Source organism: Empidonax traillii, unplaced genomic scaffold (assembly GCF_003031625.1).
Source record: "Empidonax traillii isolate 1590-97213 ecotype Southwest subspecies unplaced genomic scaffold, ASM303162v1 scaffold755:size778197, whole genome shotgun sequence".
Taxonomy (NCBI): domain Eukaryota; kingdom Metazoa; phylum Chordata; class Aves; order Passeriformes; family Tyrannidae; genus Empidonax; species Empidonax traillii.
The window spans coordinates 407,903-540,195 of record NW_020955948.1 but is presented as its reverse complement, the minus strand read 5'-3'; the positions used below and the strand labels follow the sequence as shown (position 1 = coordinate 540,195).

At 42.4% G+C, this 132,293-nt stretch overlaps 1 protein-coding gene across 3 annotated transcripts; it reads left to right on the top strand.

Moving 5' to 3' along the window:
* The first annotated feature begins 10,662 nt into the window (after positions 1-10,662).
* On the top strand, positions 10,663-90,853 carry PID1 (phosphotyrosine interaction domain containing 1). Of its 3 annotated transcripts, none has more exons than XM_027900911.1 (3): positions 10,663-10,737; positions 41,845-41,991; positions 88,869-90,853. In XM_027900911.1, exons 1-3 carry the CDS (start codon positions 10,708-10,710, stop codon positions 89,343-89,345), a joined length of 654 nt encoding a protein of 217 aa, XP_027756712.1. In that variant the 5' UTR covers positions 10,663-10,707; the 3' UTR covers positions 89,346-90,853. The 3 variants fall into 3 exon arrangements, with proteins under 3 accessions (XP_027756712.1, XP_027756714.1, XP_027756713.1); XM_027900913.1 differs by lacking the exon at positions 10,663-10,737 and adding an exon at positions 11,868-11,886; XM_027900912.1 differs by lacking the exon at positions 10,663-10,737 and adding an exon at positions 37,120-37,275.
* The last annotated feature ends 41,440 nt before the right edge of the window (positions 90,854-132,293 follow it).

Here is a 132,293-nt window from a genome sequence, read left to right as displayed (position 1 = left end):
GCATCTAAAAATACAGAAGATCTGACCATAGCTGAACAGTGCTACCATAAACATTGCTGGCTTTAGTGCAGCCTTGTGTGGTGAAACTTCAGTCACAGAATTAATGTGCTTTCATCTTGTCTCAGCCCAATTTCTGGAAATGGCATGGCTTTTTACTCTGCTCCTATTCCTGACCTTAGAGGGGATGCAGAAGTAAGAACTTCTGCTTCCTCCTTATCACGGAGGGTAGATGAAAGCCATGTTAATTAAGCAAAGGGTTTAGTCTCCCATGCTATTTCCTGCTATGAATAATTAAAATAATTAGTGTATTATCACGAGCTAATGAGTTCATGTTCCAAACATAGGAAATGGGAGCATCAGGACAGTCCAGTGTGTGTCCAGACCTTCTCTTCAGACAACTGAGGGAGATGTGTACTGGGTTATGACTGCTAGACACCTTTTATTTTGTAAGAAAATATAAAGAAAATTATTGTTTAAAGTATGTTTTATCTCTAGATGAGAGACATGGGGCTGATCTCCTGTATCTCCTCCCAGCATGTTTGTCTTCCGTTCCCCAAGACTTTGGCTGAGCCTCTGCCAAAATATCTGTAGTTGTGCGGGGTCAGGAGGGCTGGCACAAGGCAAATTTGACTCTGAGACGCTTCCTTGTGCATTTTAACCATCTCATCGGGGAGATGGGACCATCCAGAATCTAACACCTAAGCAACCAGAAAACTGCTGCTCCCCAAAAATGTTAGAGATTGTTTGCAAAGATGGGCAGGCTGTGATGTGCTCTCAGCTCCCACCAGCTCTTCCTCAGGCTGATGTCACTGCAGAGGCATCACTCAGAGGTCGTCTTTGCACTTCTTGACTCTTCCTGCTGTTTGCATTAGAGGTGATCCCTCTTGTGTAACTTCTGTGTTGCAGACTCCCCTCAGTGGGACCCAGCATCTGAATCTTTTGTATCCTTTCCCCCCCCCCCCCCTCATATTTTGGAAGAGCTCCAAATAGGTGAAGGTGATCCCTTCTCACAGGACATGGGTCACCCGGTAAAAACAAACAAAACTTCAAAGGGGTTATGCCACAGCTTCATCTGGGCTCAGCTGGCTTCATTTCTTCAACAGTGCAAAATGTATAACAAATATGACCTCCTTGCAAAAGTCAGATTTCTCTGTTATTATGAATTCCAGTTTCAAATCCTCCTTTTAAGAAGTTTATGATAAGATGATTATTGTAAATAAGCTTCCCCTTTAGCGAAGAATAAATCATCAAATAGGCTTTGTTTGGTGAGATCTTTGGCAAAGGAATGTAAATAAATAAGCTAACTGAATAAACTTCTTTATCTGATGTGCAGAGCAGAAAAGGCAGCAAAGTTAATCATTTAGGAAAATAAGCTGGTCTGCTGTGCTTTCTTCAATAACAGACCAGGAATAATCTAAGGGAAAAAAAAATCTGCTCTATCTCATTGACCCTGGGCATTTTGCTGGCATCCCACAGGCCAGAAGAGATCATGTTTATCACTCTGGAAGCAATGCTATCTTCTCAAGGAGATGTCCTTCAGTGTAAAGCTTTGATTTGTTTCTTTTCCTGTCTACTTCCTGTCAGAGGTAACTCCTTGCAGCAGAACAGAGATCTCTTATGAGGCCAGCTGGGACTTCTCTTCCATCTCCTGGGAGCAGTCCACACATGGACAACAATCTGAATCTGCAGTGTCTTAAACTTTGAATTCCATTCATGTTTCCATATGAGCAAGTTTGCATGTGCCTGTGCATTGATGTCAGTCCAGCACCGCTCAAAGAAGGCAGAGTGTGACTGTTCTGATCTTCACAGCAGTTCTTTATTGACTTGTGTGGGTTTGAAGTAATCTGAAGTAAATGTGCCTGGAGTCTGAGCCTATAAACCAGGGACAAGCTGCACAAGGTAACAAAAATATGTGTAGCTTCTGTGGAAGGAGAAAACAGCCTAATGCAATTCATATTATTTTGGCATGTAGGAGCTGCAATAGCAGTTAGTTTGTCAGCAGAATACTTGGTTCTCATCCTCAATCAGAACGGTTGGATATGTGATCGTTGCTGGAATGTATCTCATCATCCTTTGCTTTAGCCCTTTGCTCGTGCAGTATCTTCTGCCTCGCCATCTGCCTTGCCACTCTAGGGCATTAGCATCTCGAGGAGAAACTTAACCCTTGGCACCACAGCTGAAGACAAGCAGGAAAACCAGCTGCAAATTGGCCAGTGAAGATTTCCTGTGTGTGAAACTCTTTGGCCAGACAGAACAGGATGAACTTATGACACTCTCCTGACTCATTTGTCTAAGACTTTGACAATTCAATCTCTTCTTCCCTTCTCACAAGTGCTTTGGTTGATGAAAGACTGCATCTGATGTTGCACCAGGACAGCAATGTCACAGCATGGCATTGCTCAACCAAGACTGCAGTAAGATTGCCAAGTCCACCTTTGACCGACCACCACCATGTCAGCCACATAGAATTGTATATTTTTCGTGTGTGTCTTAAGCAGTCAAGCCTATAAAACCAAGAAAGAGAACCTTAGTTCTTACTCCCTTTCACCTGCACACTTGACCACTGTAAGCTTCAAGAAAACGCTTTGTTAATGAGTATATTGTAATAATTTGTAATGAGGACCACGAGGGCAATTTTGTGCATGACAAAGCTTCATCTACCCCAGCCACCTGCTGGAAGGTTGACTCTGACTTCTGGTTTGGAAAAAATAATGGCTCAAGTGTACAGTTTCTGTGGTGTCCCAGAAGCCAGCTTATTTTCTATAATGTGTTGAGACAGAGAGAACACAACAGGTTCCAGTTATTATTCCTTCTCCCTGAGAACAGTGCAACACGTGGATAGGTTACAGAGAGCAGAAATCAGTATTAGCTGAATACTGTGTTTGTAGATCCCGGGGTATGGCACTGATATTTATTCTACAGAGCAACCTGTGGTTGTTTGACTTGTTATATTGCATCTGTCATGTGAAGGAGGCAACCCAGGCAATAAGTGTCATGACGAGAAATAATTTACTTCAAGGATTTCGTACTTAAAATGTGCTGTCCGTATTGTCTTCTTTGTGGTCTGTACATGACACCAGTTCCTCCTATTAATTTAATTTGAACATTTGTTTTAGTTGTTTTCCCTTTGCATGGCATTCGCTGGAAAAGTCTGTCAAAATAAAACTGGCAAAATGTCGTGTAGGTAAGGACGGATCTGCTTCCGCCTGTACCTGCAATGCCATTCCACTCCCATCTTGCTGTGAATTTGAGCTTGAGATTGTTCTACATGTGATGACCCGTTATTTTTATCTCCAGTCCTCAGCACACTGCTTCCTCTCTTTCCCTGTACCCTGGGTTGTCCGTGTGTGATAAGGACAAAGACGGGATGAGATTTTCAGAGCACTGAATTACCTGCAAAGTTTATCAGTTTTTCTCTGCCTTTCACTCATTTCATTTCCATGGGGAGAATATTTTACAGTTCCATGGAGATGCCTTAATTCCTGGTAGCTTTGAAGGGTTATTATATTTTAATGCAAGTGAGATTTAAAATAAGGTAGTAAGCTAGCAGTATTGGCAGATGTGTCAGGTTTAAATCAAAAGTGTCTCACAGCTATGATTTACTTAGTGATATATGTTGCTGAATTTTGAAAGGTTTCATTTGGAATAGATTACTGAATGCAGTAGATTACTGAATGGCAAATGTGGTGATGCTTTGATGACATTTTAAGGTTTCACAAAATAAACCACAAAATTGCTGTAAAAAATAGTTAATACCATCCAATTTTCCCACACTGTAGTGGACTACTGTCTGTAGAGAGAACCAAAATTCCCAACAAAGCCACTACCCTACCCTGGCATTAGGGCTGGCACTACCCATGTTTTTTTCAATTGTTTTTCAAGAAGCCCTAATTTTGCATAAGCAATATAGTCATCTTCTCTTTTCCATCTGGCAGTACCTTCCAAGAAGGGCAGAAACCGTGGGCAGAGAAATAATATCAGACTTCAAATCAATAGTTAAATATGCTCTTTATCCAAAAGCAAGTCAGCTTTGAGATTTCTGAGAATTCATTGTCTCTCTCTTTTTTGCTTAGGTGTTGTCTCCAGTTTACATCCCTCTTCTTCAAACTTCAGTGTCAAGGGTGATTTATGAGCGCAATTTTCTGTGTGATATTCTGCAGCAATAGCTGGCAAATCCCTTCCCTCAGTGTGGGGATGCATTCTTTGTTACACACCAAAGAGGAGGCACACAACCCTTTAATTTCTTTAAAAGGAAAATGCTTTTTGAAATAACAAATGGGAATCCCATCTCGTAATAATTAATCTCGTAATTACACGTAGATATGTTACTTGCACAAGAACTGCTCTGTGTGGCACTGGCATTTTATGTGACAGACCCATTGAGGGTCCCTCTGGCTGCCACAGGTCCAGCTGTTTACCCATCTCTTCTTGCTTGTAGCTTGAAATAAGTTCCTGCAGGGCACTGAGCAAAGCTTGAGACTCCAGCTGCATTGCTGTGCTGGGGGCTGCTCCAGGTTGAATTTAAGCATGAGCTCAGTGAAGAACTTCTGAGCTTTACTAACTTTCTGTTGTGTGTTTTTGCCTCTTCTAGGGTTGAAGACATTTTACACGTTTATAGAGTTGCAAGACTTCTTAAAATCTTCGGTGAAATGTAGTAGTTTTGGTTTTCTGCACCTTTATGTGCCTGGATGTGCTCAGCCATTAGGATTTCATTGGTAGCAGTTGTTGGTTGTGGGGGACAGTGACTACATTAAACAAATGACGCTGGTGCTGTCACACACTCTGCCAGGAACATCTCAGCAGTGTAATTTGAAAATTATCTGGTTTTTTAGCCCTCAAATGATGTCTGAATGCACAGTTGCTTCCAGGAGAATTTGGGTTGCTGTAGCAGCGGCTCCTGTGAGCAAGTGGAGGAAGGAGAAATATCTCCCAGATTGCCACATAGCTGACCAGTCTCCTCAAGCCTATGAATAACCCCTGGGTGCGTGTCACTGAAATAGGAAGCGTGGCTTCTAGCAAACTTCCTATTTTAATGGATAAACTTGAGTAGCTGAAGATTGTGAAATCTAGATGACAGATTGCCAAACCTCCTCCTTGCTGTGGTGATGCTCTGCAAACAAAAATTTTGATTGGAGACTGTCCAAAGTCTCTTTTCTTGGAAAATTTTCTTAATCTGAGGGAATACCCAGTGCATATAAAATTGCCCAAAGTGTTATTTGTCACTCAGCATTTTTCATTCCTTTTTATGATTTCATTCTCTACAATGCTCACTCTAAACCCAGCTTCTTTATATAGACATAATTCTCCTCTCACTTATGTTGTTAAAAATCAGATGTAATCTAAATTAAATTCATTGAATCCCATCTGTGCAACTCAGGGAAGTGTCATGGGCAGGAGCTGTGGAGATGCCATGGATTTAGCTTAGTGTCAAGCTGATGGAAGGGTCACTGCGATTTGTGAAGGTACATATTTCTGTTTAGCACAGACAAATAGGTATTTAATAATCATCGGGGTAGTTGACAAATAAAGACAATACAGTCAAAGGTGTACAGGGCTAACAGGGGTCTTAACAGGTCTTGCTTCAAGTACTTCTGGACCCAGGAGAGAAAGGTGTAAGCATCTGGCACTTGTCATACTGAGAATTTGATGCCAGGCGTTTTCTGCTGCTTACAAGATTAATTGGTGCATTAAGAGCTGGACTTGAGCTTCTTTGGTTATGCTAATGCAAGACTCGCTGTTGGAGGCTCCCTGGGAAATATCACTGTTCCTGCAAGGAGCGTCTGGCCAGCAGCTGTGTCGCTGGTGACACGGGGGGAGCAGTCGCTCCCTAAACCTCGGCTTTTCTCCCCTTTCTCATCCGTGCTGCCTCTTTCCTCAGAGCCCCGTTTTCCTCCCTGTGCCCTGGATTGCTCACCCTCACCTGGCACCACAGCGGGAGGTTGGGCGACACCCAAAATCTCTCCCCGTGCCCTCCCCACGCCCCTGTGCCCCTGTGTCCCCCGGGGCTGCTGAGCGGCCGCATCCCTCCCTCCTCCCGCTCCCTCCGGGCTCTTTTCTCCTGCCTCTGTGGCCCAGATTCAGATGGCCTGAATTCCCCGCAGCCCGGTTCTTCCTGCCGGCTGGCGAGAGGCCTCCGGGGCTCGGAGCCAGGGAAGGGGCCGCCTTCGCCCGGGGAGCCGCTGCCGCCGCAGCCCCCGCGGCGCGGCCGCTGCCAAAATCCACACGCCCGTCCCTTCTTTCCCGGTGCTGGTTAGGGAAATAAAAGGGTATGGTCCGTACTGGACTGAGGGGGCAGGCAGCTCCAAAAGAGCGACTCTGTGTTTGCTGGGAGGATGACGTGCCCGCTCCCCTCGCTCACCCGGAGCTCCTGCCGGAGCGATGGAGGGGCTGCCTGGCAGAGGTGACGGGAATACCAAGAGTAAAGCTTGCTTGCCCTTGTAGTGTCGTATATTTTGTCCTTCACAGAGGCGGTGCACCCTTTAAATCCGTGCAAGACCTCTGCAGTAACCTCCCTTCTGTTCTCGCTGACCTAATGTGGCTTTAGTGGTTTATTTTTACCGCTGCTGAGAGCGGGATCGGTACAGCGCCATCCTAAAGGAAGGAGAAGTGAGACCAAACATTTGCTTTTCTAAAGATGAGGACAACAGGTGAGAAGAAAAAAGGGATGTCGTATTAATATGGCAAAATAGGTCACTGCCTATGTATTGCATGCTTTTATTTAGTCCAGCCACCTTTAAAATCCAAGTTACTTTTGGGAGAGGAAGGGAAGTAGCTGTCCTGGTACTCAGGGAAGGCGGTAGGGTAGTTATAGCTGAGGAGGGAATCAGAAACACAACCTCTTCTGGCATTAAGGGTCATGAAAGAGACCTGGTCACTATGGGAACCTCAGCAAGAGCTTCTCAAGCAAATTGGGAATCAGGAATTCATTATCCCTGGCAAGCCCAGCCTGGATGGGTGGGAAAATATGGTATATCTGAACCTGAATTTTATCTCCCTTGCCTGGGATACTTACTGCTGCCTCAATTTCACAAATCATTACCACCACATTGCTTCAGGTTAGAGCATCTCCTGATGCCATTTTAAAATACCTGTGAAGGGGATGATGAGCCAGATGCACTGAGAGCAGGAGTGGCCTCAGCTGAACCACCTTTGGTGGAGCTGCACTCCTGTGTCTGCACAACCATCTCAGTGCACCTACACAATCAGAATGAAAATGATTACTTAAATAACATTAGGGATTATACGCTAAGCAAGTATGTAAATAAATTTCTCTTTCAAATTACCAAAACATAACCCTGAAAAGAAATCAAGGGCCTTTGGAGAAAATGTGATCTAATTTTGCCAGTGTTTTAATGAAATCCCTACTGCTGAATTGCTGCCACTTTGACAGAGACTACCTTCAATGTTAAAAATTGTGATAGTTGTCAAAGAAAACAATTTGAATTACGTGGATAATATCTTTTGGGTTGCTTAGGCACTAAACACTTTTCCAGAAAGATGCTGGAAAACTCACACCTTGTGTCTGGTGTCCTTCATCTGTGCAAGGAAGCTGCATTTGCTTTGAGTGATTTGACAAAGTGCTTAAGAATAACAAGCATATTTAGATTTTGGAAGTATGCTATTAATTACAGCACTTTACAGAACTTTAAATTTGTTAATTAGGTAAACTCTTACTCTACAAAAGCAAATCCAAGGTAAACTGAATTAGTAATGATAATAATAATAATAATAAAAAAAAGATGTGGTTAATGACATCTGTATGCTTTTTAAACTTGCGTAACCCAAAAGAGGATCTTGGAAACAGGACTTGTGAAGTCTGCAAAAATATTTGGGGAAGCAGCATTTAAATAACTGACTGACTCTTCTAGTCATGTTTCGGTGAGAAATAATAGTGCTCCTAAAGTTAAATGTAGCTTCCGAAGTGAAGTAATTCTTTGGGATCAGCAGCTGGATAAGTTTAGTTAATTAAAAAGGTAATGTTAGAGTTTAAAAAAAAAAAAAAAAGTTCATTTTTGTTTTCAAATGCAGGGCAGCTATGTTGCTATAAAGACCTTACATTAGGGGATGAGATGCAAAAGGAAGACAAATTCAATAGCTAAAAGCCATTAAAAGAGACAAAATATCCCAGAGTCACTGGAAATGCTTCAAATATACTATGTGAATAGAAGTGAAATTGGTCCTATTGCATCAAATGTTCCCTTTTGAAATGCAAGATCTCCCCTGGCTCCACTATTTCTGTCCTATGAGCACTGGAGTGAAGGAGACTGAGAGAAGTGGGACCAACCTGTGTAATGTATTGCAGTCTTTGGAAAGAATTGTCTTATTATTAACTCATTTCGAGGAGAGAAACTCCACGATTTGGCCCAATAAAAGGAAAATTAGTAGAAAAAAAAACCCTCCGTATCTTCTTACAAGCACATTCTGGAACACAGTACATCCTGGAAATAGGAATTCACACTATTTATTTAAGCTAAAGCTAAAGATCTCTGACTGGCTTGCAGCAGGACTTACCTAATGCAGAACAGCTTAAATACCAAATAAAAAATGATGCTTGGATTAAAATATTAGAAAGTCTAGGTAAAAATGACCTCATCTCAGTGAGACTGTGACATGAAGTCACCCAAGTTTAATGGATCATTTCCTGAGCAGGGCTCTGGCTGGTGCCAGGCCACCCCAGCAGCACCCGGCCCGGCTGGAAACAGAGTTTCCCTCTGAGGGCTCGTGGGGCACGTCCAAACTGGCCAAAGCAGATGGATTTACTGAGGCAGCCCAAGTGATGCTCAGGTACACCTGGAGAATAAACAAACATGAGCAGAATGGCTCTGTAGCTCTCTCGTCCCCACAGTGCCACTCGCTGCCTCGGGGAGGGGTGAGGCTTGGGGAAGGTGCTGGTGGGGCTCAGGGGCTCGCAGATTGCTTTTTAATCAGCCAGCCTGATTTCAGAAATTTGCAATTGAGCTGCTCCTCCTCATGTGTGAGCATATTCCTGCGTATTCCTCTCCTACAACTGCAGCCTACAGCGTTCATATTCTCTTGTTTTCCTATCCTTTTGGAAATTAAGTGACTGGTTCTGCTCGTTTGTTCTCATAACATGCCACCCAATTTGCAGCAAATGCAGATTTCCGTCCTCAATTGTTTTAGTTTGTATAAAAGTCATGTAAGCTAAGAGAGAGGCAGCCTCCAGCCACAGGGTTGGTCTCGTCCTGCAGATCCTGAACTTTCTTTGTGTGCCCTGCTGCTGACAGCCTGGGCTATGCCAGCTCCCAGCTGGCTGAGGCAACGATGGTGGATGGATTTACCCGTAAAGGAAGGATCAATGAAACTGCTCCAGAGCTCCCCTGAGGAAGAGCGAGGCTTTTAACAAATGCCCTCGTGCAGGAGTGCAAGCACCAGTTAGAAGAAAGCAGAGGGTGACAGGGACACAGTGTTTGGAAGAGCTCTGGTAGGCATCTCGGCCAAGAGCTGATACGGGGTTAGTGCTTTCCTTCCTGGAGAGAAGAGGGTGATGCACCAGTAAATGGAGCTGCAAGACCTGAATTGCTTTATTTAGGCCATCGCTGCCAAGGGGTGCACTGATGGATTCTTTTCAGAAACAGTTTAAAAGTTCGTGTTCATTGAGGCCTCAGTGATCACACGCAGCCTCACCCGGATCCTGCAAAGTCTCTCAAGGGGCTGGTCCTTGAGAGAGACCCTGTGGCAGACATGCCTTGCCAAAGGTCCTGGTTTCTCTGCAGGTGAGCCTGATGCCTGATTTTTGGAGAAGATTCCCTTTAGTATTGCTTTGCTTTGCTGTTTAAAACACTGACACTCCAAGGATACCACATGCACCCCTGGGGCTTGTGCACCCGCAGCGGGTTGAAGCCTGGATTGCAGGCTGTGGTGTGTGGTGGGCATTGCTTGGGACAAGCACGACACAGGCTCCTCTGGGTTTTTAACTAATCCTCCCTCATCCAAGCATGAGGTGCTGCCCAGGCAGCCCCAGGTCATCAGGGAGGGCCAGGGACAGCTTTTGTCCTGGAAAAAGTGTTCTTTATTGTGGCTCAGGAACCTGCAGAGATTCAAACTTTTCTGGCATTTTTGGTCCCCACAGGGAAGAGCAATGCCCGCAAAACCTCTGCACAGCGTTTGTGTGTCCTTGTAAGTGCTGGGGCACAGATGCTTGTCCTGCTGGGGCTGTCGGTGCCCGACAGTGTGAAACAGCTGAGTGTGGCCTTGATGCTGGTGCGGTGCAGGCCCCTCGGAGGACCACCCTGGCACTGACCGGGCAGGGGGGATGCTCACCGGGCCGGTGGCTCCCTGCGTTTCACACCCCTCCACTGCTACCAGCACCCCCGGCACGGGCACGGGCAGGACCTCGCAGAGCCGGGCAGTGCCCTGTGTGCAGAGCGGGAGGAGAAAGTTTCAGCTGCGACGAGGAAAGCCCCCCAGGGGAAGGCTCCCATAGGAGGGGGGGGGGTCCCCCCATCCTCCCGGGCGGCTCACAGCGGGTACCCGCGGGGTCGCGGGCGAGGCTGTGCGGGGCAGTCGGGGGTGGACGCTGTGCCCGTCCCGGCGGGTCCACCGGGATGCGGCGTCTCCCCCTCCCTGGGCCGGCGTTCCCGGGGCCGGCGGGGCGGGGCCGCGGGCGGGGCGGGGCGGGCGCGGGGGCCGCGCTCCCGCAGAGCCGCTTGCGGTGCCCGCTCGGCAGCGCCTCCCGCCGCCCGCACCATGTGGCAGCCGGCCACGGAGCGGCTGCAGGTACGCTGGGGGCCCGCGGGATGGGGATGGGGATGGGGCGGGAGCGGGGCCGGCGGGGCATCACCCCCGTACCGGGAGTTTGTTGCAACTTCTCCCCCCCCTGCCTGCGCCGAGGGTGGGTGTGCGGGAGACGCGGGACACACGCACACACACACACATACACGGTGCGGGGCGGGGGGGACGCTGTCCCCACGGCATCCCGGGCGGCTCCGGCGCTCCCGGCGAGGCTCCGGTGGCGGCTGCGGGCAGCGCGGCTCGGGCTGCGGGGCTCGGCGGGGCTCGGCGGGGGACGCGCCGTTCGTTCGGGGGCTTCTCTCCTCGCCCCGCTCAGGTGAGCGGCTCCCCCGGCTCGGCTGTGCGGGAGGGTCCCTCGGAGTGGGGCGCGGGGCACCCGAAATCCCGCGGGAGTCCTTTCCACCCGCGCATCCACAGGTCGGGGTGTCTCGGGGTCACGGGCGTTCTCCCCCGCCGCACCCTCCGGCAGCGGGTCGGGCTCTGCGGTGCCGGTGTTGGTGTGCGTGTTGCATAGTCCGGGGGCAATCCGAGACAGTCAGGGAGCGAGGTGAAATAAAACTCACTTTGTAGTTCCACTGCGTGGGTTTCGTGTAGTTTTCCAGAGCAAGTGTTCAGTGAGAGGGAACTGGACATTTTAAATAAGAATCAATGAGCTTAACAGATGACAAGAAAAGGTTATTACTACTTTTACAATTCAAACTGAGAATTTTCTTTGACGTCATCAAGCTGAAAATTCAGCAGTTTGATTGGAGTTGACAGTAAAGCCAAGCTGAGAGAGAGATCTTTGAGCTTTAGTCTGCACCACAGTAATGGGAATAATTGAGAAGCTTTTTTAATTAAGAAGCTGTACTTTTCTCTACAGTAAGAAACTTGATTTTTAGTGGATAGAAATGATGTACCACGTATGTAGTTGATGGATTCGAGGGTAAAACCATGTGAGAGTGTTATTATTTACTTGTTTCCCTGTGTTAGTCAGAAACCTCTCTGTGCTATACACAAGTGGGAGATCACCTGTCTGAGGGTGTTAATGGTCTTAGGCAGGGTGTGGAGGTGGGAGTGTTCCCTGGGGAGGTGGTGCTGCAGGGGTCAGAGCTCAGGTGAGGCTGCACCCAGCAGCTGGAGGTAAAGGAGGAGGTGAGGGAAGGGAAGGAGAAAGGAAAAGCCGAGGTTGGTAGTGTTGTGTTGGTCTGGACTGTATGGAATGGCTACGTGTGCCCTTTGTGGAACTGAGAGGTGTTAAAATAACAAGATACCATTATCAAAAATATCTGATACTGCCTACAGGAGCATGCAAGGCTAAAGACAGCTAACTGCCTGTGTTTTGCAGAGTGAGGTTCTGAGTGTGACCTTGTTTAGCCTTTTTGGCTGTATCCCATGCAACATTAGGGGTCTTACCTTAGGGAGTGGGTAAGAATGACTGTGTGCTGTGGGGATCCAGGCTGCCTGGAGAGGGGGTGCTCTCTGGGCCTGTCAGCTGTTGCAGAACAACACAGGCCTGTAGAAAGGGCAGCCCGTGCTTCTCCCTGTTGCTGAAGGAGAGCCACAAGCACCAAAGCTTTCAGCAGTGGCCACAAACTTTGTCCAACCTACTGTTGGTTTTCTCTAGCTGGAGGCTCCAGGCATCCTGAGCCTCCCGAAACGCTGAGTGCCTCTAAATGCAGTTCTTGCCAACAGGAGTTCCTTGGGAAGTGCATGAATTGCTGTAAATGCTCTGAAAAAAACAAACTGGGGGAGTCCAAAATTGCAGAATTAAAGGATTCTTTGTACTTGTACCAGGCTTGGAGAAGCTGCAACAATCCCATAATAATTCCTCATTCGCACAAGGGGTTAAATAACAACCTAGTGAACAGTACACAAAATGAGTGCAGTGAGGGGAAGGATTCCCTGGCTGGGGATAGCCAGGATGAGATCCTAAATTTGAAAGCTGGATCCTGATCTACACACACACGAGCCAGAGTTACACGGGCAATATCCCCGACCCCTCTGAATGTTTTTTTTTCTCAAAAAAAATGTTGAAGCCTGTTCCTTTCAAGCAGCCTCATCTCCCCTTTTCATGTTGTGAGTCACCAGCCTGGCCAGAGCCGCTTGCAGCACTCCCTGACCCCCTGAGGAGATCTAGAGCCAGGAATAAAAGCACTTTTTTCCCCCTTCTTTCTCCCCCTCAACATCTTAATTCAGTTTTAGGTGTCCCACGTTGCTCTCTTGTCCCAGGCTCCCTCTGTCCTGGCCCCTAGCTGCTATGAAACAAATGTTGGTGCCATGGGGGTGTTGAAGGGAGCCCTCTGCTTGTCCCTGGCATTACAAGTGCTCACCCTGCCCGACCAGCAAGTGTTGGGAGGGTGCTGGGCGTGGGATTTTGGTTGCAGCAGGGTGGTGTTTGGTCACTGGGTAGAGTAGATGACATCTTATGGTCTCTATTAATATATTCTGGGGTTACGGGTTATGCCGAGTCACTGCTGTAGGGCATTTGAGGGATGTGTGATGGCAGAGGCAGCCCTGTCTTTTGTGCCAGGCTGATGTATGGGCGCAGAAAGTGTGGAGCTGGCGCTGCTTTCTTACTGTTCCAATGTGTGTGTGGTATGTGGCTTAATTTTGCCCCAGATGTATCTTGTGTTGATATCCAGCTGCGGTGAAGCGCAGCTCTGCTGTTAGTCTGTGGTGCAGCTCTGTGCTAAGCAAATGGCAAAGAAAATATTTTCATCTTTCGGAATATTTCTTTTGGCCTGGTTCAGCGAGGGAAAGTATGAACTGACTCTGCAAGTGGATGCCTGTTGGTCGGGGTCAGTCCTGCGCTCGTTGCTGAGACGAGCTGCGTATGTTTAGCTGGAATGGCAGCGAGCGTCGCGGTGTGAAGGCTCCTGGCACGTTCTGACAAAAGAGTGCCAGGGTCATCTATTCTCACGGGTCTCCTTTCCCAGTCCCACACAGTGTATGGCAAGACTGCACGTTCCTGGTCTGTGGCCATTCCTTAAAATCTGCTTTTGTTCCAAACGTGCTCCGTCCTGTCAAGTTTCATAGTTTGTGCGCTGCAATTTTTGGCGTTGAGTGGATGGGTACAATTCCAGTAGTGAGGTCAGCAGCGAAGCTCACGTGTAAGCAGCAGGAATGAAGTGTCATCAGCAGCTGGGTTGCAAAATGCAGTGAGCTGGGGCCACGAGCTGGACTTGCCCCCACTGCTCTCATGGCCATTTGCTGCTGAAAGCTTCATATGCTACTGAAATGTGCCCCCCTTCCCAGGGCCTTGCTTTCTGGCTTTGGTGGAGTAAGCTGTGATCACTTGTTTTTTAGGTTTGGGATTTTTGTTTGTTTGTTTGGTTTTGTTTGGTTGGTTTTTTGTTTGTTTTGTGGGGTTTTTTTGTTTGTTTTTTCTCAGCCTGTTCTGTACTTCCGTCTGATCCCTCTGATGGAAGCTTTTCCTGTTATCCTGCTGCTTAATGAAGAAGCCCCTTTGTTTCTGGAGGTTACGTTGAATTGAATTAAATGGATTAGACGAGTAAGCTAGAAAAATGTAAATATCCAAGTGTCTGGAATCTTCTTGAAAATACAGTACAGTGAAGGCTGCTTTTCGCCTCTAGCAACGCTGAAGTTCCATCCATTTCTCCAGAGTTAGTGGGACAGTCAGTTATGTGGGAAGCCACCCAGCTGGGATGTTGCAGGAATAGACCACAGGGATCAGCGAGTCACTGGTGTGGTAAGAAGACTGTGATTTTGCAGGTAATACAGGATTGGTGTTATTCACACTTAATGTATGAGCTGATTCGTGACCGTGTTTGCGATTTCTCCGGCGGCGTTCCTGGTTCGCGCTCGGTAAAACGTGGGTGGATGTACCAAACGCGCTCGTGCCTTCCGGTCTTTGGTTCAGGTATTTAAGGGTTGTTCTCCCTGCAGGAAATGCTGGGACTCCAGCCCGGGGCTCACAGAACCCTCCTGGTATGGTTTTCATTGCCGTGGTTGCAGCAGACCTTATCAATGACTGTAAGCAGCGGGCGCTGATTTGTGGCTCGGTGCTTGCGGCAGCGGCACTTGTTGAAACGATGCTGAAAATATTCCGAAATCTTTCTTTGAAATTATTTCCAAATGTACCCTCTGTGCCTGGTTCGGCAGCCCTCGGCAGCGCAGCTGGGAATTTGGAGCTGTTGGCCCCACTGGTGCTCCCCTGAGGACTCTGGAGTGATTTTTGCAACCAAACAAGGTCTTCACACGGTTCCGTGTGCCTGCCTGAGAGATGGCTGCTGTTGGCTTTGAAGCCTGCATTTTCCTGGAAGCTTGGTGCCAGGCATTGTTTCTAGATAATAAATCCCAGTGGGTGCATAGTTTCCGAGGTCATGCTGTTTATAAGCCCTGTTTATAAGTTTCCCTGCTTCTCTTAACACGTGTGGGTAAAGAGGGATCGTCGTGTTCAAATGCATTTTCCCCTGGAGCAGAGGTGCTGCCCAGCCTCGTGCTGCATTGCCAGGTGTCCCTGAGCTGAGGCCAGGCCCACGAGCCCTCTTTTTAGAGAAACTCCCACTTTTTTCTGCAGGTGGTGGTACAGGTGGTGGGCTCACATGAGCAGAGAGGAGCTAAAGGGGCACAGACAGGCGTGCTGTGTCACAGGGCTTTGGGGCTGGATATCTTTTGGTGCAGTGGCTCCATGGGACGTGAAAATGGCCAAGTATTTACAGTAGGACTTGAGTGATTCTCTGTCTGCTTGTCTGGAAATTGAATATTCTTGTTGAAACCCACAGTTTTGGGTGAGGATTTAAAAATAGATGGCTGTAGTGTATTCTCATATTGCTAGAATTCATTTCTTTTGTAGAGTTCCATATCTCTTCCAGTGTGCTGTGAGATACTGTGCAGGAGAGCTGCGAGTGGGCAAGAGGAGATGATCTGAAGTGGGTGATGGAGGGCAGGAAGCTTCAGGTCCTCTACTGGGGCAAGTTTGATTTCTTGAACCCCGAGGCTTAATTCTACCATCGTGTAACTTGTGCAGCTCCCCTGAAGTCCATGAGAAATAAATTTGTGTAAGGTTCCTTTATCACAGTCTGTGAGTTACTGGTGTGATATACCTCCACGTAATTCAAATAGAGCAGTAAACACACAGTGTTGGGATCATTGACCCAGCTGCTAAATTCATGTGTATTACATTCATCTGCTACCCCTAGTATACACATCAAATATCAGGAGTATTAGAGAGTTCTTTCACAAAAGAAAAGTCACCTCTGGGCAGACCTACACGTATGTGATGGCTTCGAGGTGATCACAGCCACAGTGGTTTCATGACAAATGTTTGCATGCCTTCAGATGGAATGTGGTTTTAGGTGCTATTGGTGCTTTCAAAATCAGCTCCTCGTCCTTTCCGTTGTTCAGATGCATACGTGTGTTAAAAAAATGCAGCACACAGTCAGCTGAAACCATAGTTTTTCCAATTTTTAAAAGCATATGGAAAACCTTTCTAAACCAAACACGAGCAAGTTGTAAGCACACAAACAGCTGTCCAGGCAGAAACCACTGCAAGACATGTATAGCAGCACTGATACTGCTACTGAACTCTGGTTTCATTAAATATTATGTCAGAAGGAAAAAGTGAAAAGCATTTGAAATTTAAGCCCGAGTCATGTGGATGCAAACGTCTGAAGTCTCACAGCCCAGTGTTTTGGCACTGTATAGCTTCAGGAGATCTTTCAAGGCATCAGAGTTTTTGCACTAGTTTGCTGCTGTGACTTTACAGCAGTCAGGAATCTTTCAAACAAAGCCCCATGACTCCAGCAGGCTCATCTGGCACCGCTTAGCTCCTTTTTTTCTACGTTATTTATTCTCTGTAGAAAATGAATGGCTCTGGAAAAATGTTAATTTTGGGAAGCATTTCTGTGACCGAAAGAAAATCAAAATCAGCTTGTGCCTTGTGGAAAACCCCCCCTGGGAAATGATCTTCAGGGTTTGTTCATAGTGTATTACTAGTTTGTGTTTATGGAACTGACAGCCTGTTTGATGACCAGGACAAAAAAATAAAGCGGTGATTTCCTTGAAGGAGGGCAGACTAAAGCATTCAGTCCAAGTAGTTTGGCATTTTCACTGCCTGTTTCGTGTTTTCTGCATCCCTGGTGTCAGCCAGCAGGGCAGTCAGCAGTGGTGTGCCCTGAGCCTGCAGGTGATAGTGTCAGTCTTCTGAGATGCTTCTCAATAAGTGCATCAGAACTCTTAGAAGATTTTAAATGTGGGTGACTGTGAAAGTGTCCTGGCAAGACCTAATATAACTTTTCATGATTTGTTTTTCCTGCTGAAATACTGAAAATACGGAGTGGTAAATATAAATATGACGCATAGAATCTTAAGGAAAAAATAAAAATATTTGTATTGATGGTATTTAATATTATTTTAATGATAGTGCTTCAACAAAATTATACACAGCCTCAGCATGATCAAGTTGATCTCATTGCACTGACACCTTAGCAGTTTGGCGATGACTTCTGGAGTGCTGATCATTCTGAAGAACCTCCAGACATGTTTTCATTGGGAACATTTAAATAAATGTCCCTCTCACAGCTTAATGGCTGGTTTTGCTTCCAGGCAACGTGAACAGCTACATTTCTAACCGGAGTTGCTGCTGCTGAGTTTTACTGACTGAGCCATGCTGGGAGCACGGTGCTGGTGGGTTTGGGATCTCTGTGCTGTAGCACCAGTGCAGTCAGTGTTCTTGCACCATACCCCTCTGTGGTACTGGGCCTGTGTTACAACAAACAGTTTTCAGATGTCTCCTCATGTGGAAGCATTTTCTCCAGATATATTTGATGGGAACTGCCAAGAACACTGAGAGCAGATAGAAAGTTAATTAAGTGTCCCAAGGCTCAGATTTGTGGCCACCTCTTTCTTCCCATGCCAGGCCCTGCTCTGTATTTGAGAGGTGGTTATTCCCTACGCCTCATGGGAAGCTTTCAGAATGATCCTGGAGTAAGTTTACAGGTATTCAGAGCCTCCATTTAGGGCCATGCTGTTCCAGAGAGTGTTTTACCTGGTGGACTGTGCTCTTCTGAAAACTCACCCACTCACTGAGTGCCTAAAGGAGCACTGCTGTCCAGTGAGACAGGAGGGATGGTTGGGTGCAGTGTTTCCTCTCTGATTGGCTTCAGGGGGGAGGCTCTCCAGACTGGGGACCAGCTTTCCTGCTGTCAGGATTAATCTGTGCTTTCTGAGCTGATAACAGTGATACTGACCTGAAAATGGTATAGTTTGTTGGAGAGAGAGAAACCACTCTGCCCTCCAGTCATTCTGGTTAAAAAACAGGCAAACAGAATTTCTGTTATTATTCATCAGAACTGTCCCATCCGAATTAACATGCTGCACTTGGTTTCTAGTGTCATGTTAAAGAATTTTGTCCTTTGTTTTCTAGTATTTCCTTCTGCTGGGGAGAGGAACATGATGAGAAGAGTTGTGTTAAGGTGTACTGGTTCTTCTGCTTTCAGCTTTGAGCCGGAGAGCATGAAGACAAGCAGTAAAAGTGTTAGAAAAAAATACGTCAGACTTCAAAACCAGGGTTTTGATCCTTTCCCCTCCTTATTTGAGGCTATTTATTTAACAGAACCTTTTCCTCAATTTTTGCTTTTCCATATGGAATTTATTATATTTTTTTTCATTTTTTTTTGACCAGAAAAGTACCTTTTGGAACTTAAGCTGCAGCTCCCTGAGCTGCCTGGGTGTTGGGGCATAGCATGGACCTGTGCCCCGGCTCACTGCACAGTGTGTGTCACCAGAAGACAGCAGCGAATTTCTTCCATCTTCCAGAAAACTTTCAGCTTAAGCCTTTTTCTCTTTTCCCTAGTCCATGGGAATTTTCTGTGCCCGCCTATAAATTTGAATCAGAAAATGTAGAAGCTTGAATCCCGTCCCGGTGCTTTTAAGAGGGAGCCTGTGCAGCGCGGATCTGCACAGGCTTCGGTTTTCACAGCTGTGCTCTGTTGTTGGGATTAGAACTCGAAGGAAGGAGATTTTGAAAATTTTACACCGCTCCTCTTGATAGTGGGGCTGAAAGGGCCTATTGAGCCTGGTACTGCGTGTTTGGGGAAACGCTGATAGCAAAGACAGCTCTGGTGCCTCCTGCTGAAATGAACTGCTGGAGAGATGTGCAGTGCTGGTAAAGAGTGCTGGGTGCTTGTTTTTCTGGTGGACAACGAAGAGCAAATCCATCAGTGATTTCTGAGACACTTAATGCTCAGAAATAAGGACAAGGATATCCTCTGGATAAGGACAAATCTGTTGGAATATGTAGTTGGGTTGATGGGGGAAGCGGAGCCCTCTCTGCCACATTCACGTTGATGGAGCATCAGTGGGGAAGTCTGCAGAAGGGATGTTACTTTCTGTGAGATTGGATAGTTCTCTTTGATAAATGTGTGTTAAATCACTCAGGTTTAGGCGTGCAGCCTCATCTCCATGCACAGGGGATATGCCTTTGAATTCATTAACTTTTATCTTGCCATTTGAGATGGCAGCGTAACTTTTCGGTGGTTCATAAGGAATGTTAGGAAGCATTTGTTTGTGAGTGACTTTTGTTTTGATCTGGTGTTCAGAGGCTCTTTTTTTCATTGAAGAGCCTGAAGCTTGGTATTGGGACACGTAACATTTTCAAAGGGCAATGTTTTAATCTTGCAGCTCTAAAACGCAGAGTTGGTATGGAAGGACAAGTTGCACAGTTTGAAAGGTTACAGGAGCACGAGTAGGTTCTCATGTGGCCCCTTCCCACAGGTCAGTGTTGCAATAATCAGTTCTTTCTCTTTCTTGTAGCTTTGAGGTCACATGTGACTCCTTGCTGAGGCAAAGGGCAGCCTTTCTGGGCTTCATGGCCAGTCTGGGACCCGTCTCTAAATGAATGAGAGCACTGCCTTTCATAATAAAGGGTGATGATAAGCCCTGGCACTTCAGAACAGTGAAAAATATTCACTAAAATTCTACTTACTGAGTGCTTAAGTGTTGCTTTTGTGAAGCCTCTCTCCCCCATCCTGCTCACATGTAAAATGCTGACAAGCTTCAGGCTGCAGAACAGGTGGAGCTCATCTCCCCTGATGTTTGAGGAGATGTTGAACTGCAGGTGTGAGCTGAAATGAGATCTTTACCTGGAAAGAGGCAGCTGCAGCTTTGGGATTTCATCCTTGTGGCCAGACAAGCTCCCGCTGGTTTTCTGAGCCTGGGACTGGTCTCCAGCAGGTCAGAGCAGGGTCCATCCAGCTCTGTGAGGCAGTGAGGTCTGTATAGATAAAGGTATCTGCAGGTGTTTACCACACAGACAGAATCTAAGGAGGCTTTGGACTAAGTTGAGTGCTTCGGAGTGGTGTAGAGGTTTTGTGGGTAGAAGAAGTAGGTCATCAGCTGGGCACCTGAGAGGTCCATGAGCAATCAGGTATGACCTGGGAGCCATATCTGCAGAATCCTTGCAGTGAAATAGCTCGCTTCTGGTTGGTTTAAATTACTTTCAGAGGGCATTTATATTAGTTTTTTTATTTTATTTTTTTTTATTTTTTTATTTTTTTTATTTCTTTATCAGAGGTTATTCATGCTGCTTATTCATGATATTAGAAAAATTAGCCAGCTGCAGTGGGCAGCATTACCAGGGAAATGCCCACAGCTTGTTTGTTTTAAGTTTACTGCCCTGATTCTGGAAGTAACAGCCTGACCTTTCATTCCTTTTATAGTCTGAGGATGTTGTTACGTGATGTGGAGCATTCCAAGATAAACAGAGTGAATGTGGTTTGGCATTTCAGTCACCAATGTTGTATCAAGCTAGAGAGTTTCAGGAGCATTAATGTCTGCAAGAGATGTCATTTTTTTCACCTGGGGATAAACTTTGCCCTCGTGTATGTCTGGGTGTTGTTTTTGATCCAAATTCAGATCTTGAGAACGTTGTTCCAAATCTAAGTGCCAGGACTAATGTCAGTGGAGTTACCTTTTTGCTCAGTCAGAGTTTCTTTTCCTCTGACTGAGAAGAAACTTCATGAGTTTTTAACAGACTAAATTTTACCTGATTTTTTTTTTTTTTTTTTTGATGAGTAGATTCACGAGACAAGATTTAATGTCTAGGAAAGCTGAACTAAACTTTTCTGTATGACTCTTTTTGGAAAGCCTGTGTGTTACTGAAGTCATTCTGGACTGGGCCCTAATGCTGTTTGGATAAGGGGCTGCTCTGTATCCGACAGAGGAACATCTGTGTCACGCAGCGAGTGCTCCGCCTGCTTGCTTTGGGGTGGGGGGAAAAACAGCTTTATAAAGTCTAGTTCGGAGACCTTTTCTTATTTCCGTATTTTCTTGTGAAAACTTCGTATTTTTGTTTCTTCAAAGGGTTTAAAATGCCCACTCTGCTTTTTATTTATTTATTTATTTTCTTTTTCAACATTTCTCAGGAATAAACAAGTGTTTCTTAGCCAGCAGTCATCATTACAGAGTTGAAGTTAGAAAGCAGTCTGTCTCATCCTGGGGAAAAAAACCCAACACTTTGTTATTTTCAAATCCATACGTGTATGACAGGAGAGTGCAGTCATATTCTTCCTCATTTTCCCAAAATCTGTCTGGTGATTTTTAATTTTTTTTTTTTTTTTTAATTTTTTTTTTTTATAAAATACTTTCTGGAAGGTTTTTTAAAATCTTGTCTCCTCTGAGCTCTATGACTCAGTATAAATCTGCATAAAATCAGACTGGAAAATTTGCTTTAATATGACCTAGTCCTTACACTGCTATACCATATGTGACTTCCCATACTGATAGTAAGGAAATGATGTATATTTGAGGAGTTCTAATTAACAAAGTTAGTCACTGTCAATAATTGCAATTGTGGTGCAGGGCCGCCAGGGCAGGGCTGTTTTGGCTGTGCTACACAGTTTCCACCAAGTTAGTCTTTGTAGCATCCCACTTGGTAGGTCTAGTCAGGCAGCAGTAGTTTTACTTAAGACAGAGTTTTATTAAAGCCCTGTTGTTGGGGCTTTCTGCCTAAAGGAGCCTTTGCAATGCTTGGCTGGCCAGGGAGGGATCAAGGCTGCTGGGAGCACTCCGAGGGAATTGATGACTATTTTGCAACAAACTGATGCAGCACAATATGTGCACCTGTTGGAGGTGTGGAGGAGTGACTTTCAAGCATATGATCACATCCTGAATGGGGTTGGTTTTTCCACTCAGAAGGAGGTGGTTGCAGTAGCAGCAATGCCAAGGTGACTGGATGCTGTATGGTGATGTTACCCTGGAGAACAGAGAGGGTGTGAGGGTGTGATGCTGCCTGCACCAGGGCAACACCACTGGCTTTGTCTGGGCGATTCACAATACTTGTTGTTGTTGTCGAACTCTTTGGCCCTTCTAATCCTTCCTGAGTATGGGTACAAACAGGGTGCAGAGATGCTAAAGTCCAGATCTCCAGTGGAGCAGCGAGTTGAGCTGCTAGCACACACCGTTGGGGAGAAACGGGATGTAATTCTGTGCTTTTAAAATTCTCACGCCGTGTGGCAGTTTGTACAGGTCCAGCCTTCCAACAAGGCTTTGGAAAAGAGTTTGGGAAGCCTGCCTGAGACTGCCATGCCACTCAGTGCCTGCCTTGATAGACCTGACTGGGAGCTGGCTGCCCCCACGGTGAGAGTCTGTGCCATAAACACTGGCAATTGCTGCTGGGGCTGCTCGTCCCACGTGCTGCTTTTCTGCACTGCGAGTACAGATCCAGAGCTTGCTTTGGGAAACACTTAATGCTGTTCTGCTTTGTACACCTGGAGGTCAAAAGGGAACGTGGTTTTTCTAGCTAATCGTTGTCTCTTGCCAGCTGATTGTAAGTATATATAAAATATATATAAAATAAAGCGAAGAGAGAGCACGTGGAGTCTGGCCAGCGCTTAGTAACGTCTGAACCAACCAGTCTGATGCGGTGTTATTTTTCTGACTTGATTTCACCCATCTTCCGTGGGAATTCAAAGTTTTATCCTGGAAATCTTAATTTTTTACTGCGTAGTTGTTGTTCTCGGTGGTTTCTTTTGATTGGTTTTTTAGCTTGTTTGTTTTTTTTTCTTTTTCCAAAAACTAGTGGGTCAATATAAGGAACTACTTTGAACGGTGGGTGTGAGATGACTAATGGAAAAAAAGAAAAGGTTGTTGCTACCAGCTCTTACATTATAGATACCCTATGGAAGTTAACAGTTTGCTGAGATACTGTATGGACAAAGGCTGGGTCCTCACCTGAGGAGCTGGAGAGTTCCAGCAGGGAGCAAGAGGATTTGGGTGATTCAATTAATATCTTGTTAATCCTGTGTTAACGCTTAACAGCATGTGGTTACTAGTATAAATAATTGTTCTTGGTATGTAGCTCCAGATATGTGGTAGGATTAATGCTAAATTGTTAACAGTTAGTACCCAGTTTAAGTAAAATCAGTTTTTCAGGCTGCTTTCCTTTGTGCCTTTTTTTTTTATTATTTTTTAAATTTGGCAAGACTACTCACAAACAGGGTTCAGATGGCCAGAGCCTCCAGAATCTCATTATCTTAATTGAAAAATGTCACCCCTTGACATTAATAAATGATTTAGCTCGTACATGATTTAGTCACTGGGGAGAAATGGAATTGACTGTTACAACCATCCTTCACTTTTAGATGCTAATGACAAGCTACAGCCCACAGTTCTAAGAATTAATAGCTCTGGGTTCAGAACAATATTTTTGTATATTAGAACATCTCAATTCCATTGTATTTGATGACATTTTGTTCTGGAATACCTTCACTTACAAAAAACTGGAAGGTGCTCAAAGGACATCCTCTAATGTTTCTCTTCAGCTCTTTTATGTCCTGCAGATGTGTTACCAGTGCTCTGCCTCTTCTTTTTTTTTTTTAAAGAATCACATTGTTTTGCTTCGTTTGACCATTCCTTACTGGAGGAAATAAGTTGTTTAGACAATGTGTGGGGATTTAGCTGTGTAATGAACTACCACAGTAAACAAGTAATTAATTCTCATTGAAATGTAGACCGTGCCCTGTGCATGGATTTTATGGTGTCTTCTGGAAAGGAAAATATTTTTCTGTCTAAAAAGCATTTCCTACCCAGTGACCGGCTGTGAAAGAAACAGCTTGAAAATGTTTCCTGGCCGAAGGAAAGGACTGGTTCATCCTTTCAGTTTGCCCCTGTGGTTAACATCACTGTGTGTTTTTTCTAGCACTTTTCCTCAGTTTTATGTACCTAGTGTTAACAAATATAGGTACAGAAATAACAGTCTGTCTGAGCCAACTGATTTGATCTTTTCATTTGCTGATGCTGAGGCTGGGGTTTTGCAAAGGATAATCTCAGGATTCAGGCTTGGCTTTGCTCCTGTTTGAAATCACTGTTAAAATACTGACAACTCTGCTGCTGGATCAGGGGCCTGAGGATTCTACCTTGTTTTTTTTTTCCTTTTTCTTTTTAAAGAACTAGATCAGTGGGCAAAATACAGCATTAGTGTGCTGATGGAGGCAAGTGGTAGGTCAGTGTGGCTGCCCTGTGTGTGGGGTGTGCTCTGCACATGGTTGTACAAATGCAGGCTGGAATTTACCATGAGATGTGTTTCGGAGCACGGCCAGTGACAGATGGGTTTTGATGACCAGCTTTTGCCTTTAGAAACAAAAGTGTAGTGTTTATTTCGGCTTTTAAACCAGTTTAGTGAAGAGCTGTTAGTGGCACCAGGTGCTGTGCAGCTGTTGGTTTGCAGAGTGTGATGTTTTTGGTGCTGTTACTGGTCAGCAAAGGAAAGCTGGGGTTGGAGATGCTGGCATTTCCAGAAAACAGGCAATCAAAGGTGGCAAACATGTATGTCATCAGGATTTCTGCCCCGCCTCTCTGTTAATTTTTTGATGCTGGCTTCTGGCTTTGCCTGTTGCAGCTCTCCATGGGTCAGCAGAATGGATTTGACACTGTGTGGGCAGAATTTCACTGGCATCAGTCCCTCTTAGCAATCTACCCTGCAAGCTCTCTGAGCTACCCATAACTCAGGAGGATGAAATCATTCCAGATCGTGAGGACCCTGTTCCCTCTGAGTTTTTCAGTATTACTTAGCTGTTTCCACTCCTGCCATTTCCTGGCACTGCTCAGCAGAGCTGTGTGTGGTGCATGTTTCCTAACCAAGGGGTGGTGGCTCTGCTGCATGGGCATTTCCTAAGGTGGTGTGACACTAAGGTTTCAGTGTCATTTGTTTGGCTGTCGTATCATACTGCAAATGACTGCTTAACTTGTCTGGTTTCCTGGCTGATTCCCGGCAGAACTGTTTGCCTTCCTTCAAATCATGCATCACTTCAGCCTGACCCCCCTAGTCTGGGATTTCTGCAGTGCCTCATTTTCTATAGACATGTGATTTTCTGTCTTCAGTGGTTGTTACTTTTTTAAAGTTGGCTTTTATCTGTTCCTGTTGCAGACGACGTCTAAAACTGTGATTGAGGTGCTCGGAAAACCCGGAGGCAAATGAGAAGATTCCTAAATTTATTTATCCCTTGAGCTCTTTCACCCATGATGGTTCCCATGCTAATGGAGATGTTACAACGTTGGGAGATCAGGGGTGAAAGCAAGAGCTGGTAGGGCTGGTGAGCTCTCTGATAGCAAAAGCCCAGTGAGTTTTTGGTAGCTGTGTTCTCTGGCAAAAATAGGTTTGAAATGTTTTCAAAGGCTGGGGACAGAGAGTAAAACCCATAAATAGATCCTGTAAACTTGCTCTCCTGAGCTGCAGAACAGCTCTCAGCAGTCGAACCGAGAGACCACAAGCGATTCATGCTTGTATATATTCATATGTGAGTGTACTGCCATGAAATTGTCACAAAACTGGAACTAAACCAAGGCTGAAATGGAAAAGCCATGGCAATAGAAATTATAAAAAGAGGAGGCATGCTCTTCCAGAGTGCTGCGGTGTAATTGCTGTGCAAGTCTGCATTTATTTACAATAACAAAGGTCTGATTTCTGCAAAACTTCAGCCATATGCATATTTTTACGTCCTGTGGGCGGCCCCCGGTGCCCACAGGCCGGTGTCCTGTAAGTAAGGGACTGAGACCTTGCTGAGTATTCAGCATTTCAATGCTCATGTATCTTTTCCGGAATTGAAAACATCTTTTATTCCCCGGGCTGAGCTGGCAGCCTGCACAGAAGGCAGTCTGCTTTATGTTTATCAACCCAGGGAGAAGTCCAGCTCTTGTGAGCGTATTTCTCATCTGCCAAGAGCACCAACAGAAACTTAACTATCTTCCACTCGCTCTTTTTTTTTTAGTTACTTAAATATGGCCATTCAGGGAGGCGTTTAATTCTTTAAATATGGCAATCAACACATTAGTGAATTCAGGGTAGAGGCTTTAACCTCGTAAGATTTCCACAGCTCTGCTGATGGCTGGGTGCTGTGTGATCATCTGTCCTGGGAGGTGCTGTGGGTGCATCCTCCCTCCTGTGGACCAGCCCTGAGCAGAGAATCCCATCTTGCCATGCCCTCCATGCCCCTCAGTAGAGGGGGATGCCGCCTTCATGACAGACCCCTTTGAGGATTTACCAGTGGACCGTGTTTTTTTGGGGACAGCCTGATTTTAAACTCTTGCCCTGTGCTGAATATCTGGGTTATATTCAAAGAGAGCAAGAAGCCTGGTCCTGATGCATTCATTAAGCTATTCCATTCATTTTGATTAGTCTAATTTAAGTTGTGATGTAGGTATTTTGGGGCTTGGCTGAAACCCTCTGATCCAAGGCTGTAAGCAAACCCCTGGCAGTGAGAGAAAGCTGAAGGACTGCAGAAGGGTCTTTTCAGTGATTCTAGTGCCCAAGTGTGGAGGAACAGGGATGTGTAAAAGGTTTCCCAAGTAGGTGAGGAAATCATAAAAGCCTGTAATGGTGTGTTTTATCCTCAGAGTTTCTTAGTTATTAGAGTTCTAACAAGAAAATTTCTTGCATTTATGCAAGCCCATTTCACTAAAGGAACACCAGGTTTATTACTGTATGAACTTGATAATTAGTTTGTAATCCGTGCATAGGCATTTCATCCTGGTGGTTTTCTTGCAGTGAATAATTTGCCTTTTATTTCTTCAGAGTGGTTTTTTTTTAGTGAAAACAGAACTCCCATTCATGATGGGCACAGCAAATGTAGTAAAACACTATCATAGCTGGGATTTGTTGTACGCTATGGATTTATGTCAAGAATGTTAATGATTTGTTTATGAATAAGTGAGCCTGTAATATTGTGAAACAGTATCTGGCAGGGTTGCTGAATGGACATTTTGAGAGCAGAGGATTCTTGAATTGAGTAAGCTGTAAATGTTTGTGTGTCTCAAACTAGTCATAAGTAAGCTTATGTATCTTAAACAGAAGTGTTTATTTAATGCATTATCATCATCTACAGTGCTCATCTGGCATGTATGTATGGGACACTCGATAACAAGCAAAGAGGTTGTTAAGTATTTTTTAAGGGCAGTTAATCTCCTTCCAGTGGGCTTTAGTTTAAAAATAAGATTTTCTTCCAGAAAGCAACACAAATCCTTAAGCAGAGCAGTGAGATGCTTGCAGTCGGGGTGGATCAGGAAGGGACTGGTTTTGCAGTGTCTCACTTGGGTGCAGAACCTAGTTTAGCAAAGCCACTTGATTTTCCTGGTAAAGTTATCACATGGCTGCCAATGTGTTGCATAGTCCCAAATATACACCTTCCTGATGAGGGCTTGGGAAGGGTTTATGGCTTTCTTCTGATCACTATTTTCTTGAAAGGATACCTTCCAATGTGTATGGAGGTGGTTCATTCCCATCCTACTTGAGGCCCAAAACTGATAGACATCTCCTGTGTGTTGGGGAGTACTTGAGAGAATTGAAACACAGTCCCTCAAAAAAATAATCTGGGGCCTAAACTGAACCTCATCCCAGGTGATTCCTTGCATTGCCTGTTAAAATTGGCTTGGTGAAGTTGCCAGATCTAATCACTAGTATGTCAACTCAATCAACCAACAATCCATGTCCAACAGCACAAAGTGAGAGCTCTGTCACTGTCCTTAGTCAAACTTCTGGTGCTAAAGTTTTAAAAACTTGATTGCAATATTTATCTTCTCTCCAACCATTCTCACTGCAATGAGTTTTGTAGCTGGTTATCTGGGTGCAAACGCTTAACCTGAAGAATGAATTATCACTCGAGTGGCATTTGTGCATTTTTAAATGTTGCTAAGCCTCTTGAAAAACTGCAGGTAGAAGATGACGCTGCAGCAAGAAGCTTTGCTGTGTGACTTCGTGCACCGTGGGCAGCTGAGCACAAAGTGGAGGGACTTCAGAGGTGGATTCAGAAGTGTCAGAGGCAGTCGGTGTTGTGCACCCAGGGTGCTGTGTGGAGCGTGAATAAACTCAGCCTGATAAATTATGGCATTTCTTGAAATAGTACCTTGTACTTTTTAATGAGCTGGGCTATCAGCTCTGCATCAGTGGATGGTTAAAATGAAGCAAGAATTGCTTTAGCATTCAAACTGTGCCTGGAGGACTTTCCTGCGAAATTGCTTATGATTATTAAGTGAATATAACACAGTAAGACAACCTTGCTTCTTTGCTGTGCTTTTTTTTTTTCATACTGAGTGCAGTTTTTTAAGTTGAAACATGTACAGATGGAAAGCAATGTTTAAATGGGAATGGCTTTGGAAGGTGTGCCATGCTCTCTCCCTGTCCTTTTGAATGTGGATAGGGAAGAGAGGTAAGTCACAATTTATTGAGACACAACTTTTATAGAAGAATTGAATTTCCTCTAAATATGGTTTGCTTGTGTGCCAAACAGAAAAGAGGCTGAAGCCAGAGAACTTCATATGCTGAACTGGAGAAGAATGTCTTCCAAACTGAACGGGCTAGGCCAAAATGAGCCGTACGTTGCTCGTTCCTTCTGCCGTGCACGCACACTTACGGCTAAATAAACAGAAAGATACCCACGCCCTGTGACAACTGATGATGAAACAGCTGTGGGAGATGGCTGGGCCGGCTACTGCCCAACCTGCTGCAGGGCAGCAGCACCCTGGGAGTGCTTCATGCAGCCTAGGGCAGGTGGCATGGGTTACCCTAGGTAGCTCTGCCAAGGTATCACTTGTTATCACAAGTTATCACTGGGAGTTACTCCCATGTGCTGCACACCTTGTTTCTTCAACGGTGCACATGTTTCTGCCACTGTTTTCACAACTCCCTCCCTTTTCTTTCCCAGAATTGTCTCTGAGATGGTGTTTCAGCATAGCCCACAAGCTGCATGTTACTCCAACGCAGCAGCAGACACTCAGGGAGGAAGGCAAAGAGGGAAACTCAGTGGAAGCTGATGAACTAATCTGCTCTCTAGATAGGTGCTTGCACCCTTTTTCCACTCAGATGCATACTGCACCATTAAACACTATTAAATATTGGCAGCTTCACACTAAACTGCATTTGTGATTTGCCTACTGTGTAATCAGAAGAGGCAATCCCAAATCTGCCTCAGGAATGGCTTTACTCTGCCAGGTTAGGAACATCAGTGATAACCACCAGAGCCTTTTAATTTCTGACTCTAATGGTGATAAAACATGAAAGTGGAAGTGCTTATGTCATAGAGCATGAGTTGGAACTAATCACCTTCCTACAGATGCTACAGGGAAAATGGATCATAGCACATAGCCCTGTTTCCTGTGCTGATTGAATCTGTTTCCCTTTTAATCTTGATACCTTTGTGTATCTTTATATTAGAGTAATGGAGTACTGTGTGGAATATCACGTTTTTCAGATTATTTTAACCTGTATTTCCACAAATGAATTCTTTTAAAAATTCTGTCTTTAAGCAGATGCCCTTGTCATCCCTTTTTTCACTGTACCACAGCCAAAACCCACGGCCATCCTGTGTGGATAACTCCTGCATCCACTCCCCTGGCTGGAATGAGAGAAAGTGTTGGTAGTTTGTGTTCCTGTTTCTGCAGGGAGTCACTGTAGCTCCTCAACCTCTGATTTTCTCTGCTGTGCTGTGGCTGACACTGAGATGTACGTGATACCCAAGCAGTGCTTGAGGACAAGAACTGGGAACACTTCAGTTATGGCACTTGTTCCCAGGAGGGAACTGGCTTTGTTGCATGATCAAAGGCCCCCTTCGCTCATCAGCTGCTGGGAATGGAGCAGACAGACGTTTATTTAGCTGATTGTCTTGTAAAACTGTAGAATTGGCTTGTGCAAATAGCTGTCCATGCAAAACTTGACTGTTGTTGTTTCAGAGGCTTTTCTAGTGTCATCTGAAACTCTGTTCCAGTCAGAGAACCTGGAATCCAAAAGTGAAAAAACCCACAAACAACCATCAAACAAGGATACCTTCTGCTACTAAAGCCATCTAACACTAAAAATAGTATAGCTGGATTAAAGGTTGGTCTGTTGGAGGGGAACTAGTGGGTGATTATTGATGTGGAGCTAGTTTCTTCTGAAAATCTGACTCCAGTTAACAACTTGCCCAAGACTTTCCACTTTTGAGGTTATCTGTTTCAAGCTTTGCATCTGGACTGAAATGACATTTTTTTTTTTTTTTAAATGAAAATATTTTCTTTGCAGTGGTCTCCCGAGTAACTTACCAACAGTACAAACATTTTTACAGGCTTTCCTTTAAATGATGGCAATGCTTGGAAAGCAGGAAAACAGCCCTCTCTGTCATCCAGCTCAGAATTACCACTCGGCAAGAGAAACGTTCATTCTGAGCGTTCCGCTCTGACCGCCCTCCGACTCCCCAAGTGGAGACCTGGAGGCAAAACATTGTTCTGTGCCCACATGGAACATTTTGTGCTAAATGTTCAGGATTAGTTTTGCGAGGGGCAGGCTTCAGGATGTGAGGAGCTGAAAGGGAAGCTCTGCTGGGAGTGAGTGGTGGTGGAGACAGAAGGCTGGGGAAGCTGTCACCGTGTTGTGCCCTGTTTGCTGGGGACAACATCTTCACTGGTGGGTGCACTCCACTGTGGTTCCCCTCTGATGATGGTGCTCTGTCAGGGTGGTAGGTCTTCCTTTTAATTGCTTTCTAAATGATCCTTGCTTTCCAAAGGTAAAAAAAAAAAAAAAAAAATGCCATAAATACCTGGAGCTAGAGAGTTACTTCTCCTAAAAGAATTTGTGGAAGAGACCAGAAAACTTGACAGATTCCCTTGAAAAGTCTTCTGTTGATTCGTCTTGCATTGCAGAACTGGGGGTGACCCTTGCAGGAGTGACACTGGAGACTCATATTGAATCCCTGTGTGCATACCTCCATCTGCCTCACATTTACAGTTTATCTGGTTACTGCTTTATCAGAAAATGTTCAGAATTGGGCTTTTCTTTTCTTTTTCTTTTGACCAGATTACCATCCTTGACATCACTTAGTATGACTTGGAGATATTTTGGAAGAACTGTATGGCCATTATATGTGCAAATACCTTAGATAAGCAGAGGTGAGAAGCCATTGGCAGGGCTGCAGCATGAAGAATTTAGAGTATAAAAAAAATGAATTATACGATTGATGACCTTTGTGCTTAGTGATCAGAATGCAAATAACAAGAGCTGCAAATCTGGGCAGAAAGGCACGCTATAAAAAGCATTATTGCAAGATTAAGCTGTGGAAGACACATTTTTGCATGGTAATCTACTGAATTTATTTTGACAATTATTTATTGGTAGTGGTGGTTATGAAAGTGGAATTTTTAGCAGTCTTGGTACAATTATAGAGGGCTGAATTTGTAAAGCTGCTCAAACATTTTCCATCAGGGTTGAGTATTTTTTTTTTCAGCCAAATACATGTCTTTTTTTTTTTTTTATTAAATGAAATATTTGTCTTGATACTTTTTTCCCCCCAGTGGAATGACTAATAGGTATTCACGGGATTCAATGCTTTAATATTTTATCAGAGGCCCCTGAATTCTTTCACTCCCTTCTCTTTCAGGGTAAATAATTTAGATTTCAGATGCATTAAGTTTGATAAAAGCCACCTTGTTAATGTCTCCTGTAGAATTACAGCTCCATGTGCTTAGAGGGTTGCTGGGATAACTGCATCAGTAATGCTTCTAAGTTGAATTGAACGGGGCAAATGAAGAAGGCAGTGGGGAAATGCTGGGCAGGCAGTTAATTTATTTTAATTTTGTTGGTTCTTTCACATCTGTTTAACTAGCTGCCTGACACAGGTACACAGGAGACCGTAAATGTAATGGGTATTCAGAACACTTCCCTCGTGCTGTATTACAGGAATATATATTAGATCTGCATCTAGAGAAGCTCAGGGCTTTAACAGCCCATGTCCTTTCCCCCTGGATCTTGATGTTCTGAATTATTTCATTTCCCCTAAGCCTGAAATATATTGCTTGCAATAATTGACAGGGTTTGCACGAACAAACATTTATTAATAATAACCCCCCCCAAACAACCCTCTCATCTACATTCCTTTTTCTTTCGCAACTTCATTTCTCAAAGTTGAGCCCAAACTTGAAGATACAAAACTGGTTAGTTTTTTTTTCAGTGCAAAATTATTTAAGTTGTAAAGTGGCTGAGAATGCATGGTGTTTGGGGTGGTCAGCAATTAATGGAGAACGGAAGAAAGTTGAGACTGTACTGAGAATAAGGACGATCCTGTTTGTTGCTGTGTGGAGTTCTTCATTCTCTAGCTTTTTTATGTGTGGAAACTTGCAAGTGATTGCTGTGTTGATCAACATTTGGAGCAGATTGGACAAAAGCAAGAGTATAAGTACTGGAAACAGAGAAAGTAGCTTTCCCAGTGTAAAGAGGTTGAACAGTGTTCCTTGCACAGGTGAAGTCTTCCTGTTCTGCTGGTCTTGCTGGAAGGGAACATTTGGAGAGTTTTGATCTCCTTCGTTTCCTTTAGTTAAACAATTTAATATTTCCATCATTCAGTGCACTCGATTCCGTTGTCAATGTTAAATTATAAAACTGAGATGGTATTGTAAGAAGTAGTGGCAATTCTTCCTGTAGGTGCACGTAGTAGCACATGCAAAGCAGCAGTAAAGATGAGGATAGTTCTTCAGTTCCTGTTCAGATCGTATTGCCAGAGATTTCCCTGCAAGCCTGGTTGTTTTGCTCATGGCACGTGAGATTCCTAAAGGCTGGGATTTGGTTATGAATGAGCATGTGTTTCCAGAATGGAATGGCTTGGAATGAGTTTGTTTAATCGATTGTGGATTCCTCCAGAGTGACGCTGCAGCGCCTGTGTGAGGAGTTAGCTCTTTTTAATTGGTCCCATATGTACTGGCAGATAGTATATTAACCATGCCTTGGGGGGATGAGGGCATCTGGTTGAATATCATAGTGCATATTTTATTTCTTTTCTGGAGGGATTTGCTTTTTTTCCTAGGGTTTTTTTCCCCCCTCTTTGTTCTAAGAGCTGTGGATATGCATGTATATGTATAATCACCAGCTTTTTGGAACTTAATACTCAGCTGAGGGATTAGTTAAGCTTCTGCAAAATTATCTGAACTTTGCTGACAAGTAAAGAGGAAGAAACTGAGGTTTTTAGGAGGAGATGGAGTTTCTGAGTATCTCTGGGTTTGGGCCCTTAAACTGCAAGAACTCAGAAGCTGAATCTCCCCCTTGACAACGGCTAAGGGCTTGTCCTCTGACAACCAGAAAAACGGAAGCATCACAAAAGGTTAATTACTTTTGGCAAAACCTTGAAAACACCATGCAGGTTTGACCTTTGTATCTGGAGGATGAGGCTATTGGAGGGCCATCCTACCTGTGAGCGTTGGCCCCAGCAAAGGGGAGCCCCATCCTCAGCCGTTTTGCTTGACTCCCTCTGAGCTGGAAAAAACGGAGTGATTTTACATCTGGCTGTTTTGGCTCAGTTAAGGGAGCTGCAGCAGAAACAGGAATGTAAACGAGTCGGTTTGATTTTCTTTTGTAAAGGTTTCCTGGTGCAAATCCTGTCAATTATCCAAATCTAAAGCTCTGCTGAATTAATGAGACACTTTGTAGGAAGGTATTTTTGATCGCTTTCTGTCGACTGCCTTATTTCTGATGGAGGCTCTCTAAGTCTGCGACTTTTATTCATGGCTTGAAGAAGTGGGAGGACCTACTGTGTGAAGTTGCCCTGGGGATGGTGGTTATGCATTTGCACTACAGTGGGACCCAATTTTGGTCTATATTCTGCTGAAAGGTTTGTATAGCTATAAATCCTGGCAGAGTTTCCCCATGATAAATAATTTGCTGGTGGAGGCAGAAAGAAAAACTCTTTCTTCCCACCCTGCAAGGTTTGGGAGGATATACCTTCATGAAGGCTTTCTAAAAAGGCTGACTTGCTGAAGACTCAGGTCTATTCATTTGGAAAGGGCTTTTGTCCATGGGAGATAGGAGGACCCCCTCTCAGAGACCCTTAGGAATGCCAGAGTTAAATTTTGGGGGTGGTTCTGACCTGGAAAAGACAGTGATGTAAATTAGCATCAGAGGACTCAGTGATAAAATGGACAGCTTTAGAGGAAGGAGTGGATTCTCATTATCTTGTAGCTGTAAATACAAATGTTTATTTGATTTATGTTTAAGCAACACATTTCACTCTTTTGTTAAGAATTTGTACCCTCGTTTCTCCATAGTATTAGACACACTAGCAAATATTCAGGGCAGATTCCCTGTTTGCAGCAGGTACCTTTGTCATCAAGTTCCTTTCCCTGCCTCAGAAAATAAGTCTTAGCAAGGCAAGAAAGAGGTCACTGAACTACATAACTGCTTACCAAGTTATTGATTGATTGCAAAAAATTAAGGAGAAGAGTGACAGAGTGAAGTGCTGGTTTTGAAAAGGCTGGACTGGGGGAATGCAGTGGCTGTCTGGCAGGTACTGTCTGAGATGGGCTTGCTCTGCCAGGCACAGAGTGAGGAGAAAGAACTTTTTAAAGCATCCTCTGACACAGAAATTATTGGAAAACCTCCAAGAGCAAATTGAAAAAGCAACAGCCGCCTTCATGCTGCAGGATTCCATTGTTTTAATATTGGGCCAACTATACCAAATAATACATCCACTGGAAACTCATGTTAGGAGAAAAATATGTTGGAAAGCAGCTAAGGGGTCAGCTCAAAATCAAAGTGAATGAACTTGACATATCTATGCTGCTGCGTGTTCTATTTTGTTCTTTCTCTTCTTGTCATCTCCTATTTCTTAATTTATTTCCACTCTTCCTCTTTTCTTGAAACCATTTGTCTTGTCTTGGACTCGTATGTTCACTGCCATTTGTCTTGAAAAAATGCTGGAGCTGATAAATACTTCTGCTTGTACTGAGAAATTCTGGTATACCAGTGTGTTTGAAATTGAAATCTAGTTTAAAATCCCTATCTTGCACACAGACATGGTGCTTTTGGGGGGGTACTTCTGCTCTGGTCAGTCTACTCTGGTGATGAGACGATAAAGAGCAGATAATGGGAATGATTTTACTTTCCCTCAGTGCCATGTAACAGAGCTGCACTTCCCAGACTGCTTTTGTTTGCTGGATTTCTGCAAGCATTTTGAAGACCAAAGTAATCAGGAATGGGGTAGAAGGAAAATGCAGACTCGTTACTGCAAGCGTAAATGTTATTTACAATAATTGCATTTAATCAAATACATAGTAAAGTTATGTTAATTGGGTTTGTTTGTCAGGAGAAATAGTTCAGTTGTGACAAAGTTATTAAAACTTAAGAATTAACAATGATTTCTATGGCCAAAATTGCGGTAGCTGATCTCTTAGGAATGTCTTATTTTATTTTCATGATTATGAGTGTCCTTGGCTCCTTCCTACTCTGATGTGAATCTCCATAGTGGGACTTCAGCTTTTGAGCAATTCTGGCTAAACTGGAAACTTAGTCTCTGAATATCCTCTATATTTAGATTTGTTTAGGTCAGGATTTAGTTTGACTGAGTATAGAGAGATGTTAGAGGATCAGTCATGAAATTCTCATCTGGCTCTGAAGTTCCCTGCAGTTTGGAGGGTGTTTGTATCTGGGATTGTGTTTTGTTTGGGCAGCGATCCTGCTGATTGGAATCGCATAAGCTTGGCAATAGAGCGAAGGCACCCAGCCAGAGCAAACCCAAAGTACACAGGGTCTGAGAACAAAACGTTTCACATGAATTAAATTGTGAGGAAACAGACATTCTTGAAACTTGTAAGAAAACAAGGCGGTGTGAGCACTGTCACACAGGCAGCTGTGTGATCAAGGCTATCGACAGAGAGTGCAGGTTTTATTTATGAAATCGTGATAGTTGTGTATTTATGAGATCTGTCTTGGCACTGTAGGAAGAAGAATATTCCCTAAGGAACTGGTATTAGAGTAAGATGGAATAACTCTCGGTGCTTGCATGCAAAGATTCAGTGGCATCTTTGCTGGAAGGCTTTTTGACGCTCAACTGGTCTTGTATTTGTCTGTACCTTGTCATGCTTTTCCATCTGCAGTTTTGTGTCCCCCTTCCCTTCCATCTATCCATTGTTTCTGTATATTAGAGGTTTTTTCATCAGAGCTTTGTGCTTGGCTGCCTTGTCACGTTCAGTAGCAGCAGCAGAAGCAGGAGGGTCTCTGCCTGGCAGCAACCAGCATTGCCTACAAGCCTCTCCTGCTGCTTTTCCTTCTGCTTGCTGTCCTGTCATACAAATTGCCCTGGCAAGACAGAAGTTTGTTTGTTGCTGGGGATTTTGTTTGGTGTGGCATTATAGTGGTGATTTTTTGTCTTGTTTTGTTTTGATTTTGGGGTTTTTTTTTGTGTGTGTGTGTAGCAACATTTCCCAGGTGCTTTGTCCCAAGACTCTTGGGTGTGCCATGCCCTCAGCCCACTGAGTTGCACCAAGTTGTGCCATGGCCTTGTCCAAGCTCCTCTTCTTCCAGAATGTGTCACAAGGTCCCTGTGGGCAACTCTGTCTTACCACTTGTGCATTTTGCCATTTCTTTGCGACTGGGAGATGTAAATTCAGACACAATTATCTGCTTTTTCCCATAAGCACCATCTATTACCTGAAAGGGATTGAAAGGATTTGCTTTGATAGAGTGGCAAAACATAGGTCTCGAGATGCCAGATGAGAGATACTTTTAAAAACCAGATTTCTGGAGATGGATTTCTTTCAAGCAGATTACTTGGGCTGGATCTGCTTGAGTTTAAAAAGTCATGACATGGTCTTGGGTTTGCGCATGCCAGTCGGTTTTGTGTTACAAACCAGGTTACTGGTGGGATGATTTCTGACTTTATCATGATAAAGTGCTTCCATCCCCTCTGTAGTGGGTTTTATTGTAGTGTTCAGTACAAAGTTTACATGAACTGCTAGTAAAGAATAAATAAATAAAGCACTGTAATGTGGGGGAGGGAAAGCATTTAAACTGTATTAGCAGTATTTGTTTAACAAGAAATGGATCAGATGTGACTTTGATCTGTACTGGACAGCATTTGCTTTAAACAAAACAAAGCCTTGAAATGGATCCGTTTTCTTATATATCAGAATTCTGCTTTTCTTGCTGAAAAGCTGGAGGCTTGGGGTTGGGTGATCCTCAGGTCACAGCTGCGCTCATGGCACTGAGGAGGTGACCACACTGCTAAAGGTCTCTATTGTCTTGTCATCTCCTCTGACCCTGAGTGAGACTGAAGCCTTGTATCTACAGACTGGAAATAAGTGAAAAGGAACATTTGCATTTTCTAAAATTCTCTTGCACTTGGTTGTGTCTTTCCCCTCCTAGGCTGCTCTGTCTTGCCGTAGGACGCTGTTGAAAAATTTTGGTTTCATTCCAGAACTAAATGTGTTTCAAAGGTAGAGAAGTACTTGCACTGAGGCAGTAAATTATAGAGGTTATTTTTGAATTTCCCTGGGACTGATCTTTTGCTGATGCACTAATGTGTATTTCATCTGGGAATCCCTCTGTAGGTGCTGTAGCAGGTTGCACTGCCCAGAGGATTGCTTCTCGTTCTGGCAAATCCGTCGCTCAGAGTCTTTGAACTTTTAGAATAACTCTTTTTGAAGTTAACATCCTGTCATTTTCAGGTTTGAACTCAATGTGCATCTTTGGCAAAACTGGCCAAATACAGGTCATCTGGAAATGTGATGCCAGGTTATGCAGTCGTGTGTTTATTGTACTGCTGTTGTTAAGAGGGAATGGGGGACGAGAGCTGAGGTGCTGAAGATATTCTTACATTCACCATGTTGCAACCCAGTTCGCCTGTAAAATGTGTTTATTTTGCTCATCTCCTGTGGCTGGATTACAGATTACAATGAGTTACAGTCCCCACCTTCTTGGCATCTATTTTTATGTTAACATCCAATATATAACCCTTTTTTAGATTTTTGAATTTGGGTCCTTGTTTTATTCCCATCATGAAAATGAAAAGATCCACTAAGCCCAGGCTTGCTCAGTATTGTGAACAGCAATGACTGTTAGGACCTGAAGATGAGGGACATTATTATTACAAATTTTAGTGCATATTTTTCTCCTCCAAGTCACGTTTCCTTGTATGTAATCACAGTTGTTTTCTCCAAGACATTTGGAGTGAATTGGGGAAGTGACTGAATTTTTATGCTGACAAACTAAACCAAACCCCAAATGCTGTTAATTTTTAGTTTGAACAGCAACAGAAATTGTGCCTGAACTAAATATGTAGCACCTAAAATTTGCAAATTGGATGTTGTGAAATAGTTAGTCTAGAGCTGACCGTTGAGCTGATAACAAAATATATGTGGAAAACAATTTAGAAGTTCTTGATTCTTATGTTTAATTAACTGGTAGCTAAGAGAGTTAGTGATGGCAGGGGTTTCATTGAAATAGGGAGCACTTTGAAGGTCACCACAGAGAAAAGAGGCAAGTACCTCTGTAGTGACAGTCTTAGCCTGTTATGAGTTTGGGCTACCAGTCATGCACCCTTCAGTTTTCTTCTGCAGGGGGAAAGGATGCCATTAAGATTGGTAAACTATGCAAAATAAACTGATAGAACCTAAATTTTTGAATAAGCAAAACTAGGGTTCTGAATTAAGTTAATTACCCAGTGTTATAGCGGGCTTTACTTAAATTTTGCTCTGAATGATTTAATGTTCAGGAAAATACAATGGTAATCACAGCTCTGCCCCTTTCTGTGGCATTTAAGGTATTTTTGTTTGTTCAAGGCATTTTAAAACTCACTGCTAATTTCTTATTGTGATGTTGCTCCTTGCATTTCTTTCAAACATAAAGTTGTATCAATAGCATCGTTTAAATGGATAAAGAATTATATTATTGTACTTATGCCAGCTAAGAATATGTTTTTCTGATGGTTTTCAGTATAAGAGCCACCAAACGAACCTAGGGGGTCCTGGCACGTGAAACGTGAAGGGTATAAGGTTCCCTGAACCTTTATTCCCTGAATTGCCAAAGTTATGCTTTTCAAGAATTTTGCGAACTTAAAGCACTTTAAAGAAATATTCCAGGTTCACATCACAGAGAGCAAATGCCTCTTCTCAAAAAATACATTGGCTACTGTTACAGGTCAGCTTTTGCCAACTGTTTCCGCAGGAGATGCCAGTTTGGAGGGGAAACCTAAGAAATGGGTTCAGCAAAGCACTTTATCCTGTTCTTGGCTTAAAGCACACGAATAATCCCATTGACTACCCACGTGTGCTCTACTGGGACTGCTCACACAGTGAAAGTTGGGCATGTGTTTCAATAACGTGCTTATTTGGGGGCTCACTGCGTGATGTCTCCTGGCAGAGACGTGGTTTTCTTGTGGCAGCCATCATATGACCTGTGTGCAAGCATTGTCTGCACTAGCCACGAGCTCCAAAGCAAGAGGCTATTTCTGTGTCCACCCCCAATCCATTCTGCACTTCTCTGGCAATTAATCAGCTGTTTGCTGCCAATTGTGTTCTGGTGTTTTTGGCACCCAGCCACTCCAGCTTGCTGCTCATGCAAGCGTTGAATTGCCTTTGGAAGGCAGAGAGTAGTCTTTTCCTTGTTTAAGATTGTGTATGTGGTTGTTACAACAAGAAAAAAAAAAAAAGGCAGATAATTGTAATAGTTTTCTTCGTTTTGCTCAAATTGTGCTCTTTCTGTCAATAGTCCCACTGAAGTTTCTAAAAATGCCAGCAAAGGAGAACAACCATTTTTTTAAAGTCCAAGGGAAGCTCAGAGGGGCTAGGTGGGGTTTTTTCCTCTATGATCTAATAGAAGCACAGTTCTTTATTCGAAAAGCTCTGTAAATGGATCATCTGTGGAAATAGAGCTCCTTCAGCACTGAAGGGAGGGAGAAGTTAAATGCTAGGACAGACTATTCTTCTATTAATGGGACCAGCAAACCCAACACTGCAGTTGGTCATTGATGGTGCTCCCTCAACCTCAGCGTCTCAGACCTTCAGCTTGCTTTATGCTTGACATGGCTGTTTGTCTGCTGTTTAGCCTTTGCAAAAACAACTTCACTGCAGAAGCCTAGGAAACTCCAAAAAAAAAAAAAAAAAAGGCTGTTAATCACAACTTAAAGGTAAAATAAAGTAGATTTTCTCAGTAAGCTTAGTAATCCCGGCTGTCAAAGAGCTCTGTTATCTTCAGAAACGTGTCAGAGAATACTCTTTAGTGTATAATCATCTTAAATGGAGTACTTTTTTGCTGGAGCTGTGTTAGGGAGGGTGAATGGGAGAACATGTAATATGAGCCAGATGAAAAATAATATGAGTGGATTTCTTTGCTGGGATGAAAATGCTTGCACAAACACCGCAGAGGCCCTGAAGTATTGCTGTTAACAGGCTGTAAGTTCATGTGTGAGATAGGTAAACAAGTACTATTTTCACAGATTGTGAGGGTGTATGCCTTGAACATGCTTCTAAGAGTGTTTGAGGTGCTGTAGTTCCAGTATCAGAACAATTATTAGACCTAAACACTGATGAACTAAGGACTAAACTGTTTTAAAAGTGCATTAACAGGCTTCAGTTAGCTGATGGTATTTATGAATAAAGAAGGAAATTTATTTTCAGTGGAGTATTCATACCTGTAAAAATCCATAGAAAACCATCATAGTGTCTAAATAGTTGATTTATCCCCTGTGTATAAATAAAATGTTTAATAGGCACTCTCTCCATCTAAAGCACAGGGCTGAACAGCAAGGGCCTGTGTTGATTTTCTAGCTCTGGTAGAGACTTCTTGCATGGTTTTGGGAAATCACTCAGCAATCTCTTTTTCTGCAAGACAGACCCTGTAATGCTTGCCTGCCTTGCAGAGGGGAAGGGGAGGGTGAGAAAACAGATGACTGCAAAACAAATTAATCCCCCATCAGAAGTCAGAACAAATGGTTTAGTTTTGATGAAAGCAATCTGGAGTCATTGCACATATATCTAATAACTGCTGACTGATAAGAGTCGCATTATGAGGCTTTGATAAATTCATATTTCATTAGGCAGTGCTGCAGTATGTTACTAGGTGGGAGTACTTAATTGGTTTAGTTCATATCTATGTGTTTTCCCCCCTGAGATATGCAGTACCAAGCGGAAATGTTCAGTTTTTTCACATGAAAGTCAGTACAAAGAAACATCTAAATGTTGAAAAAATTCTCTAATTCCCTGATTCTGCCAAATTGACTTGGAAATCTTTCAAGGATTCACTTTCTTCACTCTAAGCAATTGCTGAGAAACTTAATTTGATGACTTCACTACCCACTTGGATAGTTCTTCACCTCAGCCTGGGGAGTCTGTTGTAGAAAGCGACGAGTTTTGAATGACATCTATTCATTAGTACTGTAGTGACATTTGCTTTGGAGACTACAGGAACTACTGCTTACAAAGGAAGAGAATATAAAATTCACAGGATAGAGGCAAACCAGTGAGGCATTTACCTCAGATGGAATGTAATGTCTACAAAGGTCAGTGGGATGAGATTTAGGTATAGAGGAAAGAGAACAAGAATGGATAAATCCATAGTTCTTTGAATGCTGTTTGCTTCCCTGTTCTTCCCTCCCTGTGGACATCAGTAGATTGTAATATGCCAGAGTGATCAGAGATTGAATTTAGACCCTTTTTTGCAACATGTTTGGATTGTAATAAATCCTCTCATTTTGTGTGTGTGTCTACATTGTTGATAGCAATAGTGAATGTTTTTAAGTGATAAAACTTAACTCTCCCCATGAAAAGTTCCAAGGCATTGAACATCAAATGAAACATGCAGGCACGTCCAACTATTGACTCTCGTTTTTCTGCACCATAACTGGAGATAATTTCTTTTCTTTTTCTGTTTAGCACTTTCAGACCATGTTAAAGACTAAGTTGAATGTCCTAACTCTCCGTAAAGAGCCTCTCCCAACAGTGATCTTCCACGAACCAGAAGCCATTGAGCTGTGCACCACAACTCCCCTCATGAAGACCCGGACTCACACTGGATGCAAGGTACTCAGAAGTATAAACTTAAGGAATGAGAACACTGTGGAGGTGTCCCATGTATTTGTGAAAGCTCCAAGGAGCCCAAAGTAACCACCATGGTCATTGTTGTTGTTCTGGAAACCCCATTAAGTGCTACTACTAAGTTTCTGAATCCCAAAAACTATTTAGAATTTCTGACCAGAAATTTTGGGTTTCAGGAGGAAAAGAGTTGGGTTATGCACCATGATGCAAATTGTGGAGGATTTCTAACAGCCTGTAATGAACACTGCTTGTTGTAAACACAGGCATTATTTCTGCAAGAGCTACTGTTGCAGCTTAAAATTTGAGGCCAGTTTTTTCAGGAGTGTGAGCATTTTTTTTTTTTTTTTTTTTTTTTTTTTTTTTTTAATTTAATTTTATTTTTTAAGTAAGATAAAAAAGGAAGAAAGGGAGTGGCAGACTGAGGTCTTGATTTGTTAAGCAACAAGATGAATTTGCCCAGTTACATCAAAGCGCAGCTTCTGGAAAAGCTATTCCTCTTTTTAAAAGTTTAATGGCTTAAGAGCTTCGAGTGTGTTCTTTTGTGGTAAGAAACCATATAAAAATAGCAAACAAATCTGCTCTGTTTGCATCTTCTGTTGGAGCCTTTTTCCTGGATTGCAGAGCTCGCCCAGCCTTGCAGAGGCGTGGGCGGCCTTGGAGGCTGAGCTGGGTACCAGTTCAGGGCTTGGCAACTGATTCCCCTGCATCCAACCTGGGATGTAGGGAGTGGTAGGGAGTATTCACCCTGCTGGGATATATGCCCTCGAGGGTCTTACTAGAAATGGAGAGAACTGGGCTTCAGCCTCCGCTGCTCTGTGAAGTGTGAACTCTGGAAGAGCCATTTCCTGCTGCTACGTATACTGGACGAGGTCCAAAGTGCCATTACACATCCCAGAGCCCTGCCCTGGCACCCTCTTCCTTGTTGGGGGGACCTGATGCGAGGTGGGGTTGGGAGAAATCGCTTTCTGGTGCGTTCCCTTGCTGCTTTTGGCACGCTGTGTCTGGGTACTGCCAGGTCTGGCACTTCCTCAGCAGAGTTTCTTCTTGGGAGGTGTCATTTCTGTTTGACTTCTTGCCTGTCCCAGTAGCCAAGAACAAGGCTGCTGCTGGGTGTTGGAGCAGCACTTCCCTGTGCTGGTGCAGAGGAATGCAGGGGAGGTGACCCTGATGTGCTTTGTGTGGTAGCTCGTAGCATCTGCTCTTCCGTGGTGATGTATTTTGTCCTTCATGTTGACACCTAATGAATTCTGAGAGAATATTAGCTATGATCAAAATGATTCACAAAGTATCTGGCTTTCACCCCTAGTGAGAGAGTTCAGACATAATAATGCTTTTTGAAATCAGTTTGTCTTTGTGAATGTGTGTAGAATTTAAACGAACCTTTTTACTTAACCCACAGTGCTTCGATCGGAAAAGATGAATTGCAGAGAGATGTTGAGCGCCTCAGTGAAGAGAAACTCATTCTATATTTAGATATCTTTTATTTATTCATTTATTTTTCCTGCAGTGTAACATAGTAGTTGTGACTAGGGAACATCTGCTACCACAACACTCCCGTTTCCCTTCTTGCACTGTTTTGCCTTCTCCCCTCCCCCTGTCGCTTCTGTCAATGCTGGAGTCTCATGGTGATGTTTTTGGGGTAGTGGCCAGCCCCTCTTCAGGTGATTCAGCAGTTGTGATTTTCAGTACCCTCCTCAGGAAGGTGATTGCACATATATGTTGTTGCTGTGGCTAAGAAATCCTCTCCTGCTCTAATCAAAAGGCTTTGATTTTACCCAGGCTCTGTAGTCACAACCTCCTTCTTGCCTCCACCCCCCCTTTTCCTCACTAAATGTGTTCTTCTCTTATGGGGCTTGTATCTGCCAGCTGCTTATAGGTAATTAGCCTCTTCACCTCTTTCTCCTCTGATTATTAGTTTCTTGCTGAGTAATACAATAATAGTGTTGCCATAACAAAACTGGGATTTTATAATATGAGATTTTCCTCCATAGCATTGGATCTGCTCCTGTTTTTCCAGGTGTAAGGGGGGAGCTGCTGTGATGCCACTGGTACCACCAAGCCTCTCTGGTTCTGAGACATGGGCTTCTCAGGCAAGACTGCAGCATCCAGTCTGTACTTGCTTTCATGAGTCACATTCTTTTGATCCTTAATCGTTTTATTCCTCTTGACTGAAATCCCTCCAATTTTTCTATGTAATCCCATTAATGAGATAGCATCATTCTTCTGACAGAGGCTCCAGACATCTAATTTTATTGCAAGGTTCTAACATAAGCCTCAGCTGGCACCATCTTGTTATGGGAACTTGACACAAGCAATTGCTTTGCTCTTCAGAGGTCTGGGCACTGGTTTTCTTCTGTGATTGCTCTTTTCCTTGTCATTTCATCGGACTTCTTTTTGCTTTCATTTGGAGTTAACTGGTGAATCCTGAAGAAACAAAACTTTCTCATTGAGATCTCATTTCATGCTGTAATTGAATGGGATGGTTTTAAAAATAGCAGAGAAATGTCTTGCTTGAAGTAATCCAGGGGGAAACCCCAGTAAATCTGGAAAGTTAAATGATTGAACAAATTCAGAGAGCTTCTCTTTCTTACTCCGTTTCGGATCTGACACAACTTTGTTGCCATCGTGTTTTCTAAAATATATTTTTAATTTAGAGCAGAAGGCTTAGGACTCATTCCTCCTGTAACTGCATGTCTGGATCTGCCTGCTTGGGTTGTCTGTGCTGTCGCCGCTCCCACCCTTCTAGACGTGTGGGCACGAGAAATGGATGATATTAGCACTGATTTTGCAGCACAGACCTTTAGGTGCACGCGTTTTGGAGTTTGTGGTGCTGGTTGCTCAGTCAGACGGGTCGACTCGAGGCTGTAGATGCCAAAGGACACCTTCTTGCCACCCTTTCTCTCCTTTCCCTCCTTTCCCCGCCGAGTCTTCTTTGAAAATGGGAAGAGGCAGCTGTGCACCCTGAGGTTGGACTGTTGCAGCCCCACTCATTAAGGCTGGCAACTGCTCTGAAGAATGAGAAAAAACCAATTGGTTTATTGTATATCCGTAAATGGTGAGTCTAAGCTTAAGCTAAACCACCCATTGCTGGGGAAAGACTAAAAAAAGTGAGAATAAATCTTTTATTCTATCTGAAATACACTTTCAATCCCAGGTTCCTAGTTTGATTTTATTTTAATGGAACATGCTTTCTATATGAGTGTGATTTAGATGTGTGTATATAAAAATGTGTCCACTCTTGTTCAGATCCTAAGGATTTTGGTTAGTCTGTGGCTGTCCTGTTAGTAGGTCTTTCATGTCAGAAGTGTACTCTTGTGTTTCAGCTGAAAACCTCCTCATCCCTTATCACAATAAGTACCACCAGATGGGAACCCAAAATCTGGAATATCTCCAGAAAATAAGTTACTCTCTACTCAGAAATGAGTGCTTTCTCCATGCCTTTTAACAGATTTTAAGTTCTGCATGTTTTATTCTTCCCTGATGTCCTAATTGGCTTACACTGATTCTAATGTTTCTTGATTTCTATCCCTTTGAGCCACGATGGTGGCACGAAGGGAGCTGCCTAAATGGCTCTCTCTCTCTCCTGCTGTAGCTTTTCCAGGCACTGCTGCACTAATGCAAAAGGACAGAGGTTAAAAATGCTGTCTGATTTTTGAAGTGGTGTAGCAGGTTTGATTTTTTTTCCCCCTTTCTATTGGAAGGCTCCTCAAAGCGAAGTCAGTAGCAGGCAATCTTATTCCTCCAGTCCCCACCAAGCTGTTCTCAGCAGCCTGGGAGGCTGAGATGAGCATAAACAATGCAAATAGTTGCGTTCTTAAGAGTAGCTTTTATTAAGGGTGAAAATATAGTGTTTAGGGGAATGATACTTGTTACTTGCACGTCATATTGGATTGACTTGGTGAAATTATTAATTCAGGCTTTGTGGAAGGTGTGATGTTGAAACTTCTGTGATGGTGTATCTTAGGTAAAGGTGGATGAAAGTTTTGTTTAGAAATTTGTGTCAGTGGCGTTAGAGTGGTGGTGGTGGTGTTTTAAAATCAAGGCTTGCACATGCTGATACAGATTTAAAGTAGTAAGAAGTAATAGAAGTAATATACATAAATGGACTGTGCTTTGAGCAATGGGATGTACACCGGTGCAGCAGAGCCTGGAAGTTAGTCTGCAAGAGAAATGCTTCTAGGGTGAATAAGGGGTAACTTGATTGTGATTCTGTTACGATCTGCAGAAATACGATGCTTCTCGTTGGGATACATATTAAAGAAATAAAACATTGTCTTAAAATCGCCTTGCTGAGCCTGATTCTAATTCCTTGTGTAAGAGAGTCATTTAGGAATAACGTCTGCTCAGACATTACTGCCTATTTTTGGTTTTCTGCCCTGTTAATTTTGACTGCAAAGGCCTTGCAGCAGGACTATCTCTTACCACATACTTGCCAAATGCCTCATTTCTACTCTACCCTACATGTCCCTACAGCAAATTTAATAGTGCTGTGTTGTTGCTTTTGTGGGTCGCTGCACTTCCAAAGCTTAGACTGTTGTTCTTTGTTTGGCTTCTTTTCACTCTAGGTCAGACTTTCCCAACATGTTTTGCCCAGCATTTCTGGCCCAGGCAACCTCTGCCACCCTAGTGCCCCATCCTAATCAGCACAGGCGTGGCAGCGCCCCAATGTGTTATCACTTTAGCTTGGTGCTCCCCATCTGCTGCTCCTGGGGGCCCTTCAACATTCAGAAAAATGTCCAAATTGACGAGCCATCCTTCCAGCTTTGTGCAGCCCAGCAGCCTGCACAGCGTGGTTTTGGTGGTGACAACACCAGGCTCAACTCTCTGCCCCTTTGTTGCTCCCCAACCCCTAAATTCCCGCTCTGGCCAGCTGGGGTGTAGAAAAATGTCTCCCCTCTGCTGCACTGTTACTGTGTCACTGTTATGGGTTGGTTTTGTGTGTCTTGATACTGAATCAGAGAAAATTAATGCAACAAGAAGGCTGTCCCTCATTGCAATGCCCAGAGACCAAAGTGTTCTTTCCTGTTTTTGTTCCCCTCTTGACTCAAAAGGGCTGAAAATGTGCCCATAGACTTTCTCGGATGGTGAAATTCAGATGACAGAAATGGGCAGTTCACAATCTACTGTTTTACATAAATTTCCATAAGTAATTTAAAAAGCCTACTTCTGCTGAACATTTATTACTCTTTTGGCTGCTGAAGCTGCAGCTGGTTGGAAGCTGCACATGTTCTTAAAACCACCTCACTTTATCCTTATAAACCTCATTAAAAATGTTCCTCTTTGCATCTACAGAAGGGTCAAGAACGGTTGTTTTGAGTGCAGGTTTATCCAGCTGTAAATACAACTCCCTCTGGCTGCCTGGTCTTCATTACCATTTTGTAGGCCTGTAATATTAAGGTGGTCATTAACTTCAATAAAGAAACAAATTAAGCCAGTGAGACAAGCTAAACTGTACCATCACTCCCCAGCTTACTGTTTTCTGCCATGTTTAATGTGAGTGGGGAGCAAAGAGCTTATTCTTGCTTCATTAAAGGCCTTCTATTGTTCTCCTTAAGCATTACATATTTTGTACCATGAACTGAGGGCTTGTTTTCTTCTTTTTCTCCGTATGAAATGAATCAAAAGGATGCATGTGAACTCTTGCATTGGGCAAATCTTAGTAGATTCGGTGTATTTAGATATAGTTCTGGTTGGTAAGAGATACAGATGCTTAAATTACGCCATTTCCAAAGGCGAACTGCATCAAATAAACTAATGGACCAGCAGGTATGCTATGAAGATAAAGTATGTTCTTTAGTTTTTCTTTGTGGGCCTCTCTTGCACATGAATTTCTTTTTTTTTTTAATTTCATGCACGGAAAGCCCATTTATATCAGGGAGAATTTATACCTTAAATGTGTGCAGAGGAGCTAATAGAAACATGAAGGGTAGGATACTGTTAAAAGCATCATAATGCTTCATTTCCTGAAGTCCAGGAGTCTTAGGTGGAGAATATAAATTGGGTGAAGCAATTGAATTAATCTTGAACTGAGCCTGCTTTAAATAGGATCTTCTGCAGCGCTCGGTTTTGCTATGTTGGATGTATTTTGGCATAATTTTATTTACTTACTGGCAAAGTGGCATTGTAAGAATAATGTATGCTGAGAGCAGTGGAAGTTCTGTCCTGTGTTCTGTCAGATATGTTGGTGGTATTTGTTTTTTTCCTTAGCATTTGCACTGGTGACATTTTTCAAGCCATGGTTCAAGTAAAGGGCATTTTGTTATTCAGGAAGTTCTTACATCCCATCTAAAAATGATCATGTATTGTTGTCAGCTTCATGTTTCTACTTGAACTAACTTTTATAGGAGAAAGTGTATGTTTGTTTTCTACATATGGTGGAGTAACTTCGCTCTGAATATTTGTATATTAATTAAAGGAAAACAGTTTTGCCTATTTCTGTTTACTTTTGGATTCTCGTTAAGAAAATATGTCTGAAACCATTTTAAAGAGTTCCATAAAAGGAATAAGACCATCACCTTGTGAGGAGAGCACTGGTGACAGTGAGGACAGGGTTTTCTGAGAGCTGCTCTGCATGCTTGTGGCCAACATGCAGGAACTCCCCTGGGTGCAAGGTCTTCTTCCTGTGGTTCCCCTTGGGATTGCCTCAAGAGGGAGGGAGCTGGAAATTTTCTCAGGAAAGTTAGGGAATGAGTTGGGTTTCATAGAGATGTGTGCAGTGAAAATAACTGTGTGTGTGTGTGTGTACCATCCCCTGATCCCTGGGCTAAATGGGAAGATTTCCAGTTATTTCAGTTGTTATACCAGGACCCTGCAGACCTGTCCCCTGGGAAGAGAGGTCCCCTGGCAGGTCCTGACAATTAGTGTTAAGCAGTTCTCCTCAGTTGCTCCTTGGAGCAAGGCTTGGAGTCCCAGACTTAGTTGCCTTTGATTCAGCAAAGGCTTGAATTGGAAATCATCAGCCCTTAATTTTGTTAGCTAATGTTTATCAGCAGAAATAACCTAAATCAAACTCCTTGATGTAAAACAAGACATTCAATCCTTTATGTTGCATTTAGTTATGGAGGAGAGAGTGACTGACATTCAAAGAGCAGAGTGTAAAATGCCACCATACAGGGCTCAGAAATGCTTCCTGTGTCTTGGTTGAGAATGAGCAATGTCTGTTCCTGAATTTCCACCCTTGCTTGCAAAAGCAAAACTTGAGAGGTACTGAGGAGACCAGGCACTCACTGTGTGTGCTGGTGAATGCTCGGTTGCTCTTTACTGTGTATCATCTGTACTTCTGGAGTATTTCTCCACCAGAAAGATCCCTGGACACCTTCTAAACAGCTCTGTTGTCCCCTGCTGTTCAGCTGCCGTTCTGTGCCAGCAGCCCTGTTTGCAGAGGTCAGATCAGCTCCCCAAAGCTCAGGGGAAGGCTTTGGTGTGGGCACACTGTGCTGAGGACAGAATACACGAGGGGAAAACTGAAAGAGATGCTGAGAATTAAAATGCATACTTCTATTAAGTACTAATGCATTGAATGAAGGCACTAAAAAGCAATATATATTAATGAAATTCCTCTGATGCAGAAAACTCCACGGAATATTTCGGTATCTTGAAACACAAATGGAAGCTTTTTTTGTCAGTTCTAGAAATACCACTTTTTAGTGTACTTGGAGCTGTTGTTTAATTATAGCTGTCTTTGTAGGAGATAACATACCAAAATAGTTTTCTCTGAAAGAACACTTAAATATTCAAAACCATTTTAATCTCTTTACAGCAGGAAATATTTAAAATTTGAAATTCTATATTTGCAGAATACCTTAGGAGATAATCTTCAATTACTCAAATGTACAATGTCATATAATGTATGCCAATAAGTTCTAGCTTTTGCAGTCTGGCACAAAGCCAGGATACCAGTATGAAGCACAGTGGCAATTGTAAGGCCCTAGATAGTTACAGATGTGTCAGGTTATTTATTATTTATGCTGTAGAAAATATTGTGCTCATCACAACTGCTCAGGCAAAGCCTTCTGGTCATGGGAGCTAATTGCTTCCATAATAAGGTTCAAATATCTAAGGCCTAATAGCTTCAGACATATAAAAATTAAAATCAGATTGAAATGTATTATGTCGGTTACGCCGAGCAGATGCTGCAGTCGCTGTCGATTGTTTTGTTCTAGGGTGTCCTTGAGAAATACTTCTATCTTGGTGCAGCGTGAGGATGGAGCTGTGATTTGTGATGCTGGAGAGCACAGGGAAGCGTGGTGCTTGTCCCCAGCCCTTGGGCAGTGCAGCCCCTGCTGTGAGCTGACCCCCCAGGAGGAGCAGGCACCCTTCCTCCACAGCACATGAAGTTATTCTTTAACAAAATAGAAGAACTTCTGGTTCTGTGGCTGTTGCTCCCTCGCCTTGTTGGTTGTTGCGCGTGAAATGTGCTGGGAGAGGTGCTGGCAGATCTTTTTTTCTGGTGCTTTTTCACAGCAAAGACATGCGTGCTTAGTCAGTGAAGGTATTCTGTGTGGTTCTTCCCCTGAAGCCATGGATATTGTTTCTTTGATTTCCATTAGAATGCTGCAAAATTTGCATTTGGCGCTGTGTACCCACTGCTCGCACTGGTCTGAGCCAACACGAGCCTTCTTGGGAATTTGTAATCTCTGCTTACAGCTGTGCTGTGCCCAAATCCTGCAGTTCTTATTTTGGGGCCAATCCCGTGTGCTGAAAGCTTCCCACTGGAGCAAATGACGCTGGCAAAGAAGGAGGCTGAAAGTGGATTACACATCCATTCTTCTGGAGATGAGGAACCACTGGCCATGTTCATAGGTGCACAGGCTGCTGGAATGTAGATTAGTGTTGCAGTCCAAAATACATTATTTCATCAAAGAAAAGAAGGTTCTGTGTGCCACCTCTGTTTCAGTTGGTCCCAGATGTAATCCTGTTCTCCTCGTGCTGTTGCAGTACAGTCTGCAATGCAATGTGATGTATAAACAATTTAGCTCAGAAGAGGAAAGAAATTTTTCTATTCTAGGGGTTGAATGTCACTGTCTGAGACTAATAACATCTTTTTTATTTCATTAAAGGATTTTTTTTTTGCTTGGTAATTAGAAGTTCATAAAAATAACCATTACAGTGCTTCTGGGCAACTTTAAGGGTTGGTGTATGTTATCTATTGCTGATTTATTGTAAACTATCAGGAATATTTGACTTCAGGCTCGTGGAAAGTCAATAAGCTTCCTTCTCTGAGATTCTGGGTTGTATAGGGATAACAAGTGCAACAGAAGTATGAGAGGGGCTTTTTGTTTGTTTGTTTGTTTGTTTTCTTTAAGAAAAGAGACAGATCAGTTTTAAAGTTTACAGTTTGGTTTGGAAAATGAGGAAGTACTCCTCAGTTAAGGACTTCCCTTGTACTACCAACCCAAGAGTCTCTGGTACTCACTTCTAGTAATTTCACAGCAAGATCCTATTAAATGATACACGTTGCCACAGAAGTAAGAAACTGAATTTTGCAGCAATGTAAATTTAGAATGAAGTTTATCATGTTTTATCAGTAAATGAAAAACTAATGTTGAATTGGCAGTGTCCTGTTAACACTGATGGAACAGAATACTGTTTAATACTCACCGAGGGTATGGTCTATCCCTTTTTGGAAGCTGATGTTCATTTGCCTGTTAGATATCAGGGATGCTTTCTGATTGCTAGAGCATAGCGCTCTGAGGAAAAATAATTAATGAGTTAATCAGCTAAAAGATGGTCTCAACTCATTATGCTCTTCAGGTTTTTTTCACCTCTAAAGCCATGATGACATAATCATCTGATTAAAGTGCTCTCAAGATGTAAATGGCATGGCAGTGACCTGCACTTTATAATCCCAAACTTGGGCTGTAGATAATCTTACATTTAATAGATGTCCATACACAAAAAATTAAAGTAGAAGGAAGCTACTTAAATGAGAAAATTTTGGAAGAAGAAGAAGAAGTTGAAAATGTCATTATAACTTCACTTTAGAAAGTTCACTGAAGATTTGTTGAACTGTTTGCTGAGAAAGATTTGTGAATGAGTTGTTATTCGGTGGGATTTTTTTTAATCCTCAGGAACTTGTTTTATTTCAGTATTTGTTGTATGTTTCCCCCATCCCCCGGTTTATTTTCAATAGCAGAGAGAAAATGGGAGGAGGAAAAGAAAACTTCAAGCGAGAAACAAAATTAAATTCATATCTCCAAGATTAGAGAAGGATCTTTGTAAAGCCTGGTATAGTTGAGTAGTAAATTGGGAGAGATGACAGGGAAAACACAACATGAAATAAGGTAGGATAATGCATGTTTGTTGTGGTTATTTTGAGAATGCCATTGAAGTTGATTCTGAGTGTCCTCTGGGACAGGATGGGCAGAAAACAAACCGGTTCCAGTTCTTTATAGAAGCCGCTTTTTTGACTGAATTGTTTGTAGGCTGGGAGTGATTGCCCTGTGCTGATGTCTGACTCATTCTTACAAACAGTGCAATAATGCACTTCAGCTTTGTCAGCTATTTGTAACCACAGTGGCCAGAATCCCTATGGGAATCGTCCTTAATGGGATGCAGTTTGGGGGTTGGCTTTGCAATGGTATAAATTGGCAAACTGCCTTTGACTGAACTGCCATGTTAAGTTATATCATCGAAGAATTTGGCCTTCTAGTTTGACATGTGGCTTGGAATTCCTAATGATTGAAAGCAGTCTGTTAATGAACTCAAAGTAATTGAGTACAGCATATGGGAACTGGTGCCGTTTGTCATTTGTTATTAGGCAGAAATGCTAAAAATATTAAGTAGTTCTTGAAATTGTTTTTATGGAACAGTTTAATAATGATTTAAAGAAAGGTATGTTTTCACCCCAGAGCTTTGCCTTGAGTTGCATTTGAAGGTCTTCATACAAGGCCAAATAAATGGCTTCACTCTGCATTCTCAAATGGGAAATATGATATACATCGAAGAAATATATTGTATATGTAATTTAACTTTGGAACAGTTTACAGCACTTCCTTATACTTAGCATAAACTGAATAACTTTAATTACCCGTGACTTACTCTAAGGTTTTTGTTCTGCAAGGCTTTCCTAATCTGTGTGTATAGATTTTTGTTCAATGTTATCAGTTTTATGTAGGCACTGTGTGTCTTCAGGGTGGAATTTGTCCCCAAACAAGGGACTGGTGTATGACCATTGTGTTCTGAAGGGGGGTTTGACACAGGGCATTGGGTGAGTGCTGGCTGGAGCAGGAGGCACATCCCTAGTGACAATTCCATGCTGCTCCACCGCTGTGGTTGTGTCTGAGCATCCCAGCTCGGCCCCCACTGGGGGAGAGGGGCCTGACCCTGCTGTGTTGCCCCACAAAATGCTCCTGTACGTGTTTACCTGTCCAAATGTGGTCCTTTTTTTTTTTTTTTATGGTTTTGTTTGTGGGGCGCTAAAGAGCTGGACAGGAAAGCGTGTGATGGGGTTTCTGTGTCCTGGTCCTGCTCAGCAGCTGCAGTTGTGGTAATTTTCTCAGGTTCTGTGTGTGGTATGGCCACAGGCAAGTGAGCCTGGATTAAATAAGTAAATAAATTAAATAGGAATTAAACAGACCACAGATTTGGGGTGTCTGTGTGCCCACTGGTGTGGCTTTGGCCAGAGCAGCTATCCCGTTCCTTAGATCCCCCCTACTGGCCCTCTCAAGGACATTTGAATGTCACCACAGGCTTGAAATCAGATACTGGTGACTTGTGGTTATTTAAAATACTCCCATCAAGAGTGTATGCGGTGGAAATTAAATTCCTATCATTTTAGACAGAAGGATTTCAACTTAAGTCCTCCAGTGTGACACTCTCTGAGAGCCTAGTGTGCAACCAGAGAAATTTAGATAATTTATCCCCTGGACTCGGTAGCGAGAGCCTTGAGAACCATCATGAGGCACTCGTGCTGTCTCTTTGGATTTGTTAGCCTGGCCTCATTTTGCAGTCATCCTCTTCTGTTTGTGGCTTGGCATGGGATGCCTGGCTGATGGGGGCCTGGCTGGGGACAGGTGAAGAGCAGGGAGGCAGGAGCAGGCTTGGGATGGTTAAGAGCCCCACTTGACGTTTGCACTGCAAGGCAAACAGCCAAAGGAGGGGCATCTTTCAGCTAAATGTTATGACACTGCTTTGCAGCACATTTCATGTTTTTCCCAGTTAACTCCTCAGCAAGGTGGTGAGTTTTATTCAAAGCGAGACATAGAGATGATGATTACAGAGATATTTCTGTAATTTTTCCCCCTCCCTGAGTTGGGCAGCGTGTTTTTTCTCTCTTAGCAATTACCTTCATGTCCGTATAAGCACAAGAGGTTAGAGAAGTTCAGGATGTTTCTCACATTGTAGCAGCTTTCTGCATACCAACCCCTGTGCCCTTTTGACTACATGAAAACCTATAAATGTGTCGTGCAGAAAGATTAAAATGAGTGCTTTTAAGGTCCCAGACACTCCTTCCAGAGCTTCAATTTCTTAAGAGCTGTCTGAGCTTTACCTTACGTGCAGCCATCACAGTCATGCCAACTAAAGTCCTGTTAATTATTTTGGAGACGTTTTTTGAATGATGTGTCCTGAGAAAAGAGTCTGAGCATCTGCGAAACAGATGAAGTGAAAATTCCTCTGGCGTCTATCAGCAAACATAAACAGGTGGAGCACATCCAAGTTCCTGCAGCTGAGGGAGGGGCTCCAGAAAACACGGTTTCTTACAGCACAGAGGGAAAATCAAATGAAAAATCATTACTTCTATATCTTTATTTCATGCTGCCTTGTCATATAAGGCCAGTCCAGGAACAGCAGCCTCCTGCTTCGTTTCATAGGCTGTTGTAAATTGATTGTCAGGTTTGTATAAGAAATGAATAGGACACTGCAGAACTAAGATGTAAATTGCTGAATGCAGAGCTGTGCACTGCAAATAGGGCTCATGTCTCAGTTTGAAGAGTGTTACAAGGTTTACACTTATTGCCTGTGCAGGGTTAATCAAGGTAATTGCTGAAATACATCGTTGCATCAATCTCACAATGCAGCATTCCAGGAAAACCAAGTGGTTTGTGTGTTTGAAGGCAAACCCCAGGCATTTAGAAAGAAAAAAAATATTCTGCTGGTACCCACTAAAGGAAATGTGTGTGGTAGGAAGCTGTTTGTGCTGCCCAGGATGAAAGGCCAGCTGGCATCAATTAGCACTTTATGCATATACACTTTTACAGGAATAATTTTTACTGAGCAGGTTTCAAAGCCTTTCAGTGCCACTTAGTTAATCCCCCCTAACAGTCCTGGGCAGAGCTGCACCATTATACACATGGGCAGACTGGAACTCAGGGAGGTTTAAGTGCCTAATCTGTAGCTGCAGAGTGAATCAGTTCTGTCCCATCCTATCTGTCTTTGCAAGGCAGCACTACCTTCTCTCAGAAGGGAACCCAAAATAAAACATAAAAGTTACAGCCATGGTTATGTAGTGCATTTTAGAACATCCTTCATGAAGCATTGCCTTGAAACAGTGTAGAGGCTAGAAATAAGATTTGTTTATTACGTGAAGGACAACTACAAAGGATTAAGTAATTTGTATATTAATTGACTTCTCTACTTCAAGTGAATTGTTGATGTTCTTGTACAAGTGCATAGACAAAGACTGACATTTCTCAGCACATGAGAGAAAGCCTTGCTGCCTTCTCAAAAAAAAAAAAAAGGAAGAAAGAGAGACTGGATTATTTTGTTTGCTTGTTTCAATAAATGCTTTCTTCTTCTGAGAACATGACTATGCAAAAATACAGGCGTGCCAAATTCGACCCAGCGTGCAAAATGAGCAAATGTCCTTCACTACCTTCTCCACAGTGTGCACCCACTTAAAACAAGCTGCTGTCTGTTTTCCATCGCAGTCTTTAAAGGCCAAAAAAGCGCAATTAAAACAGGCAAATATGTGGCTAACCCAGTAGTTTTTCAGTGGTGTGATCTGACCCTTGGATGAGAGCTCGGTATCTTACTCTGTCCGTGTCACGTGTGGGGTGGGAGGGAAGTGTGAGAGATTGCAGGCTGTAGTTGAGAGGGAGGTGTCAGAAACGTCCTCTCTAAAGCACAGAGCCTTTCTCTATAAGATTCCAGAGTGATGAGGACTTGCAGAATTTTTTTTTTTTTTCCTACCTCAGGAAGGTTGTTAAAAACGGAGCAGGGAATCAATAGGAAAAAAACTGCCTAGCTGCCTAGGATCTCATTGCTGCTGTTGAAATCAGACAGTATATAGACAAATTATTCTGTAGTCATGCCTGACTGTAGCCTCAAGGTATAAAGAGTGCTTCTTTATTTCCAGCTGACAGGAGGTATAAATGAGGATCATCGTTGTGAATGAGCTGGAGATGCCCTGTGGTTTAACCCTCGCCTTTGGTTCAGCTGGTGTGTTGGTTCACGTCTCAGGGCTATCTTTTCAATTAATTCTCCCAAAGCTGACGAGCTGAATAACATGAAATGTATTAGGGTGCATGTGTCAGGTGATGGGGAAAGTGCTGCCTGATTATACAGATATTAAAAGATATTTTTAATAGAGTGCTGTATGTGCATAAGCAAATTTTGTGTCTGTTTTATAGCAGTTTAACTCCACAGCAACTGAACTGAACATGCAGAATTGCTCTGATATCCCACCACTGCAATATAAAGCACGGCTGTAAGTTCCTCCAAGATGAGAGGAGTGTTCCATATAAAGCCAGCTGCATTTTGTGTAATATAGGAAACATATTGTTCATATTCTACCGAGTGAAATCTGGTTTGAATTTCTTTCGCTGAGGGTCCAGATCACATAAATGGTTGTGGCCATTGCTGTGTAGCACAGAGCAAGCTGCATGGGCTTTTCACGTCTGGAACAGTTTGACATAACCAACATGTATATAAGATATTTAAGATGCTTGTTCAGCATATAAAAAAGAGATGTGGCTCAGGCTGCTATTCCCAACTGTCAGACTCAGGGATCTTAGTAGAAAATGAAACTCCCCCAAATGCCGTGCGTTCCTTACAGATAATATATATTAACTTTACCCCGTGTTTCATTCTCTCCCTTCCAAACATAAAATAAGAGTAAGATAGCATTGGCCACTGTTGTTCTGATGCCCTTATAAAGTGAATAATGCCTCTATCCCTGACTTTTCCCTGTGTCCAGTTATCTTGCACATCCATCAGTGGTTTGGGCAGGAGATGGGTGTGAGGGTGGTTGCAGGTTTTGCAGTGTTAAAGGTGTGTCTCTACAAATCTATCTGTTCCAGCAGCTTCTTGCATTTAGATTTGAGGCTTTGCATTGAGGATACAAACCCTGGCCACCTCTGCATTATTTTGTAAAGATGTACAGAAAAACTAGGAGGGTGATTATACTTGCTTATACTGGACGTGCATCAGAACGCTGGTACTGATACCATGAGTAAATCCTTACGGTTTCCTTGTGGAGAGAAATGAAGTTATTTCATTTTACCAAAGTTAAGGTGAATCAGAATAATTGATTTGCCTGGTTCTCTTTAACATGGAGGGATGACAGAAGTGGACATGGCCCCTTTCTCCCCTTCTTTTCATTTTTTTGGTAAGAGAGATGATGTTATATTTACCTTCGCCTACTTTTAAGAAAAAAGTTTAATCAGGTTTCATATATTTCCTGGGGGTTTGATACAGACATGGAAGATTGAATCCACACAAGAACAGTTCCAGCTTACTGGGTGATATTTTTAGCATCCTTCAAGACAACTAAAATGGGCACCTGCCTCAAAGCAGATCAAGACATTTTTGCAGGACTATGAGCAATATGGATTTTTCATGGACTAGTATCACTGACTGGAGATGTTACTTTCACATTTATGAATGGTCCTTTGATAAGTTCTCCAAGAGATTGGCTTAAACAAACAATTTTCCAATTTATTTTGTTTTTTAAAAACCAAAATAAACTCCAAACATTATAAGTATAATTTTCCTTTTTTTGCTTTTGAAGCCCCCAGAAATAGTACTTTTTTTTCTTTTGGGGACTTTTTGTTCCTATTTGTGGAGTACCATGAAGAAAATTGGTTATTGGCTTTATTTCACTGTTATTTTCTTTAGATGGAGCAGAGATTGATTGCTCTTTCTGGGATGAGAAAAACCAGGCTGTATCATTCTGTGATATTCTGCACTAGCAGCAGCAGAGAGCAAGCATTTTAGTCATGACCTTGGTTATCAATGAATGTAGATTCAATTAAGTTAATTTACTCATATTTTTTCCTATTCATACAGTCAGTTCCCCTGCTCTATCGTTGTCTGGAAGCTGCTTTTTTTAACCATAGTTTTAGATACAATTTTTATTCCTAATTGAAGTTCGTGATGGATATTCCTTTGATATTGGTAGTAGTTGGATTTGGCTGAAGGGTATTACTGTATTTCATGACTCCTGTTTGTTTTTTCCTTTTTTATCCATTAAATAGCTTACCTTTGACGAGCAGATTGCTGACCTCAGCAGGGTTTTTTTTTTTTTTTGATATTAAAAGAAACAAAGATAAACTGCTCATTAAAGGTATTAAAAGCAGAACCTGCAAAGCTGAGAAAGGCAGTTTAAAAATTCATGGTGATCAGATGCCTCTCGAGGTACGTGTTTATTTTTTGATATTTGTGTGTGCAAAGAGCCCAACCAGGCACAGTAGTGTTGTTTACTGGTGGAAATACTCCCTTGAAACTACTGGGGTGACAGCATATACAGGCATAACCCACTGATGCTCTGTGTATTGCATGTCCTGAGTAGTCTGTAGAACAGAAGTTATAAAAATGGCCTCTTAGAGGTTTGTTTTCAAAGGTTTTTCTCACTCACAGGAAATGTTTTTTATTCTTTTTTTTTATATGTGTTTATACTTATTTACTTCTTGGCATTCAGTTTCCCATAAAATCAACAGCTATGTTTAAAAAATATGTGTTTTCAAGAGAGGTGGTCATAAAATGCATAGGGATGGGATGGTATTAGTTTTGTTCCAAAAAGTCCCACAGAGGTGAACTCATTTTAGAAATAATGTTATGTTCCATACAGTGGAACATAATTTTACCTAAAGAATGTTACCAGCTATCTCTAGGGATATTACCAGTGAGAGAGGGAACAAAAGGGAAGGATCATTCACGTGTTTGGAGGAGTGCTTTTTGTTTCATGTAAGCCTGTGGTATGTGTTTGAGATAGATTGAGAAGCACAAGCAATTTCGGTTAGTCCAGGTTTCCCTCCCCTTTATCTCGATGTGTTGAGATATTTGTGTCTCATCCACGCCTTTCTTATATGGGGTGTAAAACAAATGGACCTTCGTCATCTTGTTCTGTATTTGACCTCCAGCAGTGGATGCCTTGAAGAAGGAGGAGCTGACAAGTAAACAAAAAAAACAGGGCCTGCACCTGGCCAATTGCTCGGTGTCTAAAGGGGTGGAGGATAAAGTAGGTTGTGCCTGATCTCAGCTGGGGATCATCTTATGAATCCTCTTATCCTTCAAGCGTGAGATTTGATTACCTCAGGTCTTTCAGTTCATGCTCACATCGCTGTAAATATAACACCTGCTGTGTTACCTAACTTCATAAAATTGCCTAATTTTATAACCCTCTGACCGAGGAAGTGCGCTTGGTTGAAAGAGGGAGCCTCTTTGTCTCAGCTGGTAGTGCCAGGCAAAGTAAAAGTGATTTTTCCAGCTGTGACTTCTGCAAAAACTCACAGACTGCTGTCTGCTGTGCACTGCTCCTCAGGTGGAGGTGTCCTACTCTGCCTGTGCTGTTCCCAGGATAGTGTATGATGCAGACATGGCAATAAAAATATATTCTAAGTTAAACAGAGCAAAATGACTGCAACTGCTGGTGGTCTTGTAAATAGTTCAGCCATGCAATCTGGAGGGCGAGTGTGAATGAGAGGTGCATTCAGATCAGGGCTGAGATATTTGAAATACCTCTGAATCCTCCATGGTAAGCAGAACATGTAGAAGGATGCTGTCGACCATAGGAAATGCCTCTGTGTTCATACTGAGTGCTCAGATCGCGTGTTAAAAAATAAATGTTAAATCCTTTGCATTTAAAACCTGATTCTCTGTATCTCTCCTTGGATTTATTACATATAGAAAATGTAATTTGAAATGCAAGGCGATTACAAAGTTTTGCTTGCAGAAGGGAATATTGTAAATTATTGATAAAGGACTGGGCTACAGGCATAGCAATCCTTACTTCCAGTGCCAGTCCTGAAATGCAGCAGCACAGTTCCATTGTATTGTGCAGCAAATTTATGCAAATGAATTGTCTTTTATACTGATGAAAGCTGTTTTCACTCTGGGCAGGATGAACTGACTCTGATGTCTCATCCTGTTTTTTTCCTCCCCTTTTCCCCCCACCCTGATTTCTGGGCACGCACGCGCTCGTCACTTTTTCTTTTTTTCCCCCTGAAGTTCCTCTCTGTATTCCAGACAAAAAACCTGTTTTTAATTTTCGTGTGTCATGTCTGTCTCATAAAACACACACACTGGATCATATGACTGTTGTGCAATATTAGAGGGCTGTTGAAATCAATATCACATAGAAGGCCTTGTAAAGTCATCTTGAAATAACATGCACGAAGCTTCAGATTTTAAAGGGGCAATAATTCCAGTGCAGACGAGAGAAGTGAAGATACTGACCGTGAATGACAAGTACACTTAAAAATAATCTTTGTGGCTTTGACTCCAGTCGCTGTCACAAGCCTTGCCCCGCGTGGGCTAGTGGATTAGGGGTGTGCTGTCTCAGTCCCTCGAGGGGAAGGTGGTGGGACAGTTCTCCTGCTCTACCACGGAGCTGTATTTAGCATGGTGGAGGTCCCTGTGCTCTGCATGGAAGAAGTTGGCCATCCAGCACTGACCCTAAAAGCATCACCTCTGATTGCAGGCAGTGCCCAATTATGAAACAACTATTAATAACTTTGTTGTGTTGTCCTACCATGTCCTAAGGCTCTGTGTGACTAATGATTTAATAAGGTTTTATTTTCACCTGCTGGCATAGCTTTTTTTGTCCAGTGTCTGAGTTCAGTAATGCAGTTTTCAAGAAGTCTGTAGGAATTAGGCTAGAGGAGAGGATGCTTCGTGGATGTCAGCTGGTTTCTCTGTAAGGCCTGTGAACAAGGGTCACCACTGTGTAATTCAGTCACTTTTGCAGTCAATGCTGCATGATTTTTGAGTAGGTTACAGCAGGAGCAATTACGGGAGTTTTAAGCGAGTAATCCAGATGAAAACACGTTTTTGCCCTCAGTCATTCAGACAATAATACACTTCCTAACATGAGACCACAGAGACAGACATATCTCTACTGGTTAGGTGGAAAGATGTTGGGATTTTAATGATGCATGTTGCTGCTAAATTGCCAAGCTGATCTGGAAAGAATTTTTTTTCTAGGACTCCTGCACTGTGGATTCCACAGCACCTACTGCAGCAGGACACAAAGCCTGTTTTCAGGCTCTTTTCTCTGGAAAGGGTGAATTAGAGCCAACCCAGACCTTCTTCTTCCACCCTCTTCCCTTTGCTCAGCTCAAACAGCACAGCGAAGAGGCAAGCTGATGATGAAGGGTGAATGAACGAAGGAAACTGTAAAACCTGTAGGATTTTATAGAAGCAAAAACCATTTTTCCCACAGAAGTGCAAACCTGCTATGCACGTGCTTTAGACATGATACAGAACAGGAGAGAAGCTGGTGAGTGCCCACGTGGAGGGAAAGGGCTGTGCAGCTAGGTGATGACTGACAGGACACCATAATTTTGAGATGACTGTTTCCTTCAGGTTAATTTTGTATTCCTGTCTTACAGAAGTATGAATAGTGGCAGGAAGGAGTTCACAGAGAAGTCTGTTAACCTGGAGCACATACACACAGTCTCCTCTTGTTACTGCTGTTATTATACACATCTGCCTCATGTGGGAAAGCGTCCTTTGCTTCTCTCCTGTGTTGTTTCTTGTTTTTCTTGTTTGCTGTTAGGTTGGGTGTGTTGAATCACAGATAACTCTCATGAATGGCCTAATGAGGGATGGACAGCAAGGGCACCCACACTGTCACGTTGCTTCATTTTTTGTCATGAGTTGGCTTTCGTGGGTGTGGGTTGGGATAGGGCCTGAAGGGGCTGGAGCTGAGCAGAATGTGCTCAAGTCTGACATGTCTGCTGAGTTTTGGTTGGCTCCTGTGCTCTGACAAATTGCTTGCTTGATTAAAATGGCTGTTAGGCCATTCCTTGCCCCTCTGCTTCGGAGCTCGTCCATTCTCCATTCATGTTGCTTTCAGATTGAGAGCAGAGTTGTGAAAGTGCCCTTTTCTGCTCCTGGACGTGCAAACCAGTAAAGCAAGAGAAACATAATGACCTTGCACGTTTGTATAAGAGATCACTCACTGACTGCAGAATTGCAGTCCTGAGGTACCGGGGGTGACAGCATCGTGCAGTGACACAGCCCAGAGAGGCTGGGGCTGCCTGTCCTCAGTGAGCTGCTGAGGGCAGCTGCTGCTGTGGGCTTTGCAGAGAACTTTGAGGTATTTCTTCCTGGCTCACTCCAGCTGGGAGGGCTCATCTGTTTGTCTCCCTGCCTGTCCCTGCCGACCACTGCTGTTGCTAAGGTTGGCACCCAAACAGACTGTGAAAGCCAGAGGCAGGAGGTTTATAAGGTCGTATCTAATGGTCCTGAAAACCTGGTTTTAAGCCACTAAATTTTTGATAGTTCTTGCAGGGCAATCTTATAGAGGAGGACAGCGGTCAGTGAAAAATATCGTCTGGGCAGAAAATGCTGATTAAAACACAGCTTGCTTCGTGGAGCTGCCTTAGTAGGGAGGAGGGAGTCCTCCTTCCACTCCCTGTGCCACGGGGTGGAAGCAATCATTTGTCAAGAATAGGAGTTTTTGGTCCTTGACATGCAGCGTGTTTTTTTTTTTTAATTTATTTTTCTTTCCACAAAGACTGCAGTTGATGTACTGCGGTCTGAAAAGCCAAAAGCAAACAGAAGGGTCGTGACTCTGTCTTCTCCCTCCTCTCCAGGTTCAGGAGAGGAGGAGGGAGTGCAGCACACAGGTTTCTGCCAGACCAGAACAGGGCATGGCAGCAGCAAGGGCTTTGCTTTTGGTGAAGAGGTAATTTCAGCACTTCTCTGTGCTGATGTTTTGCAAATTGCAGTTGTTTCAGAGGCACTTTTTCCACATGTGCATGCTTGGATGGAGCAAAATATTTTTACTTAGGATTCTTGGACTCCCCTTTGAGCTTTTCTTGCTCTATAAAGATTCTTGGAGTTCTTCAGGCTTTTTGTAGAGTTTCTTTGCACTGACTCAGAGGAAGATTTCATATATACGGTGGCAAATTGTAGTCTGACAGGATGGTGTAAACCTGGAGTTTTTCCATGGCAATAACTGAATCAAAATCTGGAATGGAATTACACTGCTATTTCTAGATCCTGAACTTCCCATGATTTTGTTCTAATTTCCTTTATCTTGCACTGCATTATGTTTTAACAATGCTCAGAACAACACAGATTTGTTTTTACAGTGAGTATTTTTAGAAAAAAAATATGACTTTGACTAACTATTTTTACTTATGGATTTTTGTTGTGTGTGCAATACTTTCTCCTTGTCACTCCTGCATATAACCAAGGACAGGAGTGTGGATATGGCACTGTGCACAGAGCGAGAGCTGCCCACAGATAGAACATCTGTGCCTATTCTTGGGCCTTTTCTTCATTTTTCTCCTGCTGAGGATTTTTGCTTTATAGGATAAACAGCCATCATATACCCAGGAGAGGTGGTGTTTGCTGGCTGCATGAATGTATGCTAATGCAAACGTGCAGAACAGCTTCTTTTGGGTGCCCTGTGTTATTCCCATCTCAACATGTTCTGGCTGCTGGAAAATGCAGGTTGCAAACATAAACTGTCAGTTCTCTGTGTTCTTTGGCGTGTAGTTTTGGACCATGGTTACCAATTGCAACCACATTTAGAACTCTCAGATTTTTGTATTTTTTTTTCCTTTGCTTTTATTTCCTTTCTTCTTGTTTCGTTTCCCCAAGCCATGGCTAAAGCATGGCCGTAGATGGCAGTTGGAATTGTTTCATCCCAAAGCACTGGGATGATGTTATTGGGTTATCTGAATGAATAAACCCTCTTTGGCTGCACTGCAATTTTGCCTTATTTAAGGAGCAGTTCCTAAACAAAATGCTGATAGTAATCAAATATTTAATTCTAACATTCTCAGTAATCTCAGAAAATATCAAAACCCTTCCACAGATTCGAAACTACCGTAACTAGAATGCCACAAATCTCTTCACTCTCAGTGTGGACTGAGATGAACCCTTGTTTTTGGGATCTTTGCAGCTTATGGGCAGACAGGTCCTTCTGGATCACTCTTTTGCTCAGGTGACAAGTAGAAAAAAAAAAAATGTGCTCAGCCCCTCTGGCTGCTGCCAGCAGAGCTGGATGAGACACTCTTGCTCTGAGGAGGTGTCCTGCAGTGCACAGTAAGGGTAAGGTAATGTATTATTTTAATGTTGTGTTTCAAAATGATGAGGAATGTGGTTTCTGATATCAGAGTAGGTGTTGCTGCCTATGGCCAGATGGCTTTCTGGCTCATTGGGTTAGAAAGCAGGTAGGCTATCTTTCTTTCTAACAGATTAAGGAAAAAGAAAAGTGGTAGAAATGGGAGTGTTTAGCAGAGTAGCTGAATTCTGGAAGAAAGTTTGAAGTGCTTTAAAAATGTATATTTACTTGGGTTTTTTTTTTTTTATTTCTAGAAAATTAATTTCTATTTTGGTAATGAGTTAAGGAAAACTTGTTCTAATGGCTGACTTTGAAGAGTTTTTAATAAAAATATACATGTATTTGTGTTTATGTCTGTATGTAAATATAAACACTTTAAACCTAAATGAAATAATCATTTAGCTAGTCATTGTTCCAAACAAAAGTCTCCTGCTGAAGACAATAAAAATTCTGTGCACAGACACACTGGGGACCCGGGCAGCAGCCTCAAGGAAAAATCCTAAATTCTTTCATGATTACGTGTTTTGACTATAATGTTTCACTGTTGTCTTTGTAATTTAGCCATTCTTACATCAAGTTAACAATGGTTTTTCTGCTTGGATCTCTGTGATGATTTCTGCAAAGCTCAGTGAGTTTGCTTGCCTGTGTGGTTGTGTCCCACGTGGGGTTTTTTAATTTTGCCCCAAGCTCAGCCTAAACTACTTCATTTAAATGCACTTCACATCAAAGTCACGGCAAACACAAATGTTTTCCTTGGTTTTTAATGACATTATAAAGTTGGCAAAAGACTATTTATTTAACCCTGGGCCTGGGTTCCTCCCCTCTAAGGAGAGTTCCTACCGGTTACCTGAATTTGCAAAACTTGGTGGATAAAATAATGTTGTTTATGGAGATGGAAAGAAGAAAAAAGGGGGATTTGGGAGAAGAAATTCATCAGGGAAAAGCTTCAAGGCCTTCTTGAGGCAACTCCTGGTTTTCTATCCCTTCTACCACCAGCAGTCCTTTTGATGCAGAGTAAATGATAATTATCAATTGAAATGGAAATCCATTATTTACATTAGGGACTGATGGCTGTCCAGTAGGCATCTGTGATGAAAGACCTACACTTCAAGGAGCTCACCTCCAGCAGCTTAGCTTCCAAGCACTGGTGGTTTTGTCCCTGATGACAGAGAGGATTGAGGGTGTTCCTGAGGGCATCCCATCTCTGGTGTATTAATGCCACTGTAACCTATCCCTGAATTTTCCACCTTTGCCACTGTGGAGTCCTGTCAGTGCAAATCTGGTGCTGTTTGAGGGGCTCTTGGAAGATTTGTGAGGCATTCTGATAATTGCAAGGGTAAATTGCTTTCCTGCTTAGCTGGGGAATCCTTTAATGACGCTGTTGGAAGCTTAGAACGCGTAGAGCTTCAGCTGCCTGCTTGGGACAGACAGCATCAGCTGGTGCTTGGAGGAGGAAGGGATACACTCTGTTCTCAGAATATATTCCTTTGTCATTCTTTCTAAAGGCATTATCTACTGAGCACAGTTAGTTTCTCTCAGTAAGGAGCCAGAGGTTTTTGTGTGTGACTTCTGCAGTCTCGTGAGGAAGACAGAGAACAGGGAAAATGTTTTCTGCCTTCTGCAGAGTTTCTTTCAGGCCTGCAATTGCTGGTGGGCGGCTCTCCTGCCAGTTCACCTGCAGGTTGCTGTCTGGGAAATCCTTCCCTGCCCTGTGGCACATAGCAGGGGGAGCACAGAGGACGTGCCCACCCTGTGAGCCCCAGTGAGTGCCTTGCAGCCAGACTGGTGGGGATCCAGCCAGGGCAGGTGGATGCTGTGCTGCAGAGCATGTGTTGAAGGGCAGGAGGGGAGGATGTGGCCTGGTCATAGCAGTTTTCTTGGCTGGGTGTCAAAAGCTGTGCAGAGCTTGTCAGAGAGCATGAGCCAGGCTTATTTAAAAAAGACTTTTTCCATTTTTACTTAGTCATAATGCATGCTTTACCGAGTCACAGCAATGCTGTAAATTAAGTCATCTGCCCTCTTGGAAAATGCCCTAGTATCGATTTTACAATATCCTCAGTTTTCTTAGCCGTGATTCTCCAGAGAAATCCCTGAGGAATCCCTGCAAGCCTAGTGGGTTTTATTGATTTCCACAGGATAGATCTCTGATTCCTCATTACGTGTTGTATAAACCATCTTCACCTACCTGTGCTGTCAGAGATGTTGGCCAGCGATGAGATTATACACACTTGTGGAAACAGATTTATTACTTAAAGCTTTGAGAGCAGGAGGCAACTATATATCAGTTGCTGTGATATAAAACAGCCCATATCAAAATGTTTAGGACTGCTGTGCATTCTTTAAGGAGTGTATGGAAGTGAGGAGCTGGGCTCAACAACTTTGTTCAATAATTATAGTATTGTTCATATTTAAGCAAGGTGAATCAAATCACCTGTAACGATGAAATAGGAATGGGACCATTTGTGACAGTTGCAGCTTTAGTTTAGCAGGTTATTGTGCATGAAATTAGTTAGTAACTGATGGGTCTCTGTGCTGTGATATGCTACGGTAACATCTGGTTTTGTTTTTTCTGCTTACAGTTCTTGGCTTTATCCCAAAAGAAGATGCACCTTCTCTGTGACAATCAGTTGGATTTTCCAGCTGCCAAGTCACAGAGCAAGCTCATTTCAGACCTTAGATTTCTATCTGTGGGTTGAAAGTAACTCAGCTGATTTCAAACAAGCTGTTTCATATATGTTTGCTATATGTCTCTGATGGAAAGGTTCGTCCTTTCATCCCATGTGAAGAGATCTGTCCATCTCCCCATATATTGTACTGTGTGAACTGATCTTGGCAGTGGAAGTTTTATCTGTTTCAATGCAGACTTAGGAAATGATGACTCTCATGATTTTTTTGCAGTTATCTTTCTCTCTGACTTTCCCTCAGGCATTCAAGTACTATCTCTCTAGAGGAGACTTCAGCAGCACACATTAGGAATGAGAAAAGAGTCGCACAATATGAGTCATTAAATAGCAATAAAGAAAAAAAAGTGATAAACTAGAGCTGTTTCAGAACAGGAACCACCTATTGTGAATTTTCAGGATTTTTCTTTGCTCATGCTAAATGTCTGCTTCCCTCTCTAAATGAAAAGCCGAAAAATGGCTTGGTAAATGGACATTGCACACTTTCATAATTAGTAAAAGCTTTGGTCATGCCACGGAAGTGACTCAAATGTTCCTATTTCATTCCTTCCACATTTTCATTTCATTCATCTTAGGTTTCTTGCTTACCCAGATAAGAATATCATTTGGGGAGGGAAGGAAGGGCTGTACTAGCAGCTTCTTTTGACAGCCAGCTTCAGTTGCTAGAGGAAAAAAGAAGAAAACAACCCCCTCCCCACCGTAAGATCTATCTGTTGCAGTGAATTACTTCTGCTGATTCCAGAAGGCTGTGATGTGGAGGGCAGAGCTGCATTCAGTCTCTGGCTGGGGCTGCTCAGAGGCATTTGAGATGATGGCTGAGCCGTGGCCTGGGAGGAAAAAATACAGGTGGCTTATCTGCAAATGAATTTGAGGGGTAGATGAGGCAGAAGTTGGTCTGTGGGGACCTGATTTCCAAAGCTGTGCCGGGCGTGGCACAGCCGTGTGCTGTGAGCGAGCTCTCCATCCATCACAGTCACAGTGAACAGCCCTTACTGCAAAACAACCCTCAGAATGTAAATATTTAAGGGGTTCTGTTGGAGAGTGAAGCCCTTTCAAGAGGCTTCTGTTTATAATCACTCACAAAAGTAAATGTTATCTGTAACACCGAGCACGTGGTGGGTTCCTGTGCTGAAACCCTGTGAGAAGTGTAAGGAGCTGGTGAGCTCAGTTTGCTGCCGCTCATCAGGCACCTGCCCAGTCCAGAACAGCTTTTTGTCCCCATGGCAGTGAGCTCTGCAGGCTTGTCCCAGCCTACTGCTGTCACCCTGCAGTTTGAAAGGGATTGGATTTCAGCCTCCTGAAATGTGGTTGTGGCACATGTCACGTCTCAGGTGAGTAGGAAGATGTTTTTGCTGCCACAGAACAGGCACAGTTGTATCGACCTTCCTTTATATCACTGTAAATACTTCCAGCATCCCAGGCTTAGCTGAAGTGAGCAGTGTAAACACACCTTCCGACATGGTTTGAGGTTTCCCCACATGGGTACAAGTCTCCCATGTGGCAACTTCTGGCTTTACAGGCAGTTTCTTGTTCCCACAGACTGACGCCCACACGTGAGTCAGGGCAGGAGCCTTGCCCGGTGGTGTGGATTGATGCAGGATGAGTTAATGTCTTGTTGAATTAAGAATGCATTGTCTTTTCCTGCCTTGTGTTATATTTGACAGTTGTTTGTGGTCTGGTGTCAAGTTATAATGAGATAGTATTTTTTTCATCTATTTAAACCAGTATGAACGCTGTATACTCAGCTAATTGGGATTTATTCAGATAGCAATATAAAAGTGGACTCTGATTAAATTTCTTAAATGTACCATGAGACATTTACCCTTGAGAGAAAACGACATAAAAATGCTCTGAGAGGCTGGCTAGCAATTTGGAAAGCTTACAGTAAAAATAATAATGGTTGTTTGACATTTTTAGTATAATGAAATCTCATTCTTATAGTTAAGATTCTTCATCCCAGATATTCACTTCTGCTCTCCATTCCCATATATTGTATTATCCAAGACTAAAAGAAACAGTGCAACTAACCCAGCTGATTGTAAGGAAGTTCTTTTAGTTTTGGAGTGAATTTTTTCTTATCCTCTGAAGGATGAAAGATGTTGGTCATGCATAAATTAATTTTCTCCACCTTTTCTTTACCAGCTTCCAACTGTGTAGTGCTTATGCTGAATGTGAGTGCTGCTGCTGTAAAAAAAAAAAAAAAACAAGCAGGAACACAAAAATCCCTGTTGCATCTCATTGTCTGGAAGTCAGCTGAGTAAGAGGAAGTGGAAGTTTTCTGATGGTACAGAGAGTTCTTTGCCCTTGAGACTGGCCAGATCAGAGTGATGCAAGTTCAGCACTGGCTTGGAGTTATGAGGTACTGGAAATAAATAAATAGCAATTTACTCTCCTGTGATGGCAGTGTACAAGATGCTCTCTGTTTTACAAGCTGCTGTTTGCCTGCCCTAGTTTCTGATTCCTTCCCCGTTTAAAATACGTGTATCGGTATGTAGAGCTGAAGGTTCTTTAGTTCACTGAGGACGTGTTGACTGAAACCAGAGTCTCCTGACCACAGTTTACACGAGGAATAAAAATGTTTCTTATTGTGTTAGGCTGTCATATGAGTAATGGCAGAGTGACTGTTTCCAAATCCAGTACATATCCCAAACTGCAGGCTGTATGGGGTGGCTTGACTGGTGCTGGGTAGGCATCTGCTCAACAAGAGTGTTTGTATTTGGCCACCGAGTGGCACCCCAGATGCAGCAACCTCAGAGGGAGAGGGTTTATTTCTGCCATCAGGTTTCAGGGATCTAAAATAAAATTACTTGCAAGGGTGCAGACACCACTGAATCAAATTGAATTGCTGAAGGTTAAATTACTGTCTTCAGAAATGCTTTTATAATATCCGCCTTGACATTTCATTATCCCAGTGCAATATAAATATCAAATTTGATTAGCTGTCAAGCAGCAACAAAAATAAACCAACCAGCATGTTTCCATCGTTTTTACTCCAGAAAACTAGTAGGAGGAATCATAAAAAATAGCAGGTCGCCGAAGGTAGATTAAAGATTAAACATGTCCATTGAAAATGGTATCTGGTTGGGTTGCTGGAATATTTTTTTCCCAGAAGCTGCCATTATGAAGAGTGTTGGTGTTGGAGGCAGGTGTTCAAACTGCTGCATCCATTGCTGGATATAACCTACTGCAGTTTGGGCAGTGCTAGCTTCTTCATCCAAGTTAGTGATTCGTTTTGACATTTTGAAATTGCACTTTGTTTACAGGACTAAAACCTCCCAGTAGCTCCCCCCAAAATTTTTTATTTTTAATTATACGGAATTCAAATAAAACCACAAATTGACCTTACTGACAAAACCATTTGTGGGCAATTGGCTGTACCCATATTTCTAAATTAAGATACTATAGGTCAAACAAAACTTTGGTGTGAATCAAATTTGAGTTGCCCTAAATTTGGATATGGTGCTGTGTGTTGGAATTTAGGCAAGGCAATATTTAAAACATTATTCAGTGTCATAACAAATCATCCATCATACTCTGTGGGTCTGGAATTGTTTGTAACAATTTTTATTACCCTGAACAGTTTCTAGTTCATACTATAATTACTATTCAAACTACGTGACATCAACCTAATTCTCTTTTGTGAGATTAATGGGGAACTCCAGCCTACTGTTTTGCATATGTAACTGTGGAGGCAGCTGTTGGGAGAGGAACTTCAGCAATATTTCTGAATAAATGCATTTGATAGAGCTCCAGTTCCTAATGAAGATGAGATATGTCTGCAGCTGAGGAAGAATTACAGTTCCCTCTGGAGCCGTGTCTGTCACAGAGCATTGTTAAGTTTAATGATTGTTTTTGAAAAAGTGGGAAAAGTCAGGCCCATCCACACCAGACCTTTTCCTTGTTTTTTACGTGGTGTCTGGTGGTGATCACACAGCCCCAGGCAGGACAGATGATTGCGGCTTCACTGACATCTGTGTGGCTTCAGATCGGCTTTGGGCACAGACATCACCCAGCTTTCTCTAAACAGTCTTTTAAATGTCAGCTTCCCTTGATGGGGAGGCCACATCAGAGCAGGACTGAAATTTCAGAGTTTCAGAATTCTTTCTTTCTTACTTTTTTTTTTTCTTGCCAGCAAATGTCAATCGGATTTTCTGCCGACTTGATATTTTCAGGAATCTTTGATTGTTTTTAAGTTATGTAAGTTCATCTCAAAGTGACTGTGTCTGTGTATGGATACCCATGGGGTGACGTTAAATGCTCTATGGATTAGTATGCAAACGCTTGAAAAACCAAATCTTTTTATACTTTGTGGTTTGTACTCAAGTGCAAAGAAGGCCATTACTTTCTAGGCTGTTGCTTAGTTAAGATAAAATGAAACCTAGGCTGAAGTTATACAATTTATGAGGGATTTGTACTACATTATAAACTGCATCCTTAATGGCTGATAATTGCAATAATTTTGTAAGTGTGATGTTCCTTTTTCCTAGTAGTGGAACTATAAAGCAGTTTTAACAGCAGTACAGCAGAGATAGTCTATCCTCTAAAGGCTTAGGATGAGAAACCATTCTTTATTTTTATCATAAATGAAGAAAACACTGTATTTTCTTCCTAAGTAATAATAGACTGTCGTAGGAAAATTTATGACTAATTTCTCTTGAGTTTGTCTTCTAGAATCTTATTTCCAGTGATGATTTAGGGCTTGAAAGAGGCATTTAGGAAGTTAAGCCAAACATTTTGGAACCTTTAAGGCTCTATCCGTGTAACATGGTGCATCCCTTCACTGCTTTATCTTGAGTTTTGGTTGCTACTGTCTGACAATCAGACAACAGAAAGGTACATTTACATTTTGGCTTCTAGCACAGGTTGGTTATAAAATGTCGAGCTATTACATACTTTGATCACTCTGGATCTGCTTAACAAACAAACAAAAGGTCTGATCCTCTGCCCCTGGCCTGGAAGAGCGCTCAGACCCCAAAATCACCTCTGAAGGAGCAGATGCTGCTCCAGCCCACATCCTGGTGACTGAGGAGCTCTGCCAGCTGGTGCTAAGAGATGAGACAACTGTGTGTGAACTCCAGTTCTTGGTAGCTGGGTGAGCACCACCACAGGGTGGGGGAATGGACACTCTTCCTCTAGTCTGGTTTGGCTGAAGGTGGCACAGCATGGAATGCCAGGGAGGGCATAGATTGATGTCCTACTGCAGTGTGCATAAGCCTGGTGTATCAGGTATCTAGCTGCATGTACTAAACACAGATTCCCCCACTGAAACACAGTTTATGAAGCCTTTTTTTTTGTCAGGTCTCTGAGCTTTCCAGATTTCTGTTTTGGTCCAAGTCCTTTAATGGGAGTGACTGTGGACAGTGCTGCTGAAGGTGGAGGTGAGGGAGTGAACATCTTAAACAGAGATTGCTTCAAATGACAGACATCAGCGCACAAGAGATTCTGCTGGCCTCTGTATTTCTACTCTCCGTGCTCTGTGCCAGAGGTTAAAATCGTGTTTATTTCTTCCATTTCACAAATGCTGGTGACCAAGTGCAGAGCAGGTCAAAGTCCAGACAACCTTCCTCTTAGGCAATGGCTTAGAAATAACTTGGGGCAGTATGAAATAGCTCAGACTGACATCTGTGTGACTACTTGGTATTCAAATCATGAGCAAGAGCCTGGGCTTTGCAGTTGCTTCGAGTCTTTTTGCTGGCTAGTTTATCTTGGTTTGGTAGATAAAACAAGATCAAATCACAGGATTCAAAGTTTTTTGGAAAGGTGTTACTGCTGCTGTTGCTGAGGGGAGGACTTTTTGTTTCCTTCTGTGGCCTTTGCCAGCAGGAGTGTGTGTCTTAGCTCACGTGTGTTAGCAGGGCCCTCCAGCTCTGCTCTTGGTTTTCCTCCTGACCAGCTTTTACACCTTCTCTTGTTCAAGGGTGTCAAAATTCCCTTTTCCTTTCAGCTGTTGCTGTTTTGCATGAAGTCACTCTGAGGGGAGTGGAGAAGACCACTGCTGTGCTCTGCTACCAAAGCACACAGTAAATTTAGGAGCACTGGGGACCCCAAGGTCACTTTTGCTCTGTGACCTTGCTGAGTTCCTGCTCTCTATTGCTTTGCTATTAAAGAGTTGGACACCAGTCTATCTTTTTAGATAGACTTTATCTTTTTTTTTTTTTTTAACTAAAAAAACCTAATAAAACCCCATCACAAACCCCAGTAGTTTCTCAGTAACTTCAAGCTGATTATCTGTTGGCAAAAAATGGAGCTGTAGCTCCTTTCAAACAGGAATTCAGTGCGACTTCAGAATATGAGATATTTGGTTCTTTTGGCAGTGCTGTGCATGTGATAATATCCTTCAGGGGTGATCAGGGCTTTGTTCATCTCAGAATCATGTGCTGAGAAGTGCATATGTGAGCTATCAGGTCATGTAAGATCAAGGGGAATGACTGCACATGAACTTAAGTCTGGGTTTTTAAGTGTCATGAAAGCTGCTGTGTGCATCTTTAGCCATCTACATGGAAGGTTTTGTGTTAGTCCATTGTTGATTCTTTCAGAATTTTTCCAGGCCTAAGAGGATTGCTCCATTTGGCAAAGCCCAGGGCTTTATCTCCTTGTCCACACTTTTACTGACATCCTTGGATACTAATTTCTGTTTTTGCAGTGCATGTGTTTTCTTCATTTTCCTTTCAAAAACAAGTAGGTGCCTGAAGGTGGCAGCTTAGTTGCTGGAATTGGAGAAAAATGCAAGCAAGATGAAACCTGTTCTTGCCATTGCGTCCTTGATTTAATTAGATTTTGGTATATTTGACATTCTGTTGTGTAAGAGTTTTAAGCATTAGCTGGAAAGTGTGAAGGACATTATGTGTCCTTTGCTTAAAGCCTAAAGAGCATTTTCCTTTTAACAAGAAACTGGAGCAGTTTGGACTCTACATCAAAGAGAAATGTTTGGTTTCCTGATCTGTTCCAGACAGTTTTTAATACAAGTCCAAACCCAATCTATATGTAGTAGCCAAAGTGATTTTTGCCTTCTCTAAAGTTCTCGCTTGCTGAACTTAATCACGCTGGTGGTGTGTTTTTCCAAAGGGCAATACAGCCTTGTATAATGGAGAGTAGATTTTGCTTTGGCATGTGGTACCGTGCCGTCATCTCCTTGGATCACCTCCAGCAGAGCACAGGTGGCAGTTCTTCTGGGATCTCACAGCTTCTCTGATTTTATTAGCCTTTCTGACTGGTATCCTCTGCTGTATGACCCACCCTTGAGATGTACTGGTTTTTTTGGACCACTCCATGGAATTTCTTCCGTTCACCTTCTAAAATTTCATCTCAATATCTTAAATTGAAGCTGTCTGGGTAAACCTCGCAGTGTTCCTTCTAGTCGTTGGTTTATGATCACATTAACTGCGTTTGAGTGACAATAAGGAAGGAGCACGGGAGTATCCTTATGGATCACCCAGGGACATCCACACACCTATGACGGGTGTACTTCGCTTTGCAATCTGCCCTGGAAACAGCTGCTTATCCCTCAAGAGCTTTCTCTGGGCCATGTCGAGGCTCTTTGTTCCACCCATTCCAGAGGCTCCTGTGTTCCACACAGGAACAGAACCTGCTCTGCACTGCGCTGTGGTTGAGGCAGTGCCCCAAGTTCTGCAGTCATTGGAAAGCTGTGTCTCTTTTAGCAAGAGTGTCACTCTGACCACGGCTGCTAGAGCACAATTTCTGCTTCCATTAATTGCACTGCTTGCTCAGAAATTGCCCTTGCAGTTTCCCCCATTCATCACTTCCTGTTCCAAACCCCAAATCTGGGGTGTACAGGGGCGTGTAGGCAGCTGCTGGTTATATTTTAATGATACAGCTTGCTAAATACTTCTTTAGGAAGAAAGGTGTTGTAAATAATTCAGTGGAACTATTCTCTAGTACATACATGTGTATAACATAGCCTGTTAAAATGGCTCTTTAAGGAGCCTGAAAGTGTCACTTCAGGGATGCAGATGGGAGTCTATTTGCACTGCTGACCAATTTGGGATCTTAGGAACCTCAGGCAGTGACAGGTATTGTGATGCATTAGTGCCATTTCTGGGCTTTAGGGAGTTCATCCCCAGAAGGGCTGTGCTGCAGTTCACCAGTGCAGATTGCATGATCTTGCTGCCATGGGAGGGGCTGCCTTGTTTTTGCTGCAGTTGGTTAATAATGTGGAGATTTTTATAACCTCTCTGGTGCTTTTGTGAGAAGGGAAGATGCAGTTGTTCTGCATATATTTTTTTAAAATTAAATTAAAAAGCTTACTTTGCTAATGGTAAAACATGAAGACAAATTAAGATATATTTTGTTTGCCGTACTACTTGGGTTTTTGAGGTGAGGACTAACCTTTATTTCGGCTTTTTTATCCTTGGGAAAGGAAAGGTAAACAAGATCCTCCAAGGAAATGTCATGTACTGGCTGCCCTTGCCTGGAGTAAGAAACACAGCAGGTTTTTTTGTGTTGTTTCTTCCCCCCCCCCCTCCATGACTTTGGTTTAGGTGCAGTATGTTTTCTTGTAAATAAGATTGCCTCCCAGGAACAGCCAAGTTGGTCTGTTCAGATTTGATTTTTGCATACATGTCTTGAACTTCGATGCCTTTTGTGGGTTTGCTCTGTAATTAAAAAATCTTCTCCTTGGTTTCGGCCCCAAAAGAGATACCAATTTGTTTTGATGAGGAGACAGCAGAGGAAGAGAGTGGAAGGCTAAAGGCAGATAATAGGGGACAGATAGCATAGTGTTTGCTTGTACTGTAAATGTCTATATTTTTAGCATCAAGTAAATTCTTTGTTACCCAAGATGCCGTTTTCTTTCTGTTGTGCTGTCACACTTAAGCTCATGCATAATCAAACCTAGAATGTATCTTATTTTCTGTTTAAAACTCTTTAACCAAAATAATAACAGCTTTGGTAAGAAATGAGACTGTTAACAGAGACTTAGCAAGGGCTGTAGTCCTTGAGTAAAAGTACAAGTGTGTGTTGTATCAGGTTCCTGGGAACAGGAGCACTTTGCTTGCTTCAGGCTACATGAAGAAAGCTACAGAATCTTAAAAGACGAGTAATTCCTTACTTGTTAATGCACACAACAATTTCTCTTGCCAAATTTCTGCCTGCCTTTTTAGACGCTGAAAGAGTGGTCAGCTTTTCTTAGAATGCCTGACACATGCTGCTGGCTGTGCTCCTTTGAAAATCTCTCCGTCAAATCTCAAAGCAAAGGGAGAGATCACTCTAAGCCCATGGGCTTTCTTGAAATGCCTGGAAATATTTGGTTCCTACTCTTTGGGGAAGAGAGACCTTCCCCTGTGGGTAGTTTACTCCAGTCTTAGCCATGTGCTTTGTCACTTCAAACTCTGCTTCTTTGTGCTTCCTCTCTGTCTGATCCTGGAAAGTGCTGGAGAAAGTATTGTACGCTGGTTGGACTCTTAGTTTGGTATGATCAAGAAACTATTAAGCTCTTACAAGATCAGCTTACTCTATTAAATAATTTTATTAACTATACGAAAAATTGTAACTCTAGGATGGTAATAAATGAAACAGTATGTACTTGTTTCAGAGCCGTGAAAATGTTAGAATAGTGGTTTATATAGAAAACAATCATACGGCTTCTGAGATTTTTAGCAGATACATATTGCAGTCATAGTTGGAAATATGTTGATTTTTGGGTAGGGAGACTTTGTTGAGCTTATTATGCAAAACAGGAAGGCAGAAAATAGGAATGATTGGAGCTGCTGTTGTGTTTCTTTTACCCTGACTTCTCCTAAAGCAACATCAGCTGTGGAGAGTGAATGAATGTGATGCTCTGCATGTTCAGTCATTGCTCTGATCCCACCACTGTGTTTTGCTGCTCTATCATCTTTATATCCTTTCTTTCTTACTATTCATGGAAATACATAAATCCTCTGCAAATATAAATTGGACCAATTTTTTAAATCCAGATGGCAATTTTGTTTGGCTAAGAACTGCAAGACTGGGGCCTTTTTATAATGTTATTGACTATTATATTTTAAATGCAGGTATTCATTGTTGCACAAACACAGTAAATTTCAAGAAAAACAGTGAAGAATTCGTTTATTTTCATCGTAAGGAGTTTCTTTTTTCCTTAGATCCCTAAAATTTGTACTGGTTTGTCCCTTGTCAAACAGATCAACATCAGGGCTATTCAGTATAGATTTTTGTCTTTGCAAAGTCAACTCCAGGGCCAGTGGGAACCATGAAAATTAATTTCCTGCCCTTTGTAAAAGCCATGACCTCTGTAATGCAGAAAGGTGAACTGTGGATATGAAGGGAGCTCGTAGGAGCTTGCTGTACCGGTGTGAATAGGGATTTGTCTGACCTGCAGCCATCTGAATTGCACTGGGGGCAAGCTGCTGTAATAGATGATATAAATTGCAGCACTGGTAAGTAGAGCTGTCCCCAGAGAAGAGGACCTTTGCCCCCATCTCCTTCTTTCCTCCAGACAGCCCTCCACTTTGGAGTGCTGCTTTCCAGGCTCTCCCATCCCAGGCTCGGTCTTGAATCTTGGCCGAAATTATCACCACGGAAATCTTCACCTCCTGGTTTTTGCTTCAGGTGGTTAAGGGCTGTATTTCTGGCTGCTCTGTAGGCTTGGTCACCTTAGAGCTGAAACACATGCCAAAAGAATGGGTTGGAGGCAATGTAACATTTCTGGGTGACGTGCTTAGGTGATGCTGTGATTAAACTAACCAGGAAAGGAAGGGGGGCTCCCTCTGTAACGCTGTAAAAGACCTCCTGATGCCTAGAGAAATCCCAGGATATAACCATCTCTAGAGCCCAGATAGCCTGATGAAGAGTAAGCATCACTTTCAGATCTTTCTGGGCTGGTTGGAAAAACATTACACAAACAGAAAGTGACTGTACTGAAGACAGAGGCAAGCACTAAATCCATTGTGAAAACAGGGTCTTAGAGGCCCTGTGAGCCATGGCTTTGGAAATGAATTAAAACCTGTATGGCCCTATTGCCTCCCATCATTTTACTCTTTGGGACATATTTGTTCTTTTAAAATCTTTTGTTTGGCCTGCTAATGTACTGTTGTTGAGTGAGAAGTTTCTGATTAAATTGTAATATAGTGTCATAGAGCATAGAAGCAGTGAGGTTGTTTTCTTTCTTGTCTGTGGAGAAACCTCTGTTGCTATGGCCTTGATCCAGAATTTGATAACACAAACAAATGATAAATCAGGCATATTTATCTAAGGGCTCATTTAGCAATAAAAAGAGTTAATTATATTTTCTTCTTAATAATGTATTTAGTGCCTTTTTTTTTTTTATTAATTTGAAATGTGCAAGGTCTGTATTTCATTGTATTTCCATTCCAGTGTAAGCACTGTATTTCTTCTTCTCCAACCCTCAAATAAGACTTTTCCTGGAGATGCTAAAACTCGTGAGAGCTGAAAAAATTCTCAAAGGGTTTTGCTAAGTTATGGAACTCATTTCCTATAGTGATTGATTAAGGAGATGCAAAAGTGATGACAGGGTATTTTAACCAGAGACTTTGTGGATAGACTTTGTGGATGTGGGTACAGTTACACTTGCATGGGGGTGATTTTTCTCTGTTCCCCTGTGCTCTTCAGGGAATGTGTTTCATTTGCAGTGTGTGGAGGACAGCAGAAGGAGCAAGTGCTGCTATTTCTGGGAGTCTCTCACGTTTGTGGTTTGTTTCATAATTTTTTTTTTTTGAACGTTACTGATCTTACAGCGCTCAGGGGAGGAAGAACTGAAATAGTTTTATTATCATTGCTTTTCTTCTGTTCTTTCTGTGGTGTGGGCACTTCCATTGAAATACAAACCAAATCTGCAGTCATCCTCAGTGGTTCCTGAAGCTGGCTCCCTTCCCTTTTGCTCTTAATTTCAGGTGTTGTCAAGTTGTGCCAGGAAGCAAGTGCGAGTTGCCATGTTTGGCCTCCAGAACTGAATGTCTTAGTAACAGAGGCTTTGTTCAGTTTTATTACTTGGCATCCTCTTTTCAAAGGAGGAACTGAGGGAGGAATACAAAGATCTCATGGGGAACGCGCAAGAAAGGGAACCTTGAGGACAAATCTCTTACTTGTAAAAGATGGTGAAAAACATGCCCTCTGCATGGCTTTTGGGAATGCTGCAGTGTCCAGAGTCTTGGGGAGTGTGTAAAATGCACACACCTTGGTGGAAAAGGTGGCTGGATTGTACAGCCATTCCCATACTGGCTGTTTGAGTGCTCCCTTAGGTACAATCGAAGGTTTTGTAGGACCGGTGCCAAAGTGAACTTTCTGTGGGTTGGAAAGGAAGGGGAACAAAGTAAAAGCAAACAATCCGCTCCCCTCTCCGCCCGTGGGCTCCTTCCCTCTGCTATGAGACAGCAGCTGTGAGGAACTCAGTACTGAAAGGCTTTCTGAAACATGATGAGGTGCTTAATCAGATTTCCATGTTCGGTTTCAACCTCATGTAAATAAGGAATGTGTAGTGAAAAATCCTGTGTGTAATTTGAATGTGAATGTGGAGGTTGGTGTCTGCTTGTGGGGAGATCATGATCATGCAAACTTACGCCACTTTCTCCTGGCAGAAGGGACATTCTCAGTGTGAGGCTTTTGAGGTATTAGAGGAAAGGTTTTGGAAGGACTTTGTGTGAAGGAAACTTTAAGTAATTGCAATAGTTACTGCAGAGTGGATTGGTTTTATTCTCACTTCACTGGCTTCATCCACATTCCCCCTTGTCCTGTGAATACTCCTGAAAGAAAATGGGAAATGAACTGGCTTATCCAAAAATAAATCATTTCAACCCAGTGCTAACTGGATACAGAGAAAGGAAGTTATATGAGTCAATGAAAGGAGACAAAGGAGAAAAGTGATCTAAATAGCAACATAAAGAAAATATTTGGGAATAAAAGTAATCATCAACTTGTACAATAGTGTGTCCAGCAGCCCTGCTGAGGTTGTGTGTGATGGATGTGTTTGTTCATTCAGATATGTCTTGCACTGCAACAGTTTTAAATTGCTGCTAGAATGAAATTGATTTCTTGAGTTTTAAATAGTGCAGTGTAAATCTTCCACTCACACCAGGACCTAAGAGTCTCTGACTGCAAGCTTACTGCAGTTTGCCAGTTCCACTTGATTTCATTTCAGATTCATCCCCGCCAGCCAAACCACAAAAAGAGCTTCCTGTCCAGTGGAGAATGAAATGCAAGATGTGATTGTTGCTAATGGGAGGTTGCAGAGAGAAGGGCTGGCTCTTGCTGAGGTTGTGTTTGGGCTTGGTTAACCATTTTGGCAATGAGGCAGAGACTCCTGGTCGCTGGATATAAGTTAGATGCTCTTAGGGTCTAACTGAGGGCAGTTTATAAAAAGGCTTACTAAGTAGCAGGCTGATGTAATGAAAGGTGAAAAGCCTGGATCATTGTGCTTCCCAGGGTTGTCTTTCTGAAGGAGAGGTTTGCTTGCTGCCTTATTTACCCCACACTGGCTATTTGGCCTGTAGACTCAGTGGGCTTGTTCTTGTTGGCTTTTGTTCCTCTCAGAGCTTATAAATTAAGCTGTCAAGGGTAACTTTTTTGTCTTTCGGTACATTTATTTACTGAATCTTAAACTTGCCAAATGCAGATGGGTTTTCCCCTCTCCTTTGCAGGATTGGTGTTGGTAATGAGGATGATCACACAGGGTAAGGAGGACTCCACTCCGGTGGGCATGGCAGATTTTTGTCTTCTGCTCCCCTCTCCACGTGGCATCAGTGGGAGGCCTGGCAGAGCTCTGCTGTGGAAGGACAAGAGATTTATTTGGCCATGGAGATGGCCTCTGTGATTTCTGTGGGATGGTGGGTGTCTCACTCAGAGCTGGGACAGCATCTCAGAGATGCACCCTGTGCTTTGATGGCCCCTGTCTGCGGTCCCTGAGGTGTCTGTCCTGCATGGTGTCCGAGGAGTGAGAGATTCTTCATGGGTAAGCTCTGCCCTCAGAAAAGCCCCAGTGCCCGAGATTCTGCCCTGGCAGGTGTGGAACTGGGTGTTGGGACACCCACCCTGGGCCACAGTAACTCTCCTATGCTACCTGCTACCACGTTAAAGGGCTTTGCTAGGCTACCTCAGAAGCAGCAGCAGTGAAACTGGTAACGTCTTTCTTTTGACTGGAAATGAGCATTTTTCAAGAAAAGGCGTTTTCACAGTGCCCCAACTCTTCCTTCTCCTTCACCTACTACAGCTACCTAGGAGCATGGAAGCTGTAAAACCCGAGAGGACAATGATGGGCTGAAAATAACTGGAGCTCTTGTGTCCCTCGAAGGCATTTAGTTGGAGGATTGTATCCAAAGTGATTATTCTATCACTTTAAACCTTACTTGTGTGGTGAACCCTTCCAGGGAGGGAGCTGAGGCAGGATCTGCTGTGCAGTCACAGCTGAGAAGACACGGGAAGGGAAAGGCACCCGTGAAGGGCTGTGGTGTGGGGACAGATGGAAGGAGCAGTTGCTGCCCAGCAGTTGTTTTTCCTTAGGAGTTCTGAAGCTGCAAAGAGTTGAATGCATTTCTTGCTGAGCTTGTTTATTGTTTTTGTTTTTGAGGGGGACTTTTAGCGTTGTTTTAAGACTTGGGTTCAGCTTCATTCCCATTCAAGGAGTCAGATGCTGGCTGTTGACTTAACTGCTGAAGAGGTGCTGACGCTTCCAGCTTTTTCTGGAGCTACTCTTTGATTCCTTGGAATAAATTAGACATTAACTGCTGATCTTTTTTTCTCTCCCTCCTAATCCTGTGGGCAGTTGTCAGAGTTGATGGTTATTTTCCATTAAACATTCACCCAGCTCAGTCTGTTCTTCCTCTGAATTTTGTCTCAAAAATAAAACAGTCCTTCACATATTTCTGTAAGCCACATTACTGCCTTTACTGGGCATTTCTGTGTGCTGAGGAGCCCTGACGTTCCCACAAAGACTCTCATGTTTGTGCTGCGAAGGCTTTGGCTGGACACAGGTGGTGTGGGTGAGGAAGCAATGACAGGCAGAGGGAAACTGTGCAGCCTTTTTACTTAACTGAGTTATTTTGTTGGGTCTTAAGCAAACATCTCTTGAATGCAGTTCACGGTATTTGCTCAGTGATCCAGTGGAATGTCTGGGATATTTTTGGTTTTTTTTCTCCAGGGCCAAAAGGCTGTTTTTGGCACTGAATCCCGAAGTTGCCAGCCTGGGGCTGAGTCACTGCACTTTAGGGTGAGGAGAGCTGAGCTGGTGCAGTGGCGTGGTGAGATAGGCACCCTGGCCAGCACAGAGCACTCCCGCTGTGCCTGGAGCTGGATGTGTTAATTAAAGATGCTGAAAATGACTCTACGGCTAAATCTGGGTTTACTGAAATGAAAACTGTGCCAGGACTTACCGAGCTGCTGGACAGCATGCTGCAGGCCTGTCCTACTCTTATCCCAACTGTGCTATGGATTAAAAAAATCCAGTTTCAGTGCTCAAGTCTGTGTGACCCTGCGGTGAGCCCTGCTTTGCCCCAGCTACCCCACACAGGAGGCACTGTGGGCTTTGGGAACTCTGTCATTGCAGTGAGGTCTGAGCACAGGTTTCCTGAGTAGCAGCTTCAGGCAGTGTTTTCCAGACCTCGTGATGATGGGGAGATGGAGCTTGCTGTGTTCTGGCCTCAGCAGTACAGCGTGGAGTCTGGGAGAAGCTTGGACTTTCTCGTCCTGCGTCTGCTTTTGTATTGCAAACCCAGAGGGTGTCTGCATGTTTGTGTTCCAACTGAAATCTATAATAAGACATGCACATCTCCTCCCAAATTTGCTTTTGGCCACTCTTCTTCAAATCTCCTCTGCATTATTCCTCTTAAATACTTCTGTGAGTTTACCCAACCTTTTAGTCTTATGGTTCTTGCTTGGCCGGGACAAACTGACAAATTCAGGCTTCAGAATAGGTTGCCCAGGGAGGTGGTGGAATCACCGTCCCTGGAGGTGTTTGAGGCTCTTGGATCTGGTGCTGGGTGATGTGATTTAGTGGTTTAGGTGTTACAGTCATAGTGCTGAGTGGATGGTTGGACTGGATGATCTTAAAGGTCTCTTTCAAGCTTGATGATTCCGTGATTCTGTGACTGTTTACTTGCTGACCTGTGCATCCTGACACAGACCCTTCCAGTCACTTCTTCATTCCCACATATCCTGAAGTTGCCACAGAAGAAATTCTGTTTTCAGGAAGAAAATGTGTCATTAGCTCTGCTTGCCTCACCTTTAAGTGAGGAATATCTTACTGTCTCCATCAAATAACCAGTTACACCTAGACCAAATCTGTGGCTAAAGGATGTTTACTTTAAGACACCAATGGACAAAAGAGACAGTGATCTATTACTAAGATTTGCACAAGAATCAAGATACTCCAGGGCATCCTCTGGTGACTGCAAGTATGCAAGTTTGGTGCTCTATTGTTTGTTTGTGGTTTTTGTTTGTTTGTTTGTTTGTTTTTCATTTTCTTTGTTAACTTCTTTGACAAAGAACCTTCTTATTTGGTGTGGAAGAAATAATTACGTTAAAGAAATAAGTAAGGAGTTAATTTTGCATATGGTCTTTTGATCATGGTCTTGAACAGTGTGAGAGCCCAGAGCCCTGTGTGTGTACACGTTCCCATGCCAAGTTCCTGTGCCAGGAGAGCATCTGTCCTCGTGTAATACAGTAATTATGGATCTTTACAACTTGGATCTGCTTTCTTGGAGCGATGATAGTCTGTGGACTGGGGATAGGGAACAGAAGGAGAAAAGGTCATTCAGCTGCCTGACTGTAGTGAGGCTTGTGAGGTAGGAGCAGGATGGACATGTGGTCCATTGGGGAGTTGGATCTGAGCTCACAGACAGGAGCTGAGCTGCTGTTTATCTCATAGGAATTGCAAGTGAACAATGTGAGGTCAATGATAAACGAATTGGGTATGGAAAGGAAAAACCCTTTATTACTTCTGACAAATCGTGCTGTGCTAGGAGTGTAAATGTCTGTGGCAGCTGCTATACTGGTCTTTTTGAAGCTGGTAAGTTCTTGAGCATAGTTATTAAAAGATATTTTTACTATACATTATTGGACTGAAGGGGCTGAAAACAACAATGTCAAAGTACTCGGATGCTTTTGTGTTTCCAGGACAGCGCATTAAAAAGACATCAATTATTCTTCATGTTCTTGGACATGAGGCATCTCTACATGTCAGATGGGCGTAGCCTCGTTAAAAAAAGGGCAAAGGCACAGCATTTTTCTGTTGAGGACAGTTTTGCCAGATACTGACACTGGTGTTGGCAAGTCTCTAGGGTGAAATAAGGAGCCCTTCAGAACATCTTGGCTTCTTTTACTAAAGGTTTGAACGCTTGAAGCATGGAAGTGCTGAAACCTCAAGTGTATTTTATGTCATGGTTGTTGACAGTGGCTTGTCAGTGAGTGAAGTTTGCCACAGGAAGGCTGGAAAGAATGTGAGTAATTTTTAACATGCACAAGAAATTGTTGTGAGGTGTATCTTCCAGAAATCTGTGGGACAGATGGAACAAAGAAACCAAAGGACTGAAAGGGGTATAAAGAAATATACTCTTACCCCTGGAAGAAGATATGATAGGAAATGCCTTTACTGCTTAAGGTTAACACAGTGGCACTGAGCTGGCTTTTGCATCACTTTTCTCCCTTAGAATACAATGTCCAAGGCAAGTAAAGGCTGCAACAACCTGATCATAATTTACTTGTTACAACTAACCCGTAGCTACTCTACCTCAAACTGATGCTACAATCATAGAATCATGAAGGCTGGAAAGGACCTGCAAGATCATTGAGCCCAACCTTTGACTGAACACTACCTTGTCGATTAAATCATGGCATTAAGTGCCACGGCCAGTTGTTTCTTGAGCACTTCCAGGGATGGTGATTCCATCACTTCCCTAGGCAGCCCTAGAAGGGAGGGATCACAGCTACTGGCCTTCCTGTGTATAGGATGGCACTTACCATAGGACGTGCCATGCTTTCACAAAGAAGTAATTTTTCTGAACCAACCCCCTGCTTCCAAGTGACTTGCAGTGTTTCAGAGGAAGGAAAAGCATTATTCAGTCTTGATGAACTTTGGCTGGTTGTCAGAGCTGTACTATCACAGATGCAGCTTTCAGCCTGCCCTGTGGCTTTTGCCTCTCTCTGACAATGATTACTCTCTGGTTAGTGAGGCTGTAGAGTTGATTCTGTTCAGGCACTTTTTCAGTGTGTGTTTGCACATGCAGTAATAACTGTAACAATAATAATAGCAACAACAACACTACTACTGCCACTGCTAATGTCTTTCTGTGCCCTTCACATGCGGTTCTTATGAGTATTAACGATGAAATTCTGTTTGGGATTTTTTTTATATACTTTCCTACTGGCTTCACACTGACAAGAGATCAACAATTTTAATGGAAAAGACCACTACTGGGAATTTTTGCCTCAAAATAGCTTTCTTCTCCATCTGATAATGGGGAGAATCACCTGTTCTTTGACCTTTGGTTGGCAGACTTGGAAATTGAAAAGCAAGATGGTTGTGCTGTAATAGCATTACTCTAATGATGTGTGTGGTCAGTGGTTTCTGGGCATTAAGAGAGGGAGAAGTAACCTGAAAATCCAACTTTTGCCGGTTTTAGTTCTGGTACTGTCCCTGCAATTATGCGAATGTTAATGTCTAAGCTAATAAATTGGACAGCTTCAGATGGATTAATATTTAGTGGATAACATGTAGATGATACTTAATCATGGAGAAAAAATAATCGTTCGTTTAAAAATAAACAAAAAATAACAGCACTAGTAGGTGTAGATGTTTCTATGTAAGACACAGCACAGGAGAGACTCTAAAGCAGAACCTTTGTTTATTCTCTCTCCCATGAACTCCTTGTTGTAATGGCTAAGCACCTTATAAATATTTATGGATGTGTCCTCAAAGGAAAATCAAATTTATGTAATGGAAATGCAAAGTGATGGTAAAAGAAGTAACTTTCCAAAGGTTCCTACACAGTTATACTGTGACAGAACTGGAACAGTAAATCAGACTAGTATATCCCATTTTTGTAAACGAGCCATCATCTCATCCTCCTTGTTAGTTACTTTTGCATTGGCTGCTTTCAGAGTAATTCAATTCTTTTCTTAAAATAAAAATACTTTATTTTAGGGAAATGCATTACTTTTTGCAGTTTCACCCTTAGGCAGGCCAAACATGGATAGACGGCCAACTGGGGTTTGTAGTTAGTGGCTGCAAAGGAACAGAGAAGAACATTAAATTCAGTTTATGCTGCTGTGTGACAACTTGCTCTGATCTTGCTCCTCAGCTGCTGGGGGTGTCAGGAGCATCACTTGGGAGGTGCTGTGTGCTGGGTTGAACGTGAGCACGGTGCTCAGCAGTGCTGACTGCCTGGGCAGGCCTGCAGTGATGCTGCCTAACTGGGATGGCACTGCCTCAGCTCTCCTCTCCTCTTGCAGCCCTCGTGCTGCTGCTCAGGGCAGCTCACACGCCGTCAGCAGCTTCCTCTTCAGGGCAAGCCAGTAATCAAACAATTCCCTGTGTCGATTATTGTGCACTCATGAGAGGTGCTTATATTTCTGTGGGCTCCAGCTGACACTGGTCCTCTGCAAACAGTGACTGGGGGACAAGATGCTGCAGTGGTGGCAGCTCACTCCTGCAGCAAAGGGATTCAAGTCTGCCTTTGGGCAGTGCCAAAGTGTGCGAGCAAGAGGATATTTTTCTGTTTCTCAGAGTTTAAAGCCTTTGTGCAAATCTCTTTGAAGTCAGTGAGGGACTTGTGATGTTGCAATGGGCTTTGATTTTGACCCCAAATGCCAACTTTACAGTATGTGTTTGTGTTTTGGTGGTTGGCTCGTGAATATGAAACAGTGCTGGGCCAACCTTTGGAGAATATATTGAATGTGCAAATTTGCACAATGATCCTGATCATATGACAGTGGATATATGTTGAAATACCCCCCAGTATGTTGCAGGCACATTCCTCTTTGGTCCTGCGTGTGCTGTTTGTATGTGTTTAGCTGGCACTGTGAGCTCTGAGGTTTTCTTTTAAGTTCTTCTACAATACTTGAGGGAACTCAACTCTCATCACTAATAAAATAAAATAAGGCAAAGCACTGGTAGGTCTTGCCTTGTTAACTGTTCTAGCTGTTGTGTTTCCCACTGTTCCAAAAAAACCCATAAAGCTTTATAAGATTTAACATATTCCCAGTGCAAAGCATGAATATTTATAGGCAAAGAATAAGACTTCCCATTTTGAAATGTCAGTGCTATGAAATTGCTTTTTTGGCAGGCGTGATTAAGCCACACAGACTTCCAATAAAGTTTTGTAAGCTTTTTCCTTAATTATAGCTTAATTTAGGTCTCTGAGTTTAACAAAACCTATGAAGCTTGCAGCAAAATGTTTTTCTTGTGGAAAATTTTGTTTGCATGGATTACAAATCCTGTATTTCTTGTGGTTATGATTTTTTTTAATGTGCTTAAATGTCAAAATTCCGTATTTTTTTCTCTACATTTCTCAAGGCATTTACAACAGTAAAATAACTGATGCCATGTGCTTAATACAGAATTTTGAAGACATTAGTTTGGAAAGTGTAAGTGATTAATTTTTCGCTCCAAACGCTTTGAGTAAAATGTACTGGAGGTTATAAGACATCAAGCAAGAGCCACAAGGTTCTGTCTCAGGGAGTTATTTCTGCAAGACACAAATAAGAAGCAATTTTTCTTTCATATAGTTGTTCTTGAATGCACCGTTCCGACAACAGCAATAAATAGAATAATCTGCATAATTGTATTTATATGCCATTGACCTGTCTTTTCTAGAGAAAATCCCCTTTTCCCAGATCAAATAATCTCCCATTCAACTGTAAGTCAAAGGAATCCTTATTAGCAGCTGCACAGATTTAGGGGAATGTTTCTGCACAGGTTTAACACAGAATTTTGATATGGACCTCTGAGTGAATTTGATATTTGGTGAACAAAATATTGTGAGGGCACTAAAACCACCTTGCTTTCCTGGGCTGATTGGGATATGATTTACTCAAAAGAGCTAGACAGAAAAGCAGAGAGATGATGTGATTGAACTCAGGTAGATCTATTACTAGATTTTTTTAACAGCGTATTTTTTAAATTGATGTAATAAATTTCTCAGCCCTGCTCAAAGATAGAGTTTTGAACAGCTTTGAGCTATTCCTGGCTTAATACTCAAGTAGAAACAGCAGAAGGGGTGGAAAGCCAGAATCATTTTGAAAAAAACCCCACACATTCAAATGGTTTAAAATCCTCTGCTGTGATCGTGCTTTTCTGACCCACTGCAGCCTTGCATTAGCAAACTGAGAATTTCACCACCTTCCTAATTGTAATGCTCAAAATATGATACAAATAAATGATCTGAATAAAGCAGGGAGGTGAAAAAAGAAGGGGGCCTTCTGGGGCCTGCTCCATCGACACTTGCACTTGTGAACATGAACTCAGAGGCAGTCGGGGGCTCTAAAGGTGGCCTAAGTGGGGGAGCTGACAAAAGTGAAATCCCTTGAAACTCAGACACTGGCCATTTTTATCACCTGTGTTTGAATCGTGAATTCAGGATCTGAAAAGCAAATATTTGGAGAGCAGTTTGAAAACTTGTTTACTGGAAGGGAAGGGGGGACTGGGGAGTTTGCAGTGGGATGCTTTAATTTTCCAGATAAAGAAAAGTTCCCTGGGATGGCAGAAAGTAACACCTGAGTCTGCCATCAGTGTTTTCACCTCTCTTTGCTCTTCTTTGCAGGTTACATATTTGGGTAAGGTTTCCACAACAGGGATGCAATTTTTGTCGGGCTGCACGGAGAAACCAGTCATTGAGTTATGGAAGAAGCACACGCTCACCAGGGAGGATGTTTACCCAGCTAATGCCCTTCTGGAAATTCGCCCTTTCCAAGTCTGGCTGCATCATCTGGACCTCAAAGGTGAGGCGACAGTCCACATGGATACCTTTCAGGTAGCACGTATCGCCTACTGCACTGCTGACCACAACGTCAGCCCAAACATCTTCGCTTGGGTCTATCGGGAGATCAACGATGACTTGTCCTACCAGATGGACTGCCATGCTGTGGAGTGTGAGAGCAAGCTGGAGGCCAAGAAGCTGGCCCATGCCATGATGGAGGCCTTTAAGAAGACTTTTCACAGCATGAAAAGCGATGGCCGGATCCACAGGAACAGCTCGTCAGAGGAAGTGTCTCACGAATTCGAGTCTGACGATGGCTGACTGGACTCATTCACGGTTCAGCAAAGGCAGAAACGGCTTAGGGAATGAGAGCTGATAGAAGAATAAGCAACAATTGAAACAGGGGAATGAGAGGACTGCCAAACACTTGTCTGACCAGCTTTTTAAATCAAAAGAGCAATTTGGTACCTACAGATAGGCATCACTGAAGTAATTATGTTACAGTGAAATCTGCTGCTGTTGTAAAAGTGAGAAAAAAAATATCTCTCCCCCACCTCTCCCACCCACTCATCGCTGCCCCTTTTAGTTCAGGTGCACACCATGAAGTACAGTCATTCCTGTTTTTATTGTAAGACTGGTCAGGCAATTTTATTAGTTGCTTCTTTGGCATTCCTAGCTGCGGGCTGATGCTGATGCACAAGAGCAAGTAGACCTGGAAAGCCCTAATGGTTCCTGATGAATCTTTCCCCATGATGCATCACAAAAATCCTTTGACCGTACGTAGGCTGAGACAGCCATACATAGCCTTTTAGACTAATGGCCTGGCATTCTGCAGTTAATTCACATTTCACAGATAAAAAATGAAAGATGCTTGTATGTACACATTATATCATATGCTATCCTTTATTTTATTCATTGTACCTATTTTCTTAGTATACCTGCTGCCACATCTTTCACCCAACACCAGTAGTTGCAGTTTCAGAACTGTGCACTGCAGGATACCAAAAAGGGGGTGGGCTGAAACAGTCCCCGGTGGCTGGGGGTGTACAGCAGGTCAGCACTGCTATCCGTGCGTTTTCCTTACCCTGACGTGCTCCACAGGAGGGGGCCCCACTGGGAAGAGCTGAGGGACACTTGGGTCTGCCAGTGTTTGAACTGTGACTTCTCATCAACCTCAGGTCTGAAGTGCCACGAGCACGGGAGCCACGAGCCTGCGTTGCCGGGCACTGCTGGTCGAGTGGCCCCGCTGGGATGGAGCTGGCAGTGCCTCCTGGCACAGCCAGGGCTGTGTTGCTGTAAAGATCAAAGGAAACGGTCCCTTAGGAGCCAGGTTTGAACAGCTGTTCTGGTTGAGAACCTCGCGTTAAGATTCCCGTATCTTTCCTTGTTCACGGATATACAGTCATGCCTTTCTTAAACGCAGATGTTTAATAAAACTCAACTAAAAGGAAAAAACTTGTTTCACTTGATATTTTTTTAAGGCCGAGAGCAGACTGATAGTTTGCAAGTAACTCTGCTCCTTTGTACAACCTTGTTTGTAATGATGGTAATGTTAGGGGCACTAGGGCACCTTACAGAAGCCTTAAAAGAAAGCTAACCCAAGCAGATAGCTCCGTGTCTGTGTTTTGTGCATCTTTTGTGCATTTGTGTTTGTATGTGAGGGTGTTTGTGCGAGTCCGGTGGAAAAGCATGTACTCTGTGCACGGAGATTCATTGAGGAGGGCCCACGCCTCTTGAAAATATGCTTGTTGCTTTATAATGTATGTAAAGGTTCCTCCAGCATAAATGCATTCATACTTTAATAATAAAAAAAAAGGTTTTGGGTTAAACTCTTTGAGTTTTAAGCTGTCTTTCCAGTGTCAACTCTGTGGTTTTATGGGTGTGGGTTCTGTATTAATTTTGTTTCGTGGAATGAAAATGTTAATTTATTTCCATTGAAATATTACATCGGTCTACATGAGAATTACCATTAGCATTCTAAAATTATTTTCTTTTAAATATTTAGGTTAAATATTGCTGTGAGGTTTTGTTTTGTTTTGGGGTTTGAGTGGTTTTGTTTGGCTGTTTTTGTGGTGGTTTGTTTGTGTTTTTTTTTTTTTTTACTTTGTTGAGAGTGGACATGATCTCTAATTTTTGTTTAGCAGGCTGATGCAGTGATACCACCCCCTCCCACCACCTGACTAGTTGAAATGAGCTCTGCTGAGTGGGAGCAGTCACCTGCTGGGCTGGGTTAAGCAAAGAATACCTTTGTTGGGGGCTTTGGTTTTGTCTTTTCTTATACAGGACAGTCTACATTTCTGTTTTACAGATGTACTGATTTGCAGTGGGTTGGGGAGTTCTCAGAAAGGATATTTGATATTGTGGTGTCTGCGATAATTCCTCAGCAATTGGAGGCTATGGATTACACGAGAATTCTGTATGATGAAAATAAAATATGAAGGAGAACATTCTAGTCCTTTTTATTGGAAAGTCAGACCCTTTGAAACATGAACCAGCTATTTTCTAAGGGTTCAAACATGCGAGGGAATATGAGGGAATGTGAACTGCAGTTCATCTTAGAAAACATGAGATTTGAAAAATAATCAGTTTCATGAGTTTGGATCCTTAGATAATATGGAATTCATGCCAAATCTCTCTGCATTATCAATACCAAATGTGTGATGCCATTTGCATGAAGGAGAAAAGCTTTCAGTCCTGAATTGCAAGCATAGCAGTTATCACTGATTATCAGTTGCCAGTAGATACTGGAATGAAACATCAAGTTAAACTTTTCCTTCAATTAATCTGTTGGAAAAGAAAAATCATGAAGTTTCCATCAGAAGTCGCTTCCAGTTGGCTGAAGGCTTTTCTGCTCAACTACAAAGAGCCCGGCTTTGGATCTCGCTGCATCCCGTTGTGGGTTGATGAGTTCCTTCAGTGTCAGCCAGGAAAACATGTAAAGGATTTCTTTCCCTCTTCTGCTTGTAGGGAAGAGTGGAAAAGTTTTGAATATCTGAGTGTGCTGTTAGAAGTGTGAAAAATGTATAGAGTATTTAGGTCTTTACCCCTCGGCATCCCTATGTAACATCACTGGGGTTATGTCAAGGCGATTTTCATAATTTTTCTGATTACCTTTAGAAAGAGAAGGTAGGTGTTACTCCGTATAGAGTAAGTTTGTTCAGTTTTCAAGCTCTGAAATCTGAATATCTTCTGTACCTCCCAAATCTCTGGAGCTGTGAGTGTGTGATTGCTCAGGAGCAGTTTTGCTATGGGGAGAGCAACACTCTGCACTGGCAAGCACAGATTGCATGAGAATTGCTTAGATGTGCATGATGCCCATGGGGATGGAGAAAGGCAGAGACTCATGTCTTTCATGTTTTAAACTCAAAAGCCCCTAAGAACAGCTGAATGTTTTGTTTAAAAAAAAAAAAAATAAGGGAAAGAAAAAGAAACAACCCAAAACACAACCAAACAAAAAACCCCTCTCCAGCTGGTTCCACTCCCTAGCTTTCCAGTAGTGAGTGACTTCATTTTTACAGGAAAAAGGATTTTGCCAACGAATTGCTTTTAATTTTCCTAAAACCTACAAATAAATGGCATGTGATTGAGATACAGAGGCAATCCCGTATCAGTCTCATAGGAAACTTTACATATATATATATATATATATATATATATATATATATATATATATATATATATATATATATATGTTATTCTTGCAAGTTTTGAGACTTCAGTATCAGCGAATTTATGTTTAATTTTATTTGAATTGTAAGGTCCTCTGTGTGTCTGTATACACATATATATATATGTACACATGTACATGCACACACATCTTGAAACGTGTTACTTGTTAAATATTTTCTGTCTGGTAGGTGTATATGTGAAGGCAATCTTGCATGTTAGTCTTGAGATAAATGGTTTACTTATTAAAGAACTTATTTTAATGGGAAGAAAAATTAATTTGTCCATCTACATGCAAAATTTGATGTACTATTTGCATTATTTACCATTTACCACCAGAGCTCTCCCTTCCATGCCCAATTAGCTGCTGTAAGAATGATGTATGATTGGGCTCAGTTTTCCCTGTGGCAGTGAATTATTAATTCGTGTGTAACCGGGAAGTGATATCTTAAATGTGTGATTGTTATCCTGTAGACTACAGTGTCCAGTCTGCCAAGAGCTTACAGCATGAGAACATATCCTTTCCTGACAGTAGGGAAACTCATTATACCTTTTTCCTAATATAATATTAAACAGATACAGGGGATTTTTAAAAGCTCCTTTTTTTTGTTGTTTAATTCCATTCAAATACTTCCTCTCCTTAATTGTACCACTGATCATCTTTGCCTGGGGAAAATGGGTGTTGTCCCTCCCCTTCCAGCAAGACACAGGGCCCAGGCACATCTGTGGGCATGGCATGATGCTTGCAGGATGGTGGGCTGGGATGGAGGAGTTGCTGGTACCTGTGGGAGAGTGTAAGACAGTTGGATTCAGCTGTTGGTTTGGATTTTTATAGCTAAAAGTTGCAGAGGCTAAGCCTGAAGTTTGGGAAGACCCTCTCTTGTGTGGCAGTAGCTCATTTAAAGTGCCATGAGAATTTCTTCAGTTAGGAGCGAAGAAATTCGATTTAATTTTTGGTGAGGGCTGTTAAAGAAGATACAATAATTCATTGAAAATAGTTGTGTATTTGGAGAGATGTTATCCTGCCTGCTGCAGTGCCTTCCCTGGAAAGGGAAACATACTGTGAAATATGCTGGAAGCACAGATGTGATGCACGTGCTGAGTCTGTGCTACAAACAGGGTGAATGCTGCAGGCTGGTAAAGCTGTGGGAGGACACAGCAAGGCCCCAACCAGCAGGGACATGTGTGCCTGTGGTATAATGGAGATGGCCAGGCTGAGATTTTGGGTGTCTGAGAATGAACTGGAGATGTGAAAAACGGAGGGCGGTTCATATTTCTCTGAAGGGCTTCCCCAAACTGAACAGTTCGGGGAAGATGGAGGAGTGAGGATAAGCTGTTGGAGAGCTTTCTCAGTTTAGTTCAACAGAGATCCCCAGCACAGTTGTGTTCTGAGAAAGTCTCCTCTGGAATGTGATGTGCTCAGCTCCCACAGTGATGCCAGGGTTAGGGATGCTCTGGTGTGGCCAGTGCGACTTCACAGGGTGGTGCAGCAGCAGTGAGTTGCTGCTTTCATGTGGGATGAAGGTGCCAGCAGCAGGCTCCTCGGGTGGCACCATCTCTATCCGTTCTCCTTTTCCATTTACTTTACTTTACTTTAGTTCCATTGATTTACTGTGCTGAAAGAGAAGCTTCAAATCCTGCATCTCAGCAAGAAATTAGGTTTGCTGCAAACTCTTTTCAGAAAAACTGGAAGCAAAAGATCAGGCCTCTAATGCACAACTGAGGAAGTGTTAAAAATACTCAAAGTAACAATCTTTGTCAACTGAGCAGCCCTTGGGAGTGCACTTGAAGATAATCCTCAATCCTGTGCTAACAGCACAGGAGCATTTTAGAAATAGGTCCTGTTATTTCCAGTTATTGCTAGAAAGATGGGAAGGGGGTGTTTGTTTTGGTTTCTTTAATGTCTCTGGTAGAAGATGTATGTGAAAAGGCTGTTAATGTTTTCTCACCACGAGAAAACTGCTCACAGTGACTTGTGCTTATATTGGCAAGGTGAAAACACCTATTGAAAATGTGCCATTAGAGGCAGCCCAGCTTTGATGGCACAGGAGTGACTCTTAGTTACTGTACATGTTATGTGGTGCAGAATCAGTGTGTCCCTTTTCTAGGGACGGTATGCAGACTGGAGCATCTCTCCTGACTTCTCAATCAGAATGGGAAGGCAGTAGTAGGTGGTAACTTTTATCTATTGCATTTGATTTGCATTGTGCTTTATTATCTGTTATTTTCCTGTAAATTGTATTGCTCTTGGAAAGAAAAGGAATGTTATTATCCTATGAATAATGCATCATGTCACTGGTATGTTTTTTTGATGGGCAGCATAGATTTTCCTAGAATGATGGACAGGAGTGGATTTCATCAGTAAAAAGTGAAGTGTAATTTTTTTACAGTTGATACGGGTCATGTGCATGTGAAAAATGAGTTATTCCTATTTCAAGTTAGTTAACTCAAATTAGTTACCTCTCATTTAGAGAGTAGAAATAGTTTTAGACATAATTACTGAGGATATAATTAATCAAGGTTTTCTTGCACAGTTGGGTTAAATCGTTGTGGCTGAGTGCTCAGTACCATGCTGGTGCTCCCTGGCTCAGTCTCATCTCTAATGGATTCCAGAGCCGGTGGTTTCAAGTAACAACAGCTTTTCCAGATCCCAAGGCAATAATGAAATACGCAGAGGAACTTCAAAGGAAACTCCTCTAGAAAGGAAAAATGAGGTTAAATGATGATAGTCAACTGTGGGATATTTTTGTATCCATAAAATATGTCAGACCTATTCCAGTGAAGAAACAGGTGAAATCTGAAACTGCGCTTGACTAATAGACCGTGCTTTGCATCGACCCAGGCTCCCCTAAATGGTTTGGGACCTGATTATTTCTGGGGTTTTCAGGTATATTTCTTTATGTTTTTTTGAGTCAGCTCTGGCCACACAAAGAAAAGGCATTTGTGCCTCCCTTCCCTGTTTCTAATAATCTTTGCTATTCAGTAAGTGCAGGAATAGCGTCGGATGAGCTGGAGACAGGTCTGCTTTGAGAGGAGCTGTGTAATACCTACACCCTCTCCTCTGCCCCAGCTCGGCCGTCCTGGTCTGCCTGTCCCTGGTGTCCCTGTGAAGAGGTCACTGTCACTTCCAATGAGCCCTGCCCTGCTCGCTGGGTCATTGCAGTGTCTTCTGCAGGTAGTGTGCTCTGGTTAAATTTGTATGACCTGTCAGAAAAATGCACTGTTCCCTACCAGTGCTGTGGAAGTGTATACATGGTAATACATTGGGCTGTGCTGAGTAGAGAGGGAAAGGTTCCTTCCTGCAGTTCTCAGAAGTTTAACCAACAATAATTGCCGAGTCTTTACTAATTGACTCATGACAGGTCTCTGCTAGTGTGCCTCTGGTCTTTACTGCCTCAGTCATTGATGCCTTGAGGTCGGGATGGTGGGTCTGAAGGGCATGGGACAGGACTGGTGGTCCAAGTTGGCTCATGTGTTGGCTCATGTGCCCTGTCCTGGCTGGCTGTGGGGTGCTCTCCCAGCTCGGCCAAGCCATGGACTGGTGAGCCTGGTGGGCTCCCAGCATCTCATCTCTTTGCAGGATGAGGTGACGCCGAGTTGGGCTGAGCTTTCCTGAGGCAACACAGTCTTGTGCAGCCAGTCACAGCATCCCCCGTGCCTCACTTACAGAAATCCTAATTTATGCCATTAGGAAGGTTAAGAACAGAGGGTTTCAGCACGGTTTGCATTTTGCCTGCACGCTGCAGTGGGTCTCGGCTAATCCAGCAGCAGTGGTTTGTTCTGCTTGAAATCCTGGAGAATGGCTCCTCTCCCGAGGTATTTCTTCCGACTTAATTGCCAAGTTATAGTGAAATATGAGGTTCGTTGTTGTCTGCTGGAGCGCTGGGGATTCTGTTCTGTTGGCACATTTTTCATGACCTCGTGTCAGCAGCATAACTGGGCTATGAGATAATTTGTATGCTTTAGATGAGCAGCTGCGTGCATCTTAGCTGGAGAGGGAAATAAGTGTGATCAATTCAATGGAGCTAATCAGGTAAAACAGAGAATTGACTCTAATCTTGCAGGTTAAGTGATGTCAGACCATGCAAGATGTATGTAAATTTCATGCAGGTGGAAATCGAAATGGTCTGAAGTGGTATACACCCAGATTTGATGGAAAGGAGAGAAACAATAGATGCAAATGTGTAAAAAAAAAAATCTCCAACCATTCAGTAGCTGAAAAGGGTGGTGTTGTACCCTAATTTGCCTGTGATGTTTTGGTTTGGCAATTGCTTTCCCCTCTGAACTGAAAAAGGTTTGTGACCACAAGGAAGGAGGATGCTCGTCCCTGTGCTGTCGCAGGTGCCACACAGTTAGCACAGGGTTTTGGAAGCTGTTGATTTTACTGACATTTTGTTGGCAGCAGGGCTGAGGGTTAGGAAAACCAGAAGAAGCAAACTTGCCATGTTGTCTGGTAATCCTTAAACTGAGTCTCCTGTGGCAAATGTGTGAGCTGCTTCAAGGAGCAATGGAGGATGGATTCTGCCCTGGCTTTTGCCCTGCAGAAACCTCCCTGCATGGGAAGTAACTGATGCTTTGGCATTAGACCTGGACTCTGAAATATCATCCTGAGGAGAGAGTTGTTAAACATTAGCTCTGTCCTAGTAGTCACAGCATTTTTTCGTATGGATTTCTGATAAAACTAAATGATTGTGTTTTCAGTATGTAATATTTAGGTAGAGAAGTCTGGTCTTTTTTTTTTTTTTTTGTTATTTTGTTTTGTTTTGTTGTTGTTTGTTTGGTTTGGTTTTTTTGTTTGTTTAAATTGGGAATTAACTTGAGAAAAAAAAGATTTAAGGCTATTTTTTTAATTATTTGTAATTAGGAAGAGCAGCAAAAGCATATTATTGAACCTGCTTTTATTGAGTTTTATTGAGTCACAACATGTCATCTTGGTCAACAGCTCACATGGTTTGGGAACTTCCTTGGAGGAGGGTGAAAAATATGAGAAAAAAAGCTTTCTAACATCTCCTCTTTTAGATAAAACCATCCTCCCTTGTTCTATCACCATCTACCTGAGTAAAAAATTTCTCTCCTTGTTTTTTATCAGCTCCCTTTAAGTACTGGAAGACCGCAGTGAGCTCTTCCAGGAGCCTTCCCCAGGCTCATCACCTTGAGGTAAAGGAGGGTGGGAATTTCATTAGCATGTTGTTATATACTTACAAATTTACATGGCATTGTCACACCACGAGCATTTTCAAACCAAATAGGGACTGCAAGATTTTGTTCAACGCAGTAATAAATGAACATGTGGTAGCAGAGAGCACATCTCAGGAGAAAACCAGCAGAAATTAAAGACTCCATTCCTCAAAAATACCACTACCCTCTTCTTGTTTGTTGGTACCTGTTTCCAAATTCAAGGAGTCCCACCATGAAGTGTTCAGGTAGAAAATCTCATGATGCATGCAAAAGAAAAGGAATTTAATGACGGCTGCATGTTCTACATCCCATCGTTTTATCGGTAGGCTCTCAGACTTCCAGAAATTGCTCTGAAATTGGCAGCCCAGACTTAATATCTTCTTCCATTTTGCCATCACATGCAATTTTAGTTCTCGAGTGAGTCCAATTTTAAACTCCCAGTGATTTAAACAGCTGCATTGTGCAAAGGCTGGAGTGAGGACATGCTTTTGTAATCAAGCAGCCCGACTCTAAATTTTATGGTGTGATGGTTACTGTGCCCCGTTCAAACTATGCCCCATTACACAGAAGTGCATTCCTTTGATTTTACCAAAGAGACCATAAATATGACAAAAAGCATAGCTGGAAAACATGATTTCATGCCTGGATTTTTCAGCTACTGCAAAGAATAAATGAAGTGGTCTCTGAAAGAGGCATATCTTTGCAGTGAATTATGCTTGTATTATTTGTATGGCTAGCAGAGCTCATCAGTGAGATTACCACAAAATACATGGCTGTTACAACGTTTAGAGGAACAGGGAACTCAGATTTCAAATTGAAATAATAAGAATGTAACTTATTTCAGCAGTTTGATAAAGTAGAGACTCAGGGTGGGAGGGAGGAGATATGTTCTCTTAATATAAGAATGTAAAAGATATTCCATGAATGCATAAATAAAATTAATTGTCAGCAATCACATGCTTGGCAAGCTATAAGGCTCATTTGCCTTAAAATTTCCTATTGCATCCTTTCCCTTTGCCCCTAAGGTGATGTAATGTTTTCATCTCCGAAAACCTGGTTTTGAGAAAGATTTGGCTCCAAAAAGGAAATCTGCTTTTGATTCAATATTAGGACCTAGCAGACAGCCCCATTTATTTGATCACTGCAGCCTTTCTTCAAAAAAAAGTCCCAGGGTGTGTTGCCAACCATGACTGGCAGGATATAGCCTGTGTGGTTTCTGTCAGTAATACTAAAGCTTAACCAGGTTCTACCACTAGTTTACCACCAATTTGACATACCTGAATAAATGCAGTCAGAATTTCAAAATAAAATTGAACAGCTATACTGTCTGGCAGTACAGAAGCAAAAAAATAAAACAGCATGCACAGGTACAATAATTGAGAATTTAATTTGGGTAATTAAGTTTAATACATAATAAAACTTTATAGTGAACACTTTAAACGCTCCTAAAAATACAGAGGCTTATTTGTTCGACCTTTTATAGAAAGGTAGTTATTGCAAACAGTTCTATTGGGTAATTTTGGGCTATGAGTTTTTTATGTAAAGTACCAACATAAGTGAAAGCACGAGTGCAAGTCCATGGGCAAGCAATTTCAGCTGGAATTTTTGGGTGTTTCCAGAGATAAGGTAATAACAATAATGCTGGGCTGAAGATTAATGCCATTCAAAAGTTTGAGACAGTAACAGTGATTTCCTGAGTTGTTTCTGTGTTAACCACAGCTTGAAGGCTCAGTGTGTTGTGCTTCACCATCAGCTCACTCCACTGAACCAAAAATGCTTGTCTGGAAGCAGCTCAGAGGTGCCAGGCATGGGCAGAATAATGCCAGGAGAAAACACAAGGCAAACTGTGCAATTCTACATTTGTGTGAGTGTACAGCCCAAAAGTTCTTGAGTGCACTTCGAGGATAGCAAATATTTATTTTTTTTTCCTCAGATGTAAATGTAAGAAGACACAGTAAAATGTAGCGTGAGTCTCTTCAGTAAAGGGGTATTATCACAGCAGGCAGAGCAGTGCTCCAGTTTGTGCGTTGCTGGGTCTTTGGAAGTGGCTTGTGCTCCAAGGACATCTCACTATTTACATCTTTTTAAACCTATCTACCTCATTAGGGCCATCTGATGTTCTCCTTTTCCTATGCGTAATTTATATGTGAACCCTATTAAATTACTGAATGCTAAGATATGTGGCAAAGAGTTAATAGGTTATGCACAGGCTGTGCAACTTCTTTTAAAATCAGTAGTAAATCTTTAGAGCTGTTTAAAATCTGTTTGCTCCCCCATGCAAAATTCTTCACTCTAATACAGTGATAATGGGTAAAATCACCCCATCCTTTCTTGTTCAATACAAGAAATACGGCCTCAAGCACCTGGAGACTGATGGGCAGCATGTTTTGGGGTGAGACTGGTTCCTGAGGTTGGTTTAGAAAAGATTCCTCATGCCACTGCCCCTGTCATCTCCTTGGGGGAGGAAACAGTCTTGCTCACCTTCTTTTGACTGTCTTTCCACAGGTATTGGGGTTTAGGTCTTCTGCTTCCTACTGAAGTGCTGAATAGTTTATCAGCAATTCAGGAACACGGGAGAACTGGAAAGTTTTTGGCAGGGCTTTGTTGTCCAAGGATCATTGGTTGGAGGCGTATCCATACAAGACAATCAGCTCTCACAGGTTGGAGTACATACAGCTGGGAAATGGAGCTGAAGGAAAGAGTGTGGTGTCAAGAGAAGAGGAACCTTTTCTGTCCAGGTGGGTACAACCTTTCCTAGTGCTTTATCTGCACCTCATAACTTGAAAGAGGAGGGTCAGCAGTGGTCTAAGTACATCTGTGCAACACACACCACAGAAACATGCCAGCATGCTCTATCAGAAAGACTTCTGGTGTTTAAACTCTTTGAAGCTTCCCTGGGGGTGTCATTTAATAGTGACAACATTTCTGGAGTACCTGTGTGCTGTTCAGGGGAGTGCTGCATATAGTGCTGTTCTTATGAATATTTAAAAAAAAAAAAAAAACACACACACACAAACTTCAAAATAGTCTCCCAAACAATTTACAAACCTCTGACTTCAGCGAAAGACAGGAATCGATCCTGAAAATTTTAAAATAATAACACCAAAAGCTGCCTGACGTAAGTCTATTTAGAGAGGGAAATGAAAGAACTCTGATTTTTAGAACAGTGAAGAATATGGGGGGGAAAAATAGGGGGGAAAATTAGGGCCATTGAAAGCTGTGGGAGATTAGCACTTCTGAGAAGCAGCTGGTTTATTAGAGTTAGGGTTATTACATTAATATGCAGCCTTAAGGCCTGTAAATAAATCATGTATTTTGAAAAGGCTTTCCCCCAGCATCAGGAGGGTGGCTGTGCACTGAGCTGGTGAATAGCACCCAGCACAGCCACTGAAGGGCAATGGCCTTACACTCTCACCAGAAGCCCACTGTGGGGTGTTCAAATAGCTCTTCATCACAGACAGAAACAGAATCTACTGTCAGGCAGGTAGAAGGTGGCAGTGCCATCGAGGGAACTCAGGGAAGTGGCAGGCAGGAGCGAAACAGCAACATGCTGCCTGCTTTAGGACAAATGAATATTATGTCAATCCAGCTTTTCTGAAAGTTTAAAGGTTTAATTGCTTTGCATTCTGCCTCTGCTTCTCCTGCTTGCTTTATGTTTCGTTGTGCAACTGTTGTAAACCGTACGATTGCCTTACAAGATGTTGATTAACATGTGATAAAATATTCATCAAAGGAGAGCAGTAAAACAGCAGATCTTCAGAAATATATTACTTGAAAACAAAGAAAGGCAAGCCAGAATAACTAATTGACATTAATAGAATTCTCGAGATAATACAAACCAGACTTTTGTTCTAAAATCTTATTTGTTCTGTGTCCTATAAGCTCAGATTTTAAGAGGTCTGTTTTCACAGCAAACTTAAAGTGCACTGTGGTTTACATTTATGAGGCGTAAAAATTAACAGACTTTTTTATGAGTGCCTTTGCATTTTCAGTCACGAGAATTTTTGTATCATCTTATTGTGAAATGGGGAGAGTTAAGTGATTGTGATGGTGCTACATCCACACACTTACTGTGTCTCACTGAGGAAAGGGTTGAGGCAAAAGAATTCCACATGGATCTGACTTGGATCCCTGTAATCAGCACCGGGAGCCAGGCATGGCTTTTACTGAAGGCAAAGGTGGCTTTACCTGCCCACCTTTACCATGCAGCAGCTCCACAAGCTGGAGCGAGGAGCTGGCAGAAACTACCTCAGTTTTCCAAGGGTAGGATCTGGGTCTGCAGCATCAATGGTGTTGTTAAGAAAGTGCAGAGAAAGGGCAGGGAAGAAAAACCAAATTACCAAGATGTGCTGCACCTTTTGGGATGAAAGGTAACAACAAACAGGGCAGGACACAACCTCTAATTAAAAAAACCCTGATAATCGACTCTTTAGGTACCCACGAGGCTGTAAACTATTCCTATTACTAATATTATTATGCCCAAGAGACAAAGAATAAAATGATAAAGTTTAAACAACTCACTTGTATCAAAGAGAGGAGGCTGGGTGATCTGTGTTTTGAACAGCACAAGGAATCAGTCACACATAGTGCTGAGCATCTGCGGTCCTCAGTAATACTTAAACCTGAAGATCAGCCCCATTTCTTATCATTCTTTCCCGTAGCAGCACCAGTCCCGTAATAGGAAACCAGCCTTAGTTTATTTGGTTTTGGTTTGGGTGGGTTTTTTGTTGGTTTTGTAAGTCTATTGGTACTGTATAAAGGTGTAGCAGACTTTACCTAGAAGCAGCCCAAAATCATCTGCTACAATCGCCAACCTTGCTGCTTCATCATCAGCTTGAATAATGCCACTCTTGTTTTCAAGAGCTGTAATCTAGTTCTTGTGAGCTTTGATGAATTGTATTTACTGGAGCTGAAGTCTAAAGTACCCATTTTCAGAATAAAATGACAATATTCCATTGCAATAAGTGTGGTTTTGTTTTGGTTTTTTTTTTAGTGGACGTTTATAAAATAACTGTGCCTTTTGATTATCTAATACTCCAAAATTAAAAATATAATATAGAGCTGTGATGGACAAGGAGAGACAGGAAAAGTGGAAAGTTAAAGAAAAGATCTTACCATAAATGTGTTAGTATTATGCCATTTAGTGTGAGTCCTAATGAAAATCTAATCAATGGCAGCTTTATAGAGGTGAAGGAAATTCAACGTGCATATGTGTGAAACAAAGTCACCAGTTCTTTTAATCATAACTGTCCACCACCTTTCCTGACATTGCTTGAAGGAACGACATTTATAAATTGGTGTCATTCTCTCTCTGTAGGAAATGGGGAGAAGGACAGACGTGCTCTGATGTGCCTGTTACCTCTGCTGGTTTGGAAGTGGGGGAATAGCAAGGTAACAGACACTGCAGTAATTTTTCTTCCCTTTTGCAACACAAAATAGTAATTTTTAGCACTTCACCTCTGCTTTTGCAAGGAATAATTTTTAAAACTCATAATTTTTCTGCTGATTTGGAAACATTGCCTGTTCTTCACAGAAACAGTGGTAGCGCTCCAGTCATCAGTCTCTATTCACAGAAGTACCCCTGGACAATTTCAATGCGTTTATTTTCTTCCCAAATAGAATATAATTTTGTTTTCAACATTAATTATCCAGCCTGGGTATTGTTTTCCTCCTCCTGCCCTGCATCCTATTTTTTCATAATTTGCCATCTTCCTAGTATTCTTTCGAATAATCCTAGGAGAGGTCCCTCATTAATTGCTTTCAGTGTATGCACTTTGAAACCCTTCCTGTAAACTCATTTGAATTAAGCATGTTCCTGCATCCACTTGTTAAGCAATAAAAATCAAATATATCCCAAGTATAATTTGCCCAGTTTTAGGACTGGTTATAGACACAAGCCATCTGAATTCCTTTTGACACTAACCCAGATGCAGCCACAACAAGAAGAGTCTCTGACCATGGGCAGAATGGAAAACACAGGATCAGCATTTTGTGAAGATTTGGTTCAGTGGACCAAAAAAAAAAAAAAAAAACCCACAAAACCAAACCAAAAAACCAAACCCAAAACAACAGGTACAAAAAAAACCCCAAAACCTTAAAAGCAGCTGTGCTGTTGCTGAGCTGAGCTGGTACCTCTGCTCTGCACAGTCAGTGCCCCACTGGCCACGGCTGGTGAGTGAGTGGGCAGGCTCTGAGCATCGAGGGAGGGTGACATGGGGCCACCAAAGGGGACTGGGGAGCCCAACCCTTGATGACCCTCCTGCCCCATCACAGAGGACAGTTCCCTGCTTTGAGATCAGCAGCTCAGGGAGGTGATGAACTATATGGGAAAAATGATTTATGACAGAATTATTGTCTGGTGTCCCTTTATCCAGCCGGGCAGGTGCACTCACAGGGAGCTGGCCTGGGCAGGCATATGAGAACATTGGGACTGATTCAGTCTTCCCTGCAGCTACGGCTCAACACAAACCCCAGGAAGGACGGACAAGCACTGCCGCCGCCAGGGACGTGCCCCCCAACCTCCCTGCAGCTCCTCCAGACGCTTCCCGGCTGGGGCAGGCACAGAGAGTACGTGTCCAGCCACTGCTGGTATCTATTCCTGGACTGCAAAAGGTACAAATTTGCTTCAGTAACAGTGATCTTGGCAGACAGCACGCTTTTTTTGTACATACATATTTTGGACTCCCAGCGAGAGTTATTAGTTATTAAAAAGCAATCAAATGAGGCTGGTTTTGGAGAACGTTTGTTAGCCATATGATATCAATTAAGCCCCAGTCTCCTGACTGCAAGGAACTGACATTACCTCATGCACAAGCAGAATTAAATTCCTCCTCTCCCTCTCCCCCTCTTTGAAGTCGGTAATGTCAAATATCTCCCACATTCCTGGGGAAAATGTTGCAGCTATCTTGAATATGTGGATGCTTTCAATTTGTGATTAATAGAGCTGCATAGCAAATGCTTGTGCTGAAGAAGGCAGCAGCAGGGAAGGAGTCCCTTGGCTGTACAATGCTACATCCCAGGGTTGTCAGTCCCCTGAACACTGTGGGGCTGGCTGGCTGAGCATCTGCTCCCTGAGCTCTCAGTGGCTCAGGTGAGATGTTGTGCCCCTTGCTGATTACCAGAGAAAGGGAGGGTTTTCTTCACTCACAAATAGTGGCCTGTCACTGATGGCAAACCTGCCTTGTATCAGTGCTTAGCAAAGCCCAAGGCAGAGCTAAGAAAGGAGTGGAAAGTTTCCACCCTCTCACGTTGGAGTGGAGTTTGTATCCCAAACACCTGGCATAACAGCAAGCTCCAACAGAAGGGTTAAGACCTGTACTGACAGTGTGATGCTATTTTGCCAGATTTCCAAATCCCCCTGAACAAGCCTTATTTAAATTTCACTGCAGATTTATTTGTTTGCTTAGCAGACATGGCCTGACAATGCTTCTGTGATTCTGAGTATCAGGACATTTCCTTCTGTGCCTCTCTGTTGTCAAACTGTCCTGTACACACCCAGCAACCCGACCTGGCCGAGTGATGCAAGAATCTACACAGAGTATTTTACAGACAAAGGAATTGCTTAAGTGGATGCCATATTTCCTTTTCAAGGAAATTTTATCTCTTCATGGCTTGTTTTTGTCAGGCTTGCCCACTTTAATGCAAATGCTGCAATTTAGGACTAAAACAGGGAGAATGCTTTTGTCAGCCAAGTTGACAGAGGTTTTGTATTTATAGTGCTATGCACAAACAGTTGCCAAACCAAATAAATTAATATATTCCATATTAACAGCTCTTGCCAATTAGTGAAAAAAAATACCCATTCTTAACTGTAACTGAAGAAAATATTTTTTTCTTAGGTATGTCAAACATGCAAATAGTTTTATAAGTGAGAAAACTAGCATTCCAGTTCAAAATGTGGATATTCAAGGTTATGAACTGTGGTTTTAAGAGCAAACTTGTTAAAAAGCAACAAATCACTGTAGAACACTTTTGTAGCTGTGTAGCATTTGTACTCTATACATAAACCTGTGTGCCTGGCATTCTCAATTAGATTTTATACAAATGTATATATTATAGGTGCTTTTTATGTGCACTATGCATATATATTTATATGAAATTACTAGTTCTTGGAAATTATTTAGTTTCTTCTCTACAGTTCAGTTACAGCATTTTCATTGCTTTGTCTTGTTTTTGTGACTTGAAATAATTTGTTGCCAAGATATTTCACTGTATGGGGACTCCTGCAAAATTTTAGACAGATTTACTGCACCATAGACAAGATTTACCGGTGCATCACATATTCATTTTTTCCATCAGTTAGGACCAGGGCTCAAGTATTGCCTTTGGGATGAGTTTCTTAGGTATCTGGATTTGTTGTTGGTAATGGGGTTATGACTGAAGAAGGTCCACAATCCCAAATGCAGAAAACTTGACTGAGAAAACTGTGGAGTGAATAGGTCAAGTAACGGTGGCAACAGAAAGCAAAGACATGGACATCCACCCCAGCTCAGCTCCTTATTACATTATCTCAATTTTAGTGTTTCCTGCCCCTGACATAAACCCATTCAAGCCAGGTCTACTTTTACATTATATTTTTGGCTGGTATGCAAAAACCTCCACCATCAAAATGGTTTCTTTGCCAGCCATATCTCGACAGCTTCATTTGTTACCTGCCTTTGGCTCTTATAAACATTCTAGCAGGGCTTAAAGAGATAGCGGGAGCCTTCATACAAAGCCCTCCAACATTCCTTGAGTGCTAACCATGAATTCACCAAACCATTCTGTAGTCAATGTGTCTGCCATTCACTGGCAAAATAAATGGAGTTAAAGTTGTCCAAATGGCCTTAGGTTTGACATTTCTGAACTTTGGAGTGCTCTTTTTTCAAAGTCAATGTAAAAAAACCTTGAAGGACAAGAATATTTGTCACTAGGGAGAGGTTTTTAGGAAGAATCCCCAACATCTATGTTATTCTATGGCTATTTTCACAGCTATTTATACAACTCAAAGTAGGAGGAGTTGCAACAAACATTTCACTGAAGCAAATCCTATTCAAAATCAATACATTAACTTCCATAAGTTTTGGTCCAAGTTTATGTAGTTTGGAGTGAAATTTAAAAAAAATAAAAACGCCAGAGCCAATATACAGCTCTGGGCAGACAGAGGGCCTATCATATTCTTATTTTATGATTCTGTTGCCAGAGGGAACCTTTTATCATAACTGTGCTGGCATTATTGCATTGATTAAAGAAGAATAAGAGAGGGAAATTTTATTTCTCAGCTGGTGTTTCATTTCTGATGAGAGATCCTGCACACCAAGGGAGCTTGGAGTCAGGCAGGGATGTGAAAGCCCTCTAAGCATCCTGACTGTGTGTAAATCCCCATCAGATGGCCCTCAGCTTCCAAAGTACTGTAGGATACATCCCTGTGCCTTCTGAGACAGTGAATGAGAGCAGACTGTGACTGTGCTCCCTGAACCCCTTCAAATAATTCTTGCACCCACAGGGAGCTGCAGATCACTCTGGGGGGGATGGCAGATCACTCTGCAGCTGCCAGGACGGGCACATTGGCACTTGGGAACCCAGACCTTCTTTGGGAGGGGAAGCTTTATAGGGAGAGAAAAGATACTTGTATTTTTTTAAGTTGGAAGAGTGACTGAGGAATGTTAGAAATGTTTCATCCCATTTCTGAGCTCTCCAGAAGCTGCACCCAGCCTCCTGCCCACTCTGTGTGTGCACTTCCAGCCTGTGAGCATCAGACAGTTGGAAAGAAATGTGGGTGAAAATGATCTTTTGGAGTATAGTGGCTTTTAATAAAACAAACTGTTTCTGTGATAATCTCTAATTAATCTTTGTGTCCTCAGGATGATCAGGAATCAGCTTTTTATGCATTGTTGAATATTCAAAGCAGAGTATCACTACTCCCTGCAGCTGAGGCCAAACTTTTAAAAATGTTTAGATAACTATTTCTGTCTAAAACCAATATTTTGTATTAGCGGTGGGGTCAGGGCTTGTCAGAGGGCTTTGGCCACTGACCAGGCACCTGCTCCTGTCTGCAGTACCTGTGCCTCTGACTAATGCTGATCTCCTCTGTCCCTGTGTGTGTATGCATGTGTAAAATCCTTTTTTTGAATTCATTATGATAAAATGTTCTCGTTAAATTTCCTTGCAATTTGATGGGAGATAATAGGTTAATGATTTGACTTTTTTTAATCTGTCCACAGTAAAAATCTAACACAATTCTTCATGTGTTCTTTCAAAGCCAGTAGACAAAAGTGCAATTGGCAATTCAATTTTCTAGTGCATTTTCTGTTCTGTCATCAATAAGGAAAATAGTGAAGATGCTGTTTGCAAGCAGTCCTTGCTTGAGGATGCTGTCCCTGATGATTGTGGTTTTTATACAGTTTCTCCACCTCTTTCTTGTAAAAAAAAGAAAAAAGCAAAAATTTTAAGAGGAAGCTAATGCAAACAGAGTCTTCAAAAATGTGCATTTTAGTGTTGCATAGAGACTAAAAAGAAAGATCTGAGCTTTTGACCTTCTTTTCTTCATTGCACATTTCAGATCAAATCCAGCACTGGGCTCATCTTTGGGAGTTCCTAAGGCTTTTAAATCTGGGATTTCAACATATTTCCAGCAAGGTAAGCTGCTTTTCATGTGCTAGGAAAAGGGATGGATGATGAAAACAGCCAGATCTTCTCCTTTCATTTAATATGATGTAGATCAAGTGTGACTCCTCTGAAGCTGGTGCAGGAGAGAGGTAGGTGCAAGATAGGGCTGATTCTCCTCCCGTGGGTTACATCTGAGCAACCAGTTTATTGTCAGAGAGAAGAACTGGAGAGTGAGGAGTTTTGGAAATGGGAACAAAGGAGACGATTGTGTCTCAGCTGTTAGGGAGAGGCAGGATGCTCAGAAACTGCATGCTGGGTCCTTTGGCTGATCCACTGTTCAGTTTTCCCTGAACCACTGAGGTTTTGTGCGTTGCTCCTGTCCACGGCTCAGGAGGCCGTGTTTGCCAGCTGACCCCACACAAAGTGGTGGGGATGTGAGCTCTCAGGGTTCCTTGCTAGGGCAGAGCCTTTTACTGTTGCTTGGCAGCCAGCACTGGCGCTGGTGATGGATGGCCTGGCCCAAAAGCAAAGCAAGGGCCATCCTGGATTGCCCACGTCTTCCACAGGGATGGAGAGACCATTCACTGTGATTTCTTTTCTGCTGACATCGTGCTCTGCAAACTGTGAGATGCCAAAAAAAAAAAAAATAAAAAAAAGTTGGGCAGTTTCAGGGTCAATTAAATGACACTATGACTGTGTTAAATCCATGGACACATTTCCCAAGAACAGCAGGAATATAGGACAGCAGGGTTGGGTCCTTGGTGTATTTCCATCGAAGGCAGTTGTTTGTCGTTTTAAGCTTGTGCAGGTTTTTACCCTAAAGGTCCTGTAAAAAAGGTCCCTTTTTAGAGTGATTTTTTGGCTTTTTTTTTCTGTTGAAAGTCGAACTGCTTCTAAAGATGGTTATGCTTGTGGCATCTGGGAAGAATTTGGGGTAGTTGCCTACCATATCTGATTTTGTGGACAAAGCATAAAACAGAGCAGTGGTGAGGGGCACAGCTTGGGTTTCTGTTCCAGAAAAGCCATCTTCACTGTTGGGGTACACCCCCAGAAGGAAATAGGAAATGCACAGGTACACAGAAATACATGAAGGGCCATCAAAACAGAGTTCCCTCCCCAACCTTCCAGATCACAGCCCTGCAAGGGGGCAGCCTGAGAGCTCACTGTGCTGAAGTGCAGCTGGTCTTGTCCTAAAGGCAACCCAAGAGAACAAAAGCTTTGTCAATAGTGCTTTGAAGGGCTGGCATCTGGCTGTGGCCCTGCCAGGCCGTGAGCCAGGGCTGGTGTGTGTACTTCGTGGGAGGCAGAGCTGACTGCCAGCACCTTCACGACTGGCTTCAAGAGAAGAGGTTGCTCTCGCAGTCAGGTCTTGCATCTTTATGAAGAGATAAATAGCCATCTTACATCTCACTGGGGAGGACCAGGAAAGCACTGGGTCTTCTAATCAAATTTTCTAAAAACAAATTTTCTAACAAGGATGCTCCCACTTTACACTGGATAATCATCTCGGACAGGGGCCTCTTTCATCTTTAGTTTCAGAGCAGGAGATGGCCAGTGACAGGAAGGACCATACTGTCCTTAAAAAGAAAAAAAAAGGCAGATGGTAGGTCTGTGATTTCAGTGCTACAAACACCTTTTATCACCAAGGTGGGTGTTTGGAATCAGAGAGCAGTGCAGGGAATAAGGTGCCAGGCAGCCTGCTTGAACTTCGGTTCTTCTGAGCCAAGAAAAGCTCCAATTATTTTATGTGACATGTGGCCCTTTGATTCTGGCAAGCAGAGGCAAAGTTGCTATGCAACCAAAGAAGCAACTGTCAAGCCAGGGAGTCCAGGAACTGGGAACTTTTACAAACAGGAATTGTCTTGAAAATTTTATGGTCGCTTCCAATTTTCATGTTTGTCATCATCTTGCTTATGAATTTATTTAGCCAGTGTTGGTGAAGGGTCATAGAAATGTTGCCCCAGGTGCAGCCTTGGCAGCCTGTCTGGGGAGCTGTAAAACCATGGGAATTTGGCTTTGGTGACAGCGACATTCTGTGCATGAAGTTGACAAGAAACTTTAATTATTTTAGTCTGGGACTGCTGATTGGGCCCGATGTCTCTGGCAGCGGTGCCGGCTCTCCGGGAGGTTGTGCCCAAGGCCAGGGCTGGCAGGGATGACCTGTTCCTAAACCAAAATGAGATACAGAATCCCTGCAGGGACCATCACCCTGGGGTGAATGTTTTGTTAAGATGAATGGCTGAGTTTTGCTGGTGTTTTCTCTGAAAATAAATGTGGTTATCTTCTCAAAGACGGGGCAAACAGCAAACTGGTGCTGCTCTTCTGCCCACAAATAGTTCTGATACATGTGCTAGCAGGGAAGCTTGTCTGGCATTAGCCTTTTATTAAATAAATAATTGAATAAATGGTAGTGAAAAACAAGCTCCCCTTTCTTCCCTCAGATAAAGACTATGAATTAGCAAAGGTCGCTGACAATACTTTTATTTGAGTTACAACTGAATTAGAACAGGACATAAAACACAAACTCGGGCTAGCATTTGTGCTATTTACCTACTTAATAAATTCCAAGAGAAGAGGGCATTCAGGGCTGTAAACAAGATCCTCCCTTCCCATACAGGCTGTAGACATTGTTTAGACTGTAATAAGCAATGAACGGTAATAATCTCTTCTTCCCCTGAACCAAAATGTAATTCATGGGGGTGGCAGAGGGGGCTATTAGGCAAAGGCCCTACATAGGCAGATTGGTGGTTAAAAAACTGGCAAGTAGAACCACAAATCCTTCATCAAATTACAGCCAGGGTGCTCAGGGTGCCTCCTCCAGCTCCTACTGATAATATCTAGACAGCAAATTATCATATCAAAGTACAAATTCAAAGTAACAAAGTGATAATCATCTCCCATTCCCGGTGTGTAAGCAACCAATGCGAGATTCAATATACTACAAATGCAGGAGATAACATGATAATTACAAAATGGTAAACTGCTGAAGACTCTTAGGAAGGAGAATAAGGAGAAATTTTTTAAGTAGTGCTTGATATAAGGAAAACACGTATCAACAGCCCATCTTTGACCAGGGGCATTAGGGAAATTACACCCAGAGGTGTTGGGAAGTGTTCAAGGCCGGAGGGAGCTCTGAGCAACCTGGTCTAGTGACAGGTATCCCTGACCATGGCAGGGGTTTGGAACTAGATAATTCTTAAGGTTCCTTCTAACACAAACCATTTTATGATTCTGTTCTATGATTTAATAGTAAAACTCATTTTCCTGTTGCAGTAATTAAGAGTCTAATTTGTCTGTGGTGGTTGGGCATCTTCAGAATAAATAACAGTGAATGGGTAATGGTGCAGACCCTCGGGAAGCCTTTCAGACCAAAAGGCTCTTAAAAACAGCTATTATAAGATATATCAACAGAGGAGGAGAAGGAGAAAAATCAGAGATTTCTGCTTGTGAAGCTGCACTGTGTCTGCCTGGAGCTGGGAACTGGGGAGTGATGAAGCTGGGTTTGCTGGTGGCAGGTAAATGTCATGCAGCACTCCAGTGAAAGTTTCTGGAAGGGGATGAGCTACAAGATTGGGTTTCTGAGGCAAGATTGTATCGGAGGGGGGATGTACTGCTGGTGAAGTTTTTTAATGGCTGATTATATGAGAAAATTGCATCTTACAGATGTCAGACAGCAGGAATCTGCAAAACGGAGCCATGCTCTGAACCTGGAGAGGGCAGATGGAGATTGTGCTCAGGTCCTGGATCTGTCTGCCGAGGGGACCGTGCTGGTTGCAGTGGAGACTGAGGCACCAAAGGGAGGGTTGGAAAGGGGCTGGAAGGCAGACTTGGGCTCTGCATGGCAGGACAGTGATAAGAAGGCAGCAGGAAGTGCAGAGGCAGCTGAGAGCTTAATTTGGACAGAAGCCCAACAATTGAGGAGCAGCAGAAAAGCAGGTAGAAGTTGGGTTGTGCTGTAGGAATGAATCCCTTATTCGCTTTGGTGACCTTACATTGGGTGACAGTTCGAGAACAGCAAACCACTCCCTGGGGAGAAGAAAGCGCTGTTTCATGTCTCTGTGAAGCCATCATTTGTCTCCTGGTGAGTGCAGGTGTGGGGGCTGATCTCCGGCCTTTTTTTTTCAAACTGTAAATTGCTGGAAATCCTCGCTCCGGCGAGCCGACAGTCAGAATCAAAAGAAGGCAGAGGCCAGTTCAAAAGAAACAAGGACAAGAGAAATTCAAGTGTGCAATATTCAAAAAAGTACTAATTGTAAATGATGATTTGCCTGACCTTGGCACTGCTCCCAGGAAGTCACATCAGGCTCAAGAATGCAGCGCAATGACGCACGACTTGCAAATACTGTGTCAAGCCCCACCTGGTTCCTGTTAACTGGATGCCTTGTTGACATCGCTCGTTTGTTGTTCTTCACTCAACTGAAAACTCATGGACTCGTTGACGGATGGCGTTTGATGGAACTGCTTGGCAAACCGTAATGGTTTTAAAATGTTTAATAAATTACTAATTAGAGGAGGAGAAGAAACAGAGCTCAGAAAGGTCTGCAAACGTGCATTGGTTTTCTTGCCAACATCTTGTAAATTAAGTATTTTTTAAGTTACTTTTTTGAGAGAAAATCCAGTGCTTTCTGGTTTTCAATGAACAATTGTGAAATCAACTGTTTCCTCTGTTCTTTAAAAATATTAATTGTAGCTAATTATTCAAACCAGAAATATGAGGAGGACCATAGTGTTCCTTCTGAGGCCTGAAGAGATCTTGCTTTGACTTCAAAACCCAAATAAAGTCAAACCCAAAACAACCCCAGATGATGACAGCTGAATGGAATGGTGGGGATTCTTCTTCTGAAAGTCTGAAGTTCTACAGGTTTATATGTTTCTTAGTCATATAAGATCTCCCATTGGTAAGCAAAATAACCACATGGAAAAAATATTTGGAGTACCATCCATAAGAAAACAAACAAATCATTGGGAACTTTGCCAAGATGTAACTCAGACAGGCAATTAAATAGAGGAAGCATTCCTGCCTTAATCTCACTTTGTGTTTGTTGGTCTTAAACTAGAATTAGAACTTGTAGATTTATGAACTGTATATAAGATAAATAAAAAACCCCTGCTGGAAGAGAGATTCTTTTTGCATAAAAAGTGATGCTTGACAGGGATGATTCCGTGCTACAAGATCTGACTTTCAAATATTCTCACAAACCAAAGCAATTTCTTGATGAACCAGTTTAACTCTTCTGAACACTGAAGAAAAGCACTCACCAAGTCCTAACCTTAACAGTGGCAGCCAAAGTCGTGTTTCTGCTGACAGCTGGAATCCCTTGAGCCAGGCCAAGCATGACAGTGGGAACAAGGCAAAGGAACATAAATACCTTAATACCTCACAACCAAGCCAACCCTTCCCTCCTGCTGCCCTTCTAGTAGACCCTTTGCTCTAAATTTGTGTCCCTCCTTTAGGCTCAAAACTCTTAACTACCTGTAGAATATCTCCTGAACCAGCTCCTACCCCTCTTTTTTTTTTTAGTGGTTTTTAAGCTTGATTCACCTTTTGCTACTGAAACTCTGCTGTTCTCTCAGGGTGAGTGACAAAGCCTGGGTCAGAAAGAGTTGGCAAAATTTGCTGATTTTTCACTGGTAAGTGTAGCTCTATTTGCTGGATGAGAACCAGAACCTGCTGGTGAAAGAAAGGGCCAGGTGAAGAAGTAGAGGGGTGCTGATGATGCCTTTGTGCAGCTCTTCCACCTCTAACATTAGGAAATTTCCCTGGGATTTGTTTCTGCATTGAGGGAGGCGTGAGGGGTCAGAAAGGCAAGGGCTTTTCACTGTGTGAAAATAGCAGTAAACAGTAGATGTGGGGTCACACAAAGCTCTGTTTCTAAAGGCATTTTCAGAATAATCTCATGTTAAGGAAGCACTAGCCCTGGAAATAACTTATTACACTTATTTATAAGATGCTCATGAATAATTTATCCTACATTAACTTGTAAATGTGATAGCTTTCGAAATCATTAAGCTCCAGTAACTTGCTTTGTAAATCCATTGGCAGGGTCTCATTATTAAAAGCTAATTAGCTTGTTCAACTGGAACACATTCTGTGAAATAGCTATGCTAGTATTCTTCTTTTTATTACAACAGATTATATTAATTGTAAAAATATTCCAGCAATGGCATGATGGAAATATGTAATAATAAGAATAAAGAATTCTATACAAGGAGATAATTTCATTACCACTTTAACAAGTTTTCCAAAACTGGGAAGCTTCAGGACTGTGATTGTTTTTATGAATGTATGACATTACAAACATCTGATCTATACATTATTTATTTTATTATTAAGGATTAAAGCTGATACACGGGAGGGATATTGTCAAAGTGTTAATTTGGATGTGTGAGAACCTTGGGTCTTTTGTTTGAAAAGTTATACTCCTGAAGTTAGATTTCTAAGCCTTGTTTGTCTTGTTAGAATGCAGATTACCAGTGAATATGAGAAACATGTCCATAACAGCAGGGGCAAGAGGTGGGGTGGTGTGTGAGGCTGCTCTTGCCCCTACTCTCAGAGAAATACTGTGGTCATCAGCCAGTTACAAAGTCCTCCATATTTTTTCCCCATGAATAACGTTTTTTTATTTGCTATTGAATTTTCGTAGTGAGAAAACACTGCAGTTTTCTTCTGTGCTGTTCTTCCTACAGGCTTCATTCCTGCCACTGTGAAGAGAAATAAGAGGAGGAGATGAAAAATAGGCACCTCCAGCACCAGACCAAGAGTCACACCCAGCAGAGCCCCACAAGAGCCAAACCCAGACATCAGAAACACCCCAAGAACCTGCTGGGCAGCACCAGAGGGAAGTTTATCTTTGCATAAATGACTTGTTCCCCATCCTCCCCTCTCTGTGAAAGTAATCTCAGTGTAACCCTTCAACACAATATCAGAGGATCTGTTTTGTAGAATGTTGGTTTTTTTCATCATAAAGTAAAATGTCATTTAGGTTCATTTGTGCTAATTTAGGTTCATTTGTGCTAAAACCCCAGCTTTGGGAGAAGAGCCTCTGTGGGAAAATCCATTGCCACTGGACATAAAAAAAATCCAGCTAATTTGGTAGTAATTATCTCTTGTTTTATTTAAAAAGTATTTGTTATGTAAATTATCCAAACATTCTTTTCTCCCCCAATATTTTGGGTTTATATTTGTCTTTTCTTCAAATTTAAACATTTTTAAACTTCAGTACATTTAAATCCCTATTACCAGCTTTAAAAGGGATTAGGGTAAATGGCTTTTATTCTGCAGTCACAATACTATTGCTTTCAAATACATCTTCTTGGATTTCCTGTTCAGAAGAAAAAAAAAAAAAAGACAACAAGGAATTTTAATAATTCACAGCAAAGCTGCAATGTCTGCTTCTGCTCTGATGAATGTTTCCCTTTAGTAAAGGCAGTTCTCTTATTAATATAACATCTGGCTTTCATCTTGAATGAATACAAAAACTCAGAAGCAGGAGAAAAAGAGCAGAAAAATGTGAATTTTCTGGCATGTCAAGCAGCCAAAAGGCCTAATTAACAGGAATAATATCTAGCTGCTTGAGGAACTGCCATAAATGAAGTGGGTCCTGCAAGACCCACCTCGAGGTTCTTACACCTTTTAAGCTGCAGATTTGGAGAGTCAGACTCCATGTTTAGGGAGAAAGGAAAGAAGATATTTAGTAATTTTAGATTTTCATCAATTTTTTTTTTATTTAAAGCCAAACTGAAAACAAAACCCAATGAAAAATATCCTCCAGAAAACCAGTGAGGAGGGTAGAAGTTTGACAAATGTCCCAGGGATATTTTGTTTCCCTGGCTGCAGATTGGGGAAGGGAAGATATATAAATGCCTTTTTATTTTTGTTCCATTTGAGCTACTGTGTAGCATTTTGATCTGAAAGCTCTCGTAATTTAGAAGTTTTAATTTAATGTTATGATTTTGAGAGGTAGCTAATGTCATGTTTAACTTTTATAAAGACTTTTTTTTTTTTTTAATTAAATCCCTTTGACCTTGTTTATAAAATGCACTATAAGGGCAAAAGTCTTGGGAAACGGGGAAATGCACCCAAGAGCTGTGTCTGCCCTGGGGACTTGTACCTTGTCCCTTTATTAGGTCTGCTCCTGTCAGCCTCAAAACTCTGTAGCTTCACAGTATGCCCCTATAAGGTAAAATTCAATTCCCCCTTTCTGTCGAAGGAAAAACTGATGCCCAGAGCAGATAAATTACCTGCCCAAGGTCAGAGCATGACTGAGGGAGCAGTAGCACACTGATGAAACCACCTCTATCTCTTTTTGATAAGCCCGAAAGTGGCTCTTGTTAGGAAGCACTAGAATGGAATATCTGTAGCAAACCCTTACATAAGTCTTGGTGGTAAATTTTGTGGCTGAGGGATGACTCGTCTACCAGAGCACGAGAGCGTAAGTGAGTAAAAGTAAATTTATGGGGAACAGGCAAAATGTTACAAATAAATTTGCAAGAATGCATTGTCTCCTGTCCTGAAAGACCATAGGGACCAAGTTTGGCCCCAGCCAGCCTTACTCAGTTCCCACTTACCTTGATTGCTGTTTTTCAGCAACTTTTGAGGTGACTTAGACCAGGAGGGCACAGTCAAGTTCTCTTCTGATGGCCTGTTTCCATTAACTGAAAACAAAGACCTTACATGTCAAAACCTTATGTTTCAAGAAGCTCTTAGTTATTGACTTGACTTTTGCTTGACAAGTACAATAATGTTAATGAAAAGAGAGAGGAGTCGCTTTGTCACTAAGGTGAAAATATAGAGAAATATTTCTCTTGTGGGTTAGACTTGTTTCTTCCTAAGAAAAAATGGTCTTTTATCCCTTTTATGACTCTTCTGTTCCTAAACAGATAAACCACAATGAAAGAAGAGATCTGGGTCATCCTTGCCCACATGTGGAGGCAGCTGAATTTGCAGTGCTTTCCTGTATTCCCCCAGCACCTGATTGCTGGTGGTTTCACCCCTGAGAGCCAAGCAAGTCACTCACTCATCTGCATCTTCACAAGCACTTTCCCTCCCTGTCAGCTCTCAGAGCACCTTAGAGTGGGCTGATTCTCACACTTCAGTGCATTTTGCTGATAATTGCTCATCTGGGGATGGGTTTTAGTGCACTAGACTACTACAAAGAACTCTTGGTGAAGTATCATATGAAAAACCAAGAAAACACGGACACTCTCAATAACTAATTGCAGCTCTGGAGGCCTGGTGAAATTAGGAGGAAAATGCATTCCTGGATTCAGATAATCTGAGATTTATTTTTTTCATCTTGAAAGGCATAAAGATCAGGACAGTGGTTTAACCTTAAGCACATGCAAGTTGTTTTTTCCCCCCACTCTTCCCGTGTGCCTGCAGGAAATTACAACCTGAAAATAGCCAAGCTGTGATAACTCCATCACTGCAAGGGTTCATCTCTTGCTGCCTTTAGCTCTCCATTCTGATGGGTTTGTCTTAACCTGCTCTTCTCTTTCCAATTACAGTGCTGGGCCTGGAGCTGGGAGCATCAGCACTGGCCCCTGCGGCACCGGCCGCCCTGGGAGCCCCACTGTGACATCAAATAGCCCAAATGATGATGCTGAAAGCAGCAGCAGGAGATGTGAGGAATTTTTGCCAGTCACAGGACTTTCTCAGCGGCGTGTATTGTTCAGCCTTTCCATTTGTAATCATCACAGAGTGAATCTTCCCTTACAAGTAAGAGAGGCACAGTCCCGCTGACATTGAAAGCTCTGGCAAAGGGCTCCAGGCATCAGCAGGAAAAAGGCCGTGTTTCAACGGGCTTTGTATCTTAAGTAAAACCTCAGATTGAATTATTTTCTTGTTGTGTATAAGCCTCTCAGTAATCTAAAAACATTTATTGCTGTCACCATGAGAATAATTCTTCCCTTTGGCCAGAAGAGAAACAATGTTCCTAGCCCGTAGAGGTGCCATTGCTTTTGGGGAAAGGAAGTCTCAAAGGTACTTTTATAGGAGGTTTGTGTAATCTCTTCTGATGCTGAGCAACTCCTGGACAGCCCAACTGCACTCAGGTGTCCCTTCTTGAGGGCTGCCTCATCACTGTGGTCATTACAAAATAGCTCAGCATTTAAGTGAAGCTGAGTTAAAACTCACCCTCGTGAAAGAGTGCATTATTAAAAAAACCCCACAACCCAGCAGCATTCCTGAAATTAGTTATGTAATGAGCTTTGTGATTTTTAAAATTATTATTATTTTTGACTGTGCAATTTACTGTGATGGTTTTCTTTTCTGCAGTAGTGGAAACCAGTTTGTTCATTTCAAGTATCTTTAAATAGGAGTGAAAATGATAAAGGTGAGACCCATCAAAGCCATGAAACAGTTTTAGCAAAGAGGCGGACACTGGCCATTTAGTATTTTTTCCAATCTACTTAATTCCTTGTATAACATGGTCTACTTTTGTCATTTATTAAAATCTGTGATTTGAGGGGAAGACAAAAAAAAAAAAAAAAAAAGAGCAATATATTTGAGCCTCAAAGGGTTTCGGCAGGGTTCAATTTGTTTAAATTCTCAAATGTTTATTATTTTCTTCCAGAAGAAAATCCTTATGCTTTGTTGCAGAAGAGTATTTTATTAAGTTTAGACAAACTGAACTGGCTTTCAGCAAATAGCATTTGGCTCCTGAACCAGGAGGAAATAGCTTGGTATGGTGTCATCATATTACAAAAGTGATATTGTGGCTAGAGGTCAGAACTTCTGGTGTTTGTTCATTGGTATTGAGTACATTGAATTTACGGTGCATTATTTGAGTCCCTGCCAGCGTTTTTCTCAATCAGAATTTCACCCTAGTCCAGAATGAAATGCACCCAGCCTCCTCATGTGATGGAAAGGTCTTTGTGTGTTTTCTTCCTGTGGATTTCCTAGCAGGGTTGAGAATATGCTTCTGCCTTCTGTTCCTAAACACCACTGAAGGATGAGACAGGCTCAACCAGCAGTGTTTCCACGCATTTGTGCTTATCCTTTCATTAATGACAGAACAATCTCATGGGCAGGGGCAAAGCGAGGGGAAGGAGGAGATAACTGAATAATTCTGGTTGGAAATATTCTATTTTCTTATATAAATAGTAATCATTTCACCAGGAATTGCGACTGAGTGCAAACATGGTTCAGTGGATTTAATTTTTTTTAAACCATATTAGCAAAAGCACAAGTGAGGGAATCTCTGTGACAACTGTGACCAACAGAAAATTAATTAGGATTCTGAATCTCTAGTGCTGGTATCTTAGGGCTCTTTGCTGCTTTGGATTAAATTGCATTAAACTCTTTATTAAACAGAGCAGGGAGCTTGGCACTGGAATGAAGCCCACATCTGCACCTGGATTTTCCTATTAAAAGTGGATAGAGTAAAAAGAATGTTAAATCCTTTTATCCATGAATCAAGACGTACTAGGCAGGACATAGAAAACATGCTTTCTTTTTTAAGGTTTATAATTTTGGGTATTTACCTACCATGGATTTACAGTGGTTTTTTTTTTTCCTGTTTGTTTTGGAGTGTTTTGTGTGTTTTTTATAGCTTAGAACACATCCTTTAGTACCATTTGCCTGTCTGGGATCCCAGGATGAATGTTTTTCTTGTATTTTTAATGAGGCTGAAGTTAACATGGGCATGTTTGTTTAGCAACAACATACACAACTCTTTGCACGTCAAGGCGCCTTTGTTTGTGTACCACCATCGTCAGCTCTTTCAGCAGGATCAGGGAATAAAGCTGGTAGTTAACTTCAGATGGGGATGGAAAATGAAGCATTGAACCTGAATCTCCTCTCATTTATGTCGCTATAAACTCTCCCTAAGTCAGCTGAATTATATTAAAAAGAGGGAATTAGGCCAAAGTTATTCACAGTCTTACACAAATAAGATATTTGAGTCTGGTCTAAGGATCAGTTCTTGATTACTGAGCATTTAGCAGTAAGTCTTCAAGGACCAATGACAGTAATTTAAAAAAAAAAAAAAGGAAAAAAAATAAGGAAAATGAAAATAAAAATTATGTTTTCAGGTTCCAGAGGGGAACATCATCCTTTCTGTCTATTCAATAGCTAATGACTTCCTAGCAAATTCAGTTTTTGAAAATAAATGAAGTGTAGTATCAAACCAATTGGCAGCTCTGAAGGACGAGCTCTGGTTTCTCTGCCTGTGTGCTCGTGGTGACAGTCAGACCCCGAGGCTCTCTGCTTCAGTCTCAGGATGGAAATTTCAGAGATGGGGTGATGATTTTGATCTCTCTCACAGATTTCTCCCCTGTAAGCCTCAGTAAATCACTCTGCTTTAATTTTCCACACAGGAAAACAGAGTTTGTCATCACCATCCTCCTGTCATAGTTCCTTGCTGGTTGGTCAAGGACAGTGGCGCTTTGACTTGCACTGACTGCTCCCACTGCTACCTAATCTGGCAACACTCAGAGCAGGAACTACCTACCCCTTGGTTTGCATTATGCCTGGTGTGCTGGCTCTTGATCTCATTTGGGGTTTTGGGGCACTACCTTGAACCTCGTGAGTTTAAGGTGTTATGTGTAACTCAGCAGAGGCTGAGCATCCTCCAGCCCTGGCCAGCAGCACCAGGGAGCCCCCTTGTGTGTTCCTGCACTTTTGACAAATGCTGTTTCTGTGACAGAAAGACCATCAGTTTTTCTTTTAGAACACTAATATCAGAACAATATTTCCCAGACTACATGCCTGAGTAGTGGTTACGTGGTTGTTGCTAATATTTGGATGTTAAAGTGTTTGTCTGAGAACTGTCTTCATTCCTCTGCAAAAGTAGCTGGATGAATGTCCTGCTCTCTCACTGCACAGCTATGTATCCCACCATAAAACTGAAAGGGGAAAGAGCCCTGGCAGCTCCAATGTCTGCTGACACTTTGCAGCTGCTGAAGGTTGTCCCTCCTCTGCTGCTGCTGCTGCTGCTATGGAACCAGCCTGGAAGACATGGGGTGTGAGAGCAGAGGGTTAGAACTACTGCACTGCCATGGCGTTTAATAATGTTTCTCTTCTCGTTACATTAGTGCCTTCCAAGCAGAACCCATGGATTTGTGTTGGGTGGTGCCACAAAGCTGCATGGTATCGAGGACATCGAGCAGCCTGCACAGCAGACAGCAGGGACAGTTCCTCCAGCTGAGCACCGCAAAGTACTGAGGGGAATAAAATACGGGTTTGCCGGGTTTGAAGAAGTCTGTGGCCTGTTTTGTGCATAAAGGTTATGCAGAGGCTCCCAAACCTTGTAAAATCAACCCGAGCATGGACAGATAAGAGATGAAAGCATCCAAATGTGTCTGTGCAGCCAAGGAGCCTGTTGGAGCCAGAGGAGGGAACTGTGGGGGTGCCAGTCCTGGCCTGGCAGCAGCCCACGCAGAGACAACATGCCACGTGCCAGAGCCAACACTGTCCCCTGCAGGACTACAGCTGATTCTACGAATGGTTTTAACTTCAGAAAATGAAATGAAAATAAAAATAAAGTTAATAAAATAAAATAAAAAAAATTAATGGAAGGCAACGAGAAAGGTATGTATGAAATAAGGCAGAAATGAAACACTACATTAATTATCTTGGAATGCCCTTTTCACCCTCATGCCTGTTTTGTTGGGTTCCTGCCCCAGAATTACCTGCATTTGGCTGTTCACGGGAATTCTTGCTTGTCCTTTATTACTGTACATAAAATAGACTCTTTGCTTTTTCTCCTGCTGCTCATTAACTGATTTGACAGTGTCATTAACTTTGCTGTTGGTTTGTTTGGGGTTTTTTTTGTTTGTTTTTTTTAGATAGAGTATAATGCTTATCAACGCTGTAGCTAGAACAGTATGCACACAATTATGCAATTTTATGTCTTAAAGTAACATAATTCTGTCCTGATGAATGTGGCTGCATAGCACAGCCAGTGTTACTTTTCTCTGTGATAGTTTAATGATCAAATGAACAATCTGCAGGAGGATGTCACTGGGCTGCTCCTTCCCAGCCTGCAAAATTCCTCCTTCTCCTTGCTGGTGCTGCAACACGTTGAGTTGGTGTAAATCATTTCCTCATTCTAAAAGCAAGGTAGTGACAGCTCCCCGATGGGATGTGGTGCACGTTTCATGTGTGTGCACCCAAAATTAGTGGATATTTTCTTCCAGAATGAAAGAGGACAGACTGTTGAAATATTTTTGGGTGATTAAACAGACAGATTTCTTGAGAGATTTTTTTGAGCCCTTCCTGGGAGCTGTGATAACGTGGTCCAAATACCTTCGGAGGTTTGGTTCTGTTGCTGTGTGCCCCGAGTCTCAGTCTGCAGTCGGTGTTAGGTCCTGTTTCCATCACCATTCCAGCTGTTTCTTCACTCACTGCTACCACAGTTTGTCCTGACAAGTCCTTGGCTGGGGTTGCTTCAGCTACTTGACAGTGAAATGGCATTTCATTAACTCCACTCTGTTTTCCTAACATTCTTCTCAGTGACACTAACATACTGTAGAGCTACCTGAAAACTGTCTTAACTTCCTTCCCTTAGGTAATTTACACTGCTGATTGTCTGCAGGTACTTTCTGTTATTTTAACGTGTATGGTTTCATGAATGAAAGCAGGCAATAAATTCTGTCTTGCTGCTGGTACCAAAACAGCCATCTGAGGATTCAGTCTATCCTTCAGATGCTGCTGCACTCCTAAAATACATGCAGAGAAATCAGATCACTGCAGCTCGGCCTGTTGTCATAAAGCACAACCTTTTCAATCCATCTCTCAGCAAATCACTGTTAATTACCTGAAACGCAATCTTTTGTGACCATTGCACAGAAAACATCATAAAATATTGCAAATTCCAGACATTTTATTTCCTGGTGGAGATTATTTTTTAATGTCAAGATAACCAACTTAATGGCAGCAGATGGTTTTACTCATTTAGCTGCATAATCCCAGTGCCATTAGTCTCTCTTCCTGAAAATGACCTCCTGTAAGTGAGCAGGATTGGTGCAGAGTGCTTTTTTTTCCAGTAGTATCAGTATGGTATCTTCAAATTTGATGGGCCATGAAGAGAGACACTGAGCCTTTGTATTACAGCAGATCAGTGACACAAGCTCAGCAGTGTTTGTGATGGGCAGGGATTTCAGCATTCCCAGCTAGTGAGCAGGTTGAATGCTGTGAGACAAGAATCTGTCCAGCTGTGTGTTCGACGACATGGCCAGTATTTCTGGAGATCAACTATATGTGCAAATTATATTTCTGGTACCTGAAATTCCTATTCAAATGGAACAACTTCCTCTCTCTTTTTTTTTTTTTTTTCTTTTTTTTTTTCTTTTTTTTTTAAAAAAAGTTGAGAACAAAGACATGCAAATAGGCAGGTCTGATAATATACATACATCCCTAGGTAGAACACCTTATTCTTTAGATGCCTCTGCAAAGCAGGAAAAAAAGAGTTTTTAATTGGATTGAAGCCTGCAAGAGGAATATTTCTACATAAATGGGGGGGAGCTGTTATGTTGAGTTTACATCTCTTTCCTAAGAGTGGATTGTAATACAGACAGGTGCTGGCATTATGAGTAGGATTATTTGTTCCTTGCTGATGGCCATAACCATTGTCAGCAATTTGCAAAAAAAAAAAATTCAGCTGCCTCTCCTGCAGAGATTACAACCTGAATCCATCGCTGGTAGCACACCTCAGACATTACACAGTAAATTCAATGCCACAGTAGATAAACATCCAAAGAATTAAGGGGGTTAGTCAGGATTTTATCTGCAGCACATGTTAACCTTTTTAACGAGATCAGGTGCCTTTTACTGTTAACAAGCAGACTTGAATACTGGATCCTTAGAGGCAATACCTCAGAAATAGCCTCCAAGCGGACTTGCTTCACTTTCTGCAGACAGCTCAAACCAGATAAAAGATTAAAAAAAACTCAAGAGAAAGCAGAAATCTGTCAGCAGAAGAAATTTGACAAGGCTGCAGTCTCAGCATGGGAATTCAAATCAAGCCTTGTTTTCTCTTAATTAGTTGAACATTTGTGGCTGAAATTACCTAGAACAGGATTAAAAATGCTGGGGGACAGGACACAAACACACAGAAGTAATAAATTGTCTGAGGAACAGAACATGTTGACAAGATAGAACATTTAAAGCATAAAACAAAGAGATAGCAACATCAGCAAATCTTAGGACGAGCCAAAAGTCAACCTGACCCTACCACACTTGCCAACTATCCAAATTAGGGAAAGATCTGAGGAAAGTTCAAAAGTTTACAACGAGGAAGACCAACAAACGACCACTGCCCATGATGAAGGCTGCAGGAACTCTCACCTCTAAAACTCCCCAAATTGAAGACCCCACCTATATAGGAATATTACAAGTAGATGTTGCAATTTAATGAATATGCATGTTAATGATGTAATTTTATGCTCAGAACTGTATAAAAAAGCTGTGCTAATTGTACACGACAGAGTTCTTTGTCCAGGGCGACCTGGGAACTCCCCAACGCGTTGCATTAAAATACCTCCTGCTTTAAAGAAATTTTGTCTCTAAAGCAGTCTCTCTGTGCTTTTTGGGGCAAAAATTCGGCTTCACTTGCAGGAAGAGGAGAGAATGCTTAATTATTTCTGTGGTGTGTGAAGGCTTCGGACAGAAGACTGGAGCATTTCATGCTGCAAAATGGTGGGGGGCACTGTGTGGAGGAGAGTGACTGTCAGCATGGGTGCAAAGCGCAGGAAATGTGCTCTAGCATGAGATCTCCCATGTGGTGTACTTTGTTTTGCAAGATGGGGCAAAATGGGAATGAGATTAAAGCAGTAATTTAATTACATCATTACTCTAGGTGGTACGAAGAAAAGAGAAAGAAACTATTCAACTACTTTCTGCAGTTGAAACTTTGCAGAATCTCACGTGATAACTCTGTATTTGTTGCCCCAATATGTGTTGAGGTAAATGGCAAATGCAGAGCTCTGTAACTACTGGGCAGTAATGGAGGTGAGAGGACTTTAACTCACACATTCAGATGTGTGGCCGAAGCCTCATACCCTCCCTACTGCTTTTGCTTCCAAACTCAGGAGTGCAGTTTCACATGCTGGAGGCCCTGCATCATGTGATGGAAGCAGTTGTACATCAAAAGGCAATCTCTGCTGCTCTCCAAAAGCAAAGCTGAAGAGCTGTGTGCTCCCAGCCCAGAGCCCTTTCTTTACAGCCTTTGTCAGAAACAAACCAGCTGGTGCTTCCGCTGTTGGCCCAAACTGTCACATTAACAAGTGAACTGCTGGTTAGTACTTCAGAGGTTTTCAAAGCAACAGTAAGGTTATTTGAGAAGTAAAGTAGAAAACCGGCAGCAGACCCCCGAGGGGGACAGTAATTTTAAGGTTTGCATTCGCTCTGCTCCTGGCTACGCTGGATTTGGAGTGGCTTTCTTGTCAGCCCTGTGGTGAAGGGCTGCATATGTGATTACTGCATCCTGCCCACAGCAGCACAGGGTATAAATGTATAGATGAGTTAGTGGCATTTTCCTCAGTTCTGCTATGTTTTTGGATGACTTTGGGTGGCTGTGCTGTTGCTACTTAAAGGAGTTGGCACGTGCCCAGCAGCTGCTGCTCTCCTGTAAGCTAAACTAACAACTGCTTAGCGCTGGCAAGCTCACAAGCAGCACTGTTTTGGGAAATGCAATAAAAGAAATACTCTAACATGCACAGTCTGCCATTCTCTCGACTTCAAAAGGAGCTGGGAGCTCAGTTCAGCCGTGCACGACTCTGCTGTACTTCCACATCACTCCCGAAAAAGCAAGACAAGCATCATGCCAATGGGAGTGTATCTCTTTGGAGACAGCAAGAAGAAGGAATGAAAGCCAGGACCTGATTATGAGGAAGTTGTACAGGGCTGGGAAGGCTATAACACTGTTTTCAGTTGTGACTTTTCCAGGTTCAAGTATCTCTGAGGGTTGATCAGCCTGGTGTGTGCAGGAAAAAAGTCTGTGATTCATCCACTGTTAGCTAATTTATTTCTGGAAACTAATTACAGGACATTTTTAAAGTATTCTGTAATATTATGATGGGCTTCTATTTAAGTAAAAGGAGCTGAAACAACCTGATGAATGATGGAGTTTAATTCTGCTTTGCTTTCCTTTACCCAGAGCAAAGCATAGTTGTCTACAAATCGATATTACTTCTGATGGCATGGCACTTTTCCCACTGGGGAAAACTCATTCAAGTAGGTGCCTACTAAGGAACAGACTTTTATATGTGTCTTAATCTCTCTTTTTTTTTTTTTGTTTTTTTCCTTTTCAATTTCACGTGTTGAAACACAGCTCCTAGGTTTTGCTTTTAGTGGCTGCACGGACTGGCATTCTTACAACTCAGACTGGTGTTACTCAGCATCTGCTGTACTTTCTAATAAATAGTCACCTGATTCAACTTCTTATTTAATATATACTTCACACGCTGTGGAGCTGAAATTCACTTTCCTCTCCAAGTCTGTTTCAGTGAGCAGAGAAACGAACAATAAGATGGTGTTGAATTTAGCTAAGCACTTTTCCTCAGGCTGGCTGTCTCCCAGAATTCTTCCAGAAAGAGCTGTACTCTGAATTACCTTGCTGTGGACAGCTATACTAGTCTGCCTTAAATCTGGGAAGGCTCAGTGAGCTGGAAGAAAATACTTAATATTCCTCGATATCAGCACATGCCAAGAGGGTCATTTTTTTCCAGCCAAACCCTGTCTTTTACATTCTCTGATGTAGCATAGAAATATGGCCATTAATATAAAGGGGTTTATCTCAGCTGAAGGCCTGTTAAAAATGACACTGTTTTCTGTTATCTATCAAAGAGTGTCAGGGGCCAGATCTAAAGTAAGCAGATTTCTAGGGTTTGTCTTCTTTCTGTCCAGAAGTGATCCAGGGCTTGAGGACACGCCAGACAACACATTACTTTTCAAAACTGTACTGGTTTTATATATGCATACAGACATTTAAAATGCAAACATAATGTGTATATGTTACATAGTTACTAGATAAACAATGTGGAAAACCTAGATATGCAAACAATTTCTTTTTTTTCTTTTTCTGCTATTAAAAAAAATGCAGTCCTACAATTCTTTTGAATGCGTATTTATTTTTATCAGTGTGCTGAAGAACCTTTTTTTTTTTTCCCACTATATACTTTTTTCTACCAATGGAAGATTTTTTTTTTTAATTTGTCCCACCATTGTCTGGTACAGTAATATGACTCATCCCCCAAATACTGGGATATAGAGTAAATCATCTGCAATCCACATTTACAGCCATTCATTCTCAATAACACAGTCCCAAAGAGACCTAATCCTTTTTTTTTTTTTTTTTTCAGGAGAAAGTGAGCATTTTCCTTTGGAAATGTCTTCACTGGTCATTGAACGCCTTTCCTGTTCACTTTTGAAAGAACACAGTTAAGTATCTGATTAGATCTGTCAGCACAGTCAAGGGAGGAGGAAATAATGGCCAGGCAGAAATACCTTTCTACAGCAGCAAGTAACTCATTTACACCAGGAATGCATCAGCCACACGATGCTGCTATAACAATCAACCCAAACAAATGCTGAATGATATTTGAAATATTCTTTAATTGATGGTATTTTATTTTTTCCTCAAAAGAGGATATCCGAGCAGCATCTTAATTTCTCCTGCAGACTGAGCACTTTATTACTCAAGTCCAGAGAGTATCCTGCTGATCAGGTAATTTTTCCCATCTTCCACCTCGCAGAGGTGTCTGGAAACTCCCTCAAGGTCATAGTAGCAAAAAAGCAAGATACCAAGATACAGTTACTGCAACACTGGGATAAAATTTCATTTATGGATCTAGAGCCTCTTTCTTTCACATTATTTTCATGTCTCTGATATCAAACTGTGTGTTGTGAGCAACAAGTTTGTTATGGTTGAGTAAATGAAGCATAGTGGATTTTGAAAAGAGTTAATTATTTTGGGGAGACAAATGTGCAACATCATCAGCTTTAAATAGCTCAAGAGACAAAGGAATTAGCAAGACGCCTTATGAGGTGAATTAATGTACCCTTCAGAAATTATTTTTTGCCTTTATTATAGTGTGTGTGTGCAGATTTTGAGGAGTTTGATGATATCTAGATCCATTAATCAATTTAAAATTCACTCAAGGTGAAAAGAAGGAGGAAAGAAAGAGTCGTTTCTGATTTTATATTAGTCACAAGTTCAATGCTAAGGTCTGGTAATTGTTTGAATAGGACCTCCCTTTGCTAGCTAGTGAGGAGACAGTGAATTTTATTAAATGGGATTACTGGGTCATGACATCCACTGTATTGTGAATGGCATTTGATCAAGGAGAATACAATGAAATAACCTTCAGACAAGGTGGTCAACACACAAAGACACCTTAAATGAAAACCACTTTACTCTGAAGCAAATCCAACAACCTTCAGGAAAAATTTTTTTGTCTGTAAAAGGAAGATACTTCACTGCCGGCTTTTACAGATCAGGTTCAGATCTCAAAAAAAAAAAAAAAAAAGGTTCCATTTTTTATACATCAAATAGCCTGCTCCACATGGGGTCAATGCAGTGAACAGTCTGGGGGTGGGCTCTGCCTGCTAGCCCCTTTGATGGCTAATTCCCAATGTGGTTTTTCTAAGGAAGATAACGGGTTATATTTGCTGCCTTCTCTGCCAAATCTGGGGTTGTCACTTCCTGCAGACCACCACTGTACCAAAAAAAAAAAGCAGGTAAAGGGGCAAATTAGTCATTACAAAAGAAAGTAGTCTATTTTTTTCCTGGCAGAAATGCCTGCTCTGTTAGCCTGCACTACTTATTCACCTTCTTCAGGAAACACTGTAACAATAGTGGATAAATTCATAAGTTTTAAGGAGAGGACTAAGCTGAAAGTCATGTGCTATGAGAGCACAAATTTACTTATGGGTGATAAACTGCAGTGAGTGCCCACATGTATGTCACATAACCCAAGCCACTTTAATCCAAGTGCAGTCAGATTCCTGAATATTCCTAAGGAAACAGTGCCCAAAGCTGGCTCACCATTCCTATCCAGCAAACAGCTTGAATATGGTTCGTTACACATGAAAACAGTTCCTGTTTCCCTCTCCAATCCTGTATAACCAGCTGTTTGTGACATAACAAGATAATAGGGCTGTGCCTTTCTTCTTCCTGGCTTCTGCAAATGTGAGGGTCCAACTATCTGAGAACAGGGAAGGGCTGGCACCTGATGGACCATTTACAAACACACTGACCATATCTCAGTATGAGCAATGTGGTGTTAGGTGGAGACAAGACAGATATAAAATACTCAGGTCAAGTAATTTGTCCTTTCTGTGGCAGTTCTGTGCAACGTGGAAAATTATAAGCATGATGCTCAATGCTCCTTCACCACAGTAGGAAAAGGAGCCACGTTATTAATACAGTTATCATTGCACGTGTGTAAACTGGAGTTAACTTATTACTTGTGATTATTTTTTTTGGGTAAGATCTTGTACAGTCATCAAGGGTTCTTGAAAAGTAAAGAAAACAAAACCAAATCCTAATCAAACAAAGCACTCAAGTGGAGTGTATGTTCAGTGTGCCTGGGCTGGTCATATTTAACTTCAAACATCTGGTCATCAGCTTAGAAAAAATACTGAGAAAACAGTGTTAATTAGGACATAATTTTCAATCTATCACTTCTTTACTTTCCATTCCTGCAGCCTCAGGGCCAACTGTTGGAAAAATTCATAATGGACAAGGACACTGAGACCCTCAAAGCTGTGCCACTGTGGCTTTGCTCATTCCATGCAAATATCTAGGAGCTGAGAAGGAAATCTTTCTATAAATGGAAGCCATAGCATCAAACACAGCTGTTCCTTGTCACTTTTTAGTGGGCAGTACCAGTCTCAGTTTGGCATGGATGTAGTTATTTCATTAGCAACTGTAATTCACTCTTTCAAAGCTGAGCCTTTAAAACAAAATCATTTCGGTTCACTGCAACCCAGAAGGCATCACATCTGTAGTGAAGCAATCTGTGTGCCAACCTTCCTCTTCTACCATACCTTGGAAAGCCTGAAACCAATTCTGTAAAGAATAGTCACTCAACCTGGTTATTAGGATTCATCTGAGGGAAATGCAAAGGGCTGGTAATGTGGAGGAATAGAAAGACAAAGGACCAATTCATTTTTATGAGACACAGCGATGGATCATGGTGTGACACACTACTGGGACTGCAAAAGAATGAGCTCCTCTTAGTTCTCATGGATTCAGTGATTATTTACGACTGCTAACATCCATCTCCAAAAGGGCAGGGTAGTGGTGCTGGTGCTGCATCATTGCTGTACCTATTGGAAATGCACAGCAGTGGAGTGGAGAGCTGTCTGAAAGCAGATTCACACACCGACTCTTTGGGCTGGCTCTTCTTCCACAGCCTGGAAAAGCACTGCATAAGAAAATTATTGTTCACTGTGCTTAGAGGGAGAGCTGTGATGTGTGAGAAACAGATCCACTTGGCTCTAGAGCTTATGCTGGGAAATACTGCCATGAAGAGAATAAATGCTCTGCATAGCCCACATTTCTTCCCCTGCATGTCACCTGGCTCCTTTTCTTTTCCAAAGCACATGCGCAGAGAAGTCTATGCCAGGGCTGGCAAAGGATTGACTAAGAGGTAAATCTTCAGGAAAAAAAAGACAGGTTTTGGGACAGAAGTTAGCTATGGCCTGCTCAGAATCACTATCCTGCGTGCTCTGTAACAGCTTAAGGTTAGGACACAGGAGGCAAAACCAAAACCAAACCAGCTTTTTTCGCTTTGAAACTTCAGTAAGTGCAAGTACCCTTGAAATACATGGCTGCAGACTTGGGGTGGGGGCCACAGCATGTGTAATTCAGTGCAACTTTAGGAAAGTCAGAGGAGACACTTCACTGTGGCCAAAGATTTAGCTCTTAGTAATGAATGCTGGAAATTGAAAGGAAAAAAACCAAAACAAACAGCTAAAAAAAAAATCCTGCATCAACACTGCCAAATTAAAAGACTTAGTAGCTTTGAAAAAACCTCATAACATTGTAGATCAAGTCAAAATAGCTTCCCTCCTCTGCAGCAGCAGTTTATCTGCCCTTTCTGGTGTGGCAGTTGTTGCCATGTGCTCCCTGTCACTTGGGACCGGGATACAGCCAGTGGAAAGGCGATGGCTCGGCAAAAATGACTCAGCCAGCTCTCATTTGTAAACTGACAATTGTGTACTGGAAAACATGAAGAGCAAACTGAGTTTGCTTTGTAAACAGTGGGAAACATCAGCAATATCTGGTGTAACTGTTATGTAATGCCCGAGTGAGACACTGATTTCTGGGCGATGCCTGCAGTGCCGTGACAAACAGTGGAAAACAGAACGTCAAAGGGAAAACACAATGTAAGAGCAAAAACAAGGAAAACTCTAAAAAAACTTGAGAATTCAGAGGCTACTGCAACAAATCTCTGAAGAGATTATGAGTAGGTATTGATGGTTCCCCGAGGGGATATCGCAAATGTTCCCTCTTCGATGCGTACAATAAAATAAATAAAAGTGTTACTATCGTGGCAAAAGCAGAAATTTTTGTGGGCTGACTGTGAGCAATCAGCAGGGATATGGTGCCTCTTTTATTTTAGCACCTACTAGGTGACCTGTTTTTGGCTTTGACGTGCACAGTGTGTGTGTCACACACCCTTCAGGGATAAAGTATTCTGATGTGCCACAGAGAGGGTAAGTCAGGTTGAATGATTGTTTGCTTTCATATTATGGTGTGCTTTCTATGTAGTTTTACCTTTTTTTATACTTCTGCTCACATGCCGCAATTATCTGCACAGCTAGGCTACGAGAGGGGTAGAAATCAGACAAAGGTACATCTGAAATTATCTGAAATAAGGGGGAGAAAA

Bases quoted from the DNA above. Each gene is read 5' to 3' on its own strand.
- PID1 (XM_027900911.1), top strand. From the start codon at position 10,708: ATGTGGCAGCCGGCCACGGAGCGGCTGCAG. The intron at 10,738-41,844 runs GTACGCTGGGGG...TTTTCTGTTTAG, and splicing joins CGGCCACGGAGCGGCTGCAG to CACTTTCAGACCATGTTAAA. The intron at 41,992-88,868 runs GTACTCAGAAGT...TCTTCTTTGCAG, and splicing joins GGACTCACACTGGATGCAAG to GTTACATATTTGGGTAAGGT.